At 34.7% G+C, this 144,179-nt stretch overlaps 1 protein-coding gene and 2 long non-coding RNA genes across 4 annotated transcripts; 1 reads left to right on the forward strand and 2 right to left on the reverse strand.

Moving 5' to 3' along the window:
- Positions 1-1,332: 1,332 nt before the first annotated feature.
- Positions 1,333-10,670, reverse strand: LOC107077333 (uncharacterized). The gene is made up of 3 exons (XR_001478380.2): positions 10,601-10,670; positions 2,304-2,389; positions 1,333-1,427 (listed from the first exon to the last, which is right to left on the reverse strand). It is a non-coding gene; the product is annotated as an uncharacterized lncRNA (long non-coding RNA).
- Positions 10,671-26,724: 16,054 nt separating this feature from the next.
- fam204a (family with sequence similarity 204 member A) lies at positions 26,725-59,751 on the reverse strand. 2 transcript variants are annotated; one of them, XM_006630594.3, is made up of 8 exons: positions 59,678-59,751; positions 59,023-59,312; positions 57,737-57,827; positions 57,460-57,496; positions 54,537-54,639; positions 49,114-49,203; positions 29,126-29,235; positions 26,725-27,125 (listed from the first exon to the last, which is right to left on the reverse strand). In XM_006630594.3, exons 2-8 carry the CDS (start codon positions 59,284-59,286, stop codon positions 27,074-27,076), a joined length of 747 nt encoding a protein of 248 aa, XP_006630657.2. In that variant the 5' UTR covers positions 59,287-59,312; positions 59,678-59,751; the 3' UTR covers positions 26,725-27,073. The 2 variants fall into 2 exon arrangements, with proteins under 2 accessions (XP_006630657.2, XP_069045189.1); XM_069189088.1 differs by lacking the exon at positions 59,678-59,751 and adding an exon at positions 59,511-59,671.
- A 1,340-nt stretch (positions 59,752-61,091) lies between these two features.
- On the forward strand, positions 61,092-63,902 carry LOC107077356 (uncharacterized). The gene is made up of 3 exons (XR_011189314.1): positions 61,092-61,181; positions 61,949-62,053; positions 63,084-63,902. It is a non-coding gene; the product is annotated as an uncharacterized lncRNA (long non-coding RNA).
- Positions 63,903-144,179: the final 80,277 nt, after the last annotated feature.

Consider the following 144,179-nt stretch of genomic DNA (forward strand, 5'->3'; position numbering starts at 1 on the left):
TCTTTCAGCTTGATCCAACTGCTGGACTTTAAAAACAATAACTGAATCATATAAATGATTAGTAAATAAGCAGTGCTGCTTTGGCTTTTTAAGTGCACTGCTGTTAACTTCATGAAATGAAAGGGAAAGGTGTTATCTAAGTTATTGACAGAGTCCTGTTGATACTGTTTGTAACACTTAAAACTACACTGATCCAAGGGGAGATAGTAATGGCATAGGGAGGTCAAGTAAGGCCACTGGCATAATTAAACTGATAAAGGCACAAAGGGTTTACTTTTGGACAAGCACATTACCAGCCATTGCTAGAGCAATACTGGTGTTTCTATCAGCATGAAGGGGGGGCAGTGGTTTAGCCTACTTATCTAAAGTCTCTAATTACTTGGTTTATTTGATAAACAGAACAAGAAGAATCCTCAAATGCTTCAGTATGATCCAAAGGGGATTAATTTCTCACTCCTCAAAAAACAAATCACTGGTGGAATCCCTTATTTTATTCTTTAATCGCGCATTAATTAGGAGCAATAAGGGCGCAAGATACACTTGGCATTTGAGAAATTAAGAGTGAAAAAAATCCTGCCTTCACCTCTCCAGAGAAAAAGCACATCGTTCTAAGACAAAGACGACGTGATTACACAAGAAAGCAAGCAACGAGCTGAAAGGAAAGTGGAGGAAGGAGTGGTTGGAGGAAATACAAAAGATCACCTCCTTTTCCCAACAAAGCGCCACAACACAAGCTCCACCAAGCCATTTAGATATTTAAACAAAGCATTAGTTTTAATGCCTTAAATATGGTTCTGAGGCAATGGATGTGTAAACATAAACATGCATATGAGCACGAGCACGTGCACATGCACATGCGAAACACAGCTGAGCTACTGGAGATTTGAATTTACCAAGCCTCTACAGAACTTCAAACCCTTAGAGGAGAACAGGGGAGGGAGATGGCGGGCGTGAAACCAATACATTGGCTGAATCATAAGTAGAACATTTGAAAAGGATCAGGTTTGTTTGTTTGCTAGTTCAGATAGCTGTGTGGAAGCTACCAGAAAAGACAAGGCAAACAAGCCTTAAAGATCTCCTGGTGCTTTTGTTTGTTTCTTTGTTTGAATATTTAGTGGAGGACACTGAAAGAGAATATAGAAAAGCATTTTGAGAATATTTGAAAGTGCTGGGTAGCCTGATGTTGCACAGACCAAATATTTTACAACTACAGAGAGTTCAAAACCTAGAGTCAGGCTACATTGAATAATCAAACCACACAGTGAACTCTAGTACACGTTTAAAAAGTTAAAATATATTTTTTTTTAATGTTACATTGCATCATACCAAAGACAGACATGAAATCTAGCTGCTAGCTTTAACAGATATAGCAAAGCTCTTCAGTCAGTCATGCCCCACAGGAAACAATCAATCCAGAAACCGAGTTTCTAAAAAGGAAAAAAAAAAAGTGTTCTGGGCAGGCCATCATCCCCTCATCTGAAACATCTGAATTATTAAGGGTTAATTACAGAAAGAATATGGAAGAAATTAAGAGTGGCTTGCAAAACAAATCACAGGTCAGATACTGAGGGTTTATGAAAACAAGAAATAGAAAATATACATCTCCTACAGCAGTGGTTCTCAAAGTGTGGTCTGCAGGCTGACCTAATCTTTCTTAAAGCAAATCTACGCTATTTAATCAGAGGAAATAATATTGCAGTGTCCGCTACAAAAGGGGCTCCCCCTAGGAGCACTGTTAAGAGCTGCATGATGTAAATAGTGGGAGGGGGGCACTTGTGTGTTGGTTCTAGGTATCGGGGTTTCACCAGCCGTTAAGGGAACTGTGTGTGTCAGTCATGGGGCGAGCACCAGCCTAGTTGTAGGCTTGGCTGACTTGAAGGTCTGCTGAAAGGGCAAAGTTTCCATTCGTTCTCCTTGGCTGTACCCTTCTGTTGCCTTTGTGTTTTAATGAAGCTTAAGTTTTGGCAGACGACTCTTCATTCTCCCCATCAGCGCCTATCGCTTACGTGTTTTAGTTTTATGCACCATAATTTCATGTGTCACACATTGAAAACGAGCCAGTTTGGCGACGACGTCCTTGCCGCCGTGCAGCAGTCTGTTGTCGTTAGTGATGCACGAAAACCCCGCACCCGCCCGACCCGATTTAAAATAATAGTGAATAGTGAAGTACTGACCCGAAGCCGGTCCGAACCCGCTCCATATTTAAAACAATATTCAAACATACATTTGATCAACATTTATTGAAACAGCATATCCAGATTCTTTGTTTTAAACAGATCAAATCAAAATTATTTTTATTTCACTGTTCTGGAGTTGTGTCCCGATCTCTAAAGAGGTTGCCATGATCTTTTCTTCGTAATGCACAAGTAGCTCCATTCTTCACATTAACCTTTAATAAAAACAGTCGCAAAATATGCAGCTTTGTTTGTAAAAATATTGGTACTTTTAATACAATTTAATTCAATATTATTTTAGTACATTAATAGGGGATGATTTTTACAGGGTGAGAAGTAGATGTGGGCATGGATGGTCCACCGCATCTGTGACTTGGTGTAAGTGGTCTTACATAGAACTTTGAGAACCACTGTTATACATCATAAAAATCAACACAAAGACAACACACACAACTACAATACACGACAACTTGTGGACATTTTTCCTCATATTTATATATAAGGAAAAATGAATCAAATGTGTCATTATATTTGTCCTATATTTCATCTCCATTTAATATAAGATCATTAGAATGTGAATTTCACTTATTGCATGTTCATTTACTACAGTAATGCAAGAAGGCAAATATTCTGTGATGGTATTATCTGTGTAATCATTTCATAACACGTCTGAACGGTAGTGTTACATCTTTGCTGAAGTAGAGCACTAAACCAAAACTTACTGGTTGAGAAATAAATGCATATTATATATAAGGGTTTTGTTCCTATTAAAGAAAAGATTCTTAAGTTATAGTCATTATGCTCCCTCCCCATTTCTCTTTTGATCTGCTTATTAAAGAGGTAGCTTCACAGGCAATCATGGGCTTGTTTGTTTAAGGTAATTACTACTTGTCCTCCTTTCCTGCTGGCTCAGATGATGCATAAAATAACCATTCCTTTACTTCAATCAAAGCAAGAAGAAAAGGGAATGGAGAGAAAAAACTCCAGGAGACAAACAGAGCTCCCTCTTTGCATGAGAAGAAAGGGTTTGGCTCTGATTAATTAGTTGGAGTTGGTAATCAGTTTAATAAGTCTGAAGTTGATGGTGAGAGGTCCCCTTTGGCAGGGCTTGCTAAGCTGATGGGGGTGGTGTCCAGGGTCCTTTATTCTTCTGTCAGCAAACACAGCCTTTATTTACATAAACAGTTGTTTCCTTTTTTTGTGCCTATTTACTGGGACTGCCTTAAAGCCTCACACCACTGCTTAAGTCACTTTTAACAAGGGAAGGGAAATTCATGAATTTTTCAAGGGATTTAGCACTAATTAAATCTGCACTTTCCAAAAGAAATATAGGACGAAGGCACTGGTACTCACTCCTGGCTGACAAAGGAAACTAATGCAGTTAGCAATATGACATCAGCTAAGTAGAATTCAAACCCAAAGCAGACAGAGGAGTAGGAGGGTAAGACCTAAAGCTGGGCATAAAAGCCATATTGTGATTTTAATTTCAGGACAAGTTAGTCAACTTCAAGGTTGCCCTAAGGACCCATCAACTTCCAAAGGAAAATTATACACCACTTTTTCCCCCCAAATAACATATGGCAGATTTTCAATTAATGAAATGCTGAATACACAGCAAAGCTAGTTAAGTGTGTTCACACGCACTGGGAAAGAAAAATAAATATTTTCAAACACTCTGCAGTTCAAGACATCTTGGGTTTTACTGCAAGTAAAACTTCTTTCATGTTCCAGTTTGTGCCAGACAGTAAATAGTTCAAGAACATTAGTCTGATTTCAATTTTATTTTGCTTACTTTAGGTATCTGTCCATTAAAATAATCCTTGTAACATTCAGTATTTCCTTTTTCCAGTTTCATCCTTGATTGGATGACTGGATGTGGATGCTACACATTGGTGGTGGTGGTGGAGGAGGGGAGTCCCTATTACCTGTAAAGCACTTTGAGTGGAGTGACCAGAGAAGCACTATATAAGTGTAAGCAATTATGTCTGCTCAAAACACCTAAATCAAATGCATATGTGGCAGATATTTATAGTAAGGATGCCAAGGAACACTGTTTGGCAGAGTTGCTGATTTAGAAGAATTCCTTTAGACATTTCTTTTGGAAGAATCAGTTAGAATAATAATACCGTAGGTGAGACATGCCTTTCAGTTTTGTAAGCAATGGATAAGATATGTAATTCACACATAAGTATACTTTGGAGAGATTTTATCAAATGATTAGTAATTTATCAATTACATTCCAATAACCCTCATTAACATGATGATATAAAGTGTTCCCCCTCTTTTTCATTCATGTGAAGAAGAGACTAAGATTTTAAGAAATTGAACATCACCACCAAAACCTACACCAATAGGATGAATTCTTGAAAAATTAATGACACTCTGCACAAGATTCTCTAACTTGTCCCCAGTGAAGCAGAACTATCTGCCTCTCATACACTGCTGGATGCTCAATCCTGACTTGAAAGAGTGAACGTTCTAGGGTGTGATTTAACAAAGAAAACAATAAGGGCACATTATTAAGACAGCAAATATATTCAGCTATACAGATATTATTTTTGCTTATTAACCACACACAACAAAGGTTGTACTGAAATGAATACGCGTCTCCGTCCGCGATAGTTTTACAAAAGCAAATCATGCCATTTTAAATTCAAGACAGGTATATTGCCTTCTAAGATAAGACTGGCATATAATATATAGTAGTTCAGGTGGGTACTGACACCTGGTATTGACACCTGAAGAAGGCTCCACGGCCGAAACGTTGTGTTCTCTTTCTTCTTTTTTTCAGCATGGAATAAACCTATTACTTGTTCCTATAATATATAGTTACATACAAATACATTCACAATGTGTAACATTTTATTGATAACACTCAATTGATAAAATTTAAAATAATGAATTAAAAAAAATACCCTGAAGCAGGGGAATGCTGCTCAGTTTTTCCTGAGTTTTATTACCCTGCTAAAAGGACTAAATTAACGCTATGACTGCATTTAAGAAAGATATTCCCTAAAGTCAGTACATGTTTTATTTGGGTTTTTTATGTATGCATTCATCATTTCATTGTACATGTCGGTGTTCTACACATCAAATACAGGATAAAATTCTAAAACCTCCCAGTAGTGAATTATCTCGTCCTTTGAAGATTGTTCATCTTTCTGCTCACTTTATAGTCTCTCCCTGCACTGCAGCTTAAAGCTGTAAACCTTGAAATCTAACAAGCTCTTTTTTTAAACCACAGTTTCTCAATAGTGAAGGTAGAGTTGCTAATTATTGAACTGCTCACTATTTCCATTTAAAAAATGATTAAAATTATTTGAAAATGTGATTAAATCAGAGGAGATAAGTATTAAGCTGTGCTTTATCAGAGACGTTCTCCCCATCCCCGGCACCAGCAGGACTTACAGAGAGGCCTTTGGAGAAGTAGGAGGGTGGTAAATGCTGTAATCCTTCTAAAAACCCTTTGTTATTGCAATAATTGACAAATTATGCAACATAAAGCCCCCCCTCACCCCAAAAAAGGCAGTGGGCATCAAGCCATCGATTGTCCTTTGTGTTCCCGCATGTAATTGCAAAAATCAGTAGCTACAACCACAGCATTTTGTTTAGCAAAAGATTCATGTCAGCAGAAAAAACTAATTTTTAACAGTAGCTACAGCAGGCAACTTTTTACTGAAATTCATTGATGGGTGTACTGCATATTACAATATTACAGGCATGATGTACAATATTACAGTTCATGGACCAGGTTTACTTATACTTTATCATTTAAGGTAACTTGACATCACATCTAAAATATCATTTTCTGACCGTTCCCTCCATTTATTAGACGTATTCAGTGCATTAGATCCACTAGAATCTAAAATAATGTAACAGGAACCTGTACACCAACAAGGCCACCTCTTCTGGAGGTAGCAGCAGGATGTGCAACACAAAGATGTGACGACTCAGGTTTGGAGGCTCAACTAGGACTCAAATCGCCTATCTCTAATAGGTTAAACAGGTGACCTGTAGATTTCAAGGGTGGAAACTGGGCAACCGATAATAAATTGAACAGGATTAATGATAAATGCACAATGTGTGAAAGTGGAGCTAAATAACACTCCCAGGCTTTGAAAGAATGGAAAGTAGGTCAATGACAGAAGGCAGAAAGAGTGCTGGTGTCATTTAGTTACACAGAGATAACATTTCCCATTTCTTTTTTACAGGAGCCAAACTATTCCCAGGCCTCTAGGTGAGCAGCAACATTCTCAATTCAGTGCAAGGGAGCAATAACATGTATGCAAACTTTATTAATAGAAAAGGATTAAGATTTTTTTTTAGAAAGTTCAGTCAATTGAACTGCACACTTTCAAAATAAACTTGTAGGCCTTAGTTCCAGATAAGGGACTTCCATGTAACCCCTGTAGTTAATGATAGGCAGCAGTTACAACACAAAGCCATTGAAGTAGCTGATAGTGCAAGGAAATAATTTAAGCAGTGTTAAGTGGCCTATTGTCATTTAAATTATAAGTTATGCTTGGCAGAGGTTTTAGAAAGGCTTTTACAAAGCATTGCTATTGTTTGTGTGGGGACAAGATTTTAGGGAGCACAAACTGAGAGGACTATCTTGGAAAGCTTGACAGACTTAGACTTAGGATTTAGAAACAAATTGGATCCACACTTGTCTTCATGTTCTGAAAGTCAGACAAGTCTGGAAGATATAAATAATTAGATTAAGCTGAGTGTAAGGCCATCATAAAATTGACTGGTGAAGCAAAAAGACACCAGAGAGACAAAGAAATAAGAACACATGAAAGATTACAATTACAGATGGACCTTTTGGCTCATTTAATTAAATTGTTTGATTGAAGTGAACAGATTCAATTCATTGACTCCCCAAGTCACTTGAAAGAATCTGGGATCTAGCTTCAACTACATGACTGGGTATTTTGTTCCAAACTCCACAAACTCTTTGTGTAAAGATGCTTCCTTTTCTCAGTTTTAAATGTATTTCCTTATGGAATCCACTTGTTACCTGGTCCATTGAAGAAACCCTGTGAGTTGATTCTGTTAATGCCATTGAGGTTTTGAATATTTATGATGGAAAGAATGGCTTTATATATAACTGGTTAAATTTCCTATAGTTTATAGAATGTAGTCATTTCGTTAAGGTTCCCACAATCTATGTTTACCCAACGCAGACAAGCAGTTAATTCCACACACCTAAACCCCTTTGTGCAAATTCATGGTTTCCACCCTCAGCACGGAGCACCTTTAGAAAAGTATTTGAGTTTAATTTCCATAGATATAGAGCTGCAAGATTTCCAGAATTAGCTGGCGAGTGAAGGTTATAAACTTGTGTTTTTCTCAAAACATGAATTATGAATTTTAGACTATTTCAGAATAAAGTCAAAATCATTGAATTCATCACTCACATGTCCTCTAACATGGTCTACACAGGAAGAATGCAATTTGACTCCAACTGAATGCCTCTTGTCAGTAAACATAAGCAACTATTATAACACTATATAGTAATTAAAAAAATAATATTTTTTGATACTCTTTGTTAAACACCGAGAGTGTTTTTATAAACAAAATTAAACATTATTTCCAGAAACTGAAATGTTTTTGTGAGGATGATTATATATATTTGTTATGTTGTATTATGAGGGAAACCGGTTTTGTAAGCAGCAGTGCTTTGGATTAATATTAATTGTATTTAATGGAATAAAGTCCACAGAATAGTTATATAGTATTAGTGTCTGTAAAAATACTAATAATTAACTCACTCAACTCTGTACCTTACAATGTTCAGAATGGTTTTATCAGCTATATGGCCTCCTGATGCATGCATTGCATTTAAGGGGTCATTTAACACAGCTCTTATACATGTCTAACTGCAGAAATGCTGTTTTCAAGGCAGTGTTGTGCCTTGTTGACTGTAGGTAGGATATTGGAATAGTTGTGCTTAGAATTCTCATTAAAACTAATTAGAAAATATTACATCTATTTGTATATTATAATCATTTATCTACCAAAATCTCTAAGTAACTTGTAACAGAGTACACTGTCTGTTCTTTTGAAACAAACATTGTAAAAACAGATCTATTTCAGAAAGCATGGCATGATCATTTTTGGTCTTCCATCCTGGTTTAGTATGGATATTTAACTATGTTATAATGTCATTTTAAGTCCAGGTCTTCCCCTCTTTCCCCTTAACAAAGACATCCACTTGGGTGGTCCTGGGCTCTAACTCTGTCTTCCAAGCTACAAAACCCCCAGATCTCAGCAGGCATTTTCTTTGGGGTCCTGAACCCCTGGGCCCTATATCAATTAACTGGCTCACCCCACAGAGACAAAGTACTGTTCTGTGAGCGAGCATGTCAGTCAGACAGAGTGCTGAGGAATCTGCTAGTGTCAGACACAGCGAGAGTTTGTTATTTCTTCTCCATGTTCCCAGCTGATTGCTGTGTTTGGCCCCATTCTCTGTGGGAACCTGGATATGGCAGTGTTACATTACAGTACAGCAATGGCTGACCTGGTGATCAGTACGCCCAGGATCAATGCCAGCATGTTTCCAATGCTTCACTGCCAACTTCACCCTTTTCCAACGACAGCTAATGGACATTTAAATTAGACATTAATTGTCCCAATGATTTGGCAGACATCTGCATTATTTTGATTTAATGCAAACATGAACAAGCTACAACATATAGAACATGCACGGACATAATTCGTGAACCACTCCCTCAACACAATCAAACATCTTAAGACATTTTAAGACACAAATACACAGTTGTGTCTGTCTTATGAGGTGTTATGAGCTACATAAGTACATACTGTATAGAACAATACTGCTCCTGAGTGTGTAACAGTACACGTTGTATCACTTTTGCTCAGACAAACATTATCCATTACATTGTTACTGTAGGAATTCATTGTGGAAATCCTTACCAGTTTACAAGCTGAGAAAAAAAAAACTTAGATGAGCCACTTTAAATTAACATCTTGTTTACATAGATTAACTCAGATCTGAGCTGTAAGAAAACCTATAGACCCCACCCCCCATTGCACATGACCATGTGTAATTTTGTACACTTGCTTAAAATGTCTTCACTTTGAGATTATGCGAGTACTGAAAAATTATGGTTATATTCATAAACCTTCTTCATGAAATCCTATGGTTTTTAACAGATTGAATGTGTTCTATATTAGATAGCGAGGGATTGGTGGCAGAAAGATTTGACATATTCATCAGATTTTGACCTGTGCTGGCTATTCAATTGTATGAGTTATGCTGGCTGTCTGATGCTAATGAAGTCATTTTCTTAATTAGCTGGTCATCCCATATGATGAGAGTTTATTTCTTCAGGAAAAAAAAAGAACAGGAAGAGTTGTGTAACTTCTATTCCAGAAAGCCAAATTAATGGCTGTTCAATTTTCAAAACTGGGTAAATGCACTCATTTACAACAGCATCAGTCATATCAGAGTAATGCCAATACTGAAACTGTTAATAACTCAGACAAAGCCCTCAAGGTACTATTTGACACCCATGGCCATTTATAAGACAAAAGCATTTCTCTTGACCTGTCAGCTATGCCATAATTTTATGGTTGTTGTGAGTCATTTGGTGCAGGTGTGTTTATTCAGCAAACTGCTACTTTTAACCCAGAGGATTTTTACTCTTGGTGTCACAATATGATGGACTTATTCAGGATGCACTCATTGCTAGTGGTTCACTAATCACTAGACAGCAGATGTTTTTAGTGAGATGATAAAATCTAATGTTACGTGTCACTTTTTCTCTCCTCAGAACGCAACACCTAATTAAGTTCCTGACATTCCATTCTGTAACATCTCTTTGCACGATAAATGATATACTGCCAATTACTTCGTAAAGAACTCAGTATTGCAAAATGATTTTTTTGGGGAAAAAATTCGTTTTATGCATCGTGCAGATGTTGGTTGTTGTAAATGTTTATCCATTTCACGTTTGAATATAATGGCTTACACAAATTAGTGAATAAGATGGATGTTGATACATCAACACCTAAGGAAAAAGATTATGATAATCAATCGTCCATAATAAATAAAGTTATTTGAAGCTACGTTTTATGCATCTTCTGTTCTTATTTTAAAAAATAGTTTTTAAACTAGTATATTTAGATGTACATTTTGAATTAACACAGAACAAGTAAATTAATCAGAATCCCATGAATAAGGATAGCAAAAACAAAGGGCAAAGAACACTAGATACAGTACGTTTTCCTACGCAAAAATAAAATATAATCGATGGAAATAATAACATCAACAGGACATCGTACAAATGAATGACTGTATTTCATCAAACAGCCATGGCCATTACGTAGTAAAACCATATAACAGCACGTTATGCCTGGAGATCTCTAAAGCACACGTGTGAAAACAGGAAGGTACTCACGTTACGCTGGGTCTGTCATTAGACTTCGTCTAAACACCATAGGTCAGTATTGGGATCTGTAACTCTTTTTTATCACAGCCGTTATGTCAAAACGTGTTTGCGCGAGCAGCTTTATGGTACCTTCAATCAATCCTTCAGGCGTTATCCCAGTATACAAAGAACAAACCAAACATGGCGTGTTTGGTTTTGTGACATACAACTAGTTACTACTGTTGCCATAAATGCTCCCAGAAATAAACACTTGGTCGAGGTCACATCTAATTAAATCGCTAACAAAAAATAAAATTATTTCTGTCGTCTTACTACCAGCGCTATATATCTTTAATTTGTGATTGTAATAATAATAATAAAAATAATAATAATTGCTTACACTTATATAGCGCTTTTCTGGACACTCCACTCAAAGCGCTTTACAGGTAATGTGGACTCCCCTCCACCACCACCACCAATGTGCTGCATCCACCTGGATGATGCGATGGCAGCCATAGTGCGCCAGAACGCCCTCCACACATCAGCTATTAGTGGGGAGGATGAAGCCTAATGAAGCCAATTTATAGATGGGGATTATTAGGAGGCCATGATTGTTAAGGGCTAATGGCCAGGACGCCGGGGTTGTTGACTCATCACATTCCAAGTCCATCAGCATTTTCGCTACCCGTCGTTTCACATTATCAGGTTATTTACATTTTACACGCTTTTAACCTGTGGAGAGAACTTTGTATCATACTTTTATTCTGTAAACTGACATCTGTTTAAAACGAATCTGTTTAATTCACGAAAAAGCAAAAGACAATTTCCAGAATACTATCTACAACGAAACGGACAACGTATTATAAAAATGAATTAACACGAAACTATTTCGTTCTAGTCGATTGAACAATGAAACAACAACAAACGTATAGAAGATCAGTTTTTGAATCTGCTCTTTTCTTTGCGTAACAAAATACATGCAAGTATAAGCATACGTACTCTATAGTTAACAATAGTTATTTGCTGGGTATGTGTAAAGTATAGTTTGAAACCGCAGCTAAACGTTGTATTGAATTCATACTGCCATGCACGGCACAAGGGGCCTAAAACATCGTGTACCGTTCTTACCACGCGTAGAATATTTGGTAACAACTTAATGGCAAGCCTGTTATAAATATATTCATATACTGTATATATTTCTGGACTGGAATTGGATGTTAGCCTCACATCACGTACGACTTAATACAATTTAATAAGTTAGATTTTAAATTGATAAACAGTTACAATGTTCTCCTTGTTTCAATAATACAATAATACAAATATGCAGTCGTATTTTGTTCTCCTCGGTGTATTTTTTTTTCGGAAAGCGAAAGACGGGCTTACTGCAGTCATACTTTGTGCCATAATGTCTTCTGCATTAACAGCTGTGTTTCAGTGTGATGAGGTGGAACACTGCACACATACCACATTGGGATTAATTCGAATTTTTCACAAGTCATACACTTTCACACTTTTTCCATGAAGGTGTGTTTGATCCTGTTTCTACTGGGTGATGAGGTACATACGTAAAATTCTGACTTTAAAAAAAGTATATTTCCCCATTAAAGTAAATTAAATTAACACATTATTGGAATTGCTCTTAAAACGTTTTACACTGTGCAGGTATTAGAATCAGAAATGCAAACAAATTCATTCTAACAGATCTGAAGTGGCATGCATTAATAACTTGTGATTTGAAATTCTTGAATCTCCAGGCACCTATTATACCCCACATGTGCTGAACTGGTCTGTTAAAGGTTAATGCAGCTTTGAAATTGCATACCATCCATAAATAATACCAAATTCAGTCCTAGGATTAACTATAGTGGTTGAAGGGAAACTGTCAGGATATCATTTAAAGCCATCCAGAGTCCCATATTACAATGATGTGACATGGGACTGAGCAGGCATCATTGCAGTTCATTAAGAAAAGACTTTCAACTTAGAATAAGTAAAGTGTACATTTGGATATCCACTTTAAAAAATGCATGTTTACATTATATTGTAGCAACCTTAGGCCTAGGCCAGGACTCCTGGGACACTACGAACATAGGTCTGGGGGATCTGTGATCTGTACAAGATGGCACACTGGGAGCTTTTATGCAGAATGACTCTTACTAATAACAGGAGTATGGCATCTGCCTTTATTAAGAAGATACCTTCACTACATCTTTTGCTGCCTCCCCGTGGAGGGTCTATAAGGAGGGGGTTGTCTCCTGCATGTCTCTTTGTAGGAGTAAGAGTCTAGAGGGCTGTCCTGTGTCACTGTACACATCTGTTAGGTGCCCTGTGTTATTGAGGACTCGTTGCTCTCTTATTCCATCCACACTGTATCGAAGGCAAGGAACACACCACTAGAATGCATTGCCCATAAAATCCTGAATATCCATAGAAACTAATTGTTTCATTTGAATGTTAAAAAAAAAAGTAAGTGCACTTTATTATCTTTATTATATCTGTATTTGTCTATCAAGCACAGGCTTTCCCCTTGTGCAGTGATCAATTACAGCACGATGCAGGAGAACATAAGCTTGCTCTGACACAGACGATATGATGTTCCCTGGGTGGTTGTTCAGCATTACTGGCCTAGCTCATTCCATATGTGTCAAACACATTAAGAGGTATGCACTCAATCTAAACATCAGTGTTAAGCGTAATATGTAAATAATTTGAGGAATACAATCATACATGTTTTTGGCAAAGGGAAACAAGTGGCAATGAATTTCAAGGTGTGTGGAGAAATTGTGTTTGAGACTAAAAGTGTTGTTTTCTTGCTTGATGCAGAGAGCTCTCTTTTCTTCATTTAAACGTGTCTCAAAAGGGCTTTGTTAATATCTGATCTTTTAAGGGTCTGATTAACATATTGATCCATGGAATTATGGGATAAATACTGAACTAGAACTGATCGGTTGATTCAGAATCTGCAGTGAAACATTAAACAGAGGAAACAAGTGGAAACTAAGGGCCAGTGCATTTAAAACTGAGAACAGGAGGCACCTCTTTATACAAAGGATCATGGGACATCAGAACAAATTTGCCCATTATTGGTGGTGCTATGAACCCATCCAAGAAACGACTTGGAACAATAAGGTACTAGCAAATAAGCTATATAGGCCAAATGGCCTTGTCCTTTGTTAATATACAGTATCTTATGTTCTTGTGATTTGGATTATTTAGTTATGGGTGAATTAGATGGAACTACTCTTGCAGTTAGAATGTAGAAATAAGTCCCCAATCACCTAATTCACTGTACCCCAATATATCACAATGTTATGTGTGCCACACAAGAAAGGAACAGACTGCAAGTTTACCACAGCGATGTGAAGCAATGAAACACCTGATGTGTAGCATTCATGAGTACTTCTCTGACGTATTTCACAAAGGAACAGATCGGTAAATCGTCATGTGGCCCATATCTAAAGAGTTTCTGAAAATGGCATGTGGAAATGATTTTGAAACATTACTTACAAAACCAGCCCAAGCTGTTTATCACACTTCAACTGGAATTGTCAAAGACAGCTGTAAAAAGTAAAACATTCCTGCTGTCTCCTTCTCCACATTTTTAGTACTTTAGGTCCATCTGAAAGAGTAAACTTCCAATTATATTGATGTATCAATACAAAACTCTTCATACTTTCATACCAGTTTAAGCAGAGTAATACAAAGCAATATTATTATTTTTTAATTCTAATTTCTCATATGATTCAGATCTAGCCTAGACTTAAGTCTTGACTCACTGTGCTGAATTAAACAAGTCTTAAACTACAGTATCTCTATACACCAGTTTGCATAACATGGTACTTGTCTCTGTAATAAGGTAAAAAGAGACAAAAAATACTAAGCAGAAAATCAGATTTCAGGGAATCACAAATACAGAATCAAGCAGCACAAGGCTGGTGGTGGAGATATCTAATGGCTACTAAAGTGTACACAATATTTCACAGATAAAGAGAAAATCTTTTGCCAGCAATCCATAGAATGTGTAAACCAAATAATCAATTTAAAACTTTAAAAAAGCATTAATGAGTATAAAATACACACAACCTCTGCAAATTTGCATATATCTGTAATTTCCCTCATGGGATCAATAAAGTATCTATATAGTAGAAGGTTTGTGACTCTCTTTTGTTAATATTGTAGTCTAAAAAACTTTAAAATTACATCTATACACAAATACAGTAAAAGTTAAACACATTGAAGTAATGGTAAAATACTGACTTATTTAAGGTGCCTGTATATAATATAACATGGTAGGAAATTTATCTCATGGAAACATAGAAAAAGCTCATATAGATTTCACAGTGTGAAAAAGAAAATGTAGGAATTAAAACTAGTTATACAGATATATTTATGTAGCGTTGGTTACAAAAAAGGAACTGCAAAATATTTTTTTCTCATAAAACAGGTTAATTAGACTTTATAAAAAAATCTTTTTTTGGGATTCTTCTCTCTTTACTGATAATTATTTAATGATTGTTACAATGCAGACATAAAATATTTTTATTTCATTATTCTTTACCAAATCTTTACAATCGTGGCATGTTGAACAACCCAGTGCCCTTTTTGAAGAGCGAAGATTACATTAATTAAAATTGCACAACATCTGTGAAGACCAAAGATATGGTAGAATTTTACAGTTCATTAAATCAACAACGCAAAATGTCAACATCTTCAGTTCCAAACCTGTCTGGTGTACTAAATCCTTCTTTTACATCTAGAGGAATATTGCAAATTACTGTAAGAAAAAACACACACACATTTCACTCTAATTAAATATGGTGGCCTATTGAGATAAATAAAATGCCAAATAAAGGGCATTTAAAAGAGTCTCATCTAGAACACCAGCAATTGAGTTGTCTGTATGTCTGTTAATTACACCCCACAAATATGAATTAATGAAATCTGTCAAAACATAAGCATCATTTGGCAAAGTTAAAGGAATGATTATTTCACCAGGAAACGTCTTTCAATCTCAAATATTTACCACCAAAACCATTAAAAAATAAAACAAAAAATGTGTTTTATAATGGAATTGTAATGTTTTTCTTTTATGAGCTGCAAAGTGTTCTATGTTTCACATTCTGGATTCAGGAAATACGGTATATTGAACCTGGTTTTTAATATAATATAAATTATAATATTCACTGTTGTTGAAAAGAATGGATATTGTGACACTGCCATAAGAGACAGAATACCATATTTAATTTTTAAAGTGGAATGAAAGACTGTAAAACTGAGAAGTTTTAAGACTGTGTAGATTTCTATCCATACATCATTCATCAGGGATTAAAAATGTCACCAGCAAACGTTTTCACCAACATTTTTCACCAAATCAACAAAAAATAATGTGGCAAATTGTGGCAGATTCTGGCAATTCTTATGTTTTAATTTAGCAGCAGCTAGCATATTACCTCAAGACATGAAAACAGCAACATTTTCCATTATGGCTTTGTATATAAATTTATATGATATCACAGTGATCTTGCTGATATAACCAAAGTTCAAACTCTGAGCACCTTATAATAATAATTAATTAATTAATAATTGCTTACACTTATTTAGTGCTTTTCTGGACACTCCACTCAAAGCTCTTTAGAGGTAATGGGGACTCCCCTCCACCGCCACTGTGCAGCCCCACCTGGATGATGCAACGACCATAGTGTGCCAGAACACTCACCACACATCAGTTATCAGTGTGGAGGAGAGCAGAGTAATGAAGCCAATTCATGGATAGGGACTATTAGGAGGCCATGATTGGTAAGGGTCAATGGGAATTTTGGCCAGGACACTGTGGTTACACCCCTACTCTTTTCGAGAAACGATTTTTAATGAGAGTCAGAACCTCATCTGAAGGATGGCGCCTGTTTACTGTATAGTGTCCCCGTTATACTGGGGACACTATTATACTGGGGCATTAGAACCCACATAGACCGCAGGGTGAGCACCCCCTGCTGGCCCCACTAACACCTCTTCCAGCAGCAACCTTAGTTTTTCCCAGTAGGTACTGACCAGGCTCACACCTGCTTAGCTTCAGTGGGTTGCCAGTTGTGAGTTGCAAAGTGATATGGCTGCTGGCCATAAGATCCTGACCATAAGATTTGTGGTCTAACAGTTCTAAACCAACTCCTCAATGCAAAGCACTGTGCCTCTCACCAAGTGTGGGCATGTGCACAATGTTGTAAAATGACACTTGTGGTGAGTGCTCAGCAGGTCTTTGTATATATTGCTGGATTGCTCATCTACATTCCTCCTCAAGTGAAGATGTGTCCTACTGTTACACTAAATCAGGGGTCAGCAGCCTTTCAGAAGGAGCGTGCCAAGAGTTTGCTTATGCATTTGCTTTTACAGATTTGTGTGTCATTAATACATTTAATTAATACAATTTATTAAATTTGTTAATACAATGTCAATAATAATGTCAACAATACATTTTAAAGGGTATAATACTTTTTAATGTCAATATAGCCCTACTTACATTAAGAAATATTTTAAAATATAACAATATCTATCTAATATTAATAAATTAATATGTAGATTTTACCATTTAGTGTGATCTCTGCCATTGCTTTCCCTTGCTGAGTTCTCTGGTCTCAGGCTCAAAACTTGACAATTTGAGTAGCACTCAATCCTCTGAGTGTTCAGTTGTTAACCACCTACAGAAGGGACCTGTACTTGTTATGTTGATCCAAATACTGAAACTGCAGTGAAAATGCTACTTTCTTCAAACAATCATATTCCATTGGCAGGCACATTCCAAAAGGTCATGATAGGGATGCTGTGATCCCATTCAGTAGCCTTAGTGTGTTTTGAAAGATCCTGTAACTTTGAGTTCTGTTAAGTCTGAGCACTGTAATTCAATTAGCTCCATTTCAAAATTTTAAACACCAACACACTGAAACACGTCGCTGGTATCAAAGCAGTCTGGTTTAAACAGAAAAGAAAACACTGGGCCAAAGTGTTGGAACTCCTGCACAATCATGACAAAAACTCTGATGCCAGTTCTCACATGTCCACTCCAAACTCGGCAACATGGATGGTACAGTGTTTTGAAAGTTCTTTAAGATGTTGGAAATAACGGAAAGTTGAAGTATCGATGTCCAGAGATAAAATGGCAAGTCATATAGCATTTGTAATAGTTTAATGGTCCACATGGAAGTGTGTGACACTAAGACATGTGCGTTCACACAATATTGTCTTCATCTCTTTCCTACCACATGATTATGACTTGAGCTTTCAGGTAGTTGGAGACCACATCCATGAGTCACTCATCGCTAATTTCATTCTACAACTCAAACATGGCAAAGCTTTCCAAGGCCAAAATTTTAACGACATTCAGTTCCAAGTTTTAGTACAGGAATGGTTGAAAGAACTACAGTACCTTGTCATTTTATTACAAGCTCACCCATAACTGTAGACATTTCAAGTTAAAACATACAATATGAAATGCATCCTAATGACAACAACCTCAAGTATTACAATCATACTTTAGATATACATATCTACATATCTTTCATATTAGATTCAGTGTTTTCATACTGACAAAGTATTTGCCATAGTTTTGTGTGAAAGCTTAATTTTAATATTGAATAACTTTACATACATCATATTATTGAGCTAGATTTTAATATAATATTGCACTGCATTTTAGTTTTATACAGATTTTTTTGTATCCTCATGGAGGGAAAGACCACCAATGGTGAATTACTGTATGATGGCTCTAAGAGCATACACATTACTTCACAGATAAAACATTTTGCCAGCAAGTCACAGAACATGAACATGAACGGTGTAAAACCTGTCAATCACATTAATTAAATGGAAACAAACAGTTGACACAATTTGGGTGCTAAACTGATGTATAGTGAATATGTAACAAATCCTTAAATATAGTTTTAATAATTGACAGTGTTAATTAAATACTTAATTGATGTGAGCATACATCTGTTGCAGAACAGGCTATTACTGTAAAGTCGCATAATGACTTCCTGTATTCCGATTTAGGTAGAATGTAGAATTCTAGAACTGATTTAATGAGACGAGTCTTTCGAGCAAACAAATTTGCAGCATTCTTCTTGGAAACTGTAGAACAGATTTCTTTAAAAATCTTTTTTGTCTTCAGAAGAGAGGGTTTATGTATTATGAAAATGAAAACAAAAAAAAACACAAAAAGCTCACATCAATTCAAGATCAGGCAACCTAAAACACATAAATATTACTTAGACCCACAAATTAAAAACAAAAATGTAATCAGCAGTTATTTACATGCTACCTTCTCATCTGGTGAATAAGAAATATTAGAAAATGTCATTGGAATCGGGGTTATTGGAATGCGGCATGTATGAATGTATCCAGGTTTACTACTATCGTACTGCACCAGCCTGGGTGCCACAAAAACAACTCTGTACTATATTTCCTGTTTTGCTAGCTATGGCAAATTTATTTTTAATTTTTTTCTCCAATTTAATTAACTTTTGACTATTGTAACTCAGAATATGCCTACCCAAAGTTTTAACCAATTTATAACTCTGCAGTCTCTTTGATTGTTATTATTTCATTAAGTGTTTGCTTTAATTTCATTTTCTTATTCTACACAATTATTGCACACATTAAAAAAAGTTTTCTAGTCCTTTATATGTAAATGAATACGTTCCACCACAGCATACATGTCCTTTACAGCAGGACATTTATGACTATTTAGCGAATATCATGCTGATTTCACGCTTTTAGCAATTAACAGCCTTCAAAGCATTTACTTTTCATTACTAAAATGGGTAGAAAAAGGAAAGTGAATACAGTACTTCTAGCTACAGCCAGTACTGCAGGAAAATGAGCTACAAAGAAGTTCCTTAAAAAACTGCAGTAAGTATTTACACCGAAACTCTTTGCATCAAGAATTAGTCATAAATGTAATTAAATGTATAATTGTTATGAATGCATATGTATTAATCAACAAAAAGTCAATCGTTATTCAATAAAGTTTTTTATAGGCAAATTATTTTAAATTACGGATATTTTTATTATCAGTTTTGATGATCCTTTTATTAAATTAACAGTTTATTAAAAAGAAAGCTTGATTTTTGTTGGGGCATTAGAGATGCTATAAGGTTTATATAAAAGGTGGCAGACTGTGCCTTTGAGTACTATTTCAGATCTACCACAGTCATCCCTTCCATTACAGCATTATACTGCTTTAACTTCTATATGAATCTTTCTGTATTTGTCTACATCAAAACCCACCTTGATCTTTCACCAGTTTTCACCCTTTTCAACCCAACTTCTGACATTTGCACATTCCAAGGAAATGGAACAAATAAACATAAAAGCATTTTCAGCCTCTTTTCTCATCAATTCCTAATGTGTAAGCACACATTCCTCTCTTTTACGTAATTTTGAGCACGCTAGCAGTATTTTAAGCCTATTAATTGGATTGAAGGCTTTTTATCCTTTTTTCTATGGTTATGTACAATATACATATACCCCAAGGTGCTTTGACATCTGATTTACAAGTTTCTTTCCGCATTTTACAGCAAAATAAAATAGGTTAGGGGCAAATTATGCTTGAAGTAAATAACCACAGAACTAATGTTTCACCCAAGAAGAAGTAAAAGAGGATTTTCATGTTTGAAACTGCTGCTTCGGTGCTCCAGGCTGATGATAATGTTCAAAGGGACGAACAGATCTAGATCAGATAGATAAGTGGCATGACACTCTCGACAAAGTAGATGTTATGCGTAGGCCTCAGAGAAGGTTTTCCAAGATTTTCCAATGAAACAGATGGTATTTTTAAATTTAAAAATATAAATTTAGTCACTGATACTAGACCATTTTCAGGTTAAGAAATAAGATCCCTTGGCTGGCTTGCTGTGTATTTTCATTGAAAATATCAGATATCATGACTAACAGGATACTTCAGAAAGTCTTATATGGTGAACATTGTGGGGTTTCAATATCCATCTCAAGACTTGAAACAAGGATTTTTGAGTTCATGCCTCAAGAGGGTATGAAATGAGGCAAAATTTACAAAAATGTTACTCCCTGCATCCCTACAAACAAGTCTTCTTTTTAAAAGATTGTTTTTTCAAATTTGCCTCATTTCTGAGTGCACTTGGAAATACACCGCATACAGTACAATTGTACATTTTAATAGCTAGATATCCACTGTGGAGTGAGATGCAGATGGAGTCATTTTAGTGAATGGAATGATTACTTATAAACCTACTTACCTTGCATAATGAACTAAAGATAGGAACAAAAACCACCCAAAGATAAAATGTGGGTGGAGTAAGGTAGAGAAGCTTACAGTTCTGCCATGTTACTGAAGAATGCAGTACTGCTGTAGGGGTCAGTAATGGTGGTTATCACTGCTTGTCAGACAGTTTCCCTTTCCTACCTAACTCACGTCACCCAGGTGTTGCCAAACCCCTTGGTTTCAAAAGGACCCCTGAATAAAAATGACAGGTTTAATCACATCTGTTCTATATCTGCTCATTACTAAATCCCCTAGTGTAGAACAATAAACAAATTGGCACTCACTTAATTTCTAGCTTGGTAAACCCAATTACGGTGGATCCCTTCCGTTGAAAATAAGGAGAGACAAATGGCCTCTATAAGCCTTCTCCATAACAGAGCTCGGGTTTCATGACCACTCTTTGCATGTTGCAACACACCACAAGTTGTCATGTGCAACAGAAAGCCTTGCCTGTTATTAGATGTTAATTTTCTGTAGCAGGAGACACCCTTCCAATCCCCAGTGAAACCTATAGGAGTGCCGAGTTCCACCCCCCACCTCAACCCATCCTAAAGCAATAGCTGTTCTTGCATGCTAATGTGGTTACATTTTTCTACTGTGTAATTCTCTTAATAATATGATATGTTTAAATAATTTGAAAGACTTTAGTGAGCTTAATTCTGTTCCAGATGGTGCTTCTGATGTTTGAAGACAAAGGGCTTTTTTGGATATCATTTTTGAATGATATGACAGAGACCTATTAAAATAAAAAAAGACCACCAGTTACGTTTACAAGGTACTTAATCTATCTACATTATCTGATATGTTCATAATGGCCCCAAATATACAACTATCTGAAGTAGTATATTTTCTAAACTGTATTATACTAGAAACTTCCTGGGTGGCACAGTGGCACAGTCATAAAGACATACTGGTAAGTTCACTGACGTCTGAGAAAAGTGGCTCTGTTGTTTGTGTGTGTGTGTCTGTATGTGTGTGTGCTCTGCTATGGACTAGCCTCCCAACCAGGGTGTACCCCACTTGCGTCCGTTGCTTCGGATCCCCTGTGATCCTGAACTGGGTCAAGAGGTTAGGAGATGGATGGATAGAAACTTTTTGCACTCAATTTTTTCACCCGCCTCGATACCTTATTGAAATATGTTCTTATCACCGCAAGCCATATCCAATATGTTAAGTGCCAGGATCTTGGGCTGCCATTCAGCTTCAGTGCAGGAACTCTTTTCTCCTTACAAAATAATTATAATGAATGCAACATTGTTTAGGGTTCTTTGCATGATGGGTATTTAAAAAATACCATATCTTAATTCAAAGTAATCAACTGGAGTTTTGTTAAACCTGTTAAAAACTTGAAAGTCACAATGTCAAAAGCTATGACATTGAGGATATTTTTTAAGAACGTGAATTCCAGGTCAAAATGTTTACTGTAGCTTCTGCAATTCACTAGAGAGCTATACATGATCTGCAGTTAAGAATTTAACAAATCTCCAGCTTCTGGTTGGCTTTTGACAAATGGTCTTAAATGTGTTCAGCCAAATTTGAATATGCCTACTGTGTACTGTACTGTACACTGTACACTGACTCATAAAGCCATGTAGTTTTAAAATAAGTGACGTCTTAAGTAAATCTGAATTCCATGCTGAAAAAGAAAAGAAATACAATACAGTAATTATTTTTCATTGTACTTACATGCATATGTACAACAAGGAAAGGATGATTTCTGTATGGTTGTGAACGGGAAGTTTTACATATTTTGCCAGTTGTAAATATATACATAAAATTAAAATTTAAAGAGCTGTGTTTTCAAAGGTGTGCATTATGGATACACCATACTAAAAGCAGACAGATTCTGAGTAATACAAAAATACAAAAATGTCAAAAACGTTTGTCCACAAAATGCTTTAGGCAACCTGGACAATAATTTTCTAGCACTAAAAGTGCTCTTTTGGAAAAATATTTTGCTTAAATTTGATTCACTTATTTCTTTTTGCATGGACTTGCATAACTACTGATTTAGGGGCCCTTTGACAGTTATACTGCAGGTTTAATTTACGATAATTGATTACAGTCTGCTTTACATTGCTGTTTTTTAAGCTGTCAATGTTACTAGCAGTCCTGAGAACCCATCCACTGCCCTGGAGCTAAGCTAAAAAGTATGTACTGCTGCCAATTATTACATTATATTCCAAACTGCTAGTGTCAGAAATGGTGGTGTAAAATGTTCAATTACTATTTGTTTGTGACCTATCTGTTATTTTTTGCTGCAGGCATTTAATGCATAAATCAAAGGTATTTAGAAAACAATTCCCTACATTTTAATTTTTTCTGAGCCTTATTTTTCCCTTTATTTTTTTTCCAGCTTTATACACAAGAAGGCCTGCCCTTATTCCTTTAACCCATTATTTAAAGATAAATATACTTCCAAGAGTTTTTTTTCCATGTTAGCTCTATAAATAATATAACAGACAACGATATTTTACACTTCAACCATATACATTCACAAGAGATTTATTCTTTATTTTAAATTTATACACTGGTATTTTACAAATTTGCTGTTAACACGCCAATACTACGAAAGTGTGGGTAAATAAAGGACAAACATACTGTACATACACATCTATAAAGGACTGAGAGCAGTTACTGTAGGTGTTCATAGTTCAAGCTCTTTCATTTAACAGTGCATAAACACCTTATGTAGATTTTAATACATCATTTTTTATGTGTCCCAGTGTTTTCTTTTTTATAACATGATTCTCTCGGCTCTCATACAGGCCTCTACAATACAATTTCCCAGTGTAAAATTTGGCGCCACTGCAACTGCAACAACCTCTTTGTTTATCAGGGGGCTCCAACTTCATCCACATGGTTTAACTTTGTCTGTCAGACCCAGTGGGCCAAAACCCCAATAACAACAGAGTTTCTTTACCTGCATTATCTGAAAGTGTATATTCTGAACGATGACTTCTTGTGCATGCCAGAATTTGTCACACAACTCTTTCTAAAGATTTATTTAGAAGTCATCTTCACTTTAAATGTTCATCCAGCAAGAAATTTTTAAGCCATCAATCTATGTTCAATCAACCCTAAATACTGTTAATTACATTTTTAAAATAATGATGAAGGATTTAATCTTCTAAATGTACTCACCAAAACAGCTGTAACCCCAAGCCAAATAATTTAATTTTCTTTGAGCTGTGTGGAATTACAAAGTAAATGTCTTATGCTTGGCTGTGAGAATCTACCTGTCCTTTCCTGTTTAATACATCCCCCCAGACATTTCAGTTAAAATAGAGATAAAAAATATTTTTACAACAATGGAAAGCAAAGAATTAAATATATACAGTATTTAATCTGCAAGTATTGCATATCTACATATAAAAAATGACCTCATTTGTAAAAGCCCATCCCCACTGCACAAAGCTCGATCCAACACATAGTATAGTAGTAAACAGGATACTCTTCAACACCGTTAGAAGACACTTAAGGAGTAAATACGGTAAGGAAAATGTACTGTACGTTGTACAGTAACATCTTGTTTGGACAGTGATGTGAACATGTTTGTAAATGGCATTCACCACATTGATAAACATGTCCAAAGAAGGTTTTAATCTGCACAGTCTGTTTTCCTTAATGTAGTGATTACTTGAATATCCCAAGCAGCTGCTGGAGAATATAATTGCCCTCCTGTAAAAAGTGCACAAAAAATAAACAGCATATTGAAATTATTGCTCAAAAAGCATAATTTGTCTATGATTTTTTAAAATGTTTTCCTACTTTTTTTCCTTTATACACAGTATTTGTTGTTGAATGGTTACAGTAAAATAAAGCAACCAAAGATGCAAAACTGTCTCCTTTTATTTTATCCAAAAAATATTTATGGCAGCTGTGGTTGGAGGTTAGTAGGGTTATGCACCAATGAAAAAACAGGAACATGAGAGATAAATACCTACCTTACTGAAAAAAACTGTTCCTTTAAATTCCCCCAAATCAACATGCTTATCCACAGGCAGCAAAAACACGTGTTTAACTTTTCATCAAACCACTGCATGATTGCTGTTGTATGGTACGGTACGTCCAAAATCACTCTGGCTTTGTGACTTTTATGTCTTGTAACAAATAACAGACAACTTTTCGTTCATGCTGCTCACATTTTGCTCTGTAAAGATCTGTCACACTCAACCAGGGAATTACATGTTCAATTACTTTGGATTACAGTCACAGATATAACATCCTATTATCGGTGTGCAAGTCAAGAACTGGATGGATGCCCAACTTTCTAAAGGAAATGAACAACATTAAATTTGGGTTGCTCTGTTCACTTCCCAGCCTATCAAAATTGCTTGTCAAATTAAAATTAGAGTGAATGTTACAATTAATTAACAGTTAGCCAAATCAAATGCTTTAAAACCCCTTTCTTGGATGGACGTTTATTTTTTAAAATATATTACCATATTAATAACATAAAAATGTAAATGTTTCTATTTCTGTACATTCCTTGCAGCATTCCAGTTTTCTGAGCATTCCAGGAAAGCTTAATACAGTGAAAGTCAACATTAAGATACAATGTGATATTTCATTTTTGAATGTCTACAATTAGACAATGCTTCCAAGAAGTTGGATTCCATATTGAAACTAAAGACTTATTTTATTAGTAGATTTTATCAGTTGCACACATTACTGTATTGATTTGAGACAATAAATTAATCAACAATATTCAAATATATAAATCATACACAATGGCTCTTTCCTTAAGTTCACAAGCAACATAACAGAGATTTGCTTTGTGCACTGTGGAAAAATAAAGAGCAGGATTTTTGACAAACGTAAAGCTAAAAATAAAAAAAATCACATTAATCAAACAAACTACACTGTATTTAAGTATATTGTACATGTATGTACCTACCATTGCTGCTGCTTCTTTGTATTTTTAGTGAAGATTTTGCATTTCTAGTAATGAAGAAAATATAAGCACAACATTCAGAGAAAAATTTGATTCTAGGCTTTTTTAAAGAACTGTTGATAGCTATCACATTCATGTTTGCATAGTAATTATATTGAAGAAGACAACCACTTAAAAAAAATCAATTTCAGTTTATAATTTTTATACAAATCTAAAGAATTTCTGATGTTTCATTTAGAACAGTGATTCCCAATTTTGTTTTTATTTTTAATTGAGCAAATGTAGCTTAAATAATGCTAATGAAATTGCTATAGTGACTCAAATGCTTATTTTCATTGCCATCCCATTAGTATGATTGCTAATATTAATGTTTCATAAGGCGTTTCTTTGTACATTGAAGCGATTGTTTTGCATCTGTTTGTCAGCAATGGTTTGACTGGAGTTTTGTAGCCAACATGTTACAAAAGGCTAAATCTAATGTGCTTTTCAGCCTTTGACAGAGGTAACATTGAGGCATATTGTTTTGAAATGAGAAATAAAAAAGGCCAAGACATATGTTTTGCTGCCAATCCAAAATTAAAAACTGTTAACAGTCGGTTTTAAAATTAATTTTGAAAATTATTACCATATGTTTGTGACACCTATTGCAATTTATCATAAAATTGTTTCTGGAATTGTTGATTACAGGCAAAGATGTTAATAGGAAAGCTTAAGAGAAGTTCCTTTATGCTTCTAGTCACAGGAAGTTAGAGTTTTGTGAAGAGCAAAATTTGAATAACATTATTCTGAGTCCCCAATATAAGCACACAAGGTACTGTTTTTACTTGTGCCATTTTTATCATATGTGTGCAAAAGTACTTCATTCGTGGTATGTTATGAAAACACAGAGCAAGACTTAATGGCATACATGATCTAAGAGTCTGTCAGCAATTTTGAGAAGGTACCTTGATCCAAATAATATTCATGGGAGTTCTTTGATATGCTTTTATTTATTTAAGTGAAGGTTAGTGTGAGTCGTAATTTGTTTCAAATAACAAGAAGGCTGCAAACCACCCATCTATGGCACAGTGAATAACTAACACTAGAATAGAAAAAATAATACTAATTGGATATTCAGACAAAATTTCACTTGCCTAATTTCCTTTTTAAAACAAAATATGAGCCATAAAAAGTGAAACTTTATAATCTAAGGAAACCTTTATTATTTGCCAATCATCCTGCAATTGAGCGATAAAAAAACAAAAGAGATGTATGTTTTCCACAGCTGCATTTCTAATCTGTGGCAGGAACCCACGTCTGGTCTTGAAATGTGAAAATATTACATGTAGCCCATGTTGCTTTTTGTCTCCCATCTTTTCTTGGCTTCAAACCTGAAATAATGCATAAAGTTTTCATTTTAGCAGTTAAATCATACTGTGTGCCCAGACTGTCACTGCACTGCTGCAGAGAGTATTAAAAACAATAAAACATAAAAAACTAGACAAAGAAGCACTACTTTTCATACTTTAAACATTTTAAGTTGAAGTAGCCCATACTATATTTTCACTTGTCACTGAACTTAGAAGCTTTAAAAAAATCAACCTTTTAGTACCTTATGAGGATCTTTAAACAAATGCCTATTAATAATTAAATGGTAGAAGGTTGTGTCAGAGCATCTTTTAAACCCAAAGTAGAAAAAAATACCTTTCATTCTCTGGCACTTTATTGTAACACAAACACCAGTATGACAAGCTAACCAAAACCAAAAGGCAATTCTTATCTGAGACTGGACAGCTAGACTTTTTACCATCACAAACTAAAGTTGTTAAAAATCATTCTGATCAGTTTTTAGCTCCTTCTCACTTCTGCTTCGTATAATAGACCACACATCCACATACAGCCTCTGTTAGATGGCCTTTTAAGCTTATTCTGACTGTCTCTGCAAATCTGGGCTCATTTTATCTTCAGTACACTAAGTTTTCTGTAATTCTGTAGCTCCTAAACCCATTTTATGTTAGTGTGAAATCCACCTACTTCCACAACATGGCCTCTTTCTGTACCACAATATATAATAAGAAATCTTAAAACACAACAGTTCTTATTTGATGCACTTTTAATGCCTCATCACCTTTCTTTTGGAAAATAAAACGTATAGCAATGTTATGTTCACCGTAAAACAGAAAAAGCTTAGCATGCCACACCCTATGAGTGATGCAACTTGCTTTGCCTGCAGATTTGTATTAGCGCACCACAATTGCCATGTTTTCTGCTTTGTTAGGCAGTTCAGGAGCTAATTGCCATTTACCACCTCATTCCACATGTAGATGTGTGCAGATTAAATTGACCTAATTTATAAACAATAAATTAGCTCTTAATGTGGTAATGTTAATTAGAGTAACAGCTAAAAAATTGTCAAACCAATTAAACAGCTTTCTTCTTTTGAAAGGAATTCATTTCTAACCCTAATCAAATCAAAAATCATATGCAAGTATTAAACAAAACTAGCTGTAGCATTGGTTAAAACTGCATTTTTTACTAAAATACTTTATATTTTCAAGATTGTAAATGTACTTTTACTGTATTCAGGTTGTTCTACATATGTTATATGTTCTGCATATATGAAAGAGTTGATATTGAACAGAACCATTGTCAAGAAAAAATCTGTATTTTTATCTAATTTAGTTCTCAAAAACACCAGTACCCAAATCCATCTTTCTTTTTACTATCTACAGTACATAACAATTATACATTTGAGCACAGAACATGGAAATCTAGACTTCATTAGTTTCTTCAAACTAGATGAAGGTACTTACATAAGTTTAATAGTGGATGCCTGCTTCAATATTTTCACAATTGATTCTGCTTTGGCAGGTATCAGAGTTTCTATCAGCATGTGCAGTTTAGTAATATATTTTGCATCTTTGTAGCATCCAGTTTCCTGTGCTCGCATCTAAAATCTCTGAAATTACTGGTCTGCTTTGACACAATGATTATTTTTTTCTTTAAATTTTATCTAACATTTACAGACATTAAGTACTAGTACTATCAAAATACTAAAAGGAAACTTGTCTGTTTCCTTTTTACTTTTTTTAATTACAAAAATAGATAGTAATATCTATAAAAAAAATAATTTTTTGTGTTCACCTTTGATAAAATATGTTAAGAATGAAATGTGCAAAAAAAAAAACAGAAAATGTATTTTTTTTCTCTCTAGAAACATAGTATAATTTCTTTCATAAAGGCTTAGGTAATTGCCAGTAGGAGTAGGAATATGTGTGGGAATGCAAGTTGGAACCAGTTATTACAGTAATGACAGTAATAAATGTGGTATGCGAATCTTCCTCAGATTTAACTCACAACTATAAAAGTTAATAGGAAGAAAATGACGAACCCCCAAGCAACTTGTTTCTTTCTTTTCTGGGCCTCCCTTGATGCTTCAGCTTCCTGTTTGGCTTTCACAAAGTCACGGCAATCTGCAGATTTTGCAATTTTCACAGCCGTCTATACAAAGAGAGCAACATGTTACGTCATCAAATGTACAGCCTCAAGCCTGGTGTATAACCTGCAATTCTGTGCATGAGTATCTAGGTTTGGCCGCTTAAAACGGGCTTCAGGAAATCAGGAAAAGGTGTTTCAGAATATGATGAAAACTTGTTTCTTTACTCCATTTCAAGTACTTTCACACTACAGTTTTAAATGTGCATAAAATTCACAAATGATATTCACACTATACAGACAAATATGGACAGACAATATATACAAGAAACAACAAGGGAAAGTAATAGTTATCCAATTCCTCATCAGTAAACAAGGAATGAGCATAAGTAGTTGTTCCATCTTTTAAATTTGTGCGTTTAGATTAATATAAGTACTGTATATAGACCAAATCTGGTTTATATGTGATAATACATGGAGTCTTTAATACTGTAAGTCATTAATAATGCTATCAATTGGATATTTGATTATCACCCTTACTCTCACTCCTAGTCCATAGAATTACAAAATATACAGAAAAACACATCTTTAATACATTTAAATATCTTTTTGTAATTTTTTTAAAGTTTCTTGGCAGCCACAACTACTTAGGTTTATATTTTCTGCTGCTAAATAGAGGTTTGAAGGTACACGTCAGCTGATGCACGGTTACTGTACCCCTGAGCAAGATACATCACCCATTTTGCTCTAGTAAGACACCATGCTGTATAAAAATGTACTCTTCCTCATGTCATTGTAAATAGTAATTTCAAGCTGGTAGCAGCTTCAGTATGTGTAGGCTGCACATGAACAAGTAAAGGTTTATTCCATGGAGAAAAAAGACACAATGTTTCGGCTGTGAAGCCTGAAGCCTGAAGACCAGAAAAAAGCTCCACAGCCGAAACATTGTGTTTCTTTTCTTTTTTCAGCACGATATAAACTTTAATGTGTTCCATTGTAAATAATTTGTTTACATCTGACTTACCTGGTGAAGTAATATGTTATCTTTATATAAAAAAAAGCCTACAGTGTTATAGACAATGACAGGGCTATTCAGCTTCCTCTACTGCAACTCATTCATTCAGCCAGCACTTTGCTAACTGATCATGTTAATTACCAATTCAAAAACTGAAGAGCTGGCTGTAGCAAAATTCTGCAATGGAGTGGACTGGAAGGGCTACATGTTGAGTAGCCCAGGATTACAGCTTTGCGACCTTTGTGATAGTTTGTCGGCAGACACCTGTCATGTCCTTCTCCAGGAAAGGATATTTCCTATACCTAACATTTCTTTAACTGAGAGATTGTACTCTCTTTAAACATAACATGCATGATATGCAATTTATCAAAATTTCAGTATAATGACGTTATTATAATTATAATAATCAGTAGTGAAAACATACATTACCTAAATATATAATAAAAATTATACATATAAGCTTCAGACAATTAACTTTTAAAAATGTTTGCTAAATTTGTTAGATTAATACAATTATTCTCTAAGGACTGCACATCCATTTTTGTGTGCTATTTTGAGCCTGGAAGTAAAACCTTGTTCTGTGCCATGTGACTAGACAAACGTTTCCAAATACCCACCATGCTTTCTGAGATAAGAACACAAGTGTGTTGATTCTGGGGAACAATTCTGACTCTATAATTGAAAATGGCAGGGGCACAAAAAGCCTCTTTAACTCGAATGTGAAGATGTCTGTACTTTACGTTATTTAGAAATGGCACAAACAAGATATGTCATACAGCTACTCTAGGTTCTTATTCTTTTTGAAAGACTTTTCAATCTGCATCATCCCAATTCATTTTCAATGCACCACATAAAGAATACTTCCAACAAAAAAGTGATGTTTTACATCCAACAATTAGGAGAGAACATGGAGGGAGGGAAAACGGGGACACTTTTATGTTACAGCCTTTGTAATTTTCAATTGAGAAAATGCATGTTCTTGCATTTGCCACAGTGGCTGTAGGAACTACACTTCCCACAAGGCAAAGGGTGTTTTCATTTGTTTTATCTAACTAAAATGACCCTGAGATTATGAGGCTCTATATGTCAGAGAGCATGCCTAAATGTACGTAAGAATGTACAGGCACAGGTTATTTGGTTTGGACATCAACTTTTCTGTGTTCGGAGTTGGTCTAATCTCAAAGTGAAGAGTTCACTTTGTTCTTTGTGAGAGAACATTTCTTGTTATATCATGTTTTTAAGCAACTAGTTCATTGTAATTTAGAGGTGATTTTCCCTAATACTGCATCTGCAGCTAGCACACACACTGTGGTAAAATATTCTGTTATAAAGTTATAAAAAGAAAACAAACAAACAGTAGTATCGACAAAATCCATCTGAGTGAGTCCCAAGATGAGGGTGTAAGAAAACATTGTTTCAGTGCAATGATCAAGCATTCTCAATGATGTTTATGTCTGTTGCAGGCCAGGCCAAGGCAGAAACGTGATGACTTGATTTCCTTCAGTGTTTGTTGATTTGGTCTTGAAAGCAATATATTCTTACTATTGTAAACTGAATTAGAAAAGAACTGACTTCACAGCTGTTAAAGATTTTTTTTCCTAATAATTCTAAAAATTAAGTCTGTTTGCTTAAGTTGGTATTCTTGGGTTTAATAGCCAAGACATCATGATAAATTTACCAGCATTCAAAGTGACTAGTCAATCAACGTGCAACGTGCAGGCAATCAACCTGCAGTGCCTGTGTGCATTGATGTACTGTAGACATTGATACACCATATAGTAACCTATAAACAGGGAGGCAGAAGTCTAAAATAATAAATTAATGAGCTGAATAGTCTGTTCACATCATACCCTTTTCACTTATAAGAAATTTGGAACATCACCTATGCTACATTCTCTTTGTTGTTTTCCACACAAACAGCTGGACATCTGAGTGCACAATTTCAAAGTAACTTCCAAGACTTTGTGCAAGAAAAGCAGTAAAGGTAGTGTGATTGAGAAATGTCTATATTGTTTCAGGGCTTCAAGAGGCACACAAAATTACTCAAACTGAGATTAACAACCCAGTAAACTAGATTATATAAAATATATCTTCTATATATAATGGACTTTGGGGATGTTAATCATTACAATATCGAGTAATACATCTTCTGAATTCCTAAACTACAGCAATTCCATTAAGATAAATCAGGAACCCCAGTTATGACTAGCTATAAATGTTCTAGATAAAAACTGAATCCAGCTTTCCAGGATACTACTGAGATAATTTTATACTTTGAACAAATGACTACAACCTTTTTGTAATACAGAATAATAATCAAAAACAGAATGAATTAAAGTACACAGAGAGAAAAAATCTTTGAGTAATGAAGAAATGTGTCACTATTTCTCTAGTTGAAAAAACCTGGAGAAAAAAAAATGTTTCAATTATAATTAACTGGGATAAACTTTATTAGAAAGACTGAAACTAAAATATCTTATAATGCATGCTGGGATTAAGGAGGTCAGAGCGAGCAGTCAGGAAAAATTAAACTCTAAAGGCTTTTTATCACCATATTTCAGGAACCAAGGGTGTAAAATGTTCTAATTTGGGATACATTAAAAGCCATAAAGGTCTTTCAAAAAGATTAATGGTACTTTGCTTGGATTTAAGATAAGGGCTTTAGCTGGCTGCAAGAGCTGGGCTCCGGCTGGGCCCTTGAGGCATTCATCTATACAGTCACTTGGAAGATTTGTAAAAGCGTCTGCATAACCTGAAGCTAACACACTGTGACAGTTTTTTAATTCCTCACAATTTTTTATAGGTTTTAAACCCGTAAATCATGTTTTCTAGTAAAATGTTTAAAAAAGGGTAAGTTATAATGGCTGATCATACTCATGTTAAGTGTAGATTGCTGAAAGATAATTTTCTAGGGCTGCAAGAACCATGTAAACTGGTGTAGGTGCTAAAAGCTCACTTGGCAATAACATCAACAGAGAGTAAATCCGAGGTTTATTAAATTGTCTGCGATCTCTGCAAAGCTCTCCTTTATTTCTTGCAAAAACCCAAATCATTACATAAAAAGCATTATTCTGAGTCAAGATCAATTTAGGGGATGCTAAATGACTTCTTTTGAGGTTTACACCCAGAGATTTTTATTGTTCTACACAGGGATTACCCAAATTAACCTGCTTTCCATGTGGGGAGATTTCTTATGCTAAGGTCTTTAAACCGTTCTGTCCTCAAATTTTTTTCCAAAAACAAAATAAAAACCTTTTAAAAATACAGAGCAGAACTGTAACTATATTTAAAGCGTTAAAGGTCTTTAATTTTTTTATCAGTTCAGTCTACAGTTCCTGATTGTCTTTACTGAAGCTCGACATTAATGTCAACCAAGTTACCTAGGAGACGGAACAGATCAAAGAGACAAAAACCCCTCAAATGTCTGATTAATCAAGCCTGCAAACAGCTTATTTCTTTTAGCCTGCATGCAAGTATGAAAATGAGATTCCGAGAGCAGTACATTGTGCAGATTTGTTCATTCTTATCAGAACAAAGCCAGCGGCAGCTTATTTCATGGATCACTGGCACTGTCATCGCCGCTGCACAGAGCAGGTGACAGCTCTTCTTTCTGTGGCTGGAACAAAATTAGCAAAAAGTCGGCACAAATTAGCCTCTCATATTTTCAGTAATATGACATTATTTTTCATTTACTTTTTGATCCACTTTTCAGGATTTTTTTCCCCCTCGGATACACTCTTCTTGGTGCCAAATGTTTTCACATCAGAATCTGGCAAAGATATAGAAATTAAAGAAAACAGAACAATAAAAAGAGGAAGAATGCAAATGGCTTTAAACAGCCTGTGTGCTCTTTGTTCTATTGAGTCATACAACATACCCCATGTTTTTAGCATACTGTATTCAGCAAGTTAGAAGATAATTTGGTGACCCTTTCTTATCTTCAACTTTAGGTGCACTGAACAGTTAACCGCATTTGGCACCATCTTTATTACAATAAATGTTATTTCAGTGGTATTAATGTTCTAAAGGTCTTTAAAACAACTACCTTGTGAATCTCTGCAGCATTCATTCTTTTGACACTACAGAAATTCATCCACTAGGGGGTGAAACATTGACAGCAATATTTTCGATTGTCAATCATATCTGTAATGTTCCATCTTTATTCATCCATAATGGGCTGAGATGCTGGTTGACTCCTCAATAATGGCCTGAAGAAGATAGTGCAATGCCCTATTGATTCAACTCTGACAGATATTTACTTGTGCCTTTTATCACCAGTGCCAGTCATTCGTGCCAGTTTTTCGCACAATGTGTTATTTAATCTAACACAAACCCCGACAATTCTGTAACAGAAAACAAGATAAACAAGAACACAGATAACACAATAATATGCTATGAACAGACAGTACAACCAGGGATGTGATTTCAAACAAGACACCTTTCCTTGGTTCTAGGCACAATATGTATTGATGGAAGGATACAGTGTGAAAATTCGAACTCTGCATGACTTGAGGTGGACTCAAAATAAAAATGCACTGGTTAATGTTAATTGTGTGATCTGCTTAAGAAAGTTTAACTTAGCTGCATTGTGCTTCTGAGCTCCTTAATTACACAACCATAAATAACTTACCACAATTAACCTCTGAAGGAATTTTACATGTTAAAAAAGCAAATATTTTGTAAAAGAATCTTTTATTTTCATGAACATGATCCATGAACTGTATCCTTACAATTTACATTTATGTATAGACTAGCTACAATGTCTATCATAAAGACATTTTACCACCCTCTCTGTGATAGTACAGTGAATGGCGAGTGATTCTGTAAGATGAGGTGAAAATAAGTATACAGTCTAGAATATGCTTATCTCAGTTTTTCGGCAAAATAATTTGTTGTTTTCATTTGAAAAATGTTTGATTCTTGGCAAAGAAATAGAATGGTTAAAAGTTGAACCAATTCTGCAAAAGTAAATATATTGCATAAATCCTATATAAAGTATATAACTTTAAAGTGAGAAGACAATACTTGGCAGTCCATAACAAGCTGCTAGATATAATTTCAACCATTCTTGTAAATTTATTCAGTCGCACTTTGCTACTAAACACATTTATTCTGCCATGTTTTTCTTTTTCTGGAATAACTGACTCATTTCAAATTCATTTTGCAGACGAGTTATTATGCAGTTTTTCAAAATGACCACAACCAGAGAAGTGCCACAACAATCACATTAGTTCATTCCAATGGTTTTGAAATCCATCTACTAGTTAGATTTACAGTTGCAGAGTTGTAGTTCTCCTTAATAAAATGCTATTGAATTGATTAACAAGAATTTATTAACATCATACTATATTATAAACCACTAAAATTATGCAGAAGGTAAATCTTAGAGCTGTGATTGCAAAAGAATAAATGAAAGCTGAGTTATAAATTTGTCGTATTTTGTAGACAATGGTAACAAGTGAAAGTAAAAAATGACAAATTACACAAGATTTGTTACTTTTTGTTAGTCCCATGACAAGACTAATATACTTTATAAAAGTCTGTGGAGTGTTTTTAAAATACCAATATATACTAAAACTGAAAATCAAAATGGCTATAGTTAATCAACATCCTGTTGTGGAGGATGTTCTATATATTCTGAGACATTATTATGAATACAGAGACACTTTTGTTGACTTTTTCTAATGATAAGAATATCTTCATACTATCTAAATAATAAAGTCAAAAATACAAGGTGAAGTCATTCAAGGCTACATAATCAACTGATTCAAGACAAAATACATAAAAATGTAAAAACCAAAGTAAGATCTTAAACATTTACTCTGACCTATACATTTTTGAGCTCATGTGTCACCTGATCTGTTTATGATCAGAACATGGAATGAGGGAGGGTGGTACCTGCTGTACATGGAATGACAACGAATGGGCCAGGTGGTACCTGCTGGATGGGAACTGGGCCATTCAATCTCCTGGGAGGCGCAGCAGGTACCATCCGGCCAATTCCAATCTTACAAACTCTCATAGATAACTGCCCATTCACTGCTCTGATTGCAAACACATTGGCTGAGAGTTTCAATCCAATAGACTTCTTCAGAATCAATAGCGAAACACAGGCCAGAGGATACAAGACTACAGGGTATGGACAACAGGGAAGTGCATTTGAAACTGAGACTCTTCTTTTAAACTAAGGACTGTGTGTTGTGGTAAGGGACAGGCTATCAAGGTATTTTGTTGGACCCAATACTCTGGCTTCTTTCAAGAAATTAGTGGTTGAGATCCCTGAACCATCAAGCTACTGTACTAGCAAACATGCTATATGGGCCAAAGGTCTTAATCCACAGTCCTAAACTAAGCTTGGACCTCAATAGGGGTTCTTCACTGATTAAGTGATACACAAGTGGCATGATGACAAGGATCACATGTGTTAATATGCCTTAACGGAGATGTCATTTTCTGCAGCTGTGCATTGGAATTTATTTGCAATCTCTGATTCAAATTTCCTGTCACTGTTTCTCATTGCACCTCTTCATGTGATTGAATGTGCCTTTACCTTCGTAAAAAGAACGAAGAGACTTGTGAACTGAGAAGTAAGGTAAGGTTTATGTGAGGAGCTTTAAAGTATCATGAATGAAGAGTCTAAAACATGCCAGCTACTTTTTTTCTACAAACATTTGATAGTAAAGCTGGTAATGGAAGACGCAAACACATTTTCTTGCTAAAAAGTAACAAATATCTGAATTTTGGCAAGGGATATGAATGGTTGAAGGTCCTCATGAAATAATATAAAAAAGAACAACAATTAATTAATGCTATGCACCAACAAGTATTTTGGATGTTTTTTTACCCTTTAAAAACTAAAAAACAAATGCCAGCTTATATTTTAAGGACAGCACTAAAAACAGAAAACCTCACAATTAAAATATAATATTAGCCTGGTATGTTTTATTTTCAATAATTCCTTATGATCTATGCTATATATTGATACTGTTCACAATTTGTCTGAGTGAACAGTAATTTAACTAGTATATAATAATCTATTATTTGGCAGAACAAATCATGTTCACATTATCTTGACTCGGCTGTTTAGCAAACAGCATTACTGGAGCTCCATAAAGTACAAGGAAAACTCATGGGAAGATGTAACACCCTAAAGTACTATGCGCTTCTCTATTTTCTTTAAAATAATCTGATTCTAGATACATAACACACTATCATCTTTGGGGAAAAAAGTATGAAAGTTCGCCTGCTTTGTGCTTATTCCTTTATCTTAGCTCTTCTGAGTAGGGAAGCTTATTAGCAAGCTTTGAACTCACATTTACAATAATGTGCCATCAACAGTTTTATAAGCTAATTAGAAAAACAGTTTAATTAATGACTGACTGGTAATAAAATGGCAATCATGAAAAAAGAAACCGAGGGTGCTAAGCTTCGACTACCACCAATTAAGGACTAATTACAAACAAATTATATATGTGTTTTGCTGTGGGCTTTAATTTAAAAAAATGGCTTTAATTAAAAGAGAAAACATGCTAATTAATTAAACAGCACAAAAAATCTACATTGAAAAGTATGCTTTGTCTATCAAGTAATTAATGAAATACAATAATCCAAATTAGATTCCCTAGCATTTGATAAAGCTTAGTATCACTCGATTTAAAAATTAATGGGCAAAATTTAACTTGAGTCATCCAGAGATATAATAAAGTTCATTCGGTGAGAAATTGCTAATGCTACTAGAAAGGGAACAAAGAGGAGACTTTTCCTGAACAGTTTTCCTGTTGCCTCAGGCTCCAAGGGTAAATGGGAGGGGGGACAGGGATCTGATAATGACTATTTTCCACAACAGAAACGCTCATTAACATTTGATTACTAACATGCAGTATAGCAGGGAAAAGCATATAAACACCCAAATACATAAATAACATGAAATGTTCTTAGCTCGGCTCTTTGTCTTTGTTAACCAGCCATGTCCTTTAAAACAAAGCAAGCCCTGACACCTTTATTTCACAGTGTTTTAGTAATGCCTTGGAAGGAAAAATGCCTTTATAACACATTGGCTTGATTTCAAGGTGAGGTTGAAGGCCTAGGGTCTTTAACCTTCACAATATTGAATAATCCTTAAAATGTTTTTACCTAGATTTGATTGTATTCAGAATTGCCTAGAAACATTTTGAATACAAACATTCATTTTGATTTAATAATGAAACAGTCATTTCAAACAGAAAAAAGAATATAAATCAAGGCCAGCATTACAATTAAATCAAAAGGCAAGGGGATCTACTGTATCTGAACTACATATATTGAATTGGCAATGGAAAGGTAAAAATGTTAAACTTCAAACACAAAAACAGAGTTGACATATTTGAAGAGACCTCAAGGAAGGATATTTTCATACAACAACGACTTACAATTGTGCACACAACTAGCTGTTATGGAAGACCTGTAAGCCTGATTTCAAACAACCAGGTTCCAATTTGTTTTACAGTAACGTGACAACTATGAGTCCCTGTATTGCACAACTGCAGCTGAGTGTCAGTATGGAAAACAATGTGAACATTCCTCAGGACAGAATCTGAGTTCTGAAGGTATATCTCACATGGGAATAAACACAAGAGGGTTACTGGAGGTCTCTATATGAGAATAACCTTGGTTTGACGCTGGTAGTTTAAATTAGTAGGATGTAGAGGTAAATTTCGGACACAGTCTTTTGTTAGAAATGATCTTGTGTTTAAAATAAAGGTACGCAGGCCTGGATTTAAATACTAAGGAAGACAGGGCTGGAAGTCCACTGCCTGGCATAACTCAAAAACAACTAGATTATTCTCATATACTAGTGAAAGATAAATTAAAATCTTTTTAGAAATCAACACTAGTTCTTAGAAATCTTATGTAAGGGACAAATGTGGCAGCTTAGTATCACTCAATACAATTCAACTTGTGTCATCCTATTCTGCAACACATTTTACATTATTAGTAATCAAAGTAAAGTTTATTTCATCAGTTTAATATATAATCTCAGAATTGTTCTAATTTTCTTATTCTATGTGACACAAACCATACTTCTACTTGAAAGCTGTTCATTTGGTAATATTAAATATATCCCTTGGCACTAACTTCAGGTTTTCATAGAATAAAAAACTTGTGTAGTTTTCTACAGATTACTTTACACATAGTACATGCATGGTAGAAACAAAACATTCCTGAAAGCTTAATTTAAAACATATCAAAGATGAATCCAGGGCAAATGGCAACAAACATCATAAGTTTACACAGAAAAACAGCCTATCTATATCATAGTAGAAAAATTGTAGAAATTGCATTTCATTTTATAGAAATTTAAGGACAAAAACTTTGACAACTCGTTCTTAAAAGCTTGTTTAATTTCCTTACACTTGACTGTACCCAGGGAAGCAAAATTTTTAATATAAGCAGTAGGATCATATCAACCCTCCTGAGAGAGTGACACAAGGCGAGTGAGTTATATATAGCAGTCGGTTAATGTTATGCTAATTAATGAAATTAATTACTCCTTATGTAACTTAAAGCAGTTTAAAATAATGTGCAGTAATCAAAGGACCAAGACACTTGTGTCTCTTAATTTCAGGGCCGCTAACATTTAATCTACAAAACTAATATTAAACAGTATCTAAGAAGCCAGAAGCTATTCCCAGTACATTGCCACTTCTGATGTTTTTTTGCTTTTTTAAAAAAAAAAGTTTCTCCTTGGAAATCGACCTATAATTTGTACTGCAAGAGCAAACACAGCTTGTTTTCAGCAGCTTCTTCTAGTTTCATCTCTGAAGTGAAAGCTGTTGCTATTATTTTCCATAGCTACCAAGTAATACATTTTATTATTGGCATGTCATTGGCAGTAGTGTGTAGGGTTATGAGTAGCAGAGTATAGAAGTAATTTCTGTGGAATGAGGAGGTTGCAGGTTCAAATCCTGGGTGTGGCACTGTTATTGTACCCTTGAGAAAAGTACCTCACTCAGAAAGCTCCTATAAAATGCCCAGGTGTATAAATGGGTAACTAATGTAAGTCACTTTGGATAAATGTTCCAGCCAAATATCTTTAGAAACATACAGCAAATACAGCAGCAGTGAACTTAAATCTGCATATATATTGACAAAAAGACATATTCAGGCATCAGAGCAGAAAGCGCTATTGTGTAGAATTATGGTTGTATGAAACAAAGCAGTGATAAATTAACTTATTCATTGAAAACCAGGTAAGATACTGTAAATGTGAAGGAGGTTATCTTACAATTCAAGCTAATTTCCTAAAAAATGGGCTTTGATTTTGGAATTCTGAAAAAAGGTATGAGCAAATGAAAGGCTGATGAAGAATTATAAAACTATTAGAGTTCTTTAAACAAGGTTCTACAGTCAAAATGCTGTGCTTTCTTGGAATGGAAAAAACTTATTACTTGTTCCTTTGCAGTCTATGCATGCTGATGCAGCTACCCACCTGAAATATTTAAATCATTATGCTATCACTTCATTATTATGATTATGTTAATAAATATGCAAACCCGTATTGATGGCATATGTCATATGGCATATTGGCATATTCATGGGAGACAACACTACAAATCATATGGTACTTTGTACTTAATACTACCAAAGGTCTGTACAGACCACAGTTTCAGTAGGTCCTGTAACAATAAACTGCAATATGGAACCCAACTAATGTTTACCTAGTACTAAATGAACAAAAAAAAACAATAATCTTTTATTATGCTTTTGTAATTCCCTAGTTTCTATAGCTTTATCATTTTTCAGCCAAATGACAGTTTTTAAAAAGCTTTATTTAAATAGAACCTTTTCATTTATTTTTAATGACAAGTACATTTCAAAGCAACCTGTATTTTTTTTTGTTTCTAAAGGCTTGGCTGCAGATGAAAGAACACAAACATTACAAATTTTGAAGAGGCTTAAAAAAGTCATGCTGAAAGATTTTAATATTCACTCAAACAGAAGAAAGCCTTGGAATTAACAATAACAAATTAATTGATTAAACTTTTGTAACGTATTAATACACACTGTCTCCTTTATGTCAAAATACCTTATAAACAAACTTCAAATGCAACAGTAGTTTCCTTTTGGATTAAATTTAGTTTAGCTTCCACTGGTTTAAAGATACAGCAATGTGATATTTTATTTTTCTTCTCTAAATGACTTTTCTTAAAAAAAATCTAACTCACTGCCGTGCAATCATCTGCTCGTTCATTTTCTGTCCACTCAAATATTGGAGTTGCAGGGTGGTATGTAGAGTGCGGAGGACCAGAATCATTGATCCACAACTGCTTTTCTCCTTGTTGTATCGCTTAGGCTGATTCAAGCCCACTGAAACTTTACAGAGCTTGGCCAACTGGTCACTACCGCTTAGGAAATCCTGGTTACAGTCAGATGATGGCATAGCCCAGGCTAAAAAACAAGCTATATGTGGATCACAGCTCAAGTGGTACTCAAAATTGGCGCCTTTCACTGTCACCAGATAGCTCTCAGGCTCCAAAAACATTTAACCTACAAATCACGGTTCAAATCATCTTTCAGCTGTAAGAAATATTACTTTGGCATTGATGTGCTTGATGTACCTTTTTTTAATTTATGCTTACATATAAATATATGATTCCACACATTTAAAATATTTGAATTAAAGCTTCTGTATTAGCCCATTTTTAATGTTTTATCATACAAGAACTTGTTAAAAAATATTCACAGTTATAAAACACACAATGAATAACCTGGCAAATATCCAATTTCAACAGTAATACAGGCCTTAATAAGTCTGACTCATTTTTTGGATATCTGAGAGTTTACTAGACCTCTCTCCACTCCTGTGCTCCTAAATTCTGACATCATTTTCTGTTCATTCCTCTAGGGGAAGAAGGCCAGAGGCATGGGATGAGACAACACCTGCATTCCCATGGTGTAATCTCATGCCCACCCCCACTTCTTTAAACCTCTTCATGTACTGAGCTGGTATGTGCTGGTTATGTTAGGCCTGCCCATAGCTAACCTGAGTGTTTAAGTACTGTGCTCCACGACGTTTTTGAGATGTCACTTTACTTGTAAACCTGTCCTGCATGTCATTCCAGAACCATGTCATAGTACATCTAACTGTTATCTCTGTTTCAGTGAACAAGGGCAAAAAATAAATCATACTAATTTCATTGACTACAGATGGGTACCCACATCACACACCACCTGGGTTATGCACAGCAGCTCAGGCAGAGAAACAAGAAAGATCCTCACCAAAAGAATTAAAGGTAAACTTTAGGAGGGACAGATTGTTCAATCCCAGTATGGAATTTAGCTATCCAACTCGGATTAACACCCCTACGTGCCTTGGGATCTTTAGAGACTAAGTAGTCAAAGCATTAGATTAAAATCTCACCTGAAGGATGAGGGACACCTACGGGTCCATCAATTTTACATGAAGAAGCAATCTGGTTTTCCTTGGTTCCCCCATCCTAGTACTGGCCAGAGGAGATCAGGTTACAAGATAGTAATCCTGCTGCCACCTAAATTCAGTTTAATAATTGTGATTATATATAGGACAATTAAGAATAATAACATCAGTGGAGGAAATACATTTCTCTCTAGGCAAAGAAAGTAGAGATGTGCTTTATCAATGTTAATGGTTTTGTCACAAACCTATTAGGAGCAATGAGTTTAATTTCTATGCAGGTTCAGAGGCATACAGCACCACATAGAACAGGAAAGTTTGCTTGGTATTCAGTAGACACAAAACCTGTTAGCACCTGATTATGGGGGACAAATAAGGTGCAAATTACTTCTAAAGGGGTTGCTTCATTGTGTGATTGCCTGTCTATGCAGGTAATGTCTGCAGAAGCTTTCTGGAGTGACCTTTTTAACACACCAGTTTGATATTTAAAAAATAGCACTATCAAATATGTTCAATGGGTTTGTAAAATAGAACTTCTCACACATATGTTTCAACTGGCCTAGTAAATAACAGCACAATGTAAATATAAGTGTTTTGTGAAATGGATGGACAGGTGAAATGAAAGTCCGTTGTCAATGCTTTAATATAACAGAAAATACATTTCTGAATCAGCTTGTTACGCACACATAGCTTTGGTTTTCATATTGGTTACATTTCACAATGTAAATAACTGGATTAACAGCTACATGAAGGATTTAGACAAGCCAATAGTTTAAGTAAGATCCAACTTCTAATGCTAGTGTTGTCTGTAACTCCTGTTTTTCTTGCATATCCCTCTATAGTAGTTTACAGAACTGGCATCGGGACAATCAATTATTATCTTCTACAGGGTGAACAGTATAGCAGGCAACAAGTGGTATAGTCAAATGGGGAGGTTTTTACTTGTTCATTCGCATCAATTAAACAGCCACAGGAATGCAGTTATGTTGGAGTTTCAGTCATAGTCTAAGTTAGTGAAAGAGTTAAACATCTACTGCAGCAACATCATTTCAGGGATATCTTTTTGAAATAACATTGGTTTAAGAAAAGGTGCAATGTGAAAAAGGCAAGATAAAAAAAGGAAAGAAATGTACATGCAGAGCTTTGACACAGCATAAAATTCACAATGTCCTCTTCATTGTTATTTGTCTTAGAACATCACCCCTCTTAGTGTGGATTGGCTGTTCATGAATAGCAGCATTATAGGTTAAAGATTTTTATCTTTATAACACATATATTTCATATTTCAGTGTTCATTTATATAACTTAATGTAGCACTCCATTTTCAGTTAGTCTTTCAAAAACACATTTTCTGTGTTTGTAGGCATAGTGGAATATCAGAGTTAAACAACTTTGTCAAAGAGATTTAGTATCATCAACACATTTTTAGTAGAAAGTGTTGAAATCAACAACTCAGTAGCCACTACTGTCGCTTTTGCTTCTGTGCAACATCTAAAAACATTGCACTATTTCTAAACATTAAAACCCTAACCCCAGAGCATCCTGATACGTGATGAAAAACACAAGGCAACCTGTCATATCATTCAGACACATTGGTCATTTTTACAACTTACAGTAACAACTTACGGTATCATTATGAACTACCACTGCCCCATCAACATTGAAACCTCTGATGTTAGTGGCCTTGACTCAAACCCTGATAAAGTGCTTAGAACAAATGCGTTATGACTGAAACTTTAAAAGGAAATGAAAAATCTAGTTTAATGGGAACATCTAGTGCAAAACAAAAATCAAACAAACTCTAGAAATCTACATTATTTATTTTTGTATTTATTACATCATTGTATAATGCCAAGCTGCCATCTCAGAAATTTTTGCCTTTCTCTATTATAAAAACCCTTGCATTTGTACCAATGAATTCTAATACATTATGCCCATTGTAGTTTCCATACAAAAGCAGCCATGCACACTTTAGAATCGAAACAATCAGGGAAAATGGAATCTCCTACTGCTGTCTCAAGATAACAATATTTTGCACTCATAAAGTTATTTTCAGGCCCTACATGCTTGATCATTAAACATGCATCACTACATCTAACTAATGAGCAGGTGTATGTTAATGAGTATCACCGTGATTCAGATGAAAACAGTGAAAGCTAATTCAGACAATGCATTGTACAGTCTGAGTTGCAATCAATATTCATTGACTGTGACTCAGAAATACACCAAATATAATCTTGTCACATATCAGATCGCTGGCACAGAAGTTGCTCTCTGGGATGAAATGTGCTATACCAAAACATACTGAACGTACTGTGTTTTTCATGTTCGTCAATTTCTTATTATAATGAAGAAGAATATAATATTTAATATGTAGTTGGAACAAGTTTCAGTTCTAATTTCACGGCTGTCAATCTCATTCATAAACAACATGGACAACTGAAAGAAAAGTGTCAGTCTGAAATGTCTAAATCCTGTCTTCAACATTTTATTGCAGGATGGCTCTCTTACAATAGAACATACCAGGTGAACTGGGAAATTACTTTCCTACTTTGAGAGAATGCAAGAAGGGATTGGCATGCTGAGCAAATATCTTCCCGTGTCAATTCTGGTACACCCGTCAATGATACATTCAGATATTCAGAGGTTTCTAACAGCATATGGAAGGAATTACATAGTGCTGTTTTTAATTTGAGAGTTAAATTAGTAATGGTGCCATGTCTCAATACTTGTACTTTTAATTATTCCATCCGTAAAATGTACATTAACTGACCACTTGCTGTCTGTAGCCAGCAGCCACATCACCCTGCAACTCACAACTGGCAACCCACTGAAGCTAAGCAGGTGTGAGCCTGGTCAGTACCTGGATGGAAGACCTCCTGGGAAAAAAAAGGTTGCTGCTAGAAGAGGTGTTAGTGGGGCCAGCAGTCAATGTGGGTCCTAATGCCCCAGTATAATGACGGGGACACTATACTGTAAACAGGCGCCGTCCTTCGGATGAGACGTAAAACCGAGGTCCTGACTCTCTGTGGTCATTAAAAAAATCCCAGGGCGCTTTTCGAAATTGACCCTTACCAATCACGGCCTCCTAATAATCCCCCTCTGTGAATTGGCTACATTACTCTGCTCTCCTCCCCCCTGATCGCTGATGTGTGGTGAGCGTTCCTGGCGCACTATGGCTGCCGTCGCATCATCCATGTGGATGCTGCACATTGGTGGTGGTGGAGGGGAGTCCCCATTACCTGTAAAGCGCTTTGAGTGGAGTGTCCAGAAAAGCGCTATATAAGTGTAAGCAATTATTATTATTATTAAAGCCAAATCTACAGCAATATATTAACCTCTGAAGATGTGCATGTTCAAACTAGGATCAAAAATAATAAAACATAAACGTTCCTAATAAAACGGTCCTAATGCTGCCTGCATTCTAGACATGTAAAAAGATCATATGGAGCATATTTCTGAGCTTTCATCAATCATCACACTGTGCATTGTATTGTTTCTAAATTATCTACCACTGTGCCACGGCACCAGCATTGCACAGTGGGCAAGCTTACAGACTCATAACTGACAGGTTGTGGGCTCAAATCTGAGTGCAGATGTTGTTGTGCCCCTGAGCAAGGGACTATACTGCAGTTGCTCCAGTTCATCCAGCTGTGCAAATGGGTCCAGTGTTGCTGGGAATAACCTTAAATGTTCAGGAGTCCCATGCTCTCTAGCCCTCTGAATTTCATAGAAACCATGATTGTCTCTCAGGCAATGAGCTTTTGGTATGGTGTTTACCTCTTTGTACCCCCCAAGTATTTACTAATTTAGGACAGAGGACAAAAGATTAACTTTAAGAATGTGGAACATTGGCACCTACAGTACCAATTTATAAGAACTGCACTACATGAATGTATCAGTTACACCAAAGTGCACCCCTCCACTTAAAAATAATATGTAGTTTCCTTGAAAATTACAACTTTGCACTGTAAATTCTACCCACCAATTTGCCAAAACTAAACGAAGCAGTATAACCACTTATTAGCAAGACTAGTATTGTTTAAACACTCTGACAATCACCCCAATAATTTAGCCTTCCAAATTACACAGTATTTTAAGTTTTTCGCTGACAGGGTGATCTAATATGCTCAAAATGATTTTATGATATTCAATTCACTACCCTGAAGCCAATGCACCCTCAGACAGCACGGCACCGACACACAAATAGCTATTACGTGCACCAGCACCTTAAATGCTAACTTTGAATGTCAGCCAGGCATAGAGAACAAAGCTCATTGCCAATGCATTCCTTCTGCAATCTGGCAGGCTGTGAAACAGGTGAGCAGGCCCATCTATGTAAATACTGCTGTAATCCAAAAATTCGTTCTAAGAAGCTATTTAAAATCACATGCAAACAACACACTATAAGTAAATCATGACACTATAAACCTGGAAAAATGATGAGATTTGTCCATACCAATGTTTTATATTCTTTATTCTATGCCACATTTAGCTAATACACACTGTACTGTTTGTATTATTTCCTTTATCTTTTCCTGACAGTTGTCAGCCCATTTTGGAATTCCCAGTTAACTGTTTTGTCCCATTCCTGTATCTTGCACTTGAACAAAGAATAGGAATATCAGAGTGTAACCAGATACTGGTAAAAAAAATACCTTCACCTGCTGACAGTAATGGATTGGTGTTTTGAAACTTTTTAAAAAAGGACAAGAGCTGATTGAAATCTGTGCCACTGTGTACTTAATGTTAGTGTTAATGTACGTGCAGTGGTGCAGGCAGTCCATTTATCCCTTCTAAGAACAGAATAATTTTTTAGATGCATTTATGTATCAGATGTATTTATTTTAAACTTCACTTTATGTTCAATTGTTAACCAAATAAAAAATATAATGCACAATAAATCACAGAATGAACATTTTACACAAGTCGCAAAACCTACTGGGTGATATGTACTGTAGATCAAAATGACAACTCGTTTGTGGGGGTGTAAGTTATTTTAAATAGCATTTGAACTTTTGACACAGGAAAAGACAGGTGCTCTATAAAACATATTCATATGAAAACATATTCATATGAACATATCAAGATACTGAAGATCTTACTTATTATTATTTAAAGTTATCTACAATTCAGATCTCAGTTAAATAGGACTTATTACTACTCTATTAGATATTGATGAAAAATAAGGAACTAGTTTAGGTTTATTCCTTGCTGAAAAGAAAAGAAACACAATGTTTCAGCTATGGAGACTTCTTCAGGTGTATTGATGTATAATGATGTAATCAGAAAGAAAAAAGTACTGGACTAACATTGTGTCAGCAACAATCTGTGGAAAGGGGCATTCATTGCCTTTATAAGAGAAAAGAGCTTAATAGTTTTGTCATTGTAATCCCACCTTTTTTACACTTTACTTTTGAGGAGCTTTTTGATATGAGTACTTTATATGATCCTGATTACAGTAAGGTTTTACGGCTTGTAACCCTATCCATTTTTTTCTTGTCCGAGTAATCTTATAATAATAAAATCAGTTCTTAGCACTAGAGCCGGTAAGATTTACAGCTATTTAGTCAGGGAAAATAATATGGTGTTACTTGATGATGCCTGTATTCTGCAACATTCCAATAAATATTCACCCTTAGCTTGGCAATTTCTTAAACTTAGACTTGTAGCAGGAATGTATTTCTAATTTTCCCTGGCAAAATATCTTGGGATTTTTGAGCAGATAATGGCTCTCTTTCTTTTTCTACAGAAGCTGTACAACTGGGGGGAGGGGTGTATGGTGCCTTATAAACCTATTTAATGCTTGTGCTCATTAAAAATGTTTGTCTCTGAACAGATAATCACCTCCTCTTTGAACATATGCAAGTGTTTAATGAACAATATGTCCCCTAAGTGTAGTAATACCCCAAACATGATCCAATTTCTGCCTGTGTAGAAATGACTGTATGACATACTTCCACCTTTATTTTGCAATATGAAATAGATTTTATGGGAAAGGAATGCAACTGCAAGGGCAACGCTCCAAACGATTTAGCAATCACAGTTAAAATGATACATTTTTGGAGCAAAAAATAAAAAGTTGTAAAGGATTTCTAACAGTAAGGTGTGTGAAACATTAATATAACAAAAAATGCTTTTACACAGAAGTATAAGTGAAAATGTTCAAGTATTTATATTCTACCACTTGAGCTGCAGTACATATCATCTGCAGTTTTTGAAAACTTTATCACCAACTGCAAAGTGAACTTCAAAGGTGTGTGACCATATCTAAAAACTTTTAAGTGTCAACTAAAAGAACATTTCCTCTATTAGGAATCAAAGTGCTTTAAACACGGCTAAAGATCAAAAAGGAGGAATTTACATGACTCGTTCTACTGAGCAGCAGGATCTGTTCCTTACCATTTTTCAGTAAGTTAAAGTTAGAGATCCCATCAGAGCAAAACATTTTGCGACTACAGAACTATTAGTTTTCCTCTGTCACAAAAAGAACACCCATCCTATCAGACCAACGTACCTCACGTGCGGCCAAGTTGTCACTCAGTTCCCAAGCTGTCTCAAGGTCCCCTTCAGCAATGGCTTTGTCAATGTTCTTTTCTAGCCCTGTCTGAAAAAAGCGATTAAAAAAAATAAATCAAAGAACCACCGAGTAAAAAAAATTCCCTGAGGCAATATTTTTAATATGATTGCTTTCACTACAAATATGTAGATTTTTTTTTCTTTCAAAAGAAAACCTTTGATTAGATATTAGGCAAGAAATATAGAAATGCTACAGGAGATTAATAAAAGTGAATGTGCCACTTTAATTACATATTTCTATTACAAGCTAAAAAGTAGCACAAGCAGAAATATCCCTGTTTCAAGATGTCAGGCCTACAAAGTTTGCTATGTAACTATGCAGAAAATTTAACATCAAACACTACAAATCTAATATGTCTAATTTTTATAGTAGATTTTATCAGGGGAGAAAATGGTAGGGATTAATTGTGAAATGCATTGACTGAAACACAATAAGGTTTGTTTTCTTTTACTTAAGCCTACATATGCATTATCAATATTTTAAACTTAACCACTCCTGAAAGACGATGACAGAAAACATCCCCTTTTAAATCTACAACAAATTACTTCACTCCTATTATTCCTGACAGTCCTCTGGTAACAAAATATTTAAAAAGTGGACGGCCTATTTTGAAAGAAGAAGAAAAATTAGCTTAAGGTACATAATTGATGGACATAACTACGCTTCATTAAATTATATCTGTAACAGAAATCTCTTTCGAAACAGGTCTGTGCTTTGGAGGATAATTTACAGCAACAATTGGTACATCACTGATATCTTCCATGCAGTGATTAAAACCTTGAAAGTTACGTCTTTTAAATACACCAGAAAATGCATAGTTACCTTTTAATCTAAAAAGTGAGAGAATAAATGTGTATTTTTTACAAATTATATAACACATTCCCAGACCTATTTACTTTTAAGAATGTTAAATATACTGAAAAGTCCCTGCACTTGAAACTTGAAAAATTATAAACTGGAAAAAACATAAAAAGTGAAAAGAAAATTACTGGGTTCCTCTTTAGTTCATAGAAGAAAAGCAAACATGAAAAGTGATTTAATCCTCTAAGGCAATTTTTTAAAAAAATACTGTATATGGCAACTTGAATTGTGTTTTTAACAATTCACATGAAGGTCAACACATTCAAGGTTTCTGTGTTTTGTATGTATTTCATAAATATAATGTTTACACATTATAAACATACATCCAATATGATAAAGCTGTCAATTGTGAATATTAAGTTTACTATTTTTCTATTTACTTTTATGAAAAAAAGGACAGAGAGAAAAACATCAAAACAAAAACCAAATAATCAATTAAAAAAACAAAAATTGAATTTATAGCTACAGTGATAAAGAATTAGTGATATCAAAATGATCACGTGTAAAATATTGTAAGTTGTGTATCTTACCAATCTTTTAAAATCTCTTAGATTCATTTTAAGACATTTTAAAATGTATATACAGTAAAATATTTTAAAATAAGTCAGTTACTGACATACATACAGTACATAACTAACTACATAACTAAATTATGTATCTTAAAATTAACAGGAGTGCAAAGAATCTTTCCTTAAATTCAGTGTTTTAAAATGAAGAAAATATTTTTTTAAGAGCTCAGAAAATAATCAGGTTATTTTGAGGTATCATAGAAAAAGTTCGAATCTGTTGGATTTTAAATGCCACACAGCACAGAGTCTCAACCTCCAAAATGTCTTATATTCATTTTACACTACAAGACAAATCAAAACTACTGAAACAGCAGGCAAAAATGCTCAATTTCATGCTATTTTTACAACAAATTAACTTGAAAATTACATTTTAAAGAAGTTTTTAAACTACTACTATGTTTCTAATCAAATTATATTTAATTTTGTCCATTTTGAAGCAAATTAAAAGTTTGCTATCATTGTTTCTAAAATGAACATTTAAACATTAAAAGAAACTCATACACACAATTTACAGTTATCATAAGTCGTTTTTAATAAGTTATAAGCCTGCTGCTAAAGCATACATGGCTTAAAGTAAGAAATAACTCATTTCTATTTACAAACCTTGCATTCCACAAAGTTGGCTTAATTAGAAGAGTATTTTAATTAGATTAATTACATTTAAGTCAAAATTGTAATGCTCCGACTGCTTTCATTGTAGCTGGTAAATTGGGGCACAAGTGGTCTGCAAGTAAAGCTGTAATTAATGGACCATAAATCAAGATTTTCTTAGACGGTCTTCTGCCTGTCTATATCAAATGTCGGCATTAAAAGGACAATTTTTTCTGGAGGCTGGCTCCCAAGTTCTGATTGTTCATGAGGTACAAATATAGAAAAACTCAGGACATCAACTGCCTTCAAATGATGAACCTCAAAGGCTTAAGCTCAACCAACTCCATCTGAAAGTATAGCAAACCCCCACCTCCATAATACACTAATGCATATTCTCTTATGGTGGCATATTCTATTTTGGTTAGCTGTTTCTGGCAATTAAACAATGACAGATCTAGGTAAATTAAACCTAATAAATGTCATCATCTCAAAAGGCTCAACAGTTCCAAGTGCTTCCTTGAAATATTCATAGATCAGTGGAAGACAGCACTCGGTTATTCATGAGGATGTAGTAATGGAGTAAGGTGGTTATCAGAAGTATACACCCCCCGTTGGACTTTTTCACATTACAAAATGGAATCATACTGTATTTAATTGGGATGTTTACACAGTGAATTGTTGTCGTATGCACAATTTCTCCCTTCTAACTGTAATTCTTTTAGTTGTCATAGACCCCTTGGAAGCCATTCTCAGACTAGTATGCTCAGTTTTGAGGATGCCCTCAAACACAGTTGTGCCATAATTCCTCTATTTCTTTATAATATTTTTTAAATTTTCTTTTAACTTTTATCCAATTGGTGCTCTTCAACAACCTTATGCCAGATTTGCTCTGAATGTTCCTCTGTCTTCTTGATGTGGTTTTTGTTCAGAGCTGTACTAAACAACAGTGGGACCTCCCAGAGATAAGTGTATTTAACCTGAACACATGTGAAACACCATAATTGCACACATTCATCTAATTATGTTTGCACCAGGTGAGTCATAGCAAAGGAGGTGAATAATTATGCAATTAGTTATTTTTTTCCTAATTAATTTAGGATCTGTTGAATTTTTTTTTTACTTTATAGCAAAATTATAGTGTTTTGTGTTGATAAATAGCAAAAAATCCCAATGAAATGGATAATGATGACACATTGTAACACAAGAAAATGTGGAAAAAGTCAAAGGAGGTAAATACTTTTGAGTGTTAAACAAATATAGAAAAACTGAGAGGAATGTCTAAAGACTATATCTGGAGGGTTTATGATAGTTGCTTTTTATGCCTATCACTCCTGTGTTATTTATTTTTGCAGAATCTTGAAGTAATAAATTCCACAGTGTTTTCCCATATGCTGTACAACAAGTACTTCCAACTCGTTCTGCTAGCTTGGACATGCTGTTCTTTAAGTTTTATAAAGAGTTTGTGAAATTTATAATAGGCCCTCAAGCTCTCCCATTTTCAAAGCTGGTGACAAGAAGCAGAGTTAACCAATTAACACTGTCAATCTCCTGCAAAGACATGTGAGTTTCATTCAACTATTTTAGCTTAGGCCCTCAGCTACAACCATTGGGTGTGCATTTCTCAGGAATGAAAAAAAGATCCTGGCACAACCTGAAATGGTTGCAATGCAATGCCTAAAAACAAAACTACGATAATTTAAGAAATGTTATTAACAATTAACAATGTAGTTGTGACAACATAACCATGCAGTATAGATCAGAGTCCAATATTAACTCAATATGCTACAGTATATACAGTATAACATAAAAGAAAAAAAATATGAGATATTCAAATAATTGTTTTAAAAGGGCAGTCAATTGTAAATTAAACATAGTATTCTGAAATATCTTAATATCTGATACAATTATAGCTAGGTACTTTGTGGAACATGAGGTGTACATACTTTTTCACCCGTTGCTTCATTAAACACCTCAAACCGTGAAAAACGTTTATTTGACTTGACATTTTTTGAATATCGAACACATTTATTTAGTACATTTAGTTACTGTACACTGTAGAAGAAGACACTGCACTGAACATTGAAGGTACTACTATATTTATCCTTTTTATTACTACACGTTTGCAATGAGGAGATTGCATTGACAAAACCTGGACACACAGAACTTGGCACTTTAGTCTAAAGTTCTATGTAAACAGATGAATTATTCTTGTAGTGTCTTCAATAGCTTCATAACTAAATATTTGCTGAAAGTTCACATGAAACAGCATTCTACCTTATTTTCAAACTATTCATTAACTTTGTATAACTTATTTGCAAGTTCTGTTGTAGTTTCTGCTTCCATAATTATTAAAAGCTGTAACTTACTATTGCAATAAGAATACTTCCTAAATGTGCTTCAGAAAAGCTATATGAGTTTTACAATGCACATCAAAGAGACACTAGCTTCAATGGACTGTGGCTCTAATGAGTTTTGTGTACAACAGCTGCTACATTACATATTAAGGGGGAACCAAAGAAATGGATTAAAAAGCCATGTTAACACAAAGAATACAATGAAAAATACAACAGGACAATTGTAAATGGATTTCAAGAAATATTTGTAACTTTCTGAGCAGCATTTTGTCATCTACCCTACTTTACAATCACCTTCAATACCTAGTAAAGATATTTGTCAAGTTTATTTTAAGATATTTGCCAAGTCTATAAACATTTTTCAAGAGTAAGAATACCAATCCAAGCAGACAAAAATAATCAGACAGTAACAGCTGCTTTAATAAGATATGTTGCACGACATAAGCAACAGGAATTTTTTAAAAATGAATTATAGCTTTAATGTAATCACCCTTAATGAGACCACCAGTCCCCATATGGCACTGTGGTTTCTTCTTTTAAAACAATCTCGAGTCTGACGCGGTAGTTGAAACTATCAAACACTTCCCCCTGATGAAATGCCTTGAACAGATGTACGCAGGAAGTGAAATCCACATTTTATTTAAATCATACTGAAAAGAACCCACAGAATTATCACTCCCATGTCTGCTTGAAGGTTTTCTTAAGCAGATAATCTGAGTGTTAAATATAACAGCACACATAACATAATACAAAATCCCAGAAAGCCTTTTCAAACTGAATTGCTTTATCAGTTGCTAAATTTGATGTTTAAGCAAAGGTGGGGGGGATGCGGCTCATCTGTCCTTTATGGACATTTAAATACAAATATTACACAAGTACTTAAGAAGGGGGAAGGTTGTAAAACTACATTCTATTTTACATACAGCACAATGGTATTTAAAACAAAATCTTCATAGAGAAAATAAGACAGCAAAGGAATCATTACCTTGGGAAGAGGTCTGCTGGAGGCAGGAGGCTGAAACCTATCATTTATGCCAAAGTACTGCTTAAGCTCATTCCAGTGTGCTTCACGCTCAGCTTGAAGCATGCTGAAAAATGACAACATTTTCAACAATTTCTCACAAACTGTTTTATGTAAGATCATTACATAGACTGTTCAACACAAGGGTTTTCAACATGAATACATTCTTTGACACCACTACTCTTATACCAGGTAAGATGAGCTGTCTGGTAACATGTATAAGCTGCTATTTTGTTTTTAAAGATTGGTTTCTTTTATTTGCTCTTTTATTCATCAAATAGAGCAATTCATAAAAAAAAAACATAAGTAATCACAGGTAATTAATGAATACTAAATTCAGAAATAAAACACTGGTACCAGATGAGCCTAGAATTAATCATAAAATGGTTCATAACAAAAGGTTAAACTGCATGCTAAATTCCAAGCTTGTCACAATCTGAAAAATACACTTTGATGCATTATACAAAATAATTTTGAAAACAGCTGGAATGATGGAATAATTACTCTGCTTGATTTCCGGGAATCTGATTCCTCAGTGAATTACTCTGTATAAACTGCTTTGTGATTTCTGGAATTCATTCATATTCAGGTTGTATCATTGCTGACCAGAGCTGGACTGCCACGATCCATGCCATGTTCAGCTGCAAGGAAATCTGAAAGGACTCTGGGCTTGCAGAGCATGAGAAAGTCGTAACACAAGGTGCTCGTATCAAAGGAGGGAGGGGAATTTGTGGTAGCACTGTCTTTCTTCCAAAAAAGCTGCAGATATGACTTCTGATTTGGTATTCTTGTGAAAAAATGTGAGTTATGCCTAGGGTTTTCTTAAAGTGAAGTGATGATTACACACCAGTGTAAAAAGGTAAAAAAACAACAGGTCAGCCAACAAATTGAAAAAAAAAATCTAAAATATACTTCTTAAGAAAAAGCCTTGTAACATCAAGCTCATCTGGTAAAATGTATGTCTACTGAAATCAAGATGTCATTCACTTTGATTTAGTTTTGAATTTCAGAACAATATAGGGAACATAATTTCTCTCTCTTTTCATCAAATGGTTTAGTTTGTGAGAAATAGAACATTTCACAGAGAGGTTTTAATATTCACGGCTGAATAAAGTGTTCTGCATCCAGCCAGAAAAGACATTAACTAATCATTTTCATTTAAATACCTTACTAAGTAAAACAGTTACAAATAACTAAAGTAGGTTTTCAAATCATGGCAAATTTCACAATTATTTTGGAAAAACTAAATCACCTCTGTGAAACATGAAACAAACACAAAGTTTATTTGCAGTACTATCAGAAAATTCTTGATTTTTAAAAAATGTTAAAAGGCCTTCTCTCTCGTTTTTTAATTTAATCTATCGGTAAAATGGATCTGTCACATAGTATGAAAGTCCTGAAATTGCTAAGGAATTAATTTTTACATTTGTACATGGATAGCACATTCATAACTCAATTATAGCACAGAACTAAACATGTCCAAATAAATTATATGCAAAGCAGACTGATGTCAAAATATTTTCTGTCAGACTGAGGAATTGCACAGTTGGATATAAAGCACTCCCATATTATTTGCTAAACTGGCAACAAGCTCCTAATTTTACAAATATAATTTTTTAAAAAAATAAAATGAGTACTTTATCATGCGTCATGATCACATTACTATTATTTTGTTTTATTTTAAAATATACAACTTATTCCACAATTCAGTCAAATATATTTATATTATAGTATAGTTAATATATATTAACTCTGCTCAGTAGCTATATACAAAATAACAAAATGCATTCATAAATTAAAACATGGCAACAAATCATTACATGACAGAAGCCATGGCAGCCCAGTTCACATAATTTTTAACAGAACTGTTATATCAGATCTTTTGATCTGTATAACTAACATGTGTTCTTTACGTGATATCCCTTTAACTGTAGTACATACACTATTCATTAAAGAGAAGTGATAGTGTCTGCCACTAATTTAATAATTGGTGGACTGTGTAAATGTATAAGCATTGCTTCCAGACTAACCATAAACCATGCAGTTGCATCAATACTTCAGATTTTAAAAATACACTGTATTAAATTGGTTTATTGATGCCTCCCCAATCTTTAATTTAAATATCATATAAAAACGGAGGTCTAATCTTCATTACAATGCACACTGCCTTTTTTGATAAGCCATATGCAGGTGAGCAAAGGCTTTCATTTATGAAACGCTCTTTTGTCACTGCTTCTGCTTCTATCAATATTTTCCATGAGAACTATCCCCGTGAAAGATGTTAACTGAGAAGACATTTTTACTGTACTATATCAGTTAACACAGCAGATAATAATATACAGTATGCAGGAACATCAACAACAGAATATCAAGTAGAATACTTCTAACTGGATGAGTAAAAAGCAAAAAAATGATCAACTTCTTTCACAACAAAAATTTTGCATTTTCATTGCCTTTAAATATCTTCATTTTAGATGAGTGATACCATAAAATGAAATTCCCTGTAAATATTACCTTTTCCTGTAATTAAACTGTTTTACTGTTATTTTGTAACTGAGTACTTGCCATTTTAAGCACAAGATCACAGGGCCAAAAAATGTAGCAATGCAAATAAATAGTTTATGTCAGGAGGAATAACCCCAGTTTTACAAATATCAGCACTTGGTTTGCTGGTAATGTGCTGGGTTTCTCCCTTTGTGTGAATCTAACATTCTTGCACTCATACACCCCTTGAAACTTAGTTACACTTCAGAGAAACACAAATTATCTAACACGATATCTTAACACCTTATTACTGCTTTTATGAGTAATAATACGTTTATTATAATACTCTCCCATTAGAGGACAAAAACTAAACATAAAATCACAACATATTTTGGTACTGTACCTCTCCTTCTCTGGCTCCATTGAGACTGTTTTCTCATCTGCTTGGAAACATAAAATGCACATGAGGAAAAACTCCTTTAGATTCTGAATCTACTTCTGTGGGTTTAAGATAACACAATGTAGTAATAAATCTTACTTTAAACACTTGTAAAAAATGTTGTTTCTTGCATGTTTATCAACCAGTTTGAATGGTAAGACACAATAAGTTCCTTCTTATTTAAAAAATACCTGCACCTCCATTTAAGATCTACCATTTCTACATAAAACATTGGTTTTACCTTTTTTGTGGCGTTTTCTTTTTCGGTGCCTGCCCTTCGATTGTGGCTTTTTCTTCATTTCCAAATGTTTATGCTTAAGTTCTTTAAACTTCTGCACAGATGAAACACACAATAGAATTAAAAAAAAAACCAGAAAAATACATACAAAAAGCACAAAGTTACATTTTATCAAGAAAACAATGATTGATTCAACCCCATATAAATTCTCTTCATGGCTAAGAGAAAAGAGCATTCATGGGTTTCTCCATGTTCTGCATTTCTAGGTATTTCAAGGTTCTTAATTACAGTTTTGGCCTTATAAAACCAAAATATATTGAGATCATACCAATCTATTTAAAAATAACTCCAATTCGAATTCTAAAAAAATAAAACACTATTTTTGATGATATAATATCTGCTATAAATCTTACACTTTGGTGTAAGAGGAAGTTTGCTTGCTTAAAAAAATGAAAACAGTCAATAAGTTTTAAATACATCAATTGCAGATGGTTCAAACTGTAACACTTTCATTTCTCACACTCAACACTTCTCCAAATACAAAGCTTTGCTTTGAGAAAAAAAAACTTTCATACTCAGAGAGAATATTTTCAGTTTCTGAAAAGCACCTGCAACAGTTACCAAAACCCTTAATGCATACATGTCATTTATCATCCTTCTACTTGCTTGGTAAGTATTAAACTGTTATTAAACTATTTTGAATATTATTTTAAACATTAGACAATCTAATTAACAAATTAGTGTTGATAATTCAGCTCAGATTCAGAACACCCTCCTGATTAAAGTTACTGCATTATACTCCTTTGTCACGACTTTTCCAGATGTCATAGCATAAACATATTAACTCACACCATGTAGGTTTTGGAAGCATTTATGATATAAAAATGTTAAGAAATACTTATTTGTATATATTCTTCTGAAAATAGGCTATAAAGTGTTGTTATGTTTTAATATAGCCTTAATGGACGTGTTATGCAAAATCGTTATCAAATATGATTTAGGAATAGGATAAGTTTTCTTTAAAACTTTTAAAAAGCTTTCTTTAGTGTTTAAAGCAACAGTTTTTGTTTTCGTTCATTTAACGATTTTATAGTCTACACCACTTGCACTGCAGTATTTTAGGACTTTATTTGTCAATTTATTTGGACAGTTCCTTATACCATCAACAATAACATCAACACACAGTATCTTTATACCGCATTTAAAGAGAGTATCGAATCTCCGTTTGGATTATCACACATTTACATTTCATTGTATTATTTTTCTTTACAATCAATAACCAAACCTACTTTCCACATCTCAAGTGATACTCCAGGTAAGCAATCGTCCGTCGATACATCTTTCGACTCGCTCTCAGAGTTTGACTGTGTATTTTTATTATTATCGAGCCCGGTGTCATTTTCTTCCGAATCAAAGGCAGATTTAGTGTTCGGAGATACAGCTTTTATTGTAGTTGTTTCTAAAGCATCTTCCGTAACGTCAGCACCTTGCTCAGCAGAATTTTTTTCTTCATCACTTTCGTCGTATCCCCTTGGAAGAAGTCCACTGTACATCTTGGAATCTCAAGATTTTCTTATTCCTGATTTTAACGAGAAAACACCGTTTTAACTCTCAACAAATCTCGTTTCAGTCCTTGCAGAGGAGCACGTAACCGTAGAAAATACTATATTATAAGAGCAGAATGTAACAGCGATTTATTAATTGTAAGGACTCCCATTTTTAGCAACATCAACAAAGTGAAAATGAAAATATCATAACATTTTTTTAAATATCGAACCTCTCATGGACTTGTGCGTTGTTGCGAAGTAAATGCTCTTTTCTAACAAAGAAAAAAAACACTAAATGCTAAAGTAAAAAACGTTTTTTTTTGTGTATATATACAGTATATAATTTCAATTTTTACACCAAACAGTTCATGATAAAGTCATGCTCCCACAACATTACCATGTTTATCTTCCGTGATGGGCAGGCAGCGTGCCTCAATGCAACAACAATTATTCTGATTGGTGGCTTCGTCTCGTTTGCAGCCAATGAGATACTTAAGTCTTGACTTGTTTCCTAAGTAACCGCTAGTATGTATGGGGATTTAAATTTAGGCATGTTCAGAACTTCGTGTTGAATTTTGAATTTACGAAGGTGATAAAATAAACAAATAGACCTCTAATAAAGGTTTGTAATAATAATACCTGACTGGCAAGTTATCAAACAATGATTGTGTCTTCTCAAACGCTTATGTCTATTAAATTAGCCACCAATCTGTCTCTATATTCAGAATCTTACAATAACTTACCATTATTTGTATAGTTTTTTCTTTGTTATACAGACCGATAACTATTTTTTTTACTGTTTTACAGAAATATCCCAATTACTGTATCTGTAGAAGCTTTCAATAGTATAATATCATTATTGTAAATGATAAATATTAAAAATACAGAGAAATATACGGATAGGAGACCTATCACTCCATCTTTGCAAATACATAGAAATAAACCTCATTAAATGGCAAATAAAAACGAAAATTTGGAGATTCAATGGAATTGTTACAGAAAGTCTCTCGAGCAACAGACCCAGTGTAGTACTTGACGTTTGCACCAAAGATTTTTAAATGTCATCAATCTCCTACAGAAAATTTAAATGTTAATCTATTCAACTTTGATTTGCAACCTTGAAAAAAATAAATTACCCCCTGTTGTGGGTTAATTAATGCAGACAATTCTGATATTAATTTGTTGTGTCCTGTAGAATGCACTGAGCAGGTCTCTTGGTCGTTTCATATTTATGAAATGAAATTTCACTACCACAGGTTTTGCCTTTGAGCTAATGTTACCAGGGTGATCATCAAAGCCTTTTCAGTTTAGAGTGAAATTAGTTCCCAGTTTTCTAAAAGTCATTGTAAAAGTTTAAAGGTGAAATCAGGTAAAGAAATATAGGTGTGGAAAGAAGAAATAGTATTGGTTTTAGTTTTTGTTTAAGTTTAAATTTGTTGACATAGCTGTTATGTTTTTAACTTGGTAACATTCAGTTGTATTTTGTTAGAAGGAAGAATAAGTCATGTTTCAAAGGTTATCTTTTTACGTTTTACATTCCTTTAATAATAATTTGTATTACTGTGATACTGTAACTCACTGTCCCAGATCAAAAGGTCTGAAGAATGTCCAAAATTAAAATAACCAAATACATAATTGTAGCTGACATGTGACTATTTTATAGTAAGCAAAGAACAACTTGCAGTATGTCCAGATCAAATACATGAAATAGAAAAAATAAGTGTGTAAAATGAAATAGTAGTTTTACTTTGCACATAAAACATACATATCAGTAACTTCTAATGGACTTGTTTATAGGGATAATCATCCAGGTGGATGCTGCACATTGGTGGTGGTGGAGGGGAGACCCCATTACCTGTAAAGCGCTTTGAGTGGAGTGTCCAGAAAAGCGCTATATAAGTGTAAGCAATTATTATTATTATTATTATTATTATTATTATTATTATTATTATTATTATTATTATTTTAGGCACAATATCGGGAATGTTGCTTACTAGACTGGAAATGGTTTTACTAGTGTGTGTCATGCTAAAATTACAAATGTTTTGCTTAATTACGGTCAAAGCTTTATATATAGGGACCCAACTTTGCTGTGTGCAAATTGCTTGACTAACTTGATTCCCGGTCAACACAGACACGTTGTTCTTTGTTTACTTCAACTTAAAGTTTAGGGATAGGACTTGTGACACACACCATAAACATTGCTCTCATCAATCCCCACAAGTGTTGTCCTTAAGTAAGCGTGTACAGTTGTGGCTAAAATACATTTTGCAACCCATAATCTATAGCAAAGTCTTCGGTGATCTAAACAGACCATTCAAAATCCAATCATTAACAATGTTTAAATGTATAGCTATGATTGAAATGAAAGAGTAACAATCGTACATGTATGAATTTTAATCATACAAGTAAGTATAAATGTATATAAAAATAGTCCAACATTCATTCAAATGTCCTGTGTCCTTTGAAATTGAATAGCTATTTTTTTAAAGTTCTTGGTAGTGAGAGTGAATGTCACATCAGAAATTCTGACATTTTAATCACGCTTCTTTCCAAAAGATTAACATTCAATCCAAGTGCATAAATGAATTCTCTTCACTTACACCCACTACAGTATATGTAGTCATTCCAGTTTTAATTCTTCTGTCTGCTTAAAAATTTAATTCAGTTCTGCAGCGACGAAATGGAATGGATTGAAGCTTGACTTAACAGAAGTTGAAAGTGAAGCTTATTTCTTGTTGGAATAAACCATCAGAAAGAATAACATACCCAGGTAAGAGTTAGTATGTCATCCTAGAAGGTCATAACTAGAACTTTACGAGCTGGATTTTTGCCCAAGGAATTGGAAATTGAAACAACTACAAAAAAAAGACCTACAGTAGAGAATGACTGGGCATTGCACACTATAATTTTAAGTCAAAGAGGGAGCTTTTTGTAGGATAACTCAGCATCTGGAAAGGATAGAAAAAGCTGTGGATAGTTTGATTTCAGAACTCAGCCTATCACTGTTAAGCCAGTGTAGTCACACAACTGAGGTAGGTTGTACAAGTGTCCCTGCTCGTCCTGTCAGGGGGTGTCCAGTGTGCCTTTATAATACCTGCTTTATAATACCTTGGAGCCGGAACAGCTGTGACTACAAAGGTGAGGCGTCTTCCTCCAGGGCTCCGCCTCCACACTAGACACACCCCTGCCTAATGCCACAATATACACTACTATTCAAGCTAGGAAGTCAGTGATGTGACATGTTTACTATACGTTTCTACTTCCTATGTAGCAGTTCTGTTGCAATTGGCAGTGTTAAATCTCTTTGGCCTAGTGTATGACCGATCCATGATTTATGTTTGTAAGACTCTTCTCACTGCTGGCTCATCCCTTTCATTTTGAATCATCTGCAAATTTTTGTATCATCTGCAAATTCAATTAATTTCTCACTATACCAAAGTCTAAACTTTTAATCTTGGTCAGAAGGTACAATGGTCTTAAAATTGATGCCTGTTTTACACCATAAATTGACTAACATCAGCCGATTTGGAAGCTATTGTATGCTCATTTAGATGACTTGCAGTTTCCTACATGTTACCCAGTTTTCAATTCATGTACCTTCATTCAATCTGTGTGCATACAATGACTGTCATTGTGGCAAAAAGTTCAACTTTTGACCCATTTGGTCAGAGAGCATTCCTCCAGTAGTCTTGTGAATCATACAGGTACATTTTGGTGGAGCTGAAATGGGTGGCAATGTTCTTTTTAGAGAGCAAGGTTTCCGCCCTGGCTATCCCCCGATAAAATTCATTTCTGTTCAGTTTTTTCCAGAGGGTTGAGGCATGAACGCTGACATTAGATGCATCAAGAGAGGCGGGAAGATCCTTAAATTGTTTGGTCTGTGACGTCCTGGATGATTTTTCAGGTGACTCTTCAGAGATATTGTCAGTATGACCGGTCCCGATTAGAGTCACTGCTGTGGTTTTGAATACTTTCCAGTTTTAAAATGTCTGACAGTTAGTTGATGGAACTCCAAATGTTTAGATATGGTTTTCCGATCCTCTCCAGACTGATGATCATTAACTGCTATTTTTCTTAGGTATTCTGAAATCCCTTTTGATATGGCAGGAAGTGTTTCTACTAATCTGTATAGTGAGGACCAAACTCAGATTCAATCCTTGTGTACCTATTATTGTTATTGTTTATTTGGTAAATATAACCCATTTTGGTTGTTTAAGAAAAGACTAATTTTGATCAAACAAGGGTATCATGGTAAGAAATTATAATTCCCCTAATTATATTGGGGGTGTACAAATTCTTTCTTGGCACTGGTATTGACAAAACAACATTTTGGCTCTGTGTTTTACTACATGTAAAATGTGTAAAAGCAGCTATCACAGGGACTAAAAGAAGCTGAAAATTGTTGTTGAATCATTACATCTGAATTCTCACTGGGTTACTGTAAAATGGATTAAGAAACATTTATCTATTCCAGCCTTCTTTTAAAGTGAAACACTAGCTTGAGGCATCAAGACTCTTAACTGCAGTGAAACGCTTGGTTTTGATTGCGATTAAATACCATTACAGCTTTCCCTTTCCATGTCTGTCATTAATTCTTGGTTTAACCTATAAAGTGAGCCTCACCCATTATGCACTCAGGATGATTTTAGGTCATCTGCTTCAGATTAGTTAACTCAGGGTTCAATGTCTTCTTATTGCCTAGTTGGAGGACACTCTCAAAAATGTAAACTTGATCATTTTGCTATATATAGTATAGTTTTCATGTATTTTATATTATTTACATTAATATAAAAAATGACAAATGCCAACAGCTTATCCATATTAATGATTTAGAGTGTGTGAATAACTACATATACAGTACACATACTGATATAATAGGGTGTTCCGGACTATTTTCCTTCAGTATCCAATAATCACTTAATCCAATACAGGGTCATGGCTACAGCTTAACCCAACATACATTGGGCACAAATTAGGGGACATTCTGGTTGGGATGCCATGTATTTGGTAGACACAAATACATATGTACAGAGAATTTTTTAGGTGCCAGTTAACCTATAAAGCATGTCTTTGGACTGTTAACTGTCTTGGACTTGTAAAACACTTCGACTTTGGTGTCTCTACTGGCTTCACAACCCTCAGTACAGCACAACCTTGCTACATGTTCATCTACCGTTATAGATATAATATTCCTTTCCTCCGAAAGGTGTAGAACATATGAGCATCATTAACAATACAACAATATAATTAGACTAGATACAGCGTACATATTTTGTGCTGCAATCTAGTCAATGAAATCTACACTTAACCTTGAGTACTCAAGGGTAAAATATGTAAGTCGATTTTAATAATTATTAATAGTTCCTTCCACTTACATAATGTTTTTCTGGACACTTCTGGACACCTATTCTTTTTGAGAAATGCCTTGGGATTTTAAATGACCACAGAGAGTCAGGACATCAGTTTTGCATCTCATCCGAAGGACAGTGCCCTTTTAAAATATAGTGTCCCCGTCACTATACGGGGCCCAATAGCCCAATTAACACCTCTTCCACAACCTTAGCTTTCCTAGGAGGTCTCCATCCAGGTACTGGCCAGCCTTGCACCTGCTGAGAATCAGTGAGGTGCCAGTTGTGTGTTGCAGGGTGATATAGCTGCTTATTTCAAACTATTTAAAAAAATTACAAAATAATTTTAATGTCTAACCACATTTCCTCAACATTTCCTGTCCATTTAAAATATATCAATACAAGGTTCACAAAGGGAACTGACACATTTCTCCTCAAACCAAGTGCAAACATACCATTTTATACTATTGGAATCCTTTTCTTAGAAATTATAGCCTGTTGCAATATGGAGAAATGAAACAAGTGTACAGGTGTAAACTGAGAACAAAAGGCAGAATGGCAAATTTAGCAACTTGAGATAGAACATGAGTTGATGAACACAGACATTAAAAATAAACACAGTATTTTTGATACCAGGTCTGTAGGCGATGTGTACCCCTGTTTTGGATTATACAGTCTATTACTACTGTAATTTTTTGTGCCAACTATTTCAAGCAGGCTGTTACAGAGGGTTTAAGTTCAAAACTGTGAACCCACTGTTAAGTTTTAGCTCTGGAGGATAAGAGGCAATAAGCGCTAAAAGATAAACTAATCATCTTAAACCCATAATTATAGGAGGTATCTTAGTGTGACAGGCTGTTTATTGGAACCAGTTGAATTGAGCTTCAAATGAAAAAGGCATATCTCTGGAAGTGGTAATAATTTTAGTCATCTCGGCCTGGCTAGGGGTGGCAGAATTCATTAGTGCAGATTAACATACTATGTACAAAGTGGATGAGATATCTAATGGCAAACGTAGAGGTCTGGGGACTGTTAATTTACTACTGAATGTAAGGAATGAATGATGGCATGGACTTGCGCACACACACACACACATACATTTATATATAAAGGCTGAATTACTTTTGAGAATAGATTTAAAAATAAATCTGAAATGAAGTATGTGTTGGCAATAACAACCAGTTACTAGGAACTAACTAAATAAAAAGCATTAAATTGATGACAACTATAAACCTTTGATACTGTATGTAGAAGGCTGGATTTTTTAGGGAAAATTCAACAACTATTTAGCAAACAATTTCTTTGCATCTTTGCCTGATAAGTTACTGATATTGATTGTCATTTGCCCTATCTCACTAAATAGGAATTGTAAATACAAATAAGTATAATGTGAGGACAATTGGAATTAATTGCTTCTTTTCAAGACAGAAAACATTTACATGATGTGAGCAGTATAAAGACTGTACTAAAACCAGAAGATGAATGCGATAAACTAGCAAATGTTTTTTAACAATACTACTGTACTAAGGCATCCATCCATTCATTTTCTAACGGCTTTATCCAATACAGGGTGATGAGGGTCATAGCCTATCCCAGCTCTGACTCCCTCATCACCCTGTAACAGGTGCAAGCCTTGATACACCCCAGATGGGATGCCAGTCCATCTCAGGGCAGACACAGACATAAATCCAGACATGGAAACACACTCATACCAGAGCCAATATTCCAAGATGCCAATTAACCTGCCAGTATGTCTTTAGGCTGTGATAGGAGACTGGAGCCCCTGACAAAAACCCACGTGAACCATAGGAGAATATATAAACTCTGCAGATAGCACCCAAGACCCGGAATTGAAACCAGGGCCCCAGCACTGTGATGTAATACAGCAATGCTAACCACTGTGCCATCAACCCATCCCTCATATTTGTATATTGAAAGAGCCCATTCACATTATTACTGTATTACTGACTTCCAATGCAAATATTGTTTTGGTTTTGAAAATCAGAAAATTGTCCTGAATTCACAAATTCAAGAATGCATGTGAAAATAGTTCATATTGCAAATTCTACAATAAGAGAAACATTACTGGTATGCCTGTGGTATTTATTGTTTTTCTTGGTGCTAGAGTGCTCACATTCATACTTATTTGATTGTAATGGTAGGAAATTATCTGTAGTTTAACTTTTATGATATTTTCTGTTTTCTATTCATTCTGAATTTCTAAGGGACAAAGACATCCAAATTGCAACTGTCCATCAAGGGCTTAGCAGTAAAAATACTCTTCTACTGTAATGCTGTTTTATCTTCTAAAAAAAAACAATTACTTACTTCCTTTTCTTTTAATTGTCCCAGATGGGAAATTTTCTTTGCAGGCAGGTAAAAGACATAATACAATACACAGACCATTTTACACAACATGAACCCATTAACAACTAAGAGAAATATGTGTATCATGAGAAAGAAATATATAAATGATGCAAAATATACAGTTGATTATCCAAATTAAGCAGGTCAATAGCCTTTGGAATAAAGAATAACTTAGTTCAATTGCACCTGAATCTGGGTGTAAATCGATGCCCAGATGGAAAGAGCTCAAATTCACTGTGCAAGGGGTGGTCGTGACAGTCAAAGATTATATTGGCCTTCCATACTATTAGTTTGATGTATAAGTCTGACAGTTGTACTGTTGCCATTTTGCACCAATAGTTTTGCTGGCTACCTTTACTATCCTGCTCAGTCTGTTTTTATTGAGTGTATTAACATACTAAACTAGGCTACCACACAGAATGTTAGGACAGATTCAATAAAAGATCTTTAAGATTGTATTGTACTACACACTTTAACAGTGTTTTCTCAAGAACAACAGTTGCTGTCTGCTTTTTCTACATATGGCATCTGTGTTTTCCTCATGGGCTAGCTTGTAATCAACAATACTGACAATATATTTGTAACTGTTGACATTTTCAATTTCTTGCTCATTAATAACTGTTGGTTTTGTATCTTTGGTTGTTTTCTGTAATAAATGATCATATCTTTGATTTCTGACACCTTTTGTGGAAGAAATTAGTTCTTAAATCCCTCACAGGCCCATGATCAGTGTCTACCCCTTGGAAGAAACAAAAACAAAGTCAACTGCAAAAGTCAATAGCAAACATCCCTTAGGAGACCCTGTGGAAGAACAAAGGTACTGTGATTTAAGACCATTTACCAGTACTCTTTGTGATCGGTTGCTCTAAAAGTCTAATCTTCATCTTCATCATCTTTCACTCCGCTTTTAGTCCTGTAGGCACATTATAATGGGCTCTACCTGGCGAAGGACATGACTTTAATTACTGAAGAGGTCAGTTCCTCTTGTCTGATATTATTTAATGTCTTGGGAGATATATGTTTTGCAACTGATATGGTTGTTGCCTGTTTACAAATTTTAGTTACTTTCTGCTGTGTATGTTTGAAAAATGTAATTAAATATAGTACTGAGCTGCTCAGCACATTACCTCAGTACCTGCCCACTGATGTTATCAGGTCCAAAACTTTCCTGACTTTTGTTTCCTTGAAAATGTTTGAAACACACATTGTTTTTCTGGTTTAAGCTCTAACTTCAGATCTGATTTCCCTCTTAACAGTCACATTACCCTGTTGGTGTGAAGCAATGTACTTGTGGCTCTGTAGGCTCTTCAGTGATTTGTTTACCCAAGGCTTATTATTTGAATGAACTTACAAGGGTTTCATAGTAAAGATATATGACTAGAAATCAAATCTGTAAGTTCGTCTAATTGTCACAAGATTCTAAAAATCATCCCTGTCCTAATTAACAAGTACAATCAAAACAGCCCTGCAAAGGCTGTGTGCTGTCGTTTGGCCAGACCTTGAGTTGCTGCATTGTGCTTTCTCACTGTCCAGTGCTGTGTAGGTTGGCAATAAGAGCACAGAGTTGTGGTCGGATGAGCCAAGCAAAGGCTCTGATTGAGCCATAGCACAGATCCAGGGTTCTATGTTTATTGTTTTATTGTAATAAAGGAACACACAAAGTGATGTCTGCCATGTATTTCATTAACCTCACAAAAATATAAGTAATCAAAACGTTTGCCAACTATGTAACTTTTTCTCCCTGCTTTGGGTTTATCCCTGCAGTGTTCCCATTGGGCTCTTAAAGTTGTAAAAGAATCCCTTTGTGTGATTTCACTTTTTGTATTAGCTAAAATGATGCCTCAACAATTATAACAAAATTGTCTAATATAGCTCAAGAATTTGATATAAAAATCACAGCCCAAGATCATTTAGGGGAGAGAAAAGGTGAACACAGTTCTCGAAATGATTTTACCTGGTTCTGGTTACTACCTTTTGGTTATCTTAATGAAGAGATGAAGAGCATCAAACACTTAACATAAGGAAAGTTATAAGCAATAGAAGGTCATTTTGCCCATTTAATGAAAGAAGCTTTGATAATATGACTATGTAGCTTGTTCCAACTCCTATAGCCATTTACGTGAAAACCTTCCTACTTTCTCAGTTTTAAATACACTTGCTTGTACTTTCCAGTATTAGTTCACTTCTTGGAATTCTCTTTTTAAGACTGAAAAGATGTTGTAAAGTGGTGAGCGGAATTGCAGTTTTTCACTCCTGGGTTCAGTAGCACATTGCAAACACGTGAGCTGGTCTCCATAGATCTTGATTCCATTCCCTACCAAGCCCAGATCCCTGAAGACTTCTTTCAGCTTTGCGATGGATAGTTTTGGTAAAAATATATTTGAATTTATAAACGCACATACTGTATAAATATATAAATGGTCTTAAAAATACACATTTCCAAACAAGTATCAAAGAATACTGGAAAGAATGGTAAGTCCAAAATGGATTATATAGCTTTGCCCTGTCTGGCCAGCAACTTGAATTGTTTTTGAGAGGAAATGAAGGAAGCTAATTATGTGTGTAAGAAGAAGGCTGAAAAAAATAATAAGATTACAAAGAATAATTTGCTGATATAATTACACCAAAATTGGGTACACACAATCGTCAAATACATGTATTGCTTGACCTGGGTGAGCCAGTGAAATAAATCCTCCTTCTATAGCCTTTGTTAATTTGTTTTTATCATCTCCAAGTGGTGTTTGTGCAGGCAGTGCAATTTGCATGTGTAATGCCGCTGAGCAAATTGACAACAAGTAGATAATTCTAGGAAATAGGCTGGTTGCAGGCCCGAGCTATCTTCCCAAGCCTATTCATTTTGAGGAACTGCTGAGGCGTGAAACTCATACATCAACTATTTCCTGACAATGCTCAGACTTATTGTCTCCTAAAATGTCATTACAGCCATTATTTATGAAGCTAATTCATTTATTAATCTATATTTAACTCTGACAGAATTTGTAATATTCTATCTAATGCCCACGCAGAGGTTTTGAATTGGTGCTGTAAATTTTTTCTTTAAAATTATAAAACAAAGTTAAAGCCTACACGTTCTTGCATTAAGCAAATTAGGTTTAACCAGCAGTATCCACTGTTCTGGCAGAATAAAAGCAGCTTAGAAGTCAATACAGCAATTTTGTGAAAGCCAGATTGAGGCTTCCCGTGTCCACACTATTCACAATTATCTCTTTCTCATTCTCACTACACACACACATGAACGACTGGATATAAACCTCATTGTTAGTTTTTAATGTGATTGTACATCTTGCACGTCACATATAAATCATGTTGACATTTGAGAACAAATGTACATTTTTAAATGACATACTCTTGAAAATGATTTTTTTAAAAATAATATTTTTGAAAATCTTACATGTAAGAAGGGGGCACAGACACATTGTGAAAAGAGGGATCTGAAGGATGAGCAGATCAGATACTCCCTTCTGTGACAATGACATTCCCATGCACATTATTAGCATGTACTGTAGTAAAATCCTGAAAGACTGTAACTGCTGCTTTAGTTGACATTGATTAAGTACAAGTAAAGGTTTATTCCATGCTGAAAAGAAAAGGGCCACAAAGTTTCAGCCGTGGAGCCTTCTTTAGGTGTGGGACATGCTCAGGTACCTGAAGAAGGCTCCACAGCTGAAACGTTGTCTTTTTTCTTTTCTTTTCAGAAAGGAATAAACCTTTATCTGATTCTTTGCAGCCTTCACATGCTGACACACCTACCTGAACTTAATTGATTAAGCACTACCTTATCAACATACGAAACAGTAAAACTAGGGTTCAGAAAAGTCATTTAAATTACTCGTGTGGGAATTTAATTTTAAATTTAAGTTTAATAATCTTTATCAGTTGTCCATCCATCACCTTTCAACTACTTTATTATGCTTAGAGTGTCACAGTGAGCCAGAGCCTTACACAGCTGGATGGGGGGGCAGGCATCCCAGCCCAATCAAACCAGGTTTCCCCTAAAATCTTTGCCTCTTTGCCTCAAATTTTAATTTTAAAACATAAAAAATGTCATTGTAACAGGATAGGCTGTCTTCTCAGGCATAAAGAAGTTTGACCATTATTATCAGTAGAACAAATTGAATATATAAAATACAGAGAATGACTATTCAAAAGTTTTGTATATTCTATTACAGTATAATAACTCATAGATGAAGGACTTAAGACGCAGTTACTGTATGTGCTGCTTATCCATAGTAAATACAAGAAGCAATTGTAAATATATAAAAAAGTGAAGATTACTTCCACACTGAAAAATAACAAGATTTCAACTGTTGAGCATTCTTCACACCGTTCTATTTTTCAGCTTGGAATTAACCTTTTCTTGCAGCCCTCAGTTAGCATGACAACTGCAAGTTAGTTGTCATGACATATATATTCTAAAACTTTAATGAGTGAATAAAATAAATGAGTGAGTGGGTCTCTGAGTGAACGTTGGACCTCTGGAAGTTGCCTTGGTTATTAGCTGGCTATGACTATGATTCCTCAGAAGCCCTGGCCAAGACAGACAGTGTAAAGCGCATTTGTACTGTAGCTCCTTTCTTGGCTGGCTCTGCATTTATGATGAGCTTGAAGTGTTATTAATGACAGCAGCATCAGTGCGTATTTCTGCTTTTGGAATTGTGGGTCTTGAAATGCGAAGATTTGGAAAAACACAGAGTGACAGCAGTGTGGAGAAGTGCTCAGAGCTCTGCACTCCTAACTGGAAACCAGTTGATCTACATTACAGATGGATCTCCTGAGTCGGGGACTTCATTCAGAACACTTCAGTTACATATATAGTTATATAGATTGTTATACTGATTGGCACAAATGTAATTCACTTTGTATAGGCAAATTAATTACTGTGTAATTAACAACTGAGCTATTAACAGTTCCAAAATTGTAAAAACATAAAAAATAACTGTCTATTTGTAAAAAAAAAAAAGAAGATGGATTTCAAGTGCATTAAAAGAGGTATTGAAAAATGATTGAACATGCATCTTGTGAAAAATAAAGAAAACAGATGTTCAGTTTAAATGTGATTGAGGATAGTGTTGGGAAATACAGACCGGAATTTGCCATGAGATCTATTGTACGTTCATCTCAGACTGAACAGGCAGAGCTGAAGGGCTATATTTGCAAGATACGTGCAAGGGCTTATTCCACACAGAACTGTCACCAAAATACATGGAAAAGTGGATAAATTATATTTATATACTTAGGTGCTGAATTTAAAATTTTAATGTTACATTTCTTCCTGCATTACATTGCTATAATTTTATTTTATGTCTTCACTAACTTGTCATCCCAAAGCACTCATCAGTATTGCTATATAGGTAGCTGTTTAAACAGTTTTATAATGATAATTTGGTTTGGTGACATATCAATTAATACACAGTGGCAGCAGCAGTGACAGACCATATTATTGGACTGGGTTAATGGGAATACAAAGAAGGTCACTAAAGTTTTAAGAGCATCTACCAGTGCCTTTCCCTCAAATGGTAATCAACTACAGTTTGTAAGGTGTGTTATGGCAGAAATATTTTGCAGTTAAGTTTGTATTGCATGTTAATTTACAACCAGTACATTAATAAAAAAAAGATCTATCCTAATTGGGTCCTGTTTTAATTACTTCTTATTCATCATATCTGATCAAAATCCCATAGTAGTATTAATCTAGTTAAAAACACTGGTCCTTTAATAACTTTGCCCTTTATATTCGGTGCAGGTGGAGCACCCACCCACCCACCTACCCAGTGAGCCCAAGCAAAGTGATATTGCTGAATGTGGAATAAAGCAATCAGACCACTGCTGACTTCAGCTCAGTCTAGTCTCTTAAATGTGTTTTGATTATTCTGATTTGAAGATTCTGATTACTGTGTTGTTTTATTCCTCTTTTGCACATGCCTGTGCATATCTGCTTTCAGGATTACTACTTTGTTGCCTGATCTTCTGAGCTAGGCAAGGCTGAACCTAGCTACTAAGAACATACGTACAATAATGGAACAATATAATAATGTATGCAAACAAGAGGAGGACATTTGGCTTCATGTAGATGGTTTTGTTTTTAGTAGATAGTTGATCTCAAAATAAGCCATGGTATTAGCTCCAAGAACATGTCAGGGAAGCTTGCTCCAATCTCCTTCAACTCTCAAATAATTTCTACTGTAATTATTTTAAGTGCACTTGGATTCCATTTTTGATATGGTATCTGTTTCACTTTGGATTCTCAAGATGTCCATCAGGTTGAATATGTTAAAGCCTTTTAAAGATTTTAAATAATGCAAGGAAATATATATTATTGCTTGAATGTTTCCTTTTGGTGTCACTAGTATAGATGAAACACTATTTGAATTGACACAATTATCAGGTTCCATGAGGGCTCCCATTATCATGTCCCACAGTCAAGTCACTAAGATCCATTGCATTAGATTACTCATGTTTACTTCTGCAGCACCACCTGCTTATATATACCCGCATAATCTCTACGTTGGTGGCAACTCACACACTGCTTGTTTAGGGTTTGACACGAAAGCCATTACACAGGCACAGATTTTAAAGCTTTTCTGGAAATTTCTCAGTTTCTCTGCAGCAGAAACGTACAAAAATAAACGATTTAGTCTCCAAGGAGGAGAGTTTTAAACATCTTAAGTGTAGTGCTACCAACACTGTAAAAAACATTTGAACAAAACAGACACCATAAGTAAATAATTAATATGTGTTTTAGGCACAGCCAGCAAAAACATATTACAACGGTGAAATTCATCATCACTGTACAGTATTTCAGATTCAAAACAGCCCCAGGCACATAGCAAGAACAGTAAACATTGAATACATTCAAACACGCACAACTCTCTCTTCATCTTTTAGATATCCTTCAGTCAAACCCTGTGAAAGCATTCACAAAATGCAAAGATTTCTAACAGTCATTAATTCTTCCTTCACCTGGCTGCACACCCTCTCACTTGTCATTTAAATGTCAAACCGTTCTTCACAGCTAGCCATGTTGTTAAGGAACTGGTGCTGTACATGTTTTCCTTATTTGCATCATGATTTCTGTAATCTCCCTTACTGACATGCAACTACATTTTTCACAAGTTGTGTACAGCATGTGTGGCAGTTACCATTATCCCCAATGTCTAAAACCTGTATACAAGAGTATGTGCCTTCTCATTGTAGTACTTCATCAAAGTTGTAGTTACTTCATAATGTAGATCTAATTATTTACTCAGCTGGATAACACTTTAAAATATAGATTTAACACTCAGTCTTTTAAAGAGTTGTTAAGTAAAAAGTTTGTTTCAATATGAGTATATACAACCTATTTCAACATCTGTAGGGAAGTGATTCATTTGGCCAGTTTAAACAGTAGCAACACCAATTCCATACTTACTGTAGGAGATCCAGTGCAATTAAAAGCAGAAAGAACTGACAACTTTTTTCAAAATCTGTGGCCTGTTTCAAAGTGCCACTTGTTTCAAAGTGTTTTTTGTGTTTGAGTCAGGTTACTGAATGAGACATCATAATAGTGAGAATCAATTAATAGATTCTTTAAAAGAATAAAAGAATCCCTAAATTGAAAGGTCATGTGGCCGAGCGGTCTAAGGCACTGGATTTAGACTCTAGTCTCCTTGGGTGTGTGGGTTCAAATCCCACCACTGCCAAATGTTTCTGGATTAAGACCTTGTTTCCTTTGACTTTTCTTGGAGAGCAAGTTGGGGTATGCAAAAAGACAAACTCCTAATACAAGAAATTGTATATGGCCAACAAAGTGATCTCTCATCTCTCTCAAATTACAACTCATCCCTCCATCAATGTTCTAACTGCTTCATGCAATACAGGGTCACAGGGAGCACGAGCCTATCCAGGCAAGCGATGGGTGCAAGGAGGGGTGCACCCTGGCCGGGATACCTGTCTGTCACAGGGCACGTACAAACACACACATACTCACACCAGGGCCAGTTTTCCCAGAAGCCAATTCACCTGCCAGTATCTCTGTGCACTGTGCATTTAATCCAGAGCGCCTGGTGAAAGCTCACCTGAATAAGGGGCGAATGTACAAACCCCACACAGACAGCTCCCCAGTTTCAGAACAGATTCCAGCGCGCTAGGAATGCCAGTAACTGAATCTCCAGTCAATATAAATGCTTATTTTGTTTGTTTAAAAGTCAAAAAGGAATTTACGTCATGACTGAAAAATGTCAGTTCTGCAAAGCCAATTGTCAGCAGCTGTCAACAGGATGATTTGTCAATTGTCAAATTTATGAGTGGAAGCTCTAACCAAATCTGCAGTCTACAGTGCATCATGCTATCATTATCATTATTTCATTACAGAAAAGCCAATTAATTAAATAAAAACAAGAAGGATCAATATATTTTAATGTGAGGCTCTGTAAAAAATACTTGGACTTTTACTTCATTGATTAGATATTAGTTCCAATAAAAAATATTTTGTTTTGGCAGGGGATTCAAGTATCTGGAAGAGTTGTCCAGTAAACCAGTGCAGTAAAATCCAAGGTTTGAGATTACTGATCTATATTCTTTATTAAATGCAAGCTACTGTAGCGTATGATTGCCAAACAAAAATATATAAATGAAGTACATCATCAACATGATTTTATTTCACTGTCATTGGATGTACTGTAAAAAATTCCAAGCATCAGGGCATGTATCCTTTTAAAAAAATAAACCATCATTTAACATCATTAACATCATTATTTTGATTAAAAACATTGAACAGCACTTGCAGGAGGACCTCATTAAAAGGGAATCTGCTGAAACCAGACTGGCACAGTTTAATCTCTGATAGAGCAAACCTATTTCAGTTTATTGTGTCAATATTGTGTGCACTTTCAGAGAACATGGGACTCCACAGGACTTAAACAACAGCAAGCATTTCTTGTCTTTTAACATTTGAAATTTAATCAACCCTGCTAAGTGGAAACTAAAAAACAAGCACAGCTCTGGAAATGGATAACAGAATTGTGAACAACAGCTTAAATCTCCGCCTGTGAGGCATCCTGTGAAGTCAGAGCACTGAAGCATTGCTCTTTCAGTGAGCCCTATGGGGGATTTAGTGTTTCTTTCCCCATTGCTTAAATGGTTTAGTTGGCAAAATTCATTATTTTTTAACTCAATATGTACATTGGATGTCTACTTGAGAGGAGTAGTAGAACCATCGACAGGTTCAATTGTTTTTCTTATTCAGTTATGTTTCTGTGCAATGGAATCAGACAATTATTTGCCATATGGATTAACCATCTGAGCAAGAACAGACAGAACATTGCTCAAAGCATAATGACAGAGTGATACTGAGAAGCTCCACCTCCACATATTCCCACTGGGAAGAACATCATGATGTAATTCTGATTATATTCACCTGCGCACTTCCTGTCAGTAGGTTTAGGAGGTGATTTCAAAAGTTACATTTGGATATTACAAGCAGAATGACCCAGAAAGAACTGTGAGAACATACAGTATTGTCTGCAACAGAATATATATTAGGAAAGAAAATAAAGTACTAGGAGAATATAAACTAAAAACCTTATATAAGTCTTATAAAATCCTTATGTAAAAAAATATATAAAACTTTAATTATTGATTGGTACACTTGTAAAGGCACATATTAATGACATCATCCTGAATCATACAACATCAGATAACATGATACTAATGATATATGACATACTTTGGATAATGTAATATTGTAAATAATACTGAATTTGAACATACACTTCGACTGAGAGGAATTGTGTGTTTCATGTTACAATAGTCCTTCTAATCCCAGAATTTAAACAATAACCTGTAATGAGAACTTGCAAAGTTAGAAAGGTTAATTTTCAAGGCTTTAAACCAGCAAGTTGGACCACTTTAACGTGATAAAAGTAAATTGTTAAACCTCTTGCTGTTCCCTTTAAAATCTTTTGAGGTAGGCAGCTGGGGTTCTGTTGATATAAGCAAAATAATTCAATCAACAATTTATGGCTTTAAAACCTAGCAAAGAAGATGGTCTTTTTTCCCCTTTTTTATGAATGTGTGATACCGGTAATGCATCATAGTTTATATGAATGTATTGATGTCTTTAATTATGGGTTGTTGAAGACCTGCTATAAGCACATTTGTTCTGCTTACAAGTGCCAATGATCAGGTTTCGTAGCTCTTTTTAGTACACTTTCAGCACAGTAATGTGAACCTTTGGTGAGTATGTGTCTATTTATAAATTTAACATATGCGGGGAACGGGACTTTTCTTTTTTATTTCTTTTCGTGATCAGAGATTGACAATGAGTCTAACTAACAAGATTCTTAAATGCATTGCACTGTTCCGTATGTATTTTTTTTAACGGTTGCTAAGTGTAAATAACAATGCCAATCCCTCTTTTCTCCCAGGCTGATATGCCATCTTAATGACTCATTCCATTATTAATTATACCATTTCCCCATGTGGTGCTGACAGCCGGTGTTTGCAAGGTCTGAAGGTAATTGCTAGAGAAGCCAAGGCTTCCTCTGACTAAACCTGTGATCAACACCTGCTCTTTGGTTTAGATAATGCTGGCAGAGAAACTAATAAAACAGGACATGTTGGAGATTGTAAACTGTCAAACAGGGGATCTCACTGTCCCTGCTTTCCTTTCCCCTGTGGAGAACTGTACAATGTGGGGAAAAAATACCAAACTGATATAGTAAGTGTCTGAAGAACCCATGCATGTAGTGACGCAACTCTGACAACAGACCCATTGCCACATGACTTGGAAAGGAGACTTGTCTACGTTTATTCAAAACCTGTAGTGTCCTTGTACTTTCTAATTAATAAAACACATGGTTTAATTCAAAATACATTCTCTGATCTGCAGAACAGATAACATTAAAGTAAATATTTGAACCAGAAAACATTCAAGAATAATAATATAGGAGGGAATGGTGTACTTTACAGTATATTCAATAAAGTGTACAACATAAATAACTGCCAAATACAAACAGAATGGGTGGATTGATTCTGATAAATAAAAAATGGACAGTTCAGTTTTAAAAATATGCTAGACCAGGCACAGAACATCAACATTTCTAAACCACTATAATCAAAGATTAAAACACTGTGACCTAAATAGGTCAATGGAGAAAATCAGCAGGAAAAAAACCCTACAATAGATAAAGAACAACGTCCACGAAACACGACAACAAAACAAAAAATAAAATGAATGAAAGTTCTGAATCATAAGCAAGTCAAAAAATAAAGTGGTTAGGAGATACAGTACATAGAAAAGAATGTGTATGAATTAACAAAATTAAACTATGTCTAAATGAATAGTTAAAATATGAATTGATATATCTAAAAGACATCAGTGGGATGCTAGTAGAGGAAGAAAGAGAAATAGACAATGTACTCAAAACGTGTACACAAAGGAATGACCTCATGATGCTCCTCAGGTTTAATAAGGATGCTGGACAGTACTAGAAACACAACAAAGGCCAAAGTGTCTTGAAGCGCTTAAGAATAACAAATCACTAGTGTCTAATGGTATTTTTCAATAGAAGTCAACCGAGGGACATTATTGATGAACAAAGATCTTTCAACAGTTACTAAAGACAGGAGTTGAACCCTCTATAGAATAGCATATGTGTAAGTCTTACATCTCTTACATTCCAAACCATAAAGGCAAGAATTTGATCTGATTATTTAAATGGAAACTGATTCTAGGAAATAATCATCAATGATAAAAAAGCCTGATTGGTTTAAAGGCTTTTCAGATTATTTTGAACAGTGGATACCACTATGACTTGATATGATACTATTGCATTAAGTTATGGTATATTTAGATTTCTATAATGCTTATGATAACATGACTTTATCTGTAACAGATCAATTCTTAAATTGAAAACTGAAGGTCAAAGGAAATGCATTCATATGGATTGCAAATGTGCAGAAAAGAAGACTTCTGGTGAAAACTTTAACTGGAGGAACATACTGTAATTAGTGGTGTACTGCTGGGATCTGTACACCACTAGAAGCTGGCATAGTTTGTAAGTTTTGAAAAAAAAAGACAGTTTGGCAATGAAAACAATGTCTGGCCAACTGTAGTCTTTTCACTACTGACAGACATGACATATTTCCACAATTTGGTTTTTGTTGCTTAAAAAATGTCTTATATTTGGAAAGTGAGCACCAGTGTTGCTGGCTTCTCACTCATAAGATCTTGATACTGCAATATTCACAGTACAGGTACGAATTAAGGTAGCTGGTGTGTTTTTAAGAGGTATCCCGTGTATGCAATAGATTTCTAACCTTTAGACCTGCCAAGATCCCAGTTTTACCTTGATCTTCTCAAGAATAAGGGTTTTCTTAAACACATTTCAGCTCAATAATTGCATACCTAAAACAATAAGCTAACATTGAGTAATCAGAAATGTAACGTCCTGAAATTAGTTGGAAATTGTTGATATTTAAATACATATTTACAAATACCCCGAAATGCATTTACTGTATATTGTACTTTTAAGTTTTCTTTGCAATATTGCAAAGATAAATTTAATTTTCACTTGATTTTTAACAGAGGCGTGTAATGCTCAGTGTTCAAGCGTCGACTGAAGATGCACAATGAAGTAACAGCAGATAAATGAGGACCTCTGCTGGTAATGTTTGAAGTATCTTGCAAAGTAAGTAGATTGGTTCTTCTGGGAGTGCAGTTCTTGGGGCCTGGTGTACCTTCATTAAATGTGGGAGTGACAGGGTTTTTATTTAAGGTTAATATTTTCTCTTTCTTATTTCTTTTCTATTTTTTATTTTCTGGGATTTAATATATTTTCATAATGTGGTCTTTGTGTTTTTACACTCATTTCCATATACTGATTGCATGGCCTTTATTGCATATTGCATCAAAGTACTGTACTATAAAGGATGCATTAGTTGTCTTTATTTTATTGGTCTTAAAATTGCAAAATGTTATCAGTTTGGTTCCTAATGTTTCTATAATACAAATTGAGAATGAATACATTGACAAACATGATTAGTATTTTCTTAAATACAGGTTTTTAAGACTGCACTTTGCAACCTTCTAAAGTCATCTATTTTTAAGAAGCGAATTGTGTTCTTTTGCTTTCACTATTTCACCTGTTTGAACTATCTAGTTCCTGGTTCTATTTAACATGGAGAAAGGACAACTGGTGAGCCCATGGACTGTACAACAAAAAAATCTGTTTACAGATCCTAATCAAAATAATAAGTTTTTCTTTCCTCATCACTGGTAATATCCAAAGCTAATACATTTCACCCTGGCCCCAGATACAGTAAGTCCCAGAAAGTCCCACCACCAGATAAGGAATTATATTAGATACCTCCCTAAGTGCTCCTAGGTGCTACTTGCCATGCACACCACTAGAGTTTTCCTACCGTATTTTAGTATACCAAAACACTGAAGTTAATCCCATCACAAGCATTCACAAAAACTAAACTCTTCCATATTTGCAAACCATTACAAAGAAAGCAAGCACAACGGCATTCTTTAGTCATTTAGTCAGCTACTGATTGTTGAGAACAGCATCCAGTTAAGCAATGATGTGACAAAATTACATGTTTTTGCAATACTGTAATGCTCAGTTCATAGGTTATTATTCTGGCCTATGTCCTGACATGACATAGAAATATTTCACCTGCCTTTAAAGCCTTGCAAAGAAGCTAGAAAATGAGTCACCTCATTCCTGTCTAGGTCTCCACACAACAATAAGGCACCATGCTGTGGAAACACTGATCACCAGGAGCTCTTTTAATGAGTAGACAGTGTATTGAAGTGTCTCTTGTCTCTTCTGAGTTGTTAGTTACAGCATCATTCAGTATTGCTCTGTGCTTGGTGACAGTACTGATCTGTAGAAGCTTAACTCTGCTTGAGTTGATAGTTACTGACTGTTTCTTGGCATTCTCTCTTTGATAATCCACAGTAGACATTTTTTGGCTTTTCGCCAAAGGGACATGGGCTTTATTGTGGAAAACAAAGTGAAAGGGTCTACTTTGAAATGAGAAAAACAACAGCAGGAATAAAGAGCTAACACCAATGGATAGAAGCATGTTTGAACAGTTTACTACAAAAATGGTTTCCCTTCTTTTTGGGGAATTTGCCTTTGGTTTGCACTGAGTTCTCACTAGAGAATATCCAAAAATAAGAAATGAAAGAAAAACATATTTGATAATAAAAGATGAAAAAGGTGCTTAATTCCAGCTAACCTCATCACAACCACTTCCCCACAATTTGACAGTGATATATCCCTTCACACCACTTGGAGAACAAAGACTCAAGTTTGGGGTTGCAAATGGTGAACTTTATTATGGTTAACATAGTCAAATCTGGTTATACTCTATACACACAGTATGAAAAATAATGCAGAGCAAATGAAAAGCAATAGTTTTAGCCATGAGAACAACATGGTGATAACTGAACTTTGAGCTTGTTGAATTTTTAATATATTTGTGACATTTATTTGTTTCAATGTGTGGCAATGCCTGTTTTGGATAATATCCTGGGCTGCAGTACTGTGGATCACTTAAACCGACAGCTATTCTAAACAAGAATATTATTATTAACTGTACATACTGTAGCAGATATTTAATCCAAAGCATTGCATAATCATTATTACAGTACTCACAATTTGAGCATATTCTCAGCTGACTTCTGTAAAGTGAATACTTCAGTCTATAAACATCAGGTGTCACTTTGCAGCTCTTTATATCATAGATTTAGTACTAAACTGATTTATCTGAGTTTGACTTTTACACAATACAGTCCTCATAGTTTATGAGGAGTACAATCCCCTTTGATGTTGATTGTTCATTAGAAAGTCTTGTTTAGACATTTTTAACAGTAGTGCCATATTAATAGAGCTTTCTATAAAAGGGTTTCTAAGTCAAAAACTGTTAATGAAAGGATAAATCATTGTTATTAAAACTGCATGTTTATGAAGCAAACTTAATTCTGTACAATTTAAATTAAGGAGGAGCATGTGGTTGTCAACACTTCATAACTCTTTATGCTTTGCCGAAAGAGACAGACAACTGTTGTACAGTACATTAAATTTCAGATATAACTGAAATGAGGGGATAAACGTATCAGAAATAGCCAATGTGTCATTTTGTATAGGATCTAATGCATGTGCAATGATTAATTCAGAAAACATTCATTTATAGCAACATACAGTAAGTGTGACCAAAGCTGGACTTAAACTGTAAAACCTTCCTGAAAACCTGTCAGATTTAGACAATCTGTGATGTCTTGCATCGTCTCTACACCATGACTGAATTTTGTCTCCTGTTACAAGGAGGTTCAAAACAAGTTAATCAGATCAGTGAGGCAGGTCCTGCATTTTGGGATCATCACAATGTGATATTTGTTAATTTCCTATGTTAAAGAATTCACCCTAAACACAGAATTACAACCTATAAAACAGCCCAGGTTGCAGTAGCAACAATAGGTGTCGTCTTTCTGCACAATAGTGCCAAGGAATGTACTGCCAGTTTTACTGGTAAGATTTTACATTGTCCTGGGTGGAAGGTCAAAGCCTTGACCTGGAAACTTTTGAATTCCATTTTCTCCATCCATTCCTTAACAGACAAAGAAAAGACTTTAGGAGAGTGGAAGAAGTATTTTGAAGAATTGTTGAATAGTGACAAGATACCCAACAACACAAGAGAAGAACAGAGAACTCGGGATGTACAGTCCTTAGTGGGTGATCCAAACTTGGAAGAGGAAAAGTTAGTAATCAAGAAGTTGAAGAAAGGGAAGGCCTCAGGAATTAATAGCATACATACTGAAATACTGCAGGAGGGAGGAGACACACTTCACAGGAAGATGCACTACCTCATAAAATTAATCTGGGGAAAGGAAGTAATTCCAGATGAATGGAGGGGGTCTGTTATATGTCCGATTCTCAAAAAGGGAGATCCAATGCAGTGTACAAACTACAGAGGAATTGCACTACTACTGTATGTATAGCTTACAAAATCCTAAGCCAAATACTACTAAGAAGACACGGTACATGGAAGAAGCCTTAGGTTTTCAACAAGCAGGTTTCAGGAAGAATAAATCCACAGTGGACCAGATGTATACTCTACGACAGATACTGGCAAAATGTTGGGAGTTTACCTGAGAAATACATTGCCTGTTTGTGGATTTTAAGTAAGCGTATGATAGTATAGACAGGAAAACAATTTGGAGAGAAATGGAAAAATCCTGAATCCCAGAGATTCTGATAAGATTTACACAAATGTATGTTGCTGGCTCAAGATGCAGAGTAAGAGTGAATGGGCGACTATCAGATGTGTTTGAGGTAAAGACTGGCATCAAACAAGGAGACTGCCTGTCATCATTCCTATTCAATTTAGTGTTAGAAAGAGCCATAAGGAAAGTCGCAGAAATGGAACAGGAATTAAAATAGGCAGAAAGATACATATTTTAGCCTACGTAGATTATGTAGTACTCATACAGTAGTTCAAAGCGAACAAGAATTGAGAGACATGACAATGTTTTTAGTGTAGGAGGCCAAAGGAGTGGGTCTAGAGATCAATATTGCTAAAACTAAATACCTCCCTGTAATTAGACGAGGAAATACTGAACAAATGGCTATCTTGAAGTAGAGGGAACGTCCTTCGGGAAAGCAGAAGATTTTAAGTATTTGGGAGGAGTGGTTCAAGAGGAAAATAGAAAAAAGAGGAAGATATTCTAGCAAGGATTCAGGCTGGAAATAGATCGAGATTTGCTATGGGGAAAAAGATGAAGTCAAAACTGCTGTCACAAACAACACAAATAAGGATATATAAGACAATAATCCAGCCAGTAGTACTGTATGGTGCAGAGCTTTGGACTCTTACTAAAATGATGGAGAGTAAACTCTTAGGTGTTGAAAAATGGAGAATAGAAAAGAAGGAAAAACTGAGAATTATGAGAGCTTTATAAAGACCCTGATATTGTTGCTACTGTCAAAAGAAGAAGACTACGGTGGTATGGCCATGTAATGAGAAGAGATCGAAACCTACTAAAAGAAGTAGCAGAAGAGAATAATTACTCTGAATTCTCATTCTCAAATACACAGAAACTCCATGTTGCTTTGTTGTAATGTAAAAATTCACTCTCTGTATGTTGAACCAACTCTGTAGGTTTGCTCTCTCAGGACTGCAAGTAAGAGGTATTTCACAAGGGAATAACACCCAAACTTACTGAAAATGTCTATTGAGTACTTCGTCATAGTAGGGTTGACGTAACCCCCATGGCTGAGAGCCAGCTGTCTGGCTGTAGGAAGAGGAGGCTGGATCCATTAAGAGTGAGGAGTGAATGAAGGGGTAGCTCCAAAAGTGGAAATGGAAGCAAAAGATGATCGTGAAGGAGAAAAGTCTTATGTATGTTATTCATATTTTTTATCTGGGAAATGATGTAAGGAATATTTACAAGTCAGGGCACCTGAGGTGAGAGTGAAGTTGGCTACTGTAATCCCTTCTGAACTTTTGTTTTGAACTCCATTAAAATCAGTATGTTGCCACGTGACATACAAATAGAGCATTCTGCAATACAGCATCCAATTCTATGGATATTGCACGTTTTCCATCCAGTAAGGTCCAGTAACACTTTTTAACTGTTATTATATTAACCTAAATCAAAACTTTAAACTGCTTTTCCTGGGAGTGTGTGAAATTTAGAAAGATCTGTCACCTACTTTGTTATACACGTTTACCCCCTTCTTGCTTCTCCTTCACTAGATGCAGCCTGATCAGCATGAAATTAAGCTCAGCTGAAATCTTCACAAGTCAAAATCAGATGAGCAGAGATTTAATCATTGCAAGCACAGTGTTCCCTACTGGAGTGACCCTGTGAATATGAAAATGGTTAGAATATTTATAGATTCATACACTTACATGCATGATTAGGAAATGAAAAAAAGTAATCACAAACCTTCCTTTTATAAATTCATTCCTTTTATTCTTTATCTGCTGAAAAGAGTGAATTCATTTTCAATTTACTTAAAAAGTAGAAAGGAGATATGACACATTACATTTCATTAAATGCTCAAAAAATTCAAACGAAGAACAAATAAGGAAAATTAATAAAAAAAATAACACAAATTTCGGTCTTGCCAAAAAGACCTTCAACTTGCATCCCTGTACAAAGATCGCGTGTGACTTTGAGAATGACATCTTTTGCATTCATTTCCTGCAGTAGAAAATATCATTTTCACAGCAGAAAATGTGAGTTCTGCTGCTAATTTATCTGCATGCCCCTGTAATTTTTCTATTACCTTCTTTGACACAAAATTATGCCTTTGAATAATGGGAAAACATTACCTGATGAATTCATTTGTAAGATAAGATCAGGAGAAAGAAGCTTAAATGCCATCTTAAATTACATGCAGGCGCTGGCAAACTTTCAACTCTTGTCTCATTTGCATAAGAGCTGCAGTGAGTTTTTTTTCTTCTATGAGAAGTCAGCGCGCCCCCTGAAAGGCTAATTGATGAAATAATTGTAATAAATTGTAAATTACACAATTAGCGAGAGGAAACTTCGGAAGGAAATATTATCTGTAGTCAGTCAAAAAACAGAGATAGTAAATATTATAGATAACCACTTAAAGTGAAAATGGCTTTAATATTGCTGCATATTATGCATTACCAGTAATATGCTCACTAGATAATGTATTTATTGGCATTAATTCATTTTTGCTTCATAAAAAACCCAAATCTAAAATGATTAAAATATAGTTCAATAATCTCCTCTGCGACAAACAGGACACGTATTTCACATATTTGAACTGCATATAATGTTACACATATTGTAGAGGTAATATAGTGACATTTAATACTGTATGTTCTAACATGCATTTACAGTCCATGGTAAGCTTTTTGTGACCTCAGTTTTCTATCGAAACCCTCTTTTGTTGGCATCAATTGCTGTTGATGCTCCAAAGCAAGGGGTTAGCTAGATTTAATATGTTGGTAATGACTGACATTAAGCAAGGCTGGACCTGGTCAGTTTTAGGTCAGAATAAGGATGAGAGATTTCTGATTTAAGTAGTGTTGGTGGACCAGTAGTTGGAACTCTTCCCTTTGGGACACAATTTCCATACCAAAGCTCCAGTATGGTGACCAGGGACTTTGTGGTCTAGGAGGTGCCTTGAGATGAGATAGAATTAAACTGAGGCCCTTGCTACTTTGTCAGTAAAATCTCATATTACCGTTTGCAAGACTAGGGGTGTAGGGCAAACACAAGGGGTGGTAACTTTACATAATTCCACTCTGGACTGGTACAACCCGCTCTCCCTAGATTTCCCCAGTAGGGCTTCTGGCATGTAATATCCCCAGTGGTGGATGAAATGGGCCTCCTCCTATGTTTGAAGGGATAAGGGATCCTTTTGAATGAAAATCATGATATAAATAACAATACTCTTTAAATAATCTTGTTTTTACACAGATTCTGTGATCTTGCTTTTGCTTTATGTTGTTAAAGCTTCACCAATCCTTTGTCCAAGTCAAAATATAAAAAAACAACAGAATCGGGCCTATAGTTCTTTTTTTCTGAAACATTACCATTCCCACTAAGAAATAAATCTTCCCGTGAAATTCTCATCAGCAGCTCTTCATATTATTTTTTGGAAATGCATCATCTTCCTAATGCAAATAATTTATTCCTACTAATTAAGAAAGAAATACCTGAAGTTCTTATTTCAAAACATACTCTTTTTCTTTTTGAGGGTTAATAAACAAAGGACACCATGAGTTAGATGAGCTACGTGCTCGTGTTCACATTTTTTTTTCTCTTTCCATGGCTAATTAAGTCCCTGAAGTAAAATGGAGTTGTTTAAAACAGGAGACTTCTCTTTATGCCTCTGTTTGAGGAATAAATGACCTTGGTGAAACTAAATGAAATGGTGAAGATTGAGATAACTTTAATAACATTTTTAATTAAATTATTTTAATTGGATTAAAGGTCAATAAATATATATTAGAATTGATGATGCTGAGGCAGCTCAGAAAGCCTGACATGTTCACAGTAACAGTTTTGTAAATGTATTGAAGTCAGTGACTGGCCTTCTCTCATAAAGGGCCACACCCACAACTGCAAAGTACTGTTCTTTCATTGCTGAATGCTTTTCTGCATGGGCTTACAAAGGGCTTAACTAGGCTGTAGTTTAACCACACCTTCCTGTTGAATTTAAAACTGAGAAATAATTTTAAAAATACTCCTTCTGACAGGCGCTGTTTCAAGAGAATATGACAAAGCTAGAAGTTAAAATTAAATAAATAAAATAATAAATAATAAAAGTAATAAATATTTCATTCATGTTATGAAATCACAGAGCTTTAGCCGAGACGTACAGTATTCTGAAGTTCACACACTGAATTCTGACAGCTATAGTACATACCTGCCTTGAAAAGCGTACTCAATCCACCTATCTTAATCCTGTCATTTTTTTTATTTTATTGTTTAGCTCACATTTGAATAGCTTATCTTGCATTTCAAAGTATGTATAGAAAACCCTGTCAGACATAACACTAAGGCTAAGTGAGGAGTCAGAATATTACCAGCACTACATAACACTTTTATGCTTTTGTTTTACTTAGTAAGCGAGCAGCAAAAAAAGTTTAAACTGACATATTTTACATGATATTATGAAGAGGGTTTTAACATACAAATCATGAGCTGAAACAAGAATCAAACCCATTAATGTAAATGCATTCTGGGATGGTTGCAGAAATATCTTGCTGTATTTCATTTCTGGTGAATGACAATGTACAGTAACATCAGGATCCTTTGTATTTCTCACATTTAACAGGTATGTCTTGTGGCGCATGAATAGTACTACTTACGAATGGCAGACTCTCTTTCTGACTAAATATGGTTCATAAAGAGCTTAAGCTTCATATCCCACTGAAAAGTAATAATTGTATATAAATCTAAAGAAGGTCTGTGTGAACTGCAAATAAAGGTAAAATAAAGCTTACAATGATGATGAAAAATGTGCAAAGTACACAAATATCAACCACAATGTGGACTGTTCAAACTCCCTTGGACTCTTCTTAAGATGGGTTATGCTGTACCAAATAAACAGAATGTACTGTTAATCATTACTTTCTCTTCAGTGTTCAATTCATTCGTGGATGATAATGTAAAACATCATCTACATGCTTTGTAACATTGCTCACAAAATGTGAATTTAGCAGTTTTGCACAAATGTGCATATTGATAAAATATTTGATGTCCTTCCTCTTCTTATAGTAACTTCCCATTTTGTTCTCTGTTTCATGATTTACAGTTGAATCTGAAGAAGACTATAGGGTTCTAATGCATTTTAGAATGCGTAATACGTTAATCAGATCCCCACCTTTTAATTATACTATACCAACAACATTTTGTTTGAATTTTTCTATTGCTTCCTTGAACACACCTGTGGTCCTGGAGATCCAGCCAGGGAGGAATGGGGGAGGTTGGTACCTTCTGCACATGGAATGACAATACATGGCTTGGGTGCTACTGTACCTGCTGGCTGGCACCTGCTGAGCCATTTAATCGTCTAGGATGCACAGCAGGTACCACCTTCACCATTGGCCAACCTCACACTAATAAAGGTCTGCTCAGTAGTCTGATTGCAAGAACATCGGCTGCTCTAGGAACAGGGTAGGAGATAAGTAGATAAGTAAGGAGATAAGTAGGAGATAATATAAAACTTAGGTATGCCTTTTTCATAAAATTTTATTTTTATTTACCTTAGTATATCCAATTTTATAGTTATAGTATGTGCTTTTACAATCTGAATATTCTGCACCTGTCTACATTAAATGTGTTCTTCCAGGTGTTTGCCCAGTTTTGAATTTATGTATTTCTTTTTGATCTTCCTTTGCAGTTTCTATAGTATTGCTAATCCTCCTATTTTGATATCATCTACTGCCTTGACTAGTTCACTAACTATACAAGAATCTAGGTCAGGTTTTTAAAGTAGTAAGAGAAGTAATCCTAATACAGATCTCTACTGCACTAATCACATTATCCCAGTGTGAGAATTCATCCTGTTTTCTACTCTACTATTTCTCAATCCACATGCTATATTATATATACTGATATTATTGTTTTAATTATTATTTCTATAAACATATCTTGTAATATAAGTAAGACTTATTCGTCTGTAATTATTTGGTTTGTTGCTCATTTTTTGGACAGGTGCTACAGTACATTCTCCAGTCAATGGGTATTACCTCTTTATTGAGCGGCTGCTGTAAAGTTTTGTTGAAGACCTATGGATAACATCTCTTGTATATTCAGCAGTGGAGATTTGTTTAAGTTCTAGCACCTGTAATACTTTTGCCTCTATGCCAAGATGATCTAACTCAGAATTTTTTCTTTGCATAGCCTTAAGGACAATTTAGTTCTGTGATTCCAACAGAATATCTTTAAACTACTGCCATCCAATTTCTTCTGCTACCATATACTGTATATAGTATCCCATGTTTTGCTTTGTCTCATTCTTGAAATTGTAAAATTATGTTTTGGACTACATCTGTACAGTTTTAAAATATACTTTAAACCATACCACATTATAACTACAGTTCCCTAACAGTTCTCTTACCACTGTTTTCCTTATATTGTGATTATTTAAAAAAATATTTATTTTTAAAGACATGATCAATACAGACATCTGATCTTGCAGGTTCTCTGACAAACTACAAAGCAAAACCCAGTCATCTACCATTTCAGATTGTTGTTGCACATTTTGGTTTTCCCCAATGTATGTAGGGAAAATTAAAATCTCCTTTGACAGATACTTCTTTTGTTATCAATACATTATAATACCAATGATATTTATCGCTGTCATAGAATAAAGTTATCATGAATCAATATGAAATAGGAACAAGGGTCTCAGCCCATACCACAGCTAGATAAATTTACCATTTATTGCAGGACATACAAGCCTCACACATCCCCAGAGAACTGAGCTAGTTGCAAAACAAGTTCATGTGAGAAAAATAGCCTCAAAGATCTTCTCCACAGCACAGCTCAATATGAGACATAAAAATGTTGATGAACGCAACCTTATTGTACATTAGCAAGTTACTTTCACAGTGGTTTCCAAATAACAAATATAGAATTTATAGAAAGTTGTATTTTTTATACCCACAGATTAAAAATGTTGATGGTGTTTTTTAATAGAGTAGAGAAAAAAGCATAGCTTGGAGGACCACAAATGATTAAACCTGACAAATTCTCTAGGCAAAGATATTATCAGCATGCCTGGCACAGTCAAACATGGCATCTGCTGTTGTCAGGGCAATTAAAATAATAATCAGAGTTTGGGGGTAGTGGAGGCAGGGAAAGGCTTTGGGTTCTGGAGGTGAAGAAGACTGAGGGGGCTAAATAATTAAATATTTAATGGCTTAATTTAGTATATTGTGGGGCAGAGTTCTTGGACACCCCTTTGGTACAGAAGACTGTACGTGTAGTCTAACATTGCCAAACAAATTCAATCCAGTCCTTCCAAACAATTTCCATTGTGTTGCACTGCAAATGGAAGAGAACCAGGGAGGCAGTGGTAATGGCACACAGCCGCGAGAGAGGCAATTTCCCTTCCTCTACCACCACCCACCACCCCCATTGGGTATTCCACTGCCAGCCATCTTCTTCATTTTCCTAATAAGAAAATATTTGTACAACACAACAAGACATTTTATCCATGGTACTTTAAAGGACATAAGGAAAAAATAATAATTTGAGAAAATTTGCCAGAGTGATTACACAGAATTTCTGTGCGTAATACCAAAAGCAGCGTCTATACCCCCCAGGATACATGTCAGAATACTCTGAAATTTCACCAGGAGACTAGAGCAGTATCATGTATTAAGTAATGCGATGAGTTTCCTTTTCTTCCCCAAGGATTTTCATATACGCCATGGCAGTGAAGGACTGCTAGAAATTCTGAATTGTTTAGGGTCATTCGTAATTAAAAAAGATCCCTAGAAAATATAAAAAGGCAGTTCTTTCATATGGATCTTATCACATCCCTCTCTCCCCTTATGTTTTATTTTCTCATACAGTTGCCATATGAAAAACTAGCTATAGATAGTGGATAGTTTGTCTTCTCCTTACCCCACCCTCTGCTTCTTGCCATACAGACACTGAAGCCATGATTCAAATATTTATTTGTGTGTGGTGCACAAAAGACCCCCGTTCATTTAGTCCTTCTTCAGCAAAGTGTTCAGGTAAGCTCTCCATCTAAGCTTACAGACAATTGTGTAAATCTGCAGCCATTAAAAAAGAGAGAAAAAAATGCCTTCCTCATTACACTGCTGTCATTTACTCTTCATCCCCTGTACTCTTTAGCGGCATTAAGACGGGATGTAAATTTGACAGTTAATGCTGTTAGAAAATGGATAGTTCAAGAAGGGCAGGAATTAGAGATCGGCATTAGGTGCTGATAAGCTCCTTTCCCTCTGCAGTGGCGGCTGCTTAACATTCATGGGAAAGTCATCATCAAACAACGTTATCACAGCTCTGTTGACGGCTGAGGAACATCATCACTATGATAATTTTTTTTTATTGCTGTGAGCCAAAAAGCCCTCTTTTATTTCTCTAGTCTGTTAATGAGATAGGAGCTTGTTGGTATGAGCAATGCAAACTTGCCACTCTCCAGCATTTGTTTGAGTTCTTTCTCTGCTGGAAACATTGCAGGGAGCTTATACTGTGATAAAATACAAGTGTTCAAACAATATATATGTTTTTTTAACTCTGTGTGAGTGTGTGTCTGTGTGCATTTAAGATCAGTTATTCAAACAGTTGACACAAGGTGACACCCTTCACACAAGTCCTTGTATTCTGAAAAGAACAGATTTGTAAATAAGGAGATGCAATTAAGACCAGGCAAACGGAAAGGTGATATTTACCAAGGCATTACAGCAGATGGAGGGAATGACAGAAGAACTCCAATGATTACTGTTTGCCTACAGTAAAGTTCTCAAAGTATGACTTCCCTTTGTTAGGTTGGTAAGGTATGGTTATTATTTCTGGCAATCACTCACAGGCAAGAATGAAATAAAAATGGATTGTTTAATAACGGGGAACAATATACAATAGGAATTACATTACCTAATACATTTCAATTTTGAGATATTTCAGTTGTCATATGAAGTGCTTGTCAGATGCAATCTGTAAGCTAAAACAAAGTGTGCAGATTCTGGCAACATGCACGAACTTGTGGAGAATGACCTTGAAAGTTGCAACTTTGCCGTACTATGATGCAGAGTGCACATAAATGAATTTCGAACCTGCAACTCTCTCCCAATATAAACAGCAATTGACTTTTGTAAACCTTTAATAAGAAATAGTATTTCATGTTAAAGCGAGATATTTACCACAGGAATGCAACAAAAAATAGTTGTCTAGGAACTGTCCAGGAACAGTGTTTCATCTGTCACAACTCTTGTCCCCTTAAAATGAATGTGTTATAGAACAGCACATTTAAGGATGGGTCTAAAAATGTAGATGCACAGTATTATTTTTGTCATTGGTCGTTTATATATCATGTTCTTTAAAACGGTCTCAAAAATAATGTAGATGCTTCTCATTGCACAGACACATTTGATTGTATTATTGTCATTACATGTTCGTTTGGGAGATCTGAATGTCGTTTTAATAGCAGATGAGCCAACACTGCTTCCATGAAAGACGACAAGACCTGGCCAGAAAATGAAACGGCAAAGCATATAAAAAAAACTCCTAGTAGTAAATGTAATACCAATTACATTACAATAAAAAATGTTTTTACTGGAAAAAGATTTGCTGGAATTACTTGTAAGAATCTCCCACAAATCTCAAGAATTTAAACACAGAATCTTTTCATAAACTGACTACTTCCTTTCTCACTAATTGTACAGGTGTTTAAGCAGGTCTCCCTCCTCTGTTTCCAATCCCTACTTAGTCCCTCACAGGTTGAAAAAGCCTGACAAATGCTGGAGAAAGTGTGTCAGGACCTAAAGGGACTGTTATGCATGGGAATGTGTGCACTGCAGATACCAAAATCAGATTTAGGATTTATTACACAGCCTTTGTTTGTAGAATGGGCTGGCAGAGATTTTTGGCTCTCTGCATTTCTACCAGAGACACTTTCAAGGGAAATTGTACACCACACCTCATAAATTCCAACTTGCTTCAGCTCGATTGTGGACTAGTATTAACCTTAGGAGCTACCTCAGACATAACCTCCTTAGTAACAGGTAGTACCATGAAGATGGCTGCTGCAGTTTAGATTAAAAAAAACAATCCCCAACCAAGGGAAAGGAATGCCTACATATAAGATATTCAGAGTGGACATTTAAAGTTTATGGCATATTTATCCTGCATTAAAAGTACAGCTGACAAATGTTAAACACAAGAGCTAGTATCAGCAGATTACTTCCTTCCATTGATTACGTTCAGGACCAAAAGGGATAAAAATATAGCACCAGCATACAAAAAGCAAATGCCTCAAATGACCGAAAAGGGAAGGTATTCCATTTAGTCAAAATACATTTAGTGAAATTAATAATGGCACAAAAAGAAAATGCAAAATTAGCAGCAGAAGAAGTGAGATAAGTAATTGCAGGTATTTCTACAATACTCATTTAACAATAAATTATCAGTAATAATGGAAATGTTCCTTTTATGAAAAGGTCTATGAACATTTAATCTTTTTGTAAATTATTACATCCCAGTTTAATCGAATTCTATAAACAACTTTTTAGAGCTCCTGTTCTTATAGGGCTATGTACCATTAAATATATTTTTCAGAAACGAAAAATATAAAGATTTGTGAATTATTGTAGTCATTAAAAGCATTAGAATGATAGCTAATGTAACATTTTTGGATTGTCCCTTCAAACCCTAGTTTAACAGTTAAGTAAAAACACCTGGGAAAGGCCTCATAAGATTATGTGGCTTAATACTGATAGAATGTTCTGCTGTTTGCTTTTACTGTACATAAAGCTTTGCATTGCAATAATTTTTTTTTAATCTTTGTATAGTCATCTGATCAGATGATATGGATTTTTGTTCCAAAAGTAATACTCATTTTTTGATTTCTCATCATTTTTTACCAAAAACACAAAAACTTACCAACTTTCCAGAACATCTGTTATTTGAAACTACTTTAGACCCTACACATCCCCACTGCATTTACATAAATAGTAATGCTTTCCTTTAATCCAGAAGGTAATTTGAGTTTGAATCCCACATGAGATTGACATTCCAAGTTCCTTACTGGAAGCAATTACTAAAAGTGTGAAGTTGAAATGAGTGGTCCATCTAGTTTTGTTTCTGTTTTAACCATGGAGGCTATGCTGCGTAGTAATTGTTCCCATTTGGTCTGTTTTCCTCTACATTCTTTCAAAATTCCATATTCAAATTCATGAGCAAACTATGTTAATGTTCAGCTGTATGGCTCTGAACCCCTTGGTGCTAAAGTAATTTAAGATCCTTTTTTGTATTATTATTTTAACTACATGTATAGCTTGATTTCTGGGGGAAGTGGGAGGAATGGAAGGAATTTTGAATCTTGTTATTGTTTGTTTCCAAAACACTTCAGGTTTCCCAGGACCACAAAACAAGAAGTTTTAGTTTATATTATATTATTTCGAAGTACTTTGAATTATTACCTGTTGTGACCTTTAAGAACATAGGAAACTGCATTTACAAAATTGTCTTATTTGCTAATGCTCCCCCTAGTGTTCCATACAGAATTATAATACAGTACTTCACATGGCTCCTGTATCTATCTCTTTTGTTTTTTTAAATGTTTCATGCTCACTGATAATACACCACAAGCTAAAGGGTTATGATTTAGGATGATGGTTCATGGTTACTTGAAAACTAAGTGCTGAACTTAATCAATAACAATGTATTGAACAGTTACAAATGAGTCAAGCATACTTGTGTCTGGTTTAAGAAATCAATCTGAATTTAGATAATCTGAACTAGCTAAGCAATTTTAAAATTTCCAGACAGGCTGAACTTACTAAAAAAATACATTTCACTCTGGTTCACTAGAATGGATTAGATGGATCATAGCAGAACTGCTTAGATTTTCTCTAAATTATTAGACTAAATCAGATTTGTTCTACATTAATGGGTTCCCCACAGAATGTAGAAAATGAAATGAAATGAAAAATATAAATATATATTTTCTATGAGAATTGAGATTACATGTAAGATAATGCTGGACAATTATAGGTTGTTGTTGCATAAGACACATTTCTAAAATATTTTAAACCAGACCAGTCCTAAAAAAAGAGAACGATGATTTCAAAATGTAATTGTAACCTGTAAGCTTTCTGTAGAGGGATTTGTTATACAATAGACACATGGTCCAATAGTAACTATATAAATCAACAACTCTTACAACTGAGAACGAGGGAAACAATAGGCTTGGGAGCTTTTAGCTTATATTAAATCGCTGGGAAAACATCTTATTGACAGAAAAATACAATTTGGAATACTGTTAATAATTACTGTCAAGAAACTGAGATTTTTTAAATTTTTTAAGATTTAATTTAAAATAATTAGTTTTGCTTTGGGGAGACATTTAGAATAAGACAGCATGACCTGCAATTAAAACCATGACTTAGTGTATGTAATTTAAAGCAATATAATTCTGAGAGCTGATTAGCAAGTACACTTGTGTGGTACATTGCACTGCCGAAGAACACTACATGTTTTTTAAGCAGTTTAAATGAGATTTGCAATGCTTTTGCCAACTTTGTGATTACTTTATTCTTAAACTAATTGTTTTTTTTTTCCTCAGCTAACACATTCCACTTTTCCATGCATTTAACACCAGGCATTAACTGTAATTGCTGTGAGTAAAGTAGAGGCTGCCGAGAAATAAATAACTACATAAACATAAGTAAAGCTGCGTGCTAAATGTGTTTTGTTCCTCTTCTGCTGCCATGGTCTTTTCTACTGTGAAAAATAGATTTCTAAAATAATCAGCAATCATAGTTCTTGTCACTTCAAGATGAAAATAATTCCTATAATATTTCAGCCCATTCCATCTTCTTCGATCATCCATGTTTTATATAACGCATTAATTTTACATTGTATGAAGCAAAGTAATAAGTATTGAACTGTGAATATTACAAGGTTATATTGAATACTTATTGCAGATTATATTACAGAACATAATAATCCTTTTTCATTCTTGGTGCTGTTTGTCATAATGGGAAGACTGTGAGCATTTTCTTCAACAGCATAGAATTGTCTAAAGAGGAGATAGGTCTGGTTCAGCGTTTGCTTTAGGAGAGCATATTATTTAAGAAGTAAAGAAAAAATGTCACACTGCTTAATAACAACATTTTAGCTTGACTGTAAAAACTCCAACTTCTCATAATCTGAACTCCAAATGTTACACTATGAAATTTATCTCAAACGTCCATAAGATTGTGATAAAATGTATTTTTTACTTTATAACTGAGTACCTGTTGAGCTTATGAACAGCATTTTTTGTTCCAGTTTGTACTGAAATAAAATAAAACAATGTTTTTCCTAATCATACTAATGTTCTACAGAAAAATGATCAGTATCAAAAGTGCAGTAGACAATATATTGCATTTCTTCGTTAACATTAAAATCCACAAAGACAGCTTACATTATTAATGGACTAAACTTTTCACTGTTGTATAAACAGCTTTGAATTTAACATAACCAACGTGTTGTAGATTAAAGCAACCTCTCTCTCTCTAATGGAATTCATTTAACTTTCCTGATCTCTTATGCTTTACTATAATTGTAGAGGCTGCTTTCAATTCCAGTTTAGTCAGCTGTTTTTTTTTTGCTTACCAAGGAAATGGTTTGCAAAGAATTAATATGTGTGATGGGGTCAGCAATTCGCAATTACTAATTATATCATCTATGCAAAAAAAAGGTTCTTATTAAGAGAGAAGCTCAAATCTAAACTAAAGCCCTCTGGAAGATCAAGTGATTTACACATACAGTAATGGGTGCCTAAAGACTCATACAGAGCAGAATGACCCTTTGTGATACGTCTGTGTTTTTGACAGCATGCCGATAGTAATGGTGTCTCCTCCTAAATAATAAGCTACTGCTACCTCAATTATTTTAAACTTGAGGCGGAGTGAAGATGGTTAATGCTTAATTATAGGAAATGCCAAACAAATTCATAACACATAGAAGGACAAAGAAGCTAAAATAATAGAAACACTCATACAGTACATGCATTTTAAAACACTGTTTGTGCTCCTGCAAAACTGGTTACACTGGGAATAGGTATGGGGTAACAAGGACTCCCTGAAACAGTGGCTCCTGTGACGCCACACTAAGCTAGTGATGATGTCAGTGAGGGGCGTGCCCCTCCACAAATCAGTGTTGAGCTCAAGAAAGATTACAGAGTGTCCAAATATGGATGGCGTTATGGGAAAGTGGGATGGGGATGGCTGTGTGGGTACAGAAATCGACGTGGCGAATTGAGACATAGAGACACAGGTGAGGAATTCAACTTGGGTGGCTACATAATAAAACATGGTGGATTTAAAAAAAAAAACAACAGTTTTGATCTTTGGTTATCCTTTATCAAGTTAAGACATCTGGAACATTGTTGATCTGATTCTTTATTCTCCAGAATACAAAAACAGTTGTATGTAGTTGTATCACATTTTTGTTACAGACTTATTGAAAAAAAAACATTGCGACACTAATTGTAAACAATCTCTGGTGTAAAATAGTTATTATATACTGTATTTTAATTATATTAAGTTTTATACTTACAATTTTGATATAGATATTTTGTTTAAATATTTGTATTTAAAATAGTATATAAAAAGAGCACTTTGTTGACAATAAAAGCTCTTGGACGCTTATAAAAATACTTGGACTTTTGTCTTTCAATGCAAGTAAAATAGCAGGCAACAAGAGTTTATTGGCTTGGTAAAAAGTACTGAATCATGATTCATGTTATGAGTCAGTGATGTATTAACAATTGTTCAACAGCTTTCATACTAAGCTGTGAAAAACAAAAGAACATCCTTAAATTTATTTGATCACTATTCATTTCGGGATTGGTCAATTTTAATGGTTTTTAATTCATTTGAATGAGAAAAGACAATGAAAATGTCTGAAAGACCTAGACTTTAATCCTTTACAGTCTTTAGGAATGTGCAATTCCAGTCCTGAAGCATCTGTGCAGCCAATTACAATCAGTTACAGCAGTGATTTCATGTAGAAAGTACAATAAAACATTTAATAAGGTAAGTTTGTTAAATACATTCTACAACTTTTAGAACTTATATATAGTATTTTACTATAATAAAGTATTCTATAATTACCAGAAATCACTTAGATCTGACATCACTCCAACCCAACAAAAAGGAAAGAAATTACTTTTCTTTCATAATTTGCCCCTTATGAATGCTTCATCAAGTCAATATGGAATTGTAACTCAAGATCAGTGTGTTTACTGTTAGCACTAGGTTTTCAGGTAATTACACGATCATAAAAAGTACATATTTTTATAGCCTTGGCACCAATGTATTTCTGTTAACTATTTTTTAGAAGAAACAGATGTTTTAATTAGGGATTTTGTAAGACTTTGAACTACAAATGCAGGTGTAGTTTATAACATGTTGTCATCTATAAAATGAATTAAAAGTAATAAATTATTTCTCTTTTAAACTACCTTAATTTTTACAGGAAAAATATTTTTGGTCAAAGCCAAACATGATTTGTGAATCTTTTCTTAAAACGGCACAAATTCAGTGGAATATAACATTACAATTATTTACTCTAAACTTATACAGTGGTATATAAGAACAGATTGTGCCTCGTTAAAGTATTCAGACCCTTGCACGGTTCTGATATTTTGTTGCTTTATAGGCATGACACTTTGAAGTAGTAATAATTGTGTTGTATACACAAATTAATACAAATTAATCCATAACTTGAAAGCAGAAGCACAAAATACAACTAAAGAGGAAACTTTGTAAGAAAACTGGAAAAATCATGATTGCATAACTATTCAAACCCTTTGCTGTGGCAAACTTAAATTAATTTAGGTGCACAAAATAGTGTTAGTATGCCAGACCATTATTTTGAGTGGCCTCTGTCTGAGTGCAATAATAGTGATTTATATGATTTCATAATAAATACACCTATGACTGTAAAGTCCCTCAGGCAAGCAGAAGATCAAGAAAAAATTCAATCTTGAAGGACGAGAAGCTTTCAAAACAACTGCCTATATAAGACTATGTCTTCTACAGTACATGAGCAGCCGGACAAGAAGGAATCTGGGAATCTAGTTAGGGATGTCACGGTGCGGCCAGTGGTAACTTTAAAAGAGTTACAGAGTTCAATGGCCGAGATGGGAGAAAATGTCCAGGAATCTACAGTACCACCATCCCTTTCAGTCCATAAAAAGGGCATACAGTATATGGAACTAAAAAATCCCACATGGGGTATGCAACAAAGTACCTAAGTGATATTATAAATAGTTGATATGGCAAGAGGTATTGTGGTCAGATATGAAATGGAACAAAACATTAGATCTGATGCAAACCCAATATAGTGCATTCATCAGTCAACACCATCCCCGATGTCAAGCATGGTGGTGACAGCTTTATGTGATAGTTCTGCTTCTCATCATCAGGAACTGGGAAGCTTTTCAAAAACGATGGGAAAAGAGCAAAGTACTGGCAAATCTTCAGCAAGTACACTGCTTCAACCCAAATTGGGAGGAAAATTCACATTTGACCAGGACGATGAAGCAAAGATACATTGGAGCGCTTTAAGAATAAGAAGCTGAGTACCCTTGAGTGCACCAGTCAATATCCTGACTTGAATCCTGTAGAAGACCAAAAACTGTGGACTGTAAGTAATCCACAAGCACCTTGAGAGAGTTGGAGAACATTTATCTAAAAGTCTTGCTGCTGTAATAGTTGCCATAAAGTAAGTGCTTCCACAAAATATTGAGTTCACTGGTCTAAATACTTATGCAATCAACATACTTAATTTTTTTCACCTTAGTTTTTGCTGACACTTACCATAACTTATCGTACCACTAAAACCTTCAGTTTGAGCATTTAGGTTTTTAATAAAATATTAATTAAAACATGTGAACATATCATTTTACAATTTTAAAAATTGGATAGCATAGGAAGAGTTTTTGTATCTATTCTACTTCCACAAAATAAGTTTGTATTCATTGTATGTCACTATGGTCATCTGCTGTAGATTAATAAATACCTACATTACAAAACAATGAAAAGTACTTTTAAACAAAGACATGTGGTGCTTCTAGGCAGTTCATACATAATCACAAGCTAAAGCAAATATATATTTAATCTTAATTGTTTAAAACAAAATATAATTTGAAATAAGCCCTATTGTTTTACTTCAGAGCACTCAGCAAGTAATTATCTTACTGAAAGACACTAACAAATGTATGTAGGCTTCCATTTGTAAGCGACATTAAAAATAGACTGAAGTGCAGTAAAGGTTTTTATAGATTTAATCCCAGTCCTTTTACTTAAAGTCATTTCATCATATAGAATTAAACAAAGTGTTTCATATTTGAATGTCAAAACAGACATTTACACATCGGTTTTCACTTTAAGTTCAAGGCATGTCTGAAAGTCTGAATAAAGAGTTAGTACATTGTCTTTTTAATGTTACACAAGACACAAGGAAATCCTAACAATTCATACTGCATTTGTTTATTGTTGAAACTGAAAAGCTGATGGGCAGTGCATTCTTCCCTTTTCTATTACAATTTTACTGCCTGTTTCTCTTTAAATTCTTACTGTTCTTTTTTCACAGTATGCTATAGGTTTTGAGAAATTATGCTTACTACCGTTTTGTAAGGAGGAAAAGAAGCTGCTACTATTCTAAGCATGGCATTTCTGAGTGATATTCATTAACAAAAGCTCAGAAACTTAATCTTTTCAAAGCTCAATAAAGCCAAGTACAGAATTGGAGGTTTTAAACTAATGTGCCTGATAAGTAATGATGTGAAAGCTAAATAGGTCCATTATTATGTAATCTAATATTCCTGATCCCAGCTACCTGCACAACTGAATGTAGTCTTTAATAATGCTGTAATGTGTTCATATCTGGATTTAACTGTTAAGAGGAGAAGCACATTGCTAATTGTATTGCACTTCAAGCTTCTTCCTGTACATTTATGATATACACTAGGATCATTTTATCTAAAGGAAATTCAGTTGAAAATTTACTTTAATATTCCTTCCCTTTGCCATCTACAGGCAAATGCCATTCTTTATTCATGTTTAGGACAATAAAATGACATGTGTGTTTCATATGTCTCAGTGCTATATTTTCCACAAAAGAACAGAATGCTTCATTGTAGTTACACAGGGTACTACACTTTGTTGTTGTAAAGATATGCAGTTGTTGTACTCAAGCACATCTGAGAAAATGTTAGTATACTTCGAGTACTGCACAAGGCTAAATTTAATTGAACTTTACTTTTTTTCTCCAGAATTTTGAGGTAATACACAAAAAATATTTTGGAAAACCTTTCTATGGATATGATCTCAGAGGCTTCATTGAATGATAGGCCTGCAGTACCTTCAAGTCACTGCTACAGGATGTATTGACTTTGTAATGTAAATCATTTTTAGAATGCATACTTGATTTATTGTTAATGGAACGTAATATGAGGTGATTACTAATCGGTTTGTGGATATAAATGTCGTACTTGTCCTTCACTCTGTGTCAGTTGGCCAGTGAGCTAGTACTTGGAAAACACAGTTCTGTAAGTCTGTATATTTCCTTTTGTATATGTTGGGTGAACAGGGTATTGTCTGCAATTTAACATAGACTTCAGAAGAGTGAGCTGTTCTTTTGTTTTCCACAGTAATAAACCAAGTTCTTTAACATGTGTATTGAACAGTTTATACAGTATATGAAGATCCCAAGAGCCACACTACCACAAGCAGGGATCCTCCACACAGGAATACATATCTGTGCTGTAGCTGGTCTCAAACTACTATTAAACAAGCCTTAAGTACAGTAATTACTTTAGAGAGACTTTTCCTTCTTCCACTTCCAGTTAGGAGTTTGAAATCAAGACATTGACATGCATAAGCTATATAAACACTGTTGTAGTCTGCTTTAAGAGAGAGGAAAATTATATATACGTTATTCCTTAACACATATTACAAGACACATTTTGTACATGATTAAAATGATTCTTGTTTTCTTTAATAAAAACTGTATAGTGTGTCATGTTTGTTAAATATTTCTGTTTTATTCCTCCATTTTTTTTTAAACATATACTGTAGTGGTCTCATAGAAATTAATGGATAAGCTGGGATTTAAATACCAACAAATCAGTGAAGGATATTACTAAAAACCTTAGAATTCTTTTTATACATATATATGGATATGCAGATATTCACTTCCTCTTCATACACACAGGCTTAAAGTCCTGTTCTTCAAGTTATTTAAATCAAAATCCTCCACGTTCTTTGCTTCAAGGAACTCCAAAGAAAAACCTTGTCTGAAACAGCAGGTGAAGTGATATTGTTTGAAAACACATGTGGAGGTGTGTTTCTTCTCAACAACATGGGAGTGGCTAAAGCCCAAATCAAAAACTTGGCCAACAAAAACCCACTTAAAAATACAAACCAACCAACCTTAAACTGAACAAAGAAGAACAAATTCTACTATAGTGACTCCATGCAAGACACGGCAGCCATCGTCACACCTCCAAGCAAGCAACCCTCTAAAACAGAGGCATTCTTCCAAGCTTCCTAATTAACCATGTCAGGATGCCCAGCTCTATGCACCTGCATGCCAGTGCAATTAATGGGCAATCTTTGAAATTTTAACTCAGGATTGAACTTGAAACAAAAAGGAGCTGTGTGAAAATCTGGAATGCATATTGCTTGATCTTTGTTCTTTGGGAAATTGTTTTTTTAACGAGATTCATAACACTCAGGGAAAAATGGCAGCTTTAACTCTGGTTTAATTGCTATTCAGATGACCTTTGATAAATTCAATCCTGGTACTTTATTTTTAAAGAAATTATTTTTATTGATAAAGTATAAAAAATGCAAGCTAATATTTGATTATCATTTTTTTTAAGTAACTAATGGTCCAGACACAGTTAAACTCAGAGATAAAGTCCTGGGTGATTTGTGAAATTTCTAGAGGATTGTCTTAAATATCTTATCAGTTTCTTGTCCCACAGTTCTGAAATATTCTAAAATGCCTGACTATTTTGTCTGAAATCCACACAAAAGCAAAGGGACTGAAGATAGATGAACATGCGTGACTTCTTTGGCATAGCTTTTCATTTCAAAGAAGGCAGCTTTATAAACCAGAGTAGAACATTTTTTCCTGAAGAATATTGCTATGACCCAGTAAGAGGGCATTTCAACTCAGTCTTTGCTGCCTGAAACAATGTCTGCTTTGTAGATTTAACTGTGCTATCAAGGAGAATTAAACCTAGTCCTTTTTCTTGTTGCTCTAGCAGTTCTGTCAGTTAATTCCCAGCCAAAATAGTTTGCTTGGCATGATTAGGAATCAGACTAGCAAGCTCCTGGCTATACAGATCACCTTACAAGCTGAGCAAAATTCGAATGTAATAAAGCCCACAACTAGAGACTCATGGAAGGTAATTTTACTAAATATCTTCACTATTCCAATAAATAATGTGTGTTCCATTTTCTGTTACTGTAAAGCATAAATCAATTTTGTGATTATAAAGTAGTATATCTTATCTCCTTGTATCTTTACAAACAACATAGGCACCTGGCACTCTTACCATCAGATAATATTAAATCATCTTGTGTTTCTTTCAGGTTTTTTTGCTGCAATACGCCAGTTGGCATTTTAAATACTGCTCTGTACATAAAACTTCAACATGATTTGAAATAAAAATAGCAGCTTTTCTTTCTCCCATTGACAATGTATAATCTCAGTTGTTATGCTACACCTACTTTGTCTTAGCCGTCGCTGACTCCCACAATGCCCAGAAAATTACTAAGCTGTGCAAAGGCGTAAGCCTGCCATATAATGTACTGTAATGACCACAAAGTGAATCTTGTATGAACAGCTCTGATATTTTATGAGTCACAGAAGTACAGCTTTTCTAAAGCCAGCTTTTCCAGGAGCTCACAAAGGAGAGTGTCAAAGAATACTTCAACACTTTATCTAGACCATAAGAGGTAACCACAGCAACTAGTGTCAACCACACAAACTTTCCAAGCAGAGAAGAGATTCAAGGAAAAGGTACCGGCAACACAAAGCTTTAAAGATCACAACACCACTGTGTTATTTAATACTGTAAATTATAACTTGATGTTTGTCTGCATTAAGCTACTTACAGTAATACTGTTTTTACACTGCAGTAAAAAAAATGTACAACCAATCATGTTTTATCTGTGCAAACCTTACTTGGAAAAAATTGTTTTTTATTGATGTATTAAATCCCTGGCTTAAACTTAAAAATTAATTTAAAGCTGCTACCCATAAAAAAAAGAAGCTGAAGTCATAGAGTGCCCAGACACAATAACACACAACCATGGTGGTGACACACACAGATCTACAGTCAGCAACCGAATGACCCAATAGTACCTTACATAAAGACACTGAGAATGCATTGAAAGAATCTAAATGTTTTAAAATAGGTCTTTTCTGTGCTCTTCTATGAGGTAAGAAATCTACAGGTCTTTGCAAACCATTAACAAATTGAGCACACATTATAATCCAATATCAAGCTTCAACTAGTTACCCTTTATATTATTATGTTGATTAAAAAGAATTTGTAGGATAAGAATTAACATTAGGTTAACACTAACTGATACATAATTTATGTTTGTCTAAGAAATGTGCATCGCATAACTCAGTATCCTTAAATTACTCACTCTTTTTTAAACACAAAGTCTTCAAAAGTTACTAATCTAAATGTATAAATGGGTTTTTAATAAATTACTATTTAAAACATTTGTTTCCCTGCAAATGCAGTTTTAATGCAGTAATCTTTCACACTTCATAAAATACTTGGATTAGCTACCATAATTTACAATGAAGTTAGGATTACCTACTGTAATTACTTACTTCAGAATGGTATGACTATGAGGCTATTTAGGTGATGGAAAAGGCATTAATTCACAGCACTAATAACAGCTGTTCTCTGGGTCAAGCATTGCATTTTAAATCTCTGTATGAAATCAAGTATTAACAATGTAACATGGAAGTGTTTTTTATCAGTAGTGCCAAGTGACTTTAGAGCAGTGCTTTAAGATCACCCCATCCTATCCTCTTTTGCTCATCAGGCACACTGAGGTGTTAATGCTTTCCTTCAAGACTCCAGTTTTTCCAAGTCACTTGCTTGGCAGTCTCCAAAAGGATCAAAATTGGTTCCACATGTCAGCTTTATAGGGGTTTCATTGTGAACATGTGAAAATATTTTGGTTCAAATTCCTGTCATCAAAAAGCTATCTTCATAAGTCCCTCTGTGCCTGGAATCGCCTAAGTATTTGTTGACCTGCCTTTAAACATCATTTGCACTAATTGAATGTTATTATTAAAGTACTCTGGAAAAAGTACAGTATCAACAATGACATAATACTGTATAATTACATTCAAACTTTCTAAATTAACTGTTTGCAAGCAATATTAAACAAAGAGTATTGTTATTGTCATTGTTGTTGCTATATTTGCTGTCCAGTTAGAGCTTCTTTAAAAAGTTTAAGTTTGCCTTCGTGACTATATTGTATGGCATAAGGCTCACAGGAAGAAAATGCTTCCCATTTTTAGGGATTAATGCAATTTGTGATTTAACAGTAACTCAATTATCTATTCAATATCTAATGGTGTTTCTGTGAACACTAATTTGAAATTCATTGAGTATCAGAGCAGGTCATGGCAAAAGCAAAATACTTTGATAGTAACTTCTTTGTAGGCTTGCCCTTGAATGTGAGGGCTTCAATATAACTCAGTTTCTAAAACCTCTCAAAGAGATTATTAAACTGCACTGGCACACAACCAGGTTCAGTTTTACAGTTGATTCTCAAACTCAAGCAGTCCTTTATTCCTTAATATTTCCTAGCACAAGTCAATGTGGGCTTGAATGTAATCTGAAATCAATTCCAGATGTATAGCATGTAGCATCTTACACTCAATCAAACTACCAGATTTACAAAAGAACCAGCCCAGTAAGTCTTACAGCTTAAATGTATTATGAAACACTGAAAATTATTCACAGAAATAATAACTGAAAGACTCTTCTGAGCAGGTCTATCTTCCTAATTTTCAAAGCATTCTAGCTCTGTGATATGTTGAAATATTTGCTGCAAAAATGTAAACAATACAAACGTTATGTCATGTCTTTAATAAAGAACTGTTGCACAAGTGTCTTAGGAATATGTAGGGGTTAAAATATGTGCAGTTTATAAACCTTATATATATATAAGTTTATAAATATATATAAACCTTAACAACTTACTCAAAAGCCTTCACAATAACAATCTTGTCTGTTATTAATACAGATGTTTTTGGGGGTTGAGAAGAAACTAAGCTTGTTATTAAGCAATTATGAATCCACACATATTTAAACTTTCAAAAACTTGATAACAGCAAAACTAATAATACTAATAATAATTGCTTATACTTATATAGCGCTTTTCTGGACACTCCACTCAAAGCACTTTACAGGTAATAGGGACTCCCCTCCGCCACCAATGTGCAGCATCAATGTGCAGCAACTACTCATGAGCAGACAATGTAAAGTGGGGAAGAATGTAATTTCTCTACTATAAGTTGCTTAGGAAGGAGTGCAAATCAGTGATTAGGTTCTAGATATGTAACAAATGTTTCTGTAGATACATGTGTACAGACATGCAGAAACTAGTACAATGCAAAGAACAAAGATAGAAGCTCAATAGGCCCAAATCTAAAGAAAAAATTGACTGTTAATAGACAATTAAGACACTATGGCATCAACATGTGTCCTCAACCTTTTCTGGACTGGATATATTCATTTATGCAAGGAACATCTTCCACCCAGTGCTTTTCCAATACATTTGCTTTTTTTCATATTTTTCAGTACAATGCAGAATTGACTCAGTTAGAACATAGGAGGACAATTCTCTGATTCACTTGATTCACATGACTTCCATGGTAAAGCTAAACACTTTATAGCTAACATATATGCTATTATTGGTGAATCTAATGTTTGCACCCCCTCTGTGTTGCAATGCAGAATATTCACCAAATAAAATAAATCTTAAAACTACTGTTGTGATTTCTTCAGTAACATATAGAAATCTCTTGTTGAACATGACCAGAGCATATGTAGTAGGGACTCTATGTTGACCTTACATCTGGGGCATCTTCAAAGGTACAGTCCAGGTCCTGTTCCCATTTGGATTTGGTGGTGATGATTATAATGTTCAGTATAGTCCCCCATGTGGCAGTGTGGTCAGTGTGGTATATACAGTAGGGTGGAGCTCATAGGTGGCCACCTTGTTATGTAGAAATATAATATAATATAACTTCAAGGCCATTATTTAAGCAGTGAGATATAATAATTGTTAGAGGCACAATTGCCAGAGCAAAAGAGACAAGGGACAACCCTGTCTAATTTTTCCAGTTGATAAGGAGAATTGAGGTAACACGTCCGGGTTTGTTTGAATTGCTGCAACTGGTGTAGCATGCAGAACATATTAAGGAATCTAGGACAAAAGGGATAACTGTGAATATGTAACAGCACTCTACTCAGTCCAAAGCTTTTTTCTGCATCCAGCTACAACTGGGAAGTCAACTTGTTTAGCACAAAATGTTTCATGACTATTTGTGTATTATTAAATGAGGGATGATTTTGGATAAAACCTATTTGAACCATATGTACCAGATGTAGTAAAACCCATTCAAGTCGTGGTGCAATAATCATCAATATCTTACAATCAGAATTTGATATAGATATGGGCCTATAAGACCCACATAATTTGGCATCTTTATCAGACTTTAACAAGACTGTTAATAGCACTTGCTCCATTGTAATAGGTATACAACAATTGCCCACTGCATTAATATACATATTTAAAAGGGGGTAAATCAGTTTAGACAGTAGGGCTCTAAAAAGTCAATAGAAAAGCCATCCAGGCCTGGGGTTTTACCCACTGATGAACAAGCAATGCCATCTTGAATCTCTTCTTTAAAAATGATGGCTTTCTGAAGTTCATGAGATTTATCGTTTAATAATGGGATATTAAACTTGTCTAAAAAGTTACATGTTTTAATAACATGTTCTTGAGAGGTACACAGTTACATAATATCGCATGAATTCAAAGTTAATGAGTTTAGAGTCTTTAATAGTTTTGTTAGCAGACAACCTTAATACAGTTTTCGAGCTTTGTTTCTTCTCTGCAGATCTACCATGTCAATAATTATCCCACTTTATCTCCACATTTGTAATAATGGTGATTTTTATTACTCTCCAAGAGTGCATTTTCTGCTTCTTCAGTGGAAAGGATATCAATTTTAGTTTTTGAAACACTAAATTGTCTTTGGATTTAAAGTGCTCCCAAATAAATTAAAGTTCTAATAAATTCATTTTAATTTCTAGTGATTGGGTTTGCAATGTATATTCTTTCTTTATACCAGCAGAATAAGCCAGAATCTGAGCCAGAATCTGAGCCCTTAAGTATGCTTTCATTGATTTCCAAATCACAGCTGGAGAAAGGGGGCTTCATTTATAGCCAGGAAGACGTCAAGCCTAGTGTTTAGAAAGGCTATGAACCCAAACACCACCACTGCTTATAGTTTCATGTCAAACCTGGTTTTCTGATTAAAAGCACTAAAAGTGCATAGTCTCAGAGTATGCTAGGCAAATAACTGTATGAATCAATCCAATATTCTCTTTTTTTGTGAATCAGAAAATATTCTAAAATAGAATACTTTTGTGAATAAAAAAGAATATTCCTACTGACATTTGTTTAGAGATCTCCAAATGTCTACAAGTCCACCATTTCCTGTTTTAATGGCTTTGCTGCTTGGATTAAAATTGATGGTTTGGAAAAGAACCTACTGTATCCAGTGTAAAATCCAGAAATAAATTAAAGTCTCCACCTACAGTAGGATGGGTTCTGAGTTCTGAGTTCCATTGATATTCTAGTTTCAGATGTTCTGAGTCTGTTCTATGTGTTTCCTGCAATAATGGTATATCTGACTTGAACTTTTAAAGGAACAAGTATACCTTTTTTCTCTTCAGAGTTTCATTAATACAATTGAATATGTATATGAAAATGAATATGTAATTAAGCTATTCATCAATGTAAAAATTAGGGCCAAAAGAAAATGAAAAACAGAAAACTTAAAGAATAAGCCCTAATGTATGTTAACATAAGCATGAGAATGACAGAAGCTATCACACAATATCCTCTATCTTTGAGGGAGAACCAAAACAAACATATAACCCAAAGCACAGCCTTCTCTCATCCCACCTAAACCACTTCCACTAGCAAAGTGTTGAAACCCTTACAACCACTCGTGAAATGCTGCATGAACTGTAAATAACATGCACCTTCAAGTCCTATATTCCCACATACCATAGACAAATCTGTAGCAAAATAAAAACGGGTAAGAGGCATAGTTAACTCAAGAGAGGGTACCAAGGTAGTAGTTTTTGTTGTCATTCTTTTTTAGTTTTTTATAAATAACATTAACACAAATGGTTTTCTTCCTTATTGTGTCTATTATGAAGGAAGTAAAAAAGAGTCTCCGTGTTATGACACAGTTAACAGACAATGAATATAGAAAGGAAAAAAAAATACACTTAAAATAGGATTTATACACTTAAAATAGAGAGCAAAAAAAGGAAACTAATGAAAAAGGAAACAAAGAAGGCTCCACAGCCAAAATGCTGTTTCCCTTCTCCTCTTTTCAACAAGGAAAAAACCTATTACTTGTTCCTTTGCAGCCTACGCATGCTGACGCAGCTACCCACCTGAACTACTAAAACAGTAACATGTCACCAGCTAGTTACAGTAATATAAATAACCATAACATGTTTATTGGTGTTTTCTTTGCAGTAGAAAATATTATGGTTACAACAAATAATGTAGTTGCTGAAACAGTTGCTTGAGACAGTATGCATGGGATAATATTTTGCCTATACAAAGGATGTCCATAAGAAGGGTGAGAGAACCAAGCCAAATACTGTACTTATAGACCAATAAGACAGTTTTCTATTACATGTAAAGTTATGGAGACTTATTATAAAATTATTAGAACGGGACTAAATGATTAATATCTTTTGGGATAGGGAATAGTCAACCTGTAATTAGAAAAAGTGTTTGGTAGGTCTTTATATGACAAACATGTTAAAGCAGCTCTGAAAAAGCATCAGTAATGGATACACACAAGGCATATTAAATAGTATATTTAGATTTTCAGAAGAGTTGTGATAGCGTTCCTCATAAAAGATTAATTTTCAAATTGCAAGAAGTAGGAATTCTTAATTTATATCAATGATCTAGATTCTGGTATAGTTAGTAAACTAATGAAGTTTGCAAAAGATGACAAATTAGGAGGATTAGCAAACACTGTAAAAGCAGCAAAAAAATTTAAATAAAATTTAGGATTGGGCAAACATCTGGAAGATGATGGTTAATACAGACAAATGTGGAGTTTTGTATGTAGATAGCAAAAATATGAACTATAAATTAAAAATTAGCAAACACTGAGATAGAAAAGGGTATTTATGTTACACATAATTTACAGTATCTAAACAATATAAGGAGGCAATTAAAATTAAAAAGACAAACAAAACATTAGCATACAAAATTAAAAACTGATATTTAAAAACTGATCAGGAAACGTTATGTTCCAATTGTTCAATGCACTAGTAAAGCCTCAATGAAAATACTGTGTACATTTGGTCACCACATTATAGAAAAGATGTTGCTGCTCTGGAATTCCAGAGAAAAGCAACTAAATACATTCTGAGGCTTAAGGAAAGGCCCTACACTAAGATAAGATAAGATAAGATCAGATCACTTTATTAGCCATATACAATTTCTTGCATTAGGAATTCATCTTTTAGCATACTCCCGCTTGCTCTCCATGAGACACAGACACACAGACAGGGAGAGAAGCTTGTGGTCAGAGCGCAGGGCCAGCCATTGTACAGCGCCCCTGGAGCAGTAGGGGTGCAGATCCTTAGCCACAGTGCCACTGCTCCGCCCCACTAATAGGCTGAAGAAACTGAAATCTTCTTAGTCTTGATCAGAGAAGACTATGAGGGGAGCTGATACATATATTCAAAATACTTGAAGGCACAGACAAAGAGAACTCAGCAGATCTCAGCACATCTGGAAACTTGGTGGATGTGTATTTATATCAGAGAGCAGAAGGCCTTTTCTTGCCCAGATTTGGGAGTACGGAAGAAGCAACTCAGCCATGTTGAAGCACATACCCTGACTTCTTTTAGGAAACAGCTGGACGACATCCTTGAATCAATGAACTCATAACCTGCAAATGAGCTAGACCTTCTCCTCTTGTCACTTTAATTATGTTCTTATGATTGAGAAATTAAATTTCAGGAGACATTTATTTTAACATGAATGCCATTTGTCTCCAATATTTTGAGCAGTGAAGTCCATTATTTGCCATAATAATGATTTCTTTCTTCATTATGTACACTCTTTTGTGACTCCTTTTCATGATCATAGTAAGATAGTGGTATATTTTAATTCTACACATATTTTACACAGAGGACGAGAAATTCCTGGATTTATGAAAGATTTCAAACATCTATCCATCCATTTTCTAACTGCTTTATCGAATACTGGGTCACAGGAGATGGAGCCTGTTTTGGGAAGCCCTGGAGGGGACAGCAGTCCATGACAGGGCACACACAGACACAAACACATTCACACTAGGGCCAGTTTCTCCAGAACCCAGTTAACTTACTAGCATGTCTCTGGATTGGGGGAGGAAACTGGAAAACCTGGAGGAAACCTGTGAGAATACAGTGAGAACACACAATCTACACTCAGATCGCACCCCAGGTCTGGAATTGAGCCCAGGGCCCCAGTGCTGTGAGGCAGAAATGCTGACCATTGTATCAACATGTCACCCCTGTAGTAATATAGGCACCAAAATAAAATAAAAACACCAATAAGCACAAATAATGGTGCTCTAAAAGTATTCAAAAACATCCCCTTCGGCTAACTTTATAACACTATACCTTAATCATAAATGGCTTCCACCACACATAACAACAATACTTCAAACAAACTTCTGCTGTCTGTAGTAGACCTACAGTATCAGAATCTACTGTCTACATCCCAGATACCATCCTGTTACCAATTAGATCTGATTCAACTGCATATCATTTTCAGTAACAGGTAAATTATATAAAAACAATTACATTTCTTAATTGAAGCTTTGGCGGCCTCTAGTATCAGCCGTGTTGTCACTGCATCCCTGAGTCCATTCATCCCTTATACACAGTTTAAACAAGCTGCTTTATTTTCCTCTTCGACACACAGATCATACTTTGCTTTATTCAGCTAAACAGTATGTCTGTTGAGTTATTATAATTAATTAGTCTTTTTTTGTGTTCCACAATCTGTTTGAAATCATGCATTCAGAAATTCAAGTTTAAGTGGGTAAACGACCAGGGTTCTCTTACACTGTGTTTAAGTGATGAAAAAAGGAGGTCTTAGAACCAGGTGCTACTTGAGAGGAAAGCTGTCATTCCATTCAGAATAAATGTGAGCTACTTGAACAAATACCAGTCTGTAAACCTCCTTAACCCGATTGGACACGATGACAATTCAATGACAAAAACATCTACTCACTGCTCTACAATATTTTCATGTTCTTGCACAAATTGCACACAATAGTCTCCTTTGTAGCCAGGTGGAAACACTTCACCATATAATACTTGAGAGAATTAATCTCGCTGTAACCAGGGAAAGAGGGGCTCCTTAAAAAGGTAGGTGTCCTTCTCAATATGAAAGCCGCACAGCAACCAACGTTAAATACTACCTGCATTGTTGTTGATACAAGAAATTCAATCTGGGTGCCATTAACCAGAGCTGCACTTAATGAGCCAGCAGTATTAAAGGTTTGGTTTACAGAACTTTATTAAGGCAATATAACAAGAGTACTTGAATGCACAACTATTCACAGAAGACATGGCTGCACTGAAGATAATTACTCAGGTTAAAGCAAAGGTTCTACAGTCAAAACAGTGAAAATGACTGGGTAAAATAAGTAATCAAAAAAGAAAGAAAAGGGAAGTTCAACATATCTAAATATATTTAGAAATAAATAAAACTTTCCCACAGAGGTAGAGCACTTTTTGTCTTCAGTGCTAAAAGAGAGGCATCCTCTATTAAGGGCGAGTTCTAATCACTCGACCACTGGTTCTAAACTATTCCTTGTAAGTGTATTGTAAAGGGAACTGATTTTATACTATAGACCTGTCCTGTTTTTCTCACTTTTCATGTTCCATTAATTCTATATCTAATTTTGTTTCTATTTGTTGGGATTTATTGGAATTGACTGTATAGATAACATTTTTTTCTTTTTTGGAACTGCTTGCCTGAAATTAATAAGATGAAATATAACAAGCAGGATGTGTATTATAAGTTAATTAAGTACTCAATTCTTTTTTCACTTTATGTAAAATAGTCTGGTCCATATACTCTTAAGTTTTACCTATTTTGGACAGAATCAATATAAAAGCTCACTATAACAATATAAAACAAGAGATGTGCTTTCTCTTCTGTTATGTTGTGAACTGTTTTTTTGCATTGATGAAACCCTCACTAGGAAAGCAAAAATAAAAATGATCCATTTGGTATCCTTTGAAAATTCAATGACAGAACCCATGGCGAGCATATTATTTCCATCTCTCTATTACTGTCAAAAGCAGCAATGGCAATTTTCAGGGTACTTGAGGGCAAAATGTGCTGGGAGAAGAAATTATCTAGCTAAACAGAAAATAATTGCTAAAGAAAAGACAAGTTCTAAAACGGGGTTAAATGAGAGGGAAAAATAATGCTGATTTTCCAAATAATTTTGTTCGTTTTCTAATTATTTTTTTAATTAATTTTGTTCATTCAGATAGTTTAAAGCATATGAATTTTAAACTAAATGCATTGAAAATACATTTACTACAGCCTGTTGGCCAGACTTTAATCGTAGGATGCTGTCCTGCAGCTTAAGAAAAGATAAGGTGGGGCAGGGGGATATAAGGATTTAATTCTCATTAAAGGCTCTTGACAGATTGTGCTGGAAACACCAGAAAACCTCTGCCTTATCACCAGCTAAGGTACAGCACAAGCAGCCACACTTTCCCATCAAAATCCTAAAGGAATAACCTATGAGTTTGGAGCTAAGTCCCAGTGCTTACCAACACTCACCTTACAACTGCCTAATTGATGCACTGTTTGATACAGAAAACTGTTTTCAGTTTCTGACCACCAAATCTAAGCACCAATCGCATCTCACATTTAACTCGATCAAAGCTTTCACAACGCTGAGCAACAGTCACCCAGTCAAGAAATATATATTTTTTCCCCTCTAGGTATATTTGGTTTATGACAAAGGACCTTTAACAAAAAATTACAAGGACAGAAGAGGTTTTATGGTGTGTGTAGCAGTCAGGTGTCAAGCCTCATGAAAATGTCATAATACAATCTTTTCCTATCATTTTCTTCTCTTACCCCTGTACCAAGCCTGGTACTTTAAAATCACAATAAAACCCTTCTGTGTCTTTTCTCTAGCTTCCCGCTCCAGCCCCCTCCTTCTTCATACTTCTTTTCTGCAATCTTCATTGCGAGTTCCCTCAGCGTTGGTGTTCATGTTTTCTGGAATGAATGGATTACTCTGAAATAGCTGTAACTCAGATTTGAGGTCAACGCAAAATCCATTTGGCAAAACAAATAATGCAGCATTATTCCTCCATCCACAGTGACCTGCTTCCGAAGCTTTTCAACAGTTTTTCATCATGTGGTGCTGAGCCGAAGGCTTACTGGCCTATTGATAGAGGTAATCTGCAACACTGTTTCTCTCATAATATATTTACAATATTGTGTAAGACTAAAATAAGAGCTTTATGAGGGAAAGCCTGAGTAGTGTAGAATAATTGCCTGAAGGATTGATACCAACCAGATGTCAAACGGGGGAAACATAATGACATACAACAATGCAGAGCTTTTCTGTTTATTTACCTCCTCAATAAATTATGAAATATTACTATACATAAGCATGTGCTTTATCTATGCCCTAAAGTCAGAAACATAAGGCATTTTTTTATTTCCAGGTTTGGGATCATTATAGTGCTGACTGAACAGCCTCACTGTTAATATACCCTTTTCACCCAAAGAATTGTAAGTATAAAGCAAGCTACCCAACCATGGTGCTGAATCCAATACCCAGATTTCTTTAAAAAATGTCTGGATGAGATCCTTGAAACAATGAATTACCAAACGGGCTAGATGGACCGAGTGGCCTCTTCTCATTGGCAACCTTTCTTATGTTCTTAACAAAATCGCATTCAGTATCGTTTGACTCTCTTATTTTCTTATGTGTTTAACTGGGTTCATTTGGTACCTAAGCCTGTTATGGTGACAGTGAATTCTTCCATGACAGGGAGGTGCCTCAACAATGGTGATCAAATCCAGCAGGGGAGGAGCTACACAAGCCACAAATGCCACTGTACTACGGATTCCAGAATCCGGAATAACAGATCAAGTTGAATTGAAAACAGCTCTGTACAATAGCTCCTGTAGGGTTTGCATGACATCTCAGCCATTTCAATATAGAGTGTTATAGCCACTGGGACTTTCCCAGACTGGCAAGAAGAAGCTAGTCCTAGATTTCAAGGGGTAGGATACTGCTTATTTCATGAATTAATTAAGCTTTATATATTTCATTTAAATGACAGAGGCACACCTGTAAATATACTTTTTGAGAATCAGCGATACGAGAGCGATGTTAACCAGTTATCCTAGTCACACAGTTACACTGGTACAGTAGGTATTACCCAGACTAAAGCTGTCTAAGTGTTTCAGTTCCTTACTGAGGTGGTTCATTACAATTATATTGTAAACTATGTACTTGGCTTGCTGTAAGAGCTAAACGTTTCAGGCTGAATGGATCAATATCAGATTTCATCAACTTCCCACGTCCCACAACTGGACAAGGACATGCCAAAGGAAACTTTAAGTACATGATCTCATCAAGGGACTGTACAAAATAAACGTCAATTCTGTCATTTACATCAGGAAAACAAAATTATCATTTAACTGCATCTTCAATTGTATTATAGAAAGCTTTCAATTCAAAATATTTAAACATGTTTCAAAATCATTTTCAGATATCTCCAAAACAGTGAGGTAATCTTCAAAAAAGTGTTTTTAAATAAAAATTTGGTTAGCTGATATTATAGATATATTAATTGAAAACAGTGTAAAGATAGCTAAAAGTCATAATATCTCTAGTTAACGTCGATTTAATTTTAAGATACTGTATCTCAGATTCATTCTCAGATATTTCTCTATATTTTCATTTTCATTTCTAATTTAGTTCTTAGAACATTTCCTGATAATTCTCAGACGAAGTTCTAAATTCTAAATAATTTCCTGTTAATTTAAATATATCTTATGGTAATTTATCTTGCTTTCTAGTATTTTATTCTAGTCTTAGCCTTTATTGGTCATTACGGCTCATGGAGAAACTATTACCACCTCTTCTACTACAGAATAGTGCTGAGCACAATCTAGAGAAATACTTGTTTTTTACTGCTATCCATACATTCATAGTTGGGAACTCTGAATTATGCAGGTGGTTGTGATTTTGTCAAGTATACTCCACACAAACATTCAAATTGCTCCTCAGCCTACCAATTTAAAATTAAAATTAAGATGTATGGCCTTTACCCAACTTTCATTTATGATTAAAAATAATATACAGTACAGTAGAATGAAACCTTTAGTGTGACAAAGAAACATAAAGTCCCAGCTTTATAGATAACTTCCTTTGTTTTAATGTTTCTTCCTATACAGTATATGCTCTCACGCATACATACAGGCCACATTATAATGATAGGGAGCATTTTGTGCACTATAGTTGTATTGGAAAATAATTTAAAAAAACATACCACTTTTTAAGTTTAGATTGGTTCTTTTTTATTTGGTTTTCCCAAGAAACATCAAGGCTTCATATTTACATTTCTTGAGGATACACAGTAAGGATTTATTACTTATTTATTGCTTAAGGGAGTTCTAAAATTGATTTTATTTACTACTCCTTGTAATATGAATTCCTATTCTTTCCAAGAGAAAATGAGTGTATATCTGGAAATTACATAGATTCTACAGTATGTGCAGACGGACAGGACAGCTCTCCTCTAAGAAGGACAGACATGTTTCAATTAAAGATATCTATAATTGATACAGTATATCAATACCGTAAAATATTTAATGTAATCTTTAATGCATTTTCATATACCTCTAAGTGATAATATGGTTTGACATAAGCGGTGCTTTTGCAACAGACTCTACGGCAGATAAATTAGATATGCATTTTGACATAAAATATAGGGAGTAATAAAAAATCCCAATAGCATTATGATGAACCATCAAAACATAAATTCTCATATATTTAATGTTACATTATTTATGGCATGTGAACTTTCCAATTAAATGATAAATATTTGAATGGATCTTTTTTGTGAGCACCTATCATGTCTCAAATAAACAGTTTGAGTAAGGAGCTATGTCTGTGTGCGTACCTCCAAATTGGAAATTGTTGAAAATTGAAACTGATAATAAAACAAGAATTAGATATATTGTTTCAATGGTGGAGCCTTCTTCAGATGGAAGACTTGAAGAAGGCTCCACACTCACATGACTCCTTCCTACACGCCAGCATAGAAGTGACCAGTATTTGTTCTATTATATAATAGATATATAAATTATAATAAATTATAAAATATATCTTGGGTATTATTTTCTATAGGATATGATATGGCTGAACTCTGCCACTGATGCTCTCTGCAAGCAAACAGTCACATACAGTTCCACACTGTTTCACTTCAGTTGAATTTTACATTTGAAATGTTAGCATCACCACCTGCTGGAGAAAAACTCTTTTCTCAACTCTTTGCTGTAGTTTGAAAAATTAGAGGAGAACAGACAACGGTCAATGAAGTCTCTTTTTATCATTTGAGAAATGTCGCATATACGTGCTATGTAGAAATGTAAAAAAACATGTTGTACCCTTTACTATATTAATTATTAAACTTAAAAATCAGGAAAGATATTTAGTTTATTTATTAACATTATTTCTGTAATAATTATAGACATAAGTGACTTGCAGTCAAAATGTAATCAGAGATCAGAAGTCTACAAAGCAATGCTTTTTGATACCCTTTTTTTCTGTGTAATGGCCCAATCACTTTATGTCATATACTGTATGGAAAAAGCCAGGAAGAAGCTGGATGGCTCAATAAGCCGAAGATAGATTTCAATTAAACTATTTACAAAGTACTTCAATTTCCCTGTGTATCCTAGCCATTGGGAAGAAAGTAAAGTAAAATAATAAACTGGAGGTAGTTATCTTACGTTTTTAAACTGTCCTTAACTTTAAGCAACCTTGTGCTTGCTGGCTTTTTGAATTTAATGCATAATTGTGTCATTTTCCAGGTCAATTTCTGACATTTGCATCAGATGTACAGGAATGCTATCAAAGGAGTAGTCCTTTGTCAGCAGAGCCAACAGTCCAGTGCTTCAGAATTTGTGCACAATAATCCAAAACCACAGAAAAAAATACATGTGATCAAAAATCAGCTTGCAAGCAGAGCACATGTTCTGGATAAAAGTTGATTCTGACAGGCAAAGTGCCAAAAGATTCATGAATTATGAATTATGACAATGGGAGTAGAATGCACTCAGCGGGACAAACAATAAAAACATGCTAAATGTTTTTCTCTGGCGATAACATATCTATCACTTTCAGGTTCATAAAGGCAAGTTATTCTTTAGCTAAGTGCAGCTGGCAAAGACACATTTGCTTACCACATGTACGCATGAGTTATGTGATACACAGATACAGTACAGTACAAAGGGCTTAAAGTTAGACAGACAGAATCATTTTCCTCTCAGAGTGCCGTGTCATTGAAAACCTGAACTCTGGCTGCCATTTTCTTTTTCAAGTTATGATGTTTCTTAATTGTCTAACTGTTGATTTAAAGTAACCGGAGAACTGGAACATGTTTCTGAGGAACAGTACTTTTAACATTTCTCTTATTTGCAGCAGAAAAAAAACATTCTTGGACTATGAATGTATTTGAGATAACATAAAAAGGAAGGAAACTGAAACAACTCAGTGATTTACAGTCATACAGCCATATGCTGTTCAGCTTTATCAGGGATCAAGATTTATTGAAAAATGAGAATGTATACATTACACCAATTGAAAGACTAATTGTGTTAATATATTGCCAACCCAGTATAAAAGATACTGTATGCTTAATTAAACAAAAGTTCACAAAATTGTTAGTTGGTCTGTAAAGACAGTGTGAAGTGCTAACAAAGTCTATTGCCACCTCAGATACAGTACTAAGAAGAAAACTGAGTGTCTTAAGTCATTGATAAATTGGGCATTTTGACAATACCCCATTTATTTCTGATGCAGTCTGAAGAAGCCTCCAAAGAAAGAAGCCTTTTTGTATACCCTAATTTATATAAGCACCTCATCAATTTCATGCCCACCAACAAAGTGGGGGCATGTGTGAGAAAGATATGGTTCATACAAAGCAGAATGACAAACAGCACCTCATTTTTGCAACAGATAAAAAGGCTTATGCAATAACAAGGGTTCCCTTTCTTTATGTATTATACATTCACCTCCCTTTGCCACCAGAAGGAGGATGGCATGGCAATACAGCAGATGGTGAGAATCTGAATCTTGTTTTGACACTGTGAAGATATTAGGTTTGCAGAGAAGCCTGCCACGTTTGTTTTTATTAACTTTCTCCTTGCTCTGAAAAGTCATATCATGTATTCTCTTCGATTAATGGAAACCAATTTATCTTGTTTACATGTAAAACTCCATGTATTTGTATTATTCATATTGCATGATGCAGTATAACTGTATGTACTTTTAAATCTTTGAACATGAATACATTTGTCAGACTTGAAAGTGTAAACTAGTAATTGCTTGAAGGAGTCAGCAAATCCCAACTTTATAAAAGAATTTTAAATTGCATCTGCATCAGTGAAAATTTGTTACAAAGGGATGCAACTATTACAGCACTAATGTGTAATGTTAGTCTGAATCAGTTTACAGACAGTGTGTCTTGGCAGTTTTTTAAACTTCCCAGCATAACAATAAAGTCCAGGTGTTTTCATGTCATGACATTTGCCAAACCACTTTATACCATACAGTATAGCGGAAAACAGGAGCCTACCCTGGCTAGGGTGTCAGTCCATCACAGGGCAAATGCAAGCAAATCATACATGGGGACAATTTAGGAGGCCACGGTAAAGGCCAAGGGGGGACATTTGGCCCAGACACTGGGATAACTCCCTACTCTTATCAACAAATGCCCAGGGATCTTTAATGACCACTGAGAGTCAGGACCTCGGTTTAAGGCCTCATCCGAAAGACGGCACAAACTACAATACAGTGCCCCTGCCACTATATTGGGGCATAAGGACCCACACAGACCGCAGGGTGGGGCCCCCCGCTGGTCCCACTAACACCACTTCCAGCAGCAACCATAGCATCTCAGAGGTCTCCCATCCAGGTACTGACCAAGCTCAACCCTGCTTAGCTTCAGTTGAGAGCTGCAGGGTGATATGGCTGAAGTCCAGGGGTTATTTAGTCTAATTAGAAAATCTCTTTCCCACACTCAGGTGAAGATACATTCCACTTTTTATTATTAAGAACAAGATGATAGTAGATTGAGCAGCCTACAAGCTTTATCAGGTCATTTGCCTAACATTGAGTAGAGCTAACAGTTATTTTTTTTCCTGTACCTTGACATTTTGTGTTTGTAAGAAAATCCAATCTGATATTAAAATATTTTGCCTAAGTTTTTTACAGATAGTTTGAGTTTCCATAGTAAAATGTAAAGCATTTTTACATGTTTAATCTGTTACTGCATATTTCTCTAGCTGGCTTTTGAGGTTTATTTCTCCATTACTGCATAAAACTACATTAAATGTCCATCAAAAGGGTACTACTCAGCCTTTACCTGGTCTTCTGCTTTTTACAAATGCACATAGATCTAGATCTGCACAACATTTTGTCCAGGTTATAATAATCATGACATCTACTGTACACTTTAGCTCATAATAGTCATGCTAAATTTCTTCAACCATTGCGTTCATTGTGGAGTTCACTGACAGAATGTATAAACCTTTTATCTAAATCGAAATACTTTTTTTGTTTAAATTATCTGAAAGATATTTTCCTATCTCCTCTGTTCTTCAATAGACTATTCCTTATCAAACAAATCTAGTTTTAGATTAAATTTAACGCATTAAAATGTTAATGAACTTGGATAAAGCATTCATTAATTTAAATGTTTAATGAGATAAAAAAAATAATTAAACTACAATCAAATATTTAAAATTAAATGTTGCCAATGCTATTTCTCAGGTACAAGGATTGAGAGCGGTCTTTCACCAGGGTCATTTATTAACTATTATTTAGATAAAACTGATAATATTTAGATGCTTTACTGCAGTATTCATTTATCAAACAGTTAAACTGGTTATTTTAATAATAAATAAATAAAATAAGTACCTTATTCATACTTACACAATAAATACCTTTACTAGAAAAAGTGGCTTTTTATTATTGTTTAAAAACACAATTTTCCATTTTACACTTTAAGATCAAATCCTAACCATGCATTACATCAAGTATTACACCCTGTTTTGTTCCTTGGCAATATCTGTCTTGGATGCAAATATGCCAATATAACAGGATAATAATAGTAATAATAATAATAATAATAATAATAATAATAATAATAATAATAATAATAATAATAAACGTTATTTAAACTTTTTTATATAACATCTTTAAATGAGCTTTACAGAACATCAACAACAAACATCATCAACAACAAAAAATACACAAGATACAGTTTGCATAATGGAAATACACAATGAGAGGAACAGTAGATGGGGTTACTGAATATGGTAGGAGCATGGTAAAGGGGGTAAGGTGAGTCTCTGATATCCTTAGAGATAGAGTCCCAGAGCTCTGGGGAATAACCGGAGAAGGCCGTCACCCATAGAATATAGACAGGCTTGGGGGACAGATAGGAAACCAGAATTAAAAGAGCAGGTTGTGAAGTGTGGATTGGGACGATACTAGTGTAACTCAGACAGGTACTGATTTGCCAAACCAGAGCCTTATAGGTGAGCATGAGGATTTTGACATCTGCACGAAACCTGACAGGAAGCCAGTGCAAGGATTCCAGGATAGGAGTAATGTAATCACTTGCATTAGACCTGGTCAGGATTCTGTCTGCCAACTTTTGGTCATACTGGAGTTTGTTCAATGTGGATTTCAAAACCCCCGCAAGTAGGGAGTTACAGTAGTCAATTTGGGAGAAGATAAATGTGTTGATCAGCTTTTCACATTGGCTTTACAATGTTGATAGGGGTTGACAAAAAGCATGACTTCAGATCTTTGAGAATACCATCAGAATGACACATGAATACTTCATTAACTTTTTTTAAAAAAACTAACCCAACCTTATATGAAGGTGAAAGGATTGTTAATTTCTGTCAATTACTTACAACTGAATCTGAACATAGAATCTCAAAACCAAATGTTAAGCAAATGCACAAGCTGTTCATACCCATAAAGCAGTTCCATCAAAGCACTAGCCTTTTTAAGTGTAAAAAACCTTATGAGGGTTTTGCATCAAGTTTTGCAGAGATAATTAGAAATAAAATAGGGATGCTGGGATTGAGTAAGCACAGTTGCCCAGGGGTTGCAATTACTGCCCTGAGGAACCTCATGCATGTGAAAACTCCTTTTTTAGAGAAACCACAGCTTGCTGTGTTCCCTTGGCACATGTTGTGATGTCAGTAAGAGTAATTCCTTACCTCTCCCAGACATACAAGCCCTTGCTGTTTGTCACCCTCCTTTGCAAATAACAATATGGCCATTTTTAAAGAATGTGTGCATACTGTATCACCTCACTCTTGCTAGAAGGAAAGGTACTGGTGGGTCTGGTCAAATAAATAGAAAATACATGGGTAAAAAGGAAGAGATATATGTATCAACTTAAAATAATACAGTTGAAAGGAATCTGTAAGTAATTTTTGGTTGCTGTTCTTTACAGTGGTCGTCATGTGCTAATAGTTTTTCTCTATCATAATTAATAAAAGTCAAATATGATATCTGTAAGCAAAGATGTTAACCTAGAACACATTGATCAAATCATGCAACTATTGTAAAGAGAAATATTACAATACCAGTTTTGTCTAATGTTTTTAAGTACAAAATGTTTCCACGCCATTTTTTGGCATCTCCTTCAAAATGCCTTCCATGATTGCATTGATGTCTCTGTGGTTTGTCCACCATATGCTGCAAACTGACAGAAAAATGTACATGTGGACAACAGACTGCCCCAAGCAGAGTCCCAGCTTAAACTGAACGTGGCAGATGGGAAAATAGGATTTTATGAATGATACACAACACTACTGTATAACATGCATCTACCTGTGCTTTGTACTAGTTTGTACATTGGCCATTGTACACACAACAAATAAGCCCCCTTAGAACACATAATAAAAAATCACAAGATTACAGAATTTTGCTTAAATCACACATGAATTAATACCATGTTTGACATGCATTGGCTGTCATTGGTTGGCTGATTTTTTTTTTCCTTGAAAGGCTTAGAGATTAAAGAGTTTTATTTTCCTTCTGCATTTTCCTTTTGCACTGCATGGTCCGGTTTTCAAGCCAATCTCCAACTTTCTGTAATGGCACGGAACAAGAAGAAGCAAGCTAACTAGACAGGCAAATGTTCCACATTCTTGCTCTTAACAAGCATAGTAATACATCAGTCAAAAGCAATAATTTTACAATTAATGAAATCTCAATTTGCCTTCAGTGCATTTCACGTTGACATTTTCCACATTGCAACGGTGCTTTGATAAAGTTTTTAAAATGCAAAAAAGCATCTGGGAGGCTAAAGAGCAGCCTGGGTGTCATTGTGCCTCGAAGAGCATTATAGTACTTAAGTTTTATCACCATGTGCCCTGTGGCAACTAAAGCCTGAATGTTAACATTGGCTCCATTTTCATTATCGCCATATGATTATGGATTTTACTGCATTTAGCTGATAATACAACTAGCAGCTCACCTTAAAAGAATTTGCTGGAAGGTTCTATTTCTATCCAAATGAAATTTCATTTGACAAACAAACGACAATTAGCCAGCACTCCTTGTTCTGTGTCAGTCAGTTTTCTGATTGAACTTAGACCAATTTGCTGGCGCTAAATGAGTTTGAATAATTTAAATTCAGAATGTCTTGGGGATATTAGCTATGGGAGTACTAAGTGCCAGCATGCTTTTTGAAGTTGCTGATTATTTGATGTGGTCCCCTCTACCTGTACATTTTTGAGCATACTTCAAAGTTGGGAATGAAATATGACATATACCTCAAAGCGCAATGAGAACTTAAAAGTGATTTTTTCCAATTCTATATGGCAAAATGAAAATGACTTTAATATGTGTGTAATACAGTTCGTTAGCTTCAATACGGTTAGTTTTTTTTTCTTAGTACTATGTCCTTTTTTCTTTTAAGAAGCATTTTTAACGTGAATTGAATAAGTAGACTTGTTTCTCTTAAAACTGTAGAACTAATAAAACAGTATCTGTTTCATTAAGCTCTGATACTTGCTAATTGGAAATTAATAAATTAAATAGGGCAAACTTATGCATCACAAGTACCATTATGCTTTGACAGAGTATTTTAATCTCCAGAGCTCTGTCTCTATTTGCTTTATTCATTTCCCTTTTCCTGTCATTTTCCAACCATACATGTTAACAATACAATTATTAATTACACCTTTGGGCTTTAATCAATTAAAAATCATTTAATCTTACCTGTCTGAGCATGGAGGAGAAAACAACAGGGGGTTAATTCAAAGGAATGTGTTGAAATGGAAGTATATTATAATAAGAAAAAAGATTTAAGTGTCAGTTTTTGGTGTCCTCCAGTGTTTAATTGGTGTCCGTCAAAGTTTCTTCTTATTTTATTACACTAAATAATCTGATAAGAAATATTCATGCCTTGCTGGACGGGTGGTATATCAGTCCAAGAAAGTCTTATTTGTATGCAGATTTTACAATGACAATCTGTAATTGACTGCTAACATTTTAACAATGAAATCTGGGACTTTTAGTTTCTTTAAATCATAACCAAAGCCATGGTTTAAACTACTCCATTTGCTGCAAGCCTGTTAATGATTTTACTTGCTATTCACATACTGATAAAATTACTTTTTAAATAAGTCTGTTCATATTTACTCATTAAGCATGTGCATTTTCACCTGGCATTAAAAAACACTTCACCTGCCAAGAGATTTCTGTACAATAATTTTAATCTGAGTAGAATTTAAATATTCTAAAAGATGCACTGTTGGTTGCTATTTTTACCCAGCCCCGCAACTAGATATATTCCTTCTTTCAAAGGGTGGAAAAAAACTGGATTAATGGTGGAAAATTCTTTCCTTGCCCGTGGATAACAGTTTTATGCCAGCCTGACACAGTCTCAATTACCCCTGACGAATAGAAATGTGTGTTCTGCTTTAGGAAGTGGAGCCGGATGACAGTCAGATTAAATGGTCATTTTGGCTCGGTGTGGCAGCCCTCTCCAGTTCTAGACTTCTTGATGAAATAATATCAATACAAACAAGAAAAAAAAATGTCAATCTCCATCTATCCCTACCATTTCAGTTGTCAGATGGGGGACATGATATACAAGTAAATCCCCACACTGCTCAGAGCAGTACTATGACAATGGTGCCATTGCCCAAGAACAGTCATTAGCTATCTCAACCAGGAGCAGCCGTCAGAGTTTATGGTTTCTGCTCTGGATAGTAAGCTCTAACACACAAAAGTGACTATTGTGAGGAACGCTTGGAGACAGTTGCTCTAAGTTGCTTCATATTTGTGGGATTTGATTGCCTCAGGTGATACCGAAGTAGCTGTTAGGCCTCTCCACCCACTTGTATTTCCTGAATGTAAATTGTTACACTGCAAGGTTATCTCCTATGGCCTGATCTCAGTTACTGTACAGTTCTCAAACCTACAGCAGCTGGTTTGCATTCTAGTGTGTCTCACTACTGATGCATCGGAAGGAATCTGTTTGGTGGTCTAAGGTAGTCTTCTTAATCACACTATGTATATTGTATAGTTATATATTGTTACTGACTTAGGTCATTACAAAACAGTAAACAGGTTGTTAAAGTATATACGTATTTATTGCAAATTGTCATTTACTGTTTTAATCAATTTTAAAAAATGTAAATAAATATTGTGTAGCATTAGGCTTAAGCCATTTTCTTTCAGAAAATGAAATGTGCAAAGTGATAACAATAGTCACCATATGCAGTTAAATTTCCGAAAGACATTACTTAAAGTCCATAAAAATTGTACTTATCTGAAAATGAGAACTCCAGTTTGTTACAAAGTTAATTGTAGACAAATAGAAAACCATTTCAATATTTGCATTTTTTATCTCACCATTCCAACTGCATTACTGTAAACTAACCATAAAATTCCTCTTTTAGAGTTACACACATTGATGGGACATACACACACTATACATCAGCTCTTTGTGCCAACTATGTTGCATGAAAACAATGTAAAAATCTGCATCAAATCACAAAAGATATATTTTAATGAGTCTGAGTTTGAAACATGTAACCAGCTTTCCACATTTGATTTACTATATGAGACATGTTACCATTCAATCCACTTCATGTTTTATTATAGGAGTGGCAATTCTCTACTGTTACTCAGACATCCTGGGGCTTGGAGGTTCTAACTAGCTCTTGTTCTAACATATTGCTTGGAGCTTCTTTTAAGCAGGATTTCCTGAGAAGAAATATCTTTTGGGTCTGTAACATATAATTGGAAGCTGTCAGTTGTGAGCCTTTAATGATTAAGATTTTGAATACAGCAGACAAAAATGTCAAAACTGATTTGTGTAATGAAAATCCATCTTTCACTCTAAGATATCACAATGTGGCGTAATTGTTACGCTAGGTTATCTTCACATACAAATTATGTATGTGGTGCGTTTCCCAATTAAGCATAATGATTTTCTCCCATATTCTAAAGAAGACCAATCTACGACTATCTTTGTTTCAAAAAAGCAAAATCCATGACATTGAGAAAAATAGAATAATCCACATATGTGGGTTACTTTACCAATGTGTACTGTACAGTACATTAGTTTTACAACACGTTGTGCTGTGAAATTGACAGACAATTTCAGTCAACAGTACTGGCAAACGATGTTGGTATGGTCTGAAGAATAACATTTTATAACTGAAGTGATTCTGGTTTAGATAATAATAATAATAATAATAATAATAATAATAATACAATAAAAGTGGATTCTTGTATCCAGGGTGATTTATAATACATTTATTTGAAATTGACAGTAATCAAATATTAGTTTTAGGGTATTCTTCAAACTAAGAAAAAACATAACATTCTGTACAGTTAAAATCTAAGGATTAAACTGAATATTGCAACTTTATTTAAGCAACAAACAAAAAATGAACTTTAAAAATGGGAAATTTCAACATTTTATTTTTATGTCCATGTTTTGGGAGTGGTAATTTTCACTGAACCGACAGATTTAACTTCTAGAGAGAATATAATCACTTTTCCTAAGTGGTTTAGCTAATACACAATAACAAATAGGCTATTGTACATCCAAGAAAAGTCAATCCAGCTTCTAAACTTTACTAAGATGTGATGCTCTCTTCAGCAGGGGGGGTCCTCCTCTTTGGTGTCCTCTCCCTTTGCACTCTTTCATCTGTATCTTCACTGAATTAAAGCTCCTAATTATCTCAGCAAATTATCTGGGTAGAATGGCTGCTTTATGGAGACAACTCCCAGGTGAGACACAGCAGGTCACAGCTCCACTAACATGAATAACAACTAATGAGGGAAATACAATGGACCGAATAGTAGTGCTAAGGTTTGTGTACAGTATATTGGTAATAGGATGTTCAGCAAAAAATTTGGTGGCATTTCTTACCACCTGCAAAAAAAAACTGTTCAACTGTTCATAGAAGAAAATGTCTACTTGAGGATCTCTGTAACAGCCTTTCCATGGAGTATCAACGTAAACTAGACAGGGTACTTTAAATCAATACCAAGAGGCATTTAAAATAGCCAAAAGTGAATATTATAACCAAAACCATTGATTTTTTAATGTCTCTCAATCCGTATAAACAGGATGGATCTGTTCAGGTTTTGACTGAAAATAGATGTGTAAGAAAACGTATGTGCAAGGTTCCATTACTTTACAGTTCTTAATAATAATTTCTCAACTGCATCATCTAAACATAGATAAATCACTTGATATGGTAAAAAAAATACAGTATTAGAAATGGCCAGTTATATCTCCTGAGCTACAGGAAAAATGCATCACTCGGGTGCTTATAAAGGAACAAACAAGGAAAATGACAGACAGATGTTTGTAGTGGTGGTGCTATCTAGTGGATAAATTGGAGCAGCACACTTAGGATACAGTATATCATTTGAACAGGTCAGTTGCATTACAAGTGTCATTATCGAAAAAAAGAAATTGAGGTTTAAACTTAAGAAAACAATGGCCATTTGTAATTCAGTGCTATTAAATTCAGATCAGCGTCTGATTTCACTGTTTATTTTTTGAGTATTTTAGTCACTTTTGTGTAAACACAGGATGGCAAGATGTACAAATAGTGTCAGATCTTTACTTACTAATTTTAGTTTGTGTTTTCTATATTTCCCACAGCTTTTGTTTTACCACTTTAGCAGTTGTGAAGTACAGGAAAACAACTCCCTTTTTGTTTGTTCTGAATAAGTCAGTATTCATGAAGATGTATACTTGTGAAAATACTAAAAAAATTAAAACTATCTGACCATTAAACATTAATAATCTGCTTTAAACTATAGTTTAATATTAACACTGATGACAATCTGTGACCTATATAATTTTATATCCATTTTCTCCAGTGGCATAAATAAACTCTAACAAATCAGCAATGTTTGATAACCCAATGTGACAAGAATACACTACATGCTCTTCAAGACACAGTATTAGTAATATTCATGTGTGATTAAAAATAAAGTACACACTAAATAATGCACTAAAATATTGAAAAAAATAAACCTTAATGAAACCCCCTTTGAACTCTGTAAATATTCCGTTAAATAAACCACATGCTTTTTGTAAAAGGTCTTTGTCTTTGAGTCAGAGAAACCAAAATAGAGCTTTATTGTGTTAGAAAAACATGACTACAGCTTTTGAAGAAGGAACGTCTGGTGTCAACGGTGAAACACAGAGGTTGGTCTGTAATGATTTGATCTTGCTTTAGCAGTGTGAATGTGCTTTATTGAAGGATACTAAAGTGGAGAAAACAAAGGAAAAAAGGATTCTGTATGCTCATGGACTGGCCATGGGGACTTTTACCAAGTCTAAATACATAGAAAAAAACCAAAGTAAACTTTCAAAGAAATGCAAAACAGTAGCTCTTTACTGACTGTTTCAATTACTGGACCTGAATCAAATTGAGATGCTATTAACTGGAGCAAAACCATTGGTTTGGTGAAACTAAAAGTATGTTAAAATAGGAAAGATGTTGTATCTACAAAACTAAATGCAGTAAATTACAGACACATATCATTTATTTATTTAATTATGTGTCCAATATATTTAAGAAATAGTGTGAATTCTTCATTTTTCTGGAATATATTTTTGTTTCTATGTTCTTTTATTCACAAGAACATTCTAAAATATTTTATATGTAATATACATGTGCATTTTCTTTATACAGTCTATTAAATTGGATCATTTCACAAAGCCTTATCCAAAATTTATCTTCATCAGTGTTCCCTTTGTGCAGTTTGCTAGTATAAGACTGAGATCACTAGTCACTTGACCCTGCGCCTGACCCCCACTTAATTAAATACTGGATTAAGCCAGAAGAGTTATGCGGCACAAATTTCAGGTTTAAGTCCGGAAGTTCAAAGCCATTTGTAATGATCTGCCTGATGTAAATGAACTCAGAGAAGCTCACCTGCTCTCCTAAGCATGTCACCATGCTCCTGAAACAATACCAGCATTCTAACAAGCACAGCACTGGAGCAAGCTATACCACCTATGACTCCCACACATGAAGAATTGCTGCTCTTAAGGGAAACGTAACCAAAAAACGAGCTCTAAACTGTCTCTGAAACCCTGAAAAAATAAAATGGGTTATACTAAAAATAGTAGCAAAAATTCACCCCCAAAATCCATGCATTAAATAAAATCAGAAATATCTGTCTCAAAATAAGTAGTGAAAAACAGACCTAAAAATACAACCCAAATTGAACAGTCACCACTAGGGCTGTCATAAGAACATGCTAAGGAAATACATGTACTGTAAGTGAAAATTCTTCACAACAAGCTTTAGGCTAAGACTGAATGCTATGATTACGTCTTCAGATCCGCTTGGCAAATTCTCGAAGCACTATGTACAGTAGTTTAATCAGCATACAACATAGTTCTTAAAGAAAACTCACAACAAAAATAAACATTGCAATCATTACTAACCATATGAATGTTTTTAATTTTTCAACATAAAAACCCATTACGTTTTTCAAGATAAATAAAAACACAAAATGTGAAGTACATGGAAATAAAGGAGCAAATGCTATGTGATACAGAGGATTATTCTTGCTGTACGTCTAAATAGAAGAACAAGATCCTTGTTTTGATAGGCTTGTGGGCAGAGTTACATATGGAATGTGCAAGAATTATAACTATAACAAAATATAAAGGTTACAGCATACAATTTAATATTAAACATCATGGATGAATAGTTGAGACACATCTTTATAATACAAAGTTTTTTCAAAAAGATCCCGGCCCAAATGCACCAGTCATAATGCAAACATACAAACAAAAGAGTAACAGTATAAATAATTAAATGATATGTTACAGTAGGCATTATTAGATAGCAAGATAGACATTACAACATTTTTCTCAGTATAGAGCAGTGAATGACGTAAGAACATAAGGCCCAACTTGCCACTCTGGAGGTTAGTAGTTAATTGATAAAAAATTTCCATCTATCTGTTTATTGAAAGAAGACTTCAACAGCATGGCTGGGTAGATTGTTCCTTACTCACACAATCCTTTGGGTAAAGAGGTACCATCTGTTAGTGGTTTTAAATACACTTCCACATAGTTTCCACTTGTGTCCTCTGGTGCATGTTGCCCTGTTCTTTCTGTGGTTAGCTTGATGTGTATATGGTAGATTTACTACACTAAAATCTGTGCTTTTTTCAGAGAAGACTGTCCATTTTTATGAGATGCTGAAATGTCCATATGTCTCTTTTCTCAGCTCAGTACAGTGAAGCCAGTATGTAATTACATATAAGGGAGCATACACATCAGTATCACTGCAACATGAAACCTAGGTCTATCTGCTTAAGTATTTTAATGGACCATTAGTTACTGTAGGTTGCTGCAGCACATTGCCAAATGTGCACCATTTCACCAGAAGAAAAACATTGCAGTTGTGTTTATGTTTATCAGAGGTACAGTACATGTAAAGGAAATGTTAAGGAACTCCACACAGCAAATGAAATGTTGTGTTATGCTTTCTATTTATAAGGCTAGTGTGCCAGGAAAGGTTTGGTCAATTAGACAATTGCTGTAGAATCTAATGGCATCCTCATTCTCTGAACTAATTTCACTTTAAGGACCTGAACCTGTTTGGAACAACAACCTGCCTCTAACCTGCATAGATATTTTGAAAAAATATGGTGTTCCTATTTTCTCGTTCCTCCCAGACACAGGACGGCTAGAATAATTAGTGTATTACAGTGTGTGTGTACCCTGGAACAGACTAGAATAGACCTTTCATCTTAGATTGTCATGACTCTTATCAGGAATTCAGTAGTTCAGTTAAATTCTAATCAATGCAAAAAGATGATGCAATTTATAGGAACGTCTTAGTAAAATTTGTCAGAATAAAATTTAATATTAAACATCATGGATGAATGGTTCAGACACATCTTTATAATACAAAGTTTTTTCAAAAAGATCCCGGCCGAAATACACCAGTCATAATGCAAGCAAGAGGTGTAGAAACCAGTACAGAATAGAGAGGTAGACAAATAGAGTGACATACTGGGAACAGTAAAGAGATTAATAAAAATACTTTCTTGTGGGGCTAAAGGCATATTCAAGCTTGAAGTAGCAACTGTGCTGAAGAAGGCCTGGAAGGAAACAACAAAACCTTTGTATAAAAAAAAAACATTGAATAATCTCAGCACCCAAGTCTAGAAATAGAAATGTGCAGGTTGGTATTTGAATGGTTCAGACACATCTTTATAATACAAAGTTTTTTCAAAAAGATCCCGGCCGAAATACACCAGTCATAATGCAAGCAAGAGGTGTAGAAACCAGTACAGAATAGAGAGGTAGACAAATAGAGTGACATACTGGGAACAGTAAAGAGATTAATAAAAATACTTTCTTGTGGGGCTAAAGGCATATTCAAGCTTGAAGTAGCAACTGTGCTGAAGAAGGCCTGGAAGGAAACAACAAAACCTTTGTATAAAAAAAAAAAACATTGAATAATCTCAGCACCCAAGTCTAGAAATAGAAATGTGCAGGTTGGTATTTGAACTGTCCTCAGTCAAAGGAGAGCTGAATAACTGGAAAGGCTTCTGGTATACATTTGAATTAGTAATGAGTACTAATGCAAATGTGTACAAGGAATGATAATTGTGACTTGAACATTTTTTATTTTTAATTAGGCATTTTATCACTGATTGTTAAATTTAGCATCGTGACATACAGATAATATGTCTTAGTTAATGTATAGTGTCATCACTTCACTAAACTCTTTTAAAACCAAGATCCAGAATGAGGATCCAGAATGGCTGAAGTCACCCTTTTTGCATTGTTCTGTACTGAGTACAATTGAATAACTACAACTTAGTCATAGATCAAAGTATGTCTTTTTGTGGTTCAATAATAAACCAAATGTTTTATATTGAACCTGAAGCAAAATACATTGCAAATTTCATTGCAATTACCTCTAATTTCATTATATTTGACATTTTAAATATAAGATTTGCATTTGAATACACATACATACAAATTAAATTACTTATTTAGTTGTGCTAAGTTTTTAAAAATACTTAAGTTCATGTTTTGTCATTATTTAGAAAAATGTTTACTCCTGACATGGGTCCTACCAATATTGTAACACATACAGTACAGAACTGTACAAGGTACAGTATGTTCAGGACGAGATGATAGTCCATCACAAGGCATACAGTACAAACAGAAACACAAAGGGACAATTTAGAGATACCAATTAACCCATCTAACATGTCTTTGGTGGGTTTGAAGAAACAAAGTCCCTCCAAGAAAACCCAAAGGAACACAAGGAGAACATGTAACCATACAGTGTACCTTACAGAAGGCATCCTATTCTGAAACAGAACCGACTAACCCATGATATTACTGGATATCACAAAATTGTGAAAATAGCTGAACCTGAAAATCATACCAAAGAAGAAAGTACAGTAGTGTAACAAACTAAAATTGCATCTATTTTAATGAACTCAAGACATTACACTTTAAAGGTTAGTTTTGGTAAACAGCCTACTTTATTAAGGCAGTATAAAATAAAAAAATAAAAAATGAACAAATCATGTTCTAACCTGGATGTTATCAAGAAATACCATTGTAATATCACTTTTACTCATCACACTCCTGCAAAACTGCCCTGGAATGAAAAGTTTTTTAGCACTTAATCACCTCCTAATCACAATGCAAATGATTTATTTGAATACCAGTACTAGAAAAAAAAAACAATAAAAACTATTATATACTATATATATATATTATATTATATATACCATCAGTCTATTGTATAATCTAAGGCAAATTGCAGTCCTACTGTAAATCTGTAACTGAAGTAATATGCTGTAGCATTTAAACATGGTGTTCAGAGCCAAATTGTAACAAATCCATTAACCAGGCACAAAAAATATTTTTTGTGCTACACACCTTTATGTCATAGTGGGTTTTTGTAAAATCATGAACAAAACACCTAGACTCAAACAAATTATTAAGTGACTAAAAATAATTTGTATTTGAAATAAAGGGTAAAAAATAAAGGAATGACCATATCTTTCAAACAACAGAATTCTGCACATAGTTTGTAAAAACACTAGGTTCTATTTAAGATTATAGTGTATGGCTGTTACATAGACTACATGAGTAATTGTTTTTATGGGAATGTTTAAAAGATGTCCAATAACTTTTAAGTAGAATCAGTCTATACAGTAAATGTCATTGTATGAGTTAAAGCAGACAGTTATGCACAGTCTTGGATCAGGCATCCTAAAACAAGCATGTAGTGGGAACCATTTAAATTTGTTTCATAGTTATACTGTAGTTCTCTACGCTATTATTTTTTTCTTTTTAGTACAAATGGATGTCAGTCCTTGCAATACAGCCTAACAGTGCCTGTTGACAAAATGGTTTAGGAAATATCAAAGGCATAATAACTATAAAAGACCTTTGTGATTGCTCAATTTTCTTTTATAAAATACCTAGCCGATGTTGATCGCACTTTCCGTTGCACAGAAAAGAAAAGGCGGCTTCTCATGTACCCTTGAGATAATATCCTATTTGTAATCCCTAACGAAACAAATCAAATAGGACTCTACAGGACCAACCATTTTCAATCCATCAAAGCAATCACATTCTGTTTACCTGAACTGGAACTATTCTAAAATGTTATTAAAAACTTAAATAGAGTTTAGTCAGGGAAAATAGCCCGCTGAAAATGATGAGCAAACATAAGGGGATAAGATTCCAATTATTATGTAGACAAGAAAGTGCTGTCATTTGTATAAAGGGAACGTAAAATGTAGATTTGTCTTGAAAGATAAAATGATTGAGCATGCCAAGTGTTGCACTTACAACTAAGGTCAGAGATGTGGTATCCTGAATTTATGGGTTCTATGGTTAAGTTAATATAACACAAGTATGGGCCAAATGGCCTCCTTCATCTATCTTTTACAATTTTTCTTCTTTTCCTATGAGTTGTCTGTTAAACTAAAGAGTCCTCTTCCTCTGTGGCTCATGTGAGTTCCCTTGGAGCAAACTAATTATAACCCAGTTTACTTTCATACGTATTATTATAATTATTATTCAGAAATGGATACTTTATTGTCTTTCTTTGTGAATGAAAAGAATTGAAATAGAGAGCTGTTCATCTCAATCTACAATAACAAAAGTATTTACATTTTTTTCTTGGACCTCCCTTTGGATCGCTACCCTATGTTGCTCGCACATGAAACAGCAACAGAAAACAGCAGAAAATGTTATGTGCTTCCTCAGACAATTCAGAGGGACATCACCACATTATTTGTTTATTTAATGTGCCTATACTGTAACTAAACTGACAGCAGTTTGTGGTTAGGAAAACATAAATAGTAGGAGAAAACCATTTTATTTATGCAATGTTAACACATTTTTATTAATAAGAAAATTAATTTGAATATGTTTTTGCAACTTGCCTATGATGTATTATTAGTGGTACACATGTACATTTTATAGTGTCTTTTTTAAACATGAATTTTTATTCAATTCAATGTTTTTTCTTTTTAACCTGCTCTGACTATGTCATTTCTAATTCTCGCATTGTGTTAATTCCCTCAGTTAAATGTTTTGTTCAGAAGCTGAAACAAACTAAGTCCAGAACTAACACTTCATCTTGATACCATCCAATGCTGTAACAATTTAATGCACCAAATAAAAATGCGATGTCATTTTGAAAATAAAGTGGAGAAAGTGCATAATGCACTTTAGGAACTAATGTGCAAATTTCTCAAACTCAATGTACAGTACAATAATTATTAAAACTAAAAGAATTTGGCCTTCTTCCAAATGACACATGAAAAATAAAATTGGGGGTACAAGGGAATAAAAAAAACAAGATGGAAGATTATAAGTAAGTCTCTACAAATCTCCTGAGCACAGTACTGTTCTGGGAGTGAAAGGTCTTTATACTGTTTGAAAATAAAAATGGTACTGTCTTGCCTTGCACAGTTCAGATAGGTAAGGTTGTGAAGCATCAGTTTGCCTTATTGTGAACTTGGGATAATGCAAACCACATGAATGAGATATTAGCATCAGCCTGACGGCAGATGGGGTCGTAGAGAATATTATTCTCTTAATAATACAATGTCTATAGCACCTTTATCAAGGCTCATCTCTAGTTCACCTGCCATGTTTTCCCTTTTTATCTCAAAATATACCTCCTTGTGCTTGGCAGCGTCCTTCTTAAAGTTGCAAAGCTGAAGTGTCACACAATATCTCAAAAAGAACACCTTTTACTGTCATTACTGTCACAACTGTATTAAGCTGAGAACAGTGTACACAGTGTAACAGTGTAACCACGAACGGTGTACAGAAATCTTCTACTGTATGCCCTCAAAAAAAGCCAGTGAACAGAGCTGAGTTTTACTTTTAAATTTGTTCAAATGTTTATGAAATCTAGTCCAGTAGCATTATCTTATTGAGCCCATAAATCCATTTGGTCCAATGCATGCTTATTGATGATAAAGATAATGATTGGTTAATTTTGTGGAGGCTATAGCATAGACCATGGCATAAAAATAGGAAGAACAGATAAGATGCTTTTCAGTGACTATTAAGGCATGTCTGCAGTTTAAATTTAATATCTCAATTAATCCTCTAAAGCAAGAATGGGCAACTGCAGTCGTCAAGAGCCACAAGATCCTATAGCTTTTATTCCACACTAATCTCAGTTAATTAATTTAACTAGTTATTTGGATAAAAAAGCTAAATCAACTGATTTGTAGGACTTAGTTACTAATAGAAAAGTAGCTGTAAAAGCTGTGGGAATCTCGCCTCTAGGACTTGAGTTTCTCATGGCTGCTTCAAACGATGTCTGACAACATTTACACCTCTTGCAACACCTGACCCCCATTTCAACAAACAGTCAATTCGATGGCATTCTCACAAAAGCACTTTGTAAGCTAACATGAACTTCCCTATTTTTTTTGTTGTTCTTATACAGTTCATGTATTCTGACCTTTTAAAAAGCCTGATGTGAGAAAAAGAACAATTTAGAATATGTTGGAAACGCGGTATTACATAGACTTCCTGAAATAAAAAGAGATACAAAAACAGAAAGTGAATCATAAAAGGAGGGAGAATGGATCAAGGCAGCAATGTAAAATGTAAATGAACTTAAACATCTCTGATGAAATGTGATGGTGGCATTATTTCCCAGTTAGAAAAAAAACACCGCAGACAGTTTACTTTTGTAAGACTTCCACAATCTCACTCAACAAATACTTCAGTAGGATTATTATTAATTTTTTTATGAAATGCACAGATAATCAAATTAGGTGAGACATTTCATGGGTTAGGAGAAGCTCTTTATTTATGTACTTGAACGGAAATGGTTTCAGAGATACAATATCATGGCTTTCAGTTGCACAAGCCAAGGAGAAATAAAGCAGTGCCACAGCTTCCTTTTTCATAATTTCTTAATTTAACAGGTGATGATAGCCCTGCCTCACTGGAAACAGAGACTGCATGAAATGGGGAACAAAGTAAGATCCAGGCCAGCATATTAATCAAGCAATTTTAACTGACATACAGGGAATGACCTGATGTTCAGGATCAATGACACTGCATATAATGCATGAAATGCATTTTTTATTTTATTTTCTGTAATTTATTGACTTGCTTTAAGGTCGGGGAAGAGCCTGAATTTTCACTAACCAGGCAACACCAGCCTACACTGAACAGGTTATAGGCAATTTTACAAGCGGACAATGAACATGTTCCTTATGGTGTTTTCCTCTTTTTAGAAAACAAATTAGTGCTGAGAAAACCCAACATAAGAGGCAACCTTCCCAATTCAGTATCTAAATCAATCTGTAACCAATTCAATATATGCATAGTACTGTATATGCATAGTACTTTGTGTTGTCAGTCTGCCTTATAGTAATTCATATCATGCACCACTATGCTATTTAGTTATGTTACTTGAGCTACAGTGAACTTATGTCTTGACTAAAGGCTCTTCATGACAGAAAATCAGCAATACAGTGTTGTTAAAATATAGAAGAATTTAAATGATTCTTCACTGGAAATATAAATATACACTATATTTATACAAATAGTTATCATGTACTTGCTGGCGGATAACCAAAGTTTAAAATCTACTTTAAAAGCTTTGACTAGAACTATGTTATATTTTTTCCATAATGATCCAGTTATGTAATTTTTTTACAACCCAGCATTTCATTGTACAGAACTGTTGTTTTTCACTGTGTAGCATCAAGAAATACATTATTTTTTGTGCTGTTAGGACACAGCATTTTGGGGAATTATAGAATAGGACCTTTTACCTGAGTCAGCTATGTTAATAGTAATGAAGTCATAAAAGGTCACACGTTGGTAAAGATATAATTTAAGAAGCATTAAAAGGCCCAGTTAACTTAATCTTGTGTATCTAAATAGGCAATATATTGAATGCATGCTTCATTGATCAAAACTGTTGTGGCAGGATTTATCAGCAAGCAATCTTAAACCACTATTTAAAGATCATTTTGCTTTCATCTACAGTCCCTGCTCTGCTGAAGTCACTAGGAAATGATAAGGCACTCAATTTGGATGTCAGCATTGAACTACAATAATCACGTAGTCCGGCAGATTAGAATTTTTTTTCTTTTTTTCATTGCCTGTGTTGAGTTGTGGATAATTGTTTTACTGTGGATAAAAAAAGTTTTTGCTGGCCTGTCATGCTCACAAATTATGGACTGAGAACTTCTGCATTTAGTCTTTACGAAATATATAATAATTTATATTATTATATTTTCAGTTAGGAGTATCTGTTTGCAAAGGTAAATATAAATAAATTCTGGATTTGAAGATGTTACTATACAATACAATGCATAACTTATTTATTCTGATTTCAATTAGCAAAAACAAACCTACAATGGAACTCTATCATATAAAAAAAAATATTAAAAAAAATATTAATCTGTAAATATTTACATAATGCATTCTGCCTGGAAGGAAATTCTGTGAGCAGAGCATATGAAATAATCTTTAAAGTCAGTATACTGAATTAACTACCTTGAGTAACGAATGGAGTACAGATCAGCTGCAACACATTTTGAGCAAAGAGATGTCTACTTAAGCACCACATCAGTAAGCATATTAAGTATAATGGATTGATACAACTATTTTCTAAAAGCTTGTCTTTGTGCATCTCAGAAGTCCTCAAACTCAAACTTCAGGACAACAGGAAGTTCAGTATTGATAACAGGACATCTACAGTAACATTCTGGAAATGTTATTTAAGTGATTTTGAATGTACATTTTTGTTGTACAAAACCTAGTCTTAATTTTCTGAAAGTATACAAATTAAATTCTAAAGAGTAAAGTGTGGATCAATTGAACATAATTGGGATCTTACTGCCAGATTGTAAAAGGAGGTAAAATGTAGCTGAAGTGCACTAGAGCAAAGAAAAATCTATAGTCGTGTCAATGTGCACATCTCTAGGATACATTGCGCAATATTAGACAGATTCAGCAGTGAAAATATTTTTCAATCTTTGCAAAGTTGGGTGATCTTTTGCAAACATTTTGGAGTTCAGTATACTATAATGGTTTTTATTTTCCTCCTATAATCTCCCCATTGTGTTTCAAAAGACAGGTCCACACAAATGCCAGGTGTCCCCACCTAAATTAGGTATAGTGTTTCCCAACTCTTTGACTAAATGCTAATTTCAATAATTTGTATGAGAGCCTCTCTATATCACTTTTATCATATAATCAATGACGACTCAATTTTCTCAAGCTGCTGTAACTCAAACATTGACCCCATGTCTATTACAGTGGTGTAATGAAGTGCAATAGAGTGGTAATTGGTCTGCATTATTCCAGATCACGTAACCTGAGACTTCTTTATCACAATGGATCCCAGTTCTTGTTCACAATGAGAAACTAGCCACTGAGCTATTTTCAGGGTGTCATCAAAAATGACTTTGTAGGCCTTCCCATTTAAGTTTTCTATTTCAAGATAGCATTTCAAGTCTTGAGAATAACATCCATTGATGTCAGAGTGGCCTTGACAGTCTTCAGACTACTGACAGACGTCTTAGATACTGATAAATGCAAACTGGCCACCTGTGCTTGGAAATGGAAAACAGCTGAATCTTCAATATTAGTAAGCTGTAACATGCTCTCAACTGTATTTTCTGCAGGTATTTTTTTTTATTTGACTTTGAGATTTCTACATTGCCTGGAAATCATCATCTACAAATACCTGATAACTGCACGTCTAAACGGTTAATACAGAATTTACGCAAAACTTTACTTCAAGTACTGGCAGGTTTGCACAGTACTTCAAAATACTCTCGATGGGCATTAGTAACTCAGATTCTACAAACAGCTCTTCGTAAGTTTTTTTTTATTATTATTAAAGTGGGCTCCCAAGGATCTGTGCTGCTAATAAAGTGACCAAAACCTTCTGGTGTAAATTGAACAGGCTTCACAAGCACGTTCATGCTTTTTTATTTTGGGAATCACTCTGAATGTGATAATTTTCATTACTCATGCTTGACAGTCAACGTATAATTGCTTTTGTGAACCACTTAAAAAAAAAACCTTCAGCTACAGTGTTTTCAAGAATGAAGTATTTTCTTTGCTGTATAAACAATACCAAATAAGAGACATACAGTAGGATTCTCTCATTGCAATTAAAAGAAAAAAAGCCAATAAAACAATACAAAAACAATATTGTTTAAAGAGCAGTTCTAAGATGGATATGAGTAAACCTTTTTAAAATAGGTGTCAACTAACTTCCTACACTTTCCAAAGCTGATCCCTGCAGAACAAAATCATTAGGGTATGGAAAAAAGAACTTACTGTAGCCTAAGTCTAACCTGCTCTGCTGACAGGTCGAGAACATTAGTTTCCATGGATATCCATTGAGTACCTTGTAAGATACACAGTATTTAATAAAGATCTATCACTTGGGTCTGGCAGATTGGGGAAAAAATGATATCTTGAGGTCTCATTTAAATAAAATAAACAGGACAGCAAAGATGATTGGTAAAACTGTTCTTTTACTCTTAAAAACTTAAAACTGTTCCCATCTCTAAGGAGAAAAAAGCAAACAATTTGTAAGTTACATTCAGTGAAGGACTAGATATAAAAAATGCATTGAAGTTTATTCTTTTATTCCTGTGTTTATCTGCTTTTCCTGAGAACTGCAGGCAATAGTTTATGGGCCCTCAAAAGACACATTTAAGTACATAAGCATTTGTAAAAGAACAGTCGACAAGCTCATTATTACTTCAACTGTTTTTCATTTCATACTCCATATATAAACATGGGTCACTTGTGAAAGCAATTCTGCACCAGTTGCAGTGTGATCAAAACTCCAGAAATTACATTTCCAAATCTGTTGCAGAATTATGGCAAGAAATGCAAACAACCAGATTGTGTTGTGTGTACTTGGAGTATAAGGATCCTGCACATTTGTAGAGCACATTTTTCCTTGGGGAATTAGAAGCATTGTATAGTACTGTACTGTACATAAAACAGATGCAGAGTACAGTATGTTAAGCTGTACAGAAAAAGTGTAACGGATAGAAAACTGCTCTTTGGTTTGAAATTAAATGGAAACCACACCTCAGAGATTTGACTACTTTAAAATTAAATCTGTACATTTTCATACATAAAAATATATGTCACTTAATTACTTTCTTAAGTTCTAAGTCTGGAATGAACAGGTTTACTTTTTTGTGGTAGTCGTGCCATATAATTTGGTCCGGGAAAATACAGTCAACTGAATTCTTTGTCAGGTAACATAAAATTAGAGAGTAGGGGAAGTTAAGATCAACTAATATTATTATATTGTTGTCCTTGATTTAAAAAAAGATCCTTACGAGACAAACCACAAGAAGCAATCTTAAAATTATTCTTCATCATATCAGATAACATGATGAGATTATGAGTAAATGTCTAGTGGTTGTAAAATCAGGTGTTAATTTCAGTCTATTTTTACTTTCCTATGGGTGTAGACAAACTCAGTTTAACATTTCTGTCCAGGAAATATTTTTAGTTCTTTGATACAAATGAAATGCGCCTGTGGCTAGAAGGTTGCCAGTTCAAATCCCGTAGCCGGCAGAGGAATCCTACTCCATTGGGCTATTGAGCAAGGCCCTTAACCCCAACTGCTCCAGGGGCTCTGGCCCCAGGTTCTCTGCGTGTCTCATGGAGAGCAAGCTGGGGTATGTGAAAAGATAATTCCTAATGCAAGAAATTGTAAAGGGTTAATAAAGTGATGATGTTGATGTTATTGACGTAACATATCTTTTGTTTTGTCTTGCTGCATGTCATTCTGTATATATTGGGAACAAATCTTTATCAATGATTCATTCTTTCCCCAGATTTCTTACCGATGATATACATAGCAAGAATATATGGCAAACCATCTGTAGGCCGTTATGTTACTGTAGAGTAGTAGCTCTGTAATTAACAAGTACAATTACAGAAAAACATAACTTCAGTTTTAAGATAAGGTTGGATTCGGCAACAATCTTCTTAAACGAATCAGACACGCCCAACACCTGAACCCTCGGCTCCTCATCTCACTTACGTAACTCAGTAGTCACAAAATGTTATAGAAGACATAACTTAGTATTATCTTGTACAAATGATTCAAATGCTACCAGTACAAATGTTTCTAAATGCAAGTTTCTAAAATTTTTGTCAATCTAAATTTTCTCTAGCGATTCAGGGGTAAGCAGTCAAGAACAGCATTGCAAAACCAATTAAACAGTTTAACAGAAAGGATGTACAGAACAGCCCGTTTTTAAATATTATCTGTTCCTAACACATTTGACATGTCTCTTATGCTCCTGAAGTATATTGTGATCCCCAGTGTTTACACTGTATTGCCTGTTGTGTTCACATGTCACTTTGTTTAATACGGTTACATTGGCTTGGTACAGTATGTGTGGCATCTGTGTGATAATCTCTGTGGAATTTGCTTCAGATGGTTATTAAATTACCATGCTGCTCTGTGCAAACCTTAAGAAGTTTTTTTTCTTTGTCACTACCTTATACTCTCCATATGGCTGTTTTCATGACATGAAGAGAAAGATAACACATTTTTCTAGGAAGTAGTCTACTAGATTGGAATCAGAAGAAAAATGAGAGGTATTGTACAATACAGTAACATTAAGCTTTTGCTTGTAGGTTTCTGGTGTTTGCCGATTTCTGTTAAATTTGTGGGGCTTTCATCATTTCTATAGCACACATTCTTTCAAAACGACACTAAAGGTATAGTAAATTGAGATGGTTTGAGATCCCTGTTTACAGGGATCCCAGTTTACAGGGTTTACAAAAGATCCCTGTTTGATAAGGGGCCAAGGGTTTTCATACACACAGAAGTGACCTTCTGATTGTGACTGGTTTCTCAAGAAAGGGGTAAGGCATGGGAGGCTGATGTAGTCAGCTCTGAAAGATTATCAGAGCAATTTACGTTGTCTCAATAACACTTATCCAGAGTTTTTCAAAATGTCCTTTTTAACCAAAGATGCTGACGATACAGCGTTTCAGCTGTGAAGCCTCCTTCGGGTGTGGCACATCCACAACCTAAACATTGCGTTTCTTTTCGTTCATTAGGAATGACAAAAATCAGATGAACTAGCAGATTAAACATACATTTGAAACTACCTTAGAGTTGTGTGTTTGTGGTTACTTCAGAGTTTCCTGGGCATTTTCATACACGTCTAACTTTGCATTTAGTAACACC

This window comes from Lepisosteus oculatus, chromosome 4 (genome assembly GCF_040954835.1).
Source record: "Lepisosteus oculatus isolate fLepOcu1 chromosome 4, fLepOcu1.hap2, whole genome shotgun sequence".
NCBI lineage: Eukaryota > Metazoa > Chordata > Actinopteri > Semionotiformes > Lepisosteidae > Lepisosteus > Lepisosteus oculatus.

What these genes read in the sequence shown, in the direction of transcription:
- fam204a (XM_006630594.3), bottom strand. Translation starts at nt 59,286, where the DNA reads ATGTACAGTGGACTTCTTCCAAGGGGATACGACGAAAGTGATGAAGAA. An exon ending in ATGGAGCCAGAGAAGGAGAG is followed by an intron (nt 54,640 to 57,459) that starts GTACAGTACCAA and finishes GTCATTTTTCAG; the next exon opens with CATGCTTCAAGCTGAGCGTG. An exon ending in CCAGCAGACCTCTTCCCAAG is followed by an intron (nt 49,204 to 54,536) that starts GTAATGATTCCT and finishes CGCTTTTTTCAG; the next exon opens with ACAGGGCTAGAAAAGAACAT.